Below are 143286 nucleotides of genomic sequence, written 5' to 3'. Positions count from 1 at the left end.
ATTTTGCAAAATTGGCAAATGTATTTATATTATTTAGTTTAAAACCAGCCTAGAGACTTCAATCTTTCATTAAATGATATTAATATTTATGTCTCTCAACCTACAATATTGATATTCATGTCTTTGTCAACTAGAAATTGTTACAATTGTCTCTTAAAATAACTAGTAAATGCTCCTAAAGGTGCAAAGGTACACCGAAGGAATAAAAGATTTGGTAAAATCAGGAAAGTTGCAAAGACAAAATGGACTAGTTTTCACGTTGTTGCTTTTACCAGTCGAGTCAATACAACTTAGAGGACAATTTCAAAGATTTGGACAAAAAAATGAATGTACAACACTTTTCCGCCTTCTTTCCCCACGCCAAGATTGTCATTGACGTGGCTATGACCTATCGACAAGCTTCAACATTTTCACTCAATCTTGTGGAGCGTAATTGTGATTTTTTACGTTTAAAATGCATTTTTAAACTTTCTGAACACCTAAATTTTGCAAATTGTATAACTCAAACTTTTAATTTTAATACATATCTACTAATTTTAATAATTTCTTTTGAAAATTATGCACTGTAAACTCCAAACCTTAGAATAATTAAAATATAGTTTCTTCAACAGCCATGAGTTGTTGTGTACAACAATGTTTGTCTTCCTTCATCCAACAATTTTTAACCACGTGGCAAAGGACAACGATTATATTTTAATTTATGACCCAAATCTACTTGCTAAAAAATTCAGATGCCTAATATTCTTCTAGTATTGGAATAAATATTTTCATGATTGAACATTGTTTATGATTTATGTTTTGATAGCGGAAACTGGTGCAACAATTTAGAAATTCATGTTCAGATGGTTTTAACTCAAGATAAATAAAGAAGGTAAGTGAAATGGCCTCATATTTTATTGTGAATTGAGTAATTTGTTCCTTTACATTATGGACTATGGATTATGTTAGCAAACATTCCCATTCCTTTGTCACTTTGTAGCAATGAAGTTCGCAATATCATGCTTCTAGATAAGTGTTGTTCAGTATGGTGTGTTTGTTTGATTAATGGAAATGTGCTATACTCTAACATAAAAATTGTCCAGTTCTTGGTGTTGCATCTACAGGCATACCCCGATATTCAGCTCCCTACCCTCCTATAGTGCATCCTACTTTTCCTCCACGTCCACCAGAAACTATGGGTGTGATGCCCCTTCCATGTCCTCCAACTCCAAGAGTTCATGTAGTGGCCCTAGTTCTAAAGTATCCTCCAGCCACAAGTTCAGATCCTACTTCATAGGGTGTCATACCAGTTATAACTCCCACCGAGAAACCACAAATGAAAGTTTATGTTGGAAAGATATCACCAACAATGGATAATGAATTTTTACTCTCTCTCCCCTTAAGGTGGGTTCTGTTAATATTATCTTTGGGCAATTTGTATTATTTGACGCTAGATTGTAGTGGTAACTATTTATTCTCTGTTCTTTTATGTCACAACTTTGTGGACCAATCAAGAGTTGGAAGTGAGCACAAGATCCAACAAATCGTACCCCAAAAGGATTTGGGTTTTTCCAATTTGAGTTTGCAGAAGGAGTGCTCCATGCGTTATGCCTTTTGAACAAATTTAGTTTGGAGGGCCAAGAATTAGTGGTATGAATTCTATTTTCTTTTTATGAAATATGCTAATAATTTGCAACATGTTTTGATTTGTTAACCTTTGGCAACTTGCAATGTTTGTGGAATTTGTCTTGTACACAATTGAAATGGTAATAACAGTTGAATTCCTCTATTGATTGTTCTCTACTTTTACTATTTGTATTTTTTGCACCCACTTGGTGCTACTCACCAGGAAGAGGATTTTGGATGCTCCTAGAAGACCAACTTCCTCTTCAACCTTTGTTCTTTTTCAAATCTAATTTGGATTCTTCATTGATCTCTCTACACTTGTAACTTCATTTGATCATCCACAAAACATGAAAAAACACAATGCAAACATAGTTGAAAAAATTATGCATCGACATCAATTAGGTCCTCGGTGTGCCTCATTCTCAACCAGATTAAAATTTATTTTATGGCGGGTGGAAATAGATTACTCTAACGAAAATTTTTGTACTTTTATCAAATTTTCAAGAGATAATTGGTTTGTATTGTTTAAAATGTGTTTTTGAATGTATAAATAAATTCAGCCTCTTCAAAAATTTCTAAAATGTGTTGTAAATTATATAAATTTCCAAAAAAAATCATACTATATTTTACACAAAATCTATCTAAAAATATTTATAAATAAATAAACATTTGATAATTAACTAAATAAGTAGAAATACAAAATTAACAAAATTATATACTATTAAAGATCGGAAAATAACAAACAATGTTAATCAACTTCATCTTAAATACTCAAGTTTACAAAATAATAAATAAAATAATAATTTTAATCTCTTACAAATTTTATATATAACTTATTTTAAATAATTAAAATTACAATCTCACCCAAAAATAAAGACCAAATTGTAGCTGTAACATAAAATAAAATAAAATTATGCTGTGTTATTCTCCCTATCAAAAGCCATGGATGAAGCAATGTTCTTAACATGTTTTATGTTTGTAAGCTTATATGAAGGTGAGAATACTGCAACTTTGATAGTGCAGAAGCAACGTTCTTAAAATGTTCTATGTTCATAAGCTTATATGAAGGTGACAATATTCTAACATTTGATAGTGTAGATGAGTTATATAAATAATGTTGTCGCATGGCCAATGCTTGGTCGTTTGTGGTCCAATGTCTAACACATCAACCCATTGGGCACTGTATGTTTGGTTTCAGGCATGAAGCTGTAAGTGTATTTTACTCAGAACACAGAACACACGACGATGCCATTAATGTGCTTGTGGTTTCGCTAGATAATTTTGTTTACAGAACATCTGCAGATTCTAAAATCAAAATCTGGGCAAAGGCCTCAGGCGAGAGAAAACGTTCTCTGGTTGCCATGATTGAGCGACACACATCTGCCATCAATTCAGTGGCTCTAAGCCCCAACGGCTCCATCTTCCACACTGGAGCTTGTAATCGATCCAATAGTGTGTGTTATTCTATATATATTTACCAAATTTCATTGTTACTATTAAAAACCAATCATATGTTACATAACAACATTACATTCTCTCTCTTCCACCCTCTCAAATCATTTGGGGTTAGCTTTAGTGGTTGGGAGAATTGATTGTTATTCTTTCTATCTAGATTCAATCCACACCTTTTGAAGCTCTTGATAAGTATATTTTTGCAATGACTTTAAGCCCCTTATGTTGACAAAGTCTCAATATATGGATAGGTTGGCTCTTTTTAATGTCAATGGAACCTAATCGAAATAGTGAAAACACTGGTTATAACAACAAGAAGGTTGGTTCTTTTTTAATGTAAATGAAACTTAGTCAAAATGGTGGAAAAAACTAGTTATTACAACAACAACAACAACATATGTATAGAAAATAGAAAAGAAAAACATGAGTTAAATTCACATAACCACACATACAACAACCATGAACTGCGAATGTAACAATAAGCACTGTTTGTGGAACCAATGAGATGATAGAACCCTAAACAATTATTAAAACCATAATATGTGGAGAACCACGAGAAATCACAACTTGTGAATGGACCCATGAAAATATCTACATTCATATGTATGCCATTTAAGAAACCATAAACCACATCATTGGAATTTTGATTATTATTTAGAAAATCATTGAGAATAATAAAACAACATTGATTAGAACCATAACATATCATTCCAACCAAAAACATTTATTATGTTAACATGTAAGGAAATCAAAAGATACTTACCAAGTTCAAATTCAAATTGAATACACAAAAACAAAACAAGAGTGAAAATTTTCAATTCAAAAGGAATTACAAAAATTAACTATAAGATAATTTTACCAAAATTCACTAATAGCCAAATTCACCCTGGTTTACTTGAGAGTGGTTTTCCCAATGCTTCTCGGCATATAACAAGAGGCATGAAATAAAGGGCCACCAAATATGTGAAATGTTTTGTAATATTTTATGCTAACAATTTACTTAGTTCTTAAATCACACATGCAAGTTTCCAATATATGTAATTATATTCTATAATAAATAATACTTCGTGTTGACACGCTCATACTTCTCGTGAGAAAACTCCAAATATATTTCAACTTGTAGAAACGTAGAAGAATAAACTCAATGCAAAGTCGAAATTTTACTTCTTATTACTCAAATAAACAATCGTTGGTACACTAACTTTAACTATGCCAATTTCCTTGTGGCATCTGCACTCTTGAGTTTCTTTGTATTTTTTTGAGCCAACCATGGTAGATATAAAAATATCAATGGCTTTCATTTTAATTATCAAGAAATTGGATGAATTAAGTGAACCAAACTTATTTTCATTTAATCATAAGGAAATTGGATGAATTAAGTGAACCAAATTTTATTTAACAACTCTTAATTGCATTAATAAATTTATGGACTCATTATAGAGAATTACATGTTTTGGTAATTTTATGGGTTTTTTCCTGTATTTGCGGACAAGACTAATTTGGTTTTAAAATATGTCATTGTGTTCCTAGATCTATTGTAATTCCTTTATATTGAAGGAGCATTGAAAAAATAAATCAATTGACTATTAATTCAACCAAACTGCATGGATTGTTGAATTATCAAATTTGTTTCAAATTTCGTAACTATGATTTAATGACCATTGAACAATATCAATGGAACTATTAAGATTATTTATGAAACTAACGACGTTGGTGGAACATCAAGCAATTATTATAACATGGATGGAACCAAGAGCACATTGTTTGTGTTCATGGAACATGCATTCTGTTCAAGGTATCATAAATATTGATCGTGGCACTGCAAGCACCCTTGAAATTAATGATGGTGTAAGAGAAATTATTAGAATCACAACATATGTGAGAGAACTATGAGCATTACTCAAGTATAGGTAACCATATGTATCATCCAAGGAACCATGAACAATGAAAATGCAACCATGAGCACTCTTTACAAAATTAATGTGTGTTAGAGGAAAGAACAATATCAAAACTAGACGAAAGCCACATGTTTGTCATCAACAAGCATGCATGAGGCCAATTATCTAATTGGCTTACTAACTCCATTTTCAAAAAACATGAGTGCCTTCATTAAAAGCTCAGTGAATGCAACATACATCATGTTACCCACCAAAATGGGTAACCACATAGGAAAAAAATTCTCCTACATTTGATAACTAGTCAGACAACCAACTAGCTAGGAGCCCCTAACAACCAATATTTGATGATGATATGTTGTGCGTCTCTACCATCTGCATAAGCCATATTCCTTTCTCCATCTATCATTAACACTTGGATTAAGGTGGCATACTATTCAAAAGTTATTATGATCATTTTGCAATTGAGTGTGTATACTTGTTTGCTTTGCGAATTTAGTATGGATAAAGGGGTGATTTGGAAGATCGACTGATCTTAACTGTAAATTTCTTCTCCCTCCTTACCAGTGGGGTGAATATTTAGCCCTAATCTAATGGGACCTCCCTTGAGGCCTTATGGTTATAGGATGGGCACTAATTAGACAACCCAGATTGAGATAGTGTGTTCATTATCCCCTATACGATACTTGACACTTTCCATCACATGTCACAAGCCATATATACTACATCCATTCTTCTGGTCTAACTTTTCATTGGTTATTTGGCATTTGTCACCCACATTTCCACACTCCTTAAGTAGGGTTGGAAAAAATTTCCTTGGAGGTTGATACGGCTAAAAGAATGGAAAAGCATATCATGGCCACACCAAAAAAGAAAGAAGAAAATCAAACTGCAAAAGATGGCCAGGGACATAAATTAGCATGTGGGAAAAAGTCTAGCATCAGCTCCACCCTCCTCATTAGCCATCACCTAGTTCCTAAGCACATCATGCTCCTTCACATCAAAAGTAACCCTTACATGTCCCATCCCTGATGAGTGATAAATTGTATCATTTTAAGGGGTAATATAAATGCTACATCATAAAGAGCAAGCTCTAACCCTTGAGATATATGTCGTAATATAAAGAATTATCAAGAAGAAGTAAAAGGCACACAAGATGGGTGGACAAATCAGGATGAGCATGGCAACTCATGCCTCCACGATTACTCCCTACTTTACATTCACCTTTATGGGACTTCATTTATGGCTCATTTTGTCACTTAACTAGTGTGTTGGCTTGTAACCCATGGTTGTTCTATGTAAAACTTGATTTAGGGGCTTCAATAGTCATAAATTAGTTGAGGTGGAACTTATATAAAAAGAGGTCACATAATTTTTCTTTTCATCATCACTTGTTGATCAATTTAGCCTCTTTGAGAGATCTCAACCTAACTAAAATAAACTTGTATCTTGTAGAGATGTGATATTTTGTGGAGTATTTTCTTGTGGATATATTATCTCACTTTGGAAACATAATTTTGGAATAATAAAGGATTGCTTCATGCATTTTCTTGTAAGTATTCTACATTGTTGAATATCTTTATGACTATTTCATGGAATGGTCATTGTTATGGTTTCTATGTGCTAGTTTTTACTAAATATTTTTCTATGAAATCTTGACAAAGTATTATATGCATTACCCTTAAGATTTGTATGAAAATACCTTGACTAATCCTTCATGTTAATCTCTCCTCAATTATTTTATTCCCTCATAAATTAGTAGGTATGGTTTTGAAAATTAGGGTTTTTCATTATCCCTAAGTCCATTCTAGGGTTTGATTTTTCATAAGTAGATCTCCCTATAGACTCCATCACCCAAGGTCAAGCATTGGCATTTCCACATAGGTTATCACAACATAAAAATTTTCGAAAACTGAAATTTCTCTCTCACCTTTAAATTGTTGGCTCTTTAAGGCAAGCCACTAGGCTAGGGGATGGGCCAAATTCAACTACGACATGTGCATTTTTCCGTTGAAAGGGTTATGCATGTGGTTTCTAACTCATTGCCTCAAAATCACCCCATTTCCATGGTGAATTATTCCTTTTTATGGTTGAAGTCACAAACCCTAGGAAATTTTTCCCTAGGGGAAACCCTAATCTAGCCCTAGTCTTCAACTTGGGTCTTTTTGAAGGCTTGTTGTCCCAAATACTGATCATATTCATCATATCAATACTTTTCTTGGCCTTATGTACCTTGGTAAGCCTATTATAATTACTTATTCACTAAAAACTATGTCACTTGTGCCTTATATAAGCCTTTCAGGGGGCATGCCTTTCCTTGTATATGATATTTTGAGTCGTTTCCTTAAATTGAGTGTCTTTCCTCAGCCTATCCTTGTCACCTCCTAGCCTTAAACTCATAATATCAATTAGGTTACATACATAGGGAAGCCTCCCTTATGGTGAAATTAACTAAAGCGCATGAGGTGGTCGTTGTGGCATCATTGGGCCCTACCTCATAGTGTTGTCACTTGGTCTGGTCCTTGTGAAGCCTCTCACAAGACCTACTAGATTTTCATGAAACATATTTTGGTTTCATTTTCAGGGGGTATTTGATTCAACCTCCTCGATATCCGAATATTGAGCTTCATTACTTTGAAGAGAACATTTAAGACGACAAAAAAGCTTATCTTATGGCGACTCCTAAAAACAACCTCATTAAGACCCCTGGTAGTTCTTCTGATGATACCATAGATCCAAGGAAGAATAATACTACCTTAAATACTATTAAATGAGTTATGTCCCATGTAATCCTAAATATTCTCATGGCTAGAATTATATTTGTAGAAAATACCACACTTAACACCATGGATAAGCCATGGCTCATTGTTGCATTTAGTCCATTGCATGTTAGAAAATTCCCTTTTGCTCCACATCCCTTACCTAAGAAGTATTGTGAATGGTTTCCTAAATTCAATAATACTATTTTATCACTGTAGAGAAACATATGCATGAGTTTTACTAGGTAGTGAGTGTTAAGTTGACCATGGATTAGAATGTATTAATGATGCTCTTTTCCTTGACTCTAAAAGGAAGTGCTAGGAATTTGTATCTTAGTTTACCCCAAGGTAGTATCAATGATTGGGATACCTTTCACCATTCCTTCAAAAAATATAGGCCATAGTCAAGGAAGGAGTCATCATTCTTGAGAAATTCCTGGAAGTCGAGATAATTGAGAATGAAATTGTTAAGGAATTTACTCAACAATTCCAAAAATTACTCAAGGATCTCCCTAATCAATATAGGCCAACAGATGACACCATCCTTGATAAATATGTCTAACGTTTCCCTAACATTTGAGATATTCTCTTAGGGACAAAATGCCTTGGATGAAGTTAAAGCCTTAGGTACTTAAGTTGAGCAAATTTTGAATGCTGCCATGATTGATTTGTTCACCTATCCCAGGGCTTGAATTGAAACTAAAGTGAAGCCTAGCATCCAGGTGTATCCTTCCTTGCAAGAATTTTCCTAAAATTTTGATAAAGTTACTAATGAGTTGATGCAATGTTAGATAGAAATAAGGAATAAATTGGTCATGTTGGAAAGAGAAAGGGGATCTTGCCAAAGCCTCCATCCTAAACCATAATTTAATAAAGAGAGACTTCTAAAAAAGAAGGCACCTGATGGAGACCATGCTACTGTATAGAATATTCCAAATACTCTTACCCCAACCACTTTGGTAGGACATGAAGAGTATCCTTGGTGTTATCCTTCTAATGAATATCACACCTAGGAAGAGTGTCCATATAACCAATTGGAGGAGGAAAAAACCCCCAAGCACCTCAATGTCATCAAAGATTGTGACCCATTCAATATATTTCTTGGTGACTCTTACTTCCATCCAAATCCTGATCAAGTATGTTATGATGAAAATGATCTGGTTTTCAAAAATAATGGAATCTTTAAAAGTTTGTAATCTTCTAGAGAAAATGTTAACCAAGGAAAAACAAGTTCAAGCTCTAGTATGACCTACCATAAGAAAGACAAACCTGAGGTACAATTTAAAACTATGCCTAAGCAAAAACATCAAAACCATGATGTTGTGTTGGATGTTGATATGAATAACTAAAGTAAATGTACAGGTTCCTCTTTTGGAGAAAGAAAAGGATGCAAATTAGGAAGCATTTCAACTTTGAAAATTATCTTGAGGATTCTTTGGTCATTTTACAAAACATGTATATTGATAAGAAAAACTGACACGAACCATTTTTGTTTTCTTTGGTGATCAACTATCTCATATTACATAATTTCACGCTTGATTCTCGAGCCTCATCAGAAGTAATTCCTTTCAGAGTCATGCATCAATTAGATTTGGATATCAATAGGACTTAAAAAATGTGTGTGGCTTTGATTCAAAATCCATACCCATATATCTCTTATCAAAGATGTCAAGGTGTCTTTGCTAACTAAAAATATATATATGTTCTAATGGATATTATAGGCATTGACGTGCCTAATACCTGGGGAATGTTATTTTCAAGAAAATGGTGTGTCTCAATTGGAGGGAAATGAAAAATGGACCTGTCATATGCAATCATACTTGCTTTTAACGGGACATCATTTGTATTGTATAGGGAACCATAAAGTCCCAATCATGTAGAAGATATGAATCCATTTCCATTCCCTAAGCCCATTGAGAAGGAAAATATCACTAAAAATCCTAAGGGTATGAGTCAAGCTCAATCCAAAGGACTTCAAAACTTAAGTGAAATTTCTCCTCCCCAATATTTCTATCATATCAAAAGCCATGGAAAATATTTTCATCATGTGAAATTGAAAAAATATTGAATTTATATTTTCCCTCCTAAAATATACCTCAAGTCGGCCTCCTTTTCATAAGTCAGTTAGGTCCCTAAGAGGCGCCCATTTGACCCCCCTTGATCAGTATAAAAAGGATACTACACCTCCTCATTTTTCACATCAAACTATCTTATCATAAGCTCTATTCCAGTGAAGAAAGGAAGGAGGGGCTGAAAATCTCAGGAGGAGGACTTGACATTTCATCTTGTTCTTGGTTACTGGTTTGGCTATTATCTTGATATGATTTCCATTGTAATGATGAATTGAACTCTCTCTCTCACATAAGGAAAGATTTGTTTGGTTTTCCCCTTATAGGTTTTTCCTTGGCCTCGAGCCTAATTTCTATGTCTTGTCTCATTGTCTCATGGTTATTTTATTTCTCTTTCATGTTTATTGGTTGATTTTTTCTTCTTTATAACTACTTAATCATATTGGATATGTAATTAATTCTAACTGATCAATAAAATTAGTTATCATAAAGAAGAAGAAGAAAAAAATCTAGCATGTACCTTAGAAATCTCAACATGGAATCAAAGCAAGGTTAAAGATCAAAGAACAATTTGAATTTCATGAAAGGAAAGTGAAGGTTTGGATAGGTCTGGGGTTTAGACTGAATTATCTCCAAGTTTGTGGCATATTTGGTGGCCTATATATCTTTGAGATGTGCGAGGTTTTGTGAATAGTTGTCTCTAATTTTATATGAGATTTTTGACTCCTTTATGCAATATTTATATGAACTTTGTTACTCCTTTATTAAGATCTTTCTATGGCATCTAATTTATGTGAAATTGAGACACAAAACTCTTGTAGATTAATGTGAAGTTCTAAGGATTATATCTCTGCAAAATCAATTCTGTATCTGAGTTGGAAGGCATCCAAAATCTATGTGTGGTAAGGCATCCAAAATTTCTGAGACTTCTAAACTGTCTTTTGTGGCCTCTTTATGCAAGTATCATCTTGTTCTCATTATGTGAGGTACCTGAGAAACCTATTCTCTACGAAAATCATACAGACCCAAAATCACAGTTAAATAACACAAATGTTGAGGCTACAAACTATAAGGTATGATTCAAATATAAGGATCTATGTGAATGAAGAAGTTGCATTATACCTCTGGAAAAGAAGGACAATGATCCGAGCTCTATGATCAGAATTTTGCAATAACAATTATGATCCAAATAGGATCCAAGTTCTATATTATTCGAGCTACAAGAAATCATATTTTTAACATCCAAGTTTGGTAACTAAAATTTATTGTAACAAGCATAGTATATCCATGATTTTGTTGGCAAGCGACTCAAGTTCTGTAAGATGACCCTCGAGTAAATTTGGTGTGAGTTGTAATCCAAGCATCTGTGTAGTAATTCAAGCTACCTATGTGCGAGTTATTTATGATGAGAACCTTGATTCGAGCTAAGGTGAATTTTTTCCAATCTTGGACAAGAAAATCAAGTCCAAATTAAGACCGATCTTGGAATAGTGTCAAGTTTGAGGCCTATGAAATGGAATGGGTCCAAAGTATGTATATTATCCTAAGGTAAGATCCAAACTTCATTTTTATGAGGTATTTATGAAATTATTGGTGTGTAAAGTGCCTCTATGGTGGAGTTTAAAGAAAGAGCCATCTTGTTGGAAGGAGGAGCCTTAGTAGGGTGTAAATGTCTTTGCCTAACCACATTTAAAGTTGGAAGTATCTATATTGATGTATGTGAAACTCTGGAAGGCGAAGTTAGAGGACAAACTTCAGTCCCATAGGAAGACTTGAATTCTGAGTTGTTGAACGATAACCTCTATACGTAAACAAAGGACAACACACACTGAAAAAAGGTCAACCTAGAAGCCAACCTGATAATGATAATTACTCAAAGAAATTTGAATTCCCTTTGTTCTGGTATGTATTTTTCTCATAGATATGATATTTTAACCTTGTTTCTATGTGAGCTCCTTTAAGGATCGAAAGGCCATTACCTCAATTTAATTGTATAAGCCAAAGGCGGGCCCTTGCTTATTGATGACCTTGCATGAAATGAAATTTTTATAGTTCAAAGTTGATAAACTTGGAAGGAAAAACAAGGAGAATAAACCATGTTACATTTGTGTCAAGAATGTCGGATATTTTGTAGATAAGTTGAATTAAAAACTTTTATGAACTTGTGGTTCCATATGTAAAGGAAAGTTTGGTTGTCTACAAATTTAAAGGAATCTCCATAAAATTGATGTGATACTTGTGGCATTATTAAATGGGTTTATCTATTATCTATCAGTGAAAAATGGGTCGTGCTCCTCTTAAGAAGAACAAGTCTTTAACTTGAGGCCAAGTTCCTCCTCAAGAATGAAGTTTGGATTGCAAAATTTGTTGAAGCAAAAACTCTTGGATTGATGGACTAGATTATGTTATAAAGACTTCTCAAGATCCATGATTATGGCATTTCTTTTTTTAGGAATAAAATTCTATGCAGACAAAGAAAATTGTTGAATGCTAGCAAGACATGACATCATGCTTATAATAATGATGCAAATGAAGAAATTGCATGATGAATGTAATGAAGCTAATGAAATTTAATAATTATGAAATTAAATTCAAGAATGAGTGGGTTTGTAAACGCTAAATAATTATTAGGGCTTAGAGTCAAAACCCAATCCAATTATATTACAAACCCTATCAAGACAAAAATGGTTGACAAATTCTTCTGCTTATGAATTGATTGCTTCCACTTAGAAGAAGAAACCATAGCTCTTAGAATATTTGAAATCTTGATAAATAAGGTTGATTTGCAGGTTGGACGCAAGAAGCCTAAATATTAAGAAGGAGTTGTCAGGTCCTCAAAAGATAATTATCTTGTACTTTGTTGTATTTTTCTTAATCATTACTAATGATGTGGATTTTTTTATGATGATGTAGACTCATTGATAATGATGTAGATGAGGTCAACTCGTTAATGATGTTAATGGTGTGGAAAACTCCTTGATAATGATAATGACAACTCCTTAATGATGGTTTGGACTCCTTGATAATGTGGACCCTTTGATGATGTGGAAAAGGTTGACTCCTTGATGATGATATGGACTCCTACATAATGAGGACTCTTTGATGATGTGGACAAGGTTAACTCCTTGATGATTATGTGGACGAGGTCAACTTCTTAATGATGATTTGGACTCGTTAATGATGATATGGACTCCTTGATGATGTGGATTTCTTGATGATGTGGATTATTTGATGATGATTAGGTGAACGAGATTAAATCTTTGATGAATTGAATAAGGGTAACTCGACCCAAGAAGACTAATCAAGAGGGAGTTAACACATTCTAAAGAGATAAGTACTTTCTTGATCATTTCTATTGTTGTTACACTATGAGTCCCTTTAATTTTTATATCTTTCTTGGATGTATTTGTTCTTCCATGGCCTCCTAGTGTGGATTGTAGGTACATAATGAAGACTACCAAGATGTGGCAATCGTTGGAAATGGATGGAAGAACAATGTGACAAGAAGACTCATGATTGGATGAGATTTGGACTCAGAGGGAGACAACAAGATCAATCTATTTGAAGCATGTTTTTATCCATGGCACAAAGAAGTCAATTGAGAAGATGGATTGAAGCCTTGAAGATTAATGTTGATCCAAATATGTTGAATAAGAACCCGTGACTTTTCTAGTATGTGTTGATGGTATGTCTCTAAAAAGGACTAAGGTCCTCTTAGTCCAATGTAAGAGGGAGTTGATTGAAGAATTGTAAGATTGATAGCATGGTATGAGGCTAGCGAAATATCTACTGAGATTGTGGCATGATGGATTGTGATTCCATGGATACTTGCTTGAGGAAATTTTGAAGAAGTTGTGAGACTCTGTTATTTATTTGATGTATCCTTCTGATTGGCTTGTTGAACCATATGATGCATGAAGTTGTTGAATCTATTTGACTGGATATATTATGGATTTTGTATTGGTTTGAATGACATGGATGTTCTTGCTACATGTTTTACAATTGAAGTTGGAAATGTAGCTAATGTATTTGATCTTTTTGTTGAGCAGGTCATTGATATTTGCTTTTGTGAGAAGCCACTTATTTTTTGTTGGACTCGACTATGGCACAATTTTCTACTAATGAGAAGGTTGTTGATATTTGATTCTATGAAAAGCCACTTATTTTCCGTTGGATTTGACTATGGCACACTTTTCTACTAATGAGAAGGTTGTTGATATTTTCTTCTATGAGAAGCCACTTATTCTCTGTTGGATTCGACTATAGCACAATTTTCTATTGATGAGCAGGTTCTTGATGTTTGCTTCTGTGGGAAGCCCCAGCTGAAACCAAATGAATAGTTGGATGTTGTTTTCTACTAGAATGTTTAATGAAGTTTTGAAATCTACCATGGCTACTTTCCTATTGTTGAACTGGTTTTTGATTATTATGTGAGAATATTGGAATGGCTAAGAATCCCTTTGGAGAGGGGGCATTGATTGATAGTATCATGAATATTCCTTAGGCTATGTGCCAGGAAACCTATGGATTGTTTGGGAAGATTATCACTCCCTTAGGTTGTGGGTTGGGAGACCAATGCGTCTGGTCAGGGAGCTTGGTTATGAGGCACTAAGTTTGTGATCTCGCCCTTAAGCTATGTGTCGAGAGACCTATGGATTGGTTGGGGAGATTAATCTCGAGTTCTCTCCCTTAGGCTATGGGTCATGAGACCTTATGTGTGGTTTGGGATTAGCATATGGGTTCCTCCCTTAGGTTGTGGGCCGAGATACCTTATTTGTCATCGAGGAGATGTATCCCATGCATATGATCTCTCCTTTAGGCTATGGGTTGTGAGACCTTATTTGTGGTCGGGGATTGAGATAAGGATTCCTCACTAAGTTTATGGGTCATGAGACCTTGTTTATGGTCGAGGATATGTACCATGTGTATATGATTGTTTTTGCCTCAATGGATGCTATAGATGTTTCCTCATGATGAGAATGAGTATCTCTCTCTTAGGTTGTGGCTATCATACCTATCAATTGGTCGGGGAGATTGATCTTGATAGAGAGAGAGACTTGTACTTGTAATCTCTCCCTTAGGTTGTGGTTGTGAGACTTATGGTTTAGTCAGGGAGATTCATATTTAGATAGAGAATGAAATTACCTCCTTGGCTAAGAGGGAGTGTTGGAAATATGGTAGCCATGGTCGTTATTTTCATCATGTGAAATTGAAAAAAACATCAAATTTATATTTTCCTCCTAAAATATACTTCAAGTCAGCCTCCTTTTCATAAGTCGCATGGTCCCCTGATCAGATGCTCAAATTTCAAAGTTGTCGAATTAGTGTGGAACTTGAAAGACCGTGTAGTGCTCATCATCCTGAAACCAGTGCAACTCGTTTCATGTGAAATGAACTCCGCATGCTCCCATAAACATGTCATGTTCTTTTTACTAAACATGCAAATTTAAAAAAAAATGCAAACAGCCTAGTCAACAGTCTGTACTGCTAACGTGACGCTGACTGGGCATGCCTACTTGGTAGGGTGACTGTGCATATGGCTGATTTGACCTCCGGTGAGTTGCGTGTTAATGCGTGGCAGGTGGCTAGGTGGAGTTTTTCATGAATTCTATTGGATGGTTAGTGGCCAACCACAGGCTGCCACATGACCTAGCCAGGGGCCGCAACATGGCAGCCCGAGGGCCACCAAAATTTTAGTTAAGGTCCAGGAAAAAGCAACAGGGGTCGAACCTACGACCTCTAAGTGAGAAGCCAAGCCTCCTACCAACATGCCACAAATATGGTTCTTAATAACTATGGGTGTCGACGTGTATTTAAGGTTGACATCGTGCACCCTCCGGGGAAAGGGCTAGCCACGGGGCCCAACCCTTGTGTGTGTGCCACCCCACGGAACCACCATTGGAGCAGAGTGGGGGTCCGGCTAGCGGGAGCAAGCCATTGGCCTTAGCCACGGGCACGTGGCCCCCAACATGTCCATAATTTTTGGATTTTAGGCCTTATAGGACATTTAGTGCATCTGACAAATTTGCCCTAAAATCGGTGGAAATGGTGCCCAGGTAGTGGAAATATGGGCGAAATTGTGGGTTTGGTGCTGGAATTTGGGGAGTTTATAAAGCGAATACTAGCCAAACTTGGGGAAATCATAACTTGATGAGTTTTTTACCAAATCAGGAGCAGAAAGGGGCTAAACATGCATTTTTGGGCATTCTGGAGCCATTGGAATAGGTTTCAGAGCTATCTGAGCATTGAAAACTGATGTATTCACACTTTTGAGCATAATAGAGACGGTCAAGCCATTGGAAGCTAGATCAAGGATACATAGCCCCAGTGGGGTGAACTCCTTCATCATGTGATGTTGTGATACTATTTTTGTGATATTCATATCTATTATATGTTGTTGTTCAGTCATTTATTTATGTTAATTTGTACATGCAATTTACATAAAAACACTCAAAAACTCATGTTTAAACTTGCAATTAACCTCATGAATCTTGTTGGACACCTAATCCTCTATGGTTGGTGTGGAATGTGAATAGCCACCAGAGTCCAAGAGACCACTTGGAATATGAATCCAAGGGTCACACCATGTACTATAAATGTATATCATGTCAATAATATATGCAATCTACTTCTTATCATTTGCATTCGTTGTTTACATTCCATGTATGTTTAACATGGTATCAAAGCGAGTGAAATCTGTCCCTACTCTAATTTGAGCCACTTGTGTTGTGATCTTTCTTTTCCTATTATTTCTACTGTGTTTGCTTATTTCATTGTCACACATCTCACATTGGAACAATCCATTACACAACATTGTGTTATCCAACCCCTCTTGGTCTCGTATACACACTTCACTGAGTCGTACACGCTTCACTGCATCGTACAAGGTTCAGGGAAAATTTTTGTGGAAGATACAAAAGTCGGAGTGAATTCTAGCTAGCTTGTATGGATATTTTTGGGTCATTGACCTGAGATATGTTTCCAATTTGTCATAGGATTGGCAATCAGAGGTATGGATACACAAATCATAGTCCCTCCCTTGGCCATTGTGATTCCCAAAACAATTGATTGACATTCTAGAGAAAGTTATGAGTATCTCATGCATCATTCTCTTCACATAGTCGTGTGCATTATCACTTAATAGAGTAAAATCCCACTCTAGAACATCCAGAGAGCTTCCATTCCCCTTTGATGAGATGATTTTTCCCTGGGTTTGGCTCTTATTTGTTTGTCGCCACTGTTTTTGCCGCCAATTTGGGCTCTAGGATAAGTCGACCAACTACTGATATCATTTCATCCCCAATATTAATTCCAAAGGGTTTGATTGATGGAAATACATGTTCACCAAATTTTCATCCTTCCCTTAACAATTGGCTGAGAAACATGAAATTTTTGTGAATCGTTTGATATCGCCCCTCCGCATCACCTCCTTCCAGTTTCATCAACTTTTTGTTGACCCTGTTATCCCTCCAACCTTCTCCAGACTTCTGCCCCATTACAAATTTACATGTTGTGGTGGAAACTTACATTGATGGTGGATGGTTCCCAAACCAAGCCTGTGAGACGGTTCTCATCAAGTTGCAGAAGTCACCAAAAGAATCGAACTGCCAAGCAAAGTCTAAGGTCGAATTTGTGAGGAAAGCAAGGTTGTTGTAGAATAGCTCGGGACCCTTGAAGAGGACAAGTTAAGCATAAGTGTAGAGGTCAAGTTTCCTTACCACCGTGCCCAAAATTTTGTGGTTGTGCCAAATAATAAATCCCTGGATTCAATAAGCACAAAATTAATCTTGGAGTGATTATTTATGGTCATTATGGATTGCTAGATGGTTTTCTTAGTTGAAGGACGCATTGGGTATTGAAGGTAAACATTTTTCTTTCTTTGGTGAAGGTTGTGAGCACATCCTTCTTGTTGCTAGTGCGTTTGAAGGGACAAAAGCATAAAATCATGCCCTCTATTACCATTCTCTACTTCTGTGATGACCGTGAGAACTGAAGAGACATCGGAAGGAAGCTCTCCCCTGTGTGAGCTCACATTCCTACTGTAACTTCATTTTCTAGGACTGTGTGCCAATTCCAAGATCAAATCTGGGTCATATTACTAGTGTACAAAGGTTGCGTCTATGTGAAGAAATAATCGATTTTGACATTGTGCACGAGATTTCGCTGATAGAGAAATGATTGGTTCATTGTAGTTGTATTGTTGAATGGTGAACACAGTATAACATTGGAGTAGTCAGAATAGAGATGCAATAACTCAGTGGGAAATTCCACTGCAACCACTAAAAAGTTTATGAGAGCTCGTTCAAGTGGTTCCATGATTACTCTAGCACCATTACATTTTGTATTTCAATAAATAATAACAATATGTTGATGAAGTTTATGTAAACCAAAATTTAAATAAAGCCACCATTATCAACTATTGGCTACAAGTTCAAGCAATGGAGCCATATCTAGCTCTCAAGTCTTCCATGCAGTGTCCAGCAGAGGTAATTCTTTTGCTTTACATTATTCTCTTGTAATTATCCTTTTGAAGAAGTTGCTTTCTTTGGCCATTAGCTATTCGATATTGGGAAAATAAAAACTTCAATAGAAGACAACATCTCATTCGCCGAGTCTATACTATTGCGATTATGGTCAATATTTATGAAGTATTAGAGTTTTTTAATACTATAATACAGTCTACTACTAATGACACAGTCAAAGTCATAAAATCCTCTCTTGATGACATTAGAATCTGTCTACAAAATGCACAATAGAAGATTTATTTTTTATAGCTTGAATCTCAGCTTCAGCAAGAAGAATTACAATAACAGAGTCATCATTATGAACTTTTTTATGTTCAGAACATTGAGACAGACTCCCATTAGAAGCAAGAATATAAAGTTGAGGTTGATTCACATTCAGTGCCTAGTTCAAGAGCAAAGTTTCATGCAGAAGCAAAATTTCAACATACACTTCCCAAGCCCATCATCAGACCTTGGGAAGAGCTTGTCCACAACAAGCATAGAACAGGTCTTGGATATGATAAGGAGGTGCCCTTTCATATTCCACATTACTCAAAGCCCATCCAGTTTAAGAGTGTTGGACTTCTTCATGATAGTTCACCTTAAATTGTTCTAGATTCTACACCTCTTCCACAACAACCACAACATATTGTTAAATTCCAACACTGTGACCGAGTTGGCCATATGAAAGATCATTGTTTTGATCTTCATACATGTGAGCACTGTCATAAAACCACTCACTCTTCAAACAGATGCTTCAGAAACAAGCCTCCTGCAAGAACAAATATTCATCTTGGATGGATCACTTCTTGGCAATGGGCTTCAACATCCAAGAAGATATTTCAGTCATATGTCAGAACTTGTTCTAGAGTATTGAAAAATCTTTGCATTTAAGTTTTCTCCATTATCTCACCTTGTATCTGGCACGCGGAAAAGTGATGGTCATCTACAAGCTTCAAAGCCACATCAAACAAGCTTAAGCCACAACCTTCCATACCAGATTCAGAGTTGCATCTAGAGATAATCATAGATTTTTTCTCACATGATTTGAATACAATTTTGTAAAATCATATTAAAAAAAATCAATTTAGAATAATTTTTAAATAATATTGTTTTTATTTTATATGTGAATACAATTTTGTAAAATCATATTTAAAAAAAAATCAATTTAGAATAATTTTTAAATAATATTGTTTTTATTTTATAAAATATAAATAATTTTTTTTATATATGATTTGGAATTAAAAGATATATATTTTTTCTTCTTCATTAAAAAACGATATTTTTATATTTCAATTTAATATGAAAACCACATTTTTATATGCCTAAAACACATTATAAATATAAAATAACAATATTTTTATATTTCAATTTAAAATGAAAATCACATTTTTATATGCCTGGAACACATTATAAATATAAAATATATGTAATTGAAACTACGGTGCTAAGGAAATGCAATTGAAGATATGGAAGGTTATTCCTGTCACTTTGGTGAACAAAAAGATCAAAATTAACCAACTACTTATTTCAAAAAAGTGTCATTTTCATAAAATTGCTTTATTCCCTTAACATAGACTAATACAACTTCTATTATAGTACATAAAAAATACCAGCAACTGCCCAATGGGTTTGAAACTATATATCCCTATATAAAATTATATGCATATAATATATTATATGATATTTATATATTATATATATATGACCTATTATATGCATATAATATATTATATGATATTTATATATATTATATACATATATGTCAGAGCATGCTTTGGTATATATGCAGTGCGTATATATACATATATAGTGCATGGAGCAACATTGTTTGTATTTTTATCATGGAAAATGTAATATAACTTCTCTTTTTTTTTTGTAAGCTGAGGCATGATTCTATTACTATTAACAGAAAAAAAAACTATGTACATAAACTTAAACATGGCGCCACCCGCCCAGAAGGGAAACCGGGTGGCCTTCGAAAGTATATAACACCCATCCAAAAAAAATAGACTTCCAGTTTATCAAATCTGATTGAAAAGCTACCTGGTCTACCTAGCAACATACTATGCATAGCTGTAAAGAAAAACGATATCAAAAATGCAAAAAGAGTCATATAGTAACCTCCATAAGCTACGGCTTCATGGCATCATCAGTCCTGGTATCAGGTTCTGCCTTAACTATTCCATTATCTTTGAGCAACTGGATCAGCTGATCCATCTTCATGTCCTGCATCATGAGTGTCATTTGAAGACCCTTCGTTTCTTTTTTGATGTTTGCTCGGGCTAGCTCCACCATTTCACCTGTGACTTGCTCCATTGCCCTGGCAAGGAGGCGTTTCATTCCCCAATACACATGCAGGGACTGCTTGTAGAGAGACATCCTCCCTCGGGTATGGCCCGGGTCAGGGAGAAAAGTCTCCCAATCTGTCATTTCAGGGTCCGACTGATCCTGCAACGCCTCGTCCTCCAGGTGGTCGATAATTCTCCGAATATGGGGGTGAGTTTCATTGACATATGCATCCTCAGCTTCCTTCAATTTCCGCCGCATGTTCTTCTTGCCGCGCTTCCTGCCTGAGACCCCAGCACTGTAGCCTTCCTCATACTGTTCTCTGCCAGCACGGTGCTTGCCACGACCCCGCGTCCCGCGACCCCTTCTGCCTCTACCGCGACCACGGCTGCCATCATACTCCTCATCTTCGTCGTCCTCCGAAACATCCTCCCCGACATCATCATCTGCAGCACCCACTGAAGCAGAGTGCTTCAGCCATTTGCCTACCTTGCCGCCCGAGGTCGGCCGTGGTGCCTGCTCTGCAACATAATCCTTCCTATCTCTTTCCTGCTCTTCTGATTCTTCAGAAATGTCCAGGTAAATGGACCTCAAAGTTTCCTCCATCTCCTGTTTCCCTTTCGCCTCCAGTACTCGCCTGCAATATAACTTCTCTTTTTGTATGAGTGTAACGATTCATTATTTTATATGCTTTAGAGTGTATTTATTTCCTTACTACCATGAGAACCTCGAATAGTATGTTAATATTTTTTTTCGATATTTTTTTTATTGTTTGATTTTGATTTTCCAGAAAGTTTGGCTTTATTTTATTATTAATATTTATTCTCCATAAAGTAAAGTTTGATTAATATTTTTATTTAATGAAATATATATTTCTTTCTATTTAGATTCAATTATAAAAAATATTTCAAGAAGATTTTGTGATTTTGGTAATTGAACGAAACTGTAAATTCACAAAGTTTGACACAAGGAAATAGATAAGCTATATTTTGTACTCAATTTACATTTTAGAAAGCTAACAAACAGTAAAAGCAAAAACAAGAACTATATAGGCAAAAGTAGTGACATTGCCACCACGTGGCTCTTGTTGATAATAATAATAGTATTAACGTATTATAATATAGTAATAATTTTTTTTTGTTAAGCTTGGTAGATCCTCCTTTTTATTAGTTTATAAAGCAAATTTACACCACATAGATTGGCTAGTTGGCCTCAACTTGCCTAGTGGGAAACCAAGTTTGTTGGCCACCTATCTGCATTGTATGCCATCCAGTAACAAAAGGTTTTCAATCTTTCTATCCAAGCTATATAAGTCTTAGATTCATGTCCATACTCTAGATTTCTACCTACACATATATTTGCATAAGGAAATGTAAAAGCTATCCGCATATATAAACAAAACTAAGAGATATTTTCTAGTCATGTTGTTCAACAGAAGTTGATTCCATGGGCGTTGGGCCTTTGGCATTCATTCTCAACAGCTCAGTATATTCCAAGATACAAGGGATGTGCCTCTCAATTCTTCCAAGTCTAACATGCTGCTTGTGCAGTTGAACTACACGTTCTGGAATTCTTGTTTATAATTCAGCATGCCTTGGACAGTGACAACCACGCCCACCAAGCTCTGTTCCATAGCCTTACCCAACAGGTTTTTCATCAGCCAGTATAGGTATAGGGTCTGCTTGTATTGAGTGATTCTGCCCCTTGTGTTTCCAAGGTCGAGGACAAAGGTCCTCCAATCCTCCATTTATGTGTCTGTCTCGGTTTCCTATTTAGCTTCTTCCCATTCCTCTAGAATTTTGCGAATTCTTTCATTTCTGTCTTCACAGTACACCTTTGCCGCCTCACTTATTAGTCTTTCCACAGATTTCCTACCTCTGCGGACCTCAAACATGCCTGGGTATGTGTCCCTCCTGGTCGCTTGGACGCTTCTTCCACGACCATGGGTTTTCGCAAGACGAGCCATGGTTCCATTATCCCAACCCTATTCATTGCAACAAGTCGTTAACCAGTGCCAATTTAACATAATATAACAGTAGCCTTGCACCCAGGTGGTAATATTACAGCTTGCCAACCTGCCTTCTTCCTCCCCTCCCCCATTAATTACAATGTCGGACCCTTCGTGGTCGTAGATCAATTCCCCGGAGGGGGCCGACCCACTACCAACCCCAGTGGTTACCCTTCGCCACAAACACCTCCTCTCAGCCTCAAGTAGGTTAGCTTCCACTCCCCAGTTATAGGTTGGTGAGCGCTGCCACTTTCCATCACTCAACTGACCAAGGCAAGCATACCCTTTCCCCTCTGCCTAAGACGCACACAGAGAACCCAACCCAGTCATCCCCTCATCCTTGAGCTCCATGACACTGCCATTACCTATCTGCCTGTCATAGCCAGCTCTGCTCCCTTGCCAGACTTCCTACCCATAATTCTCAACCTTTTCCCTCATGTCAAGGTTTCTACCTATCTCCCTACGGCTACACATGCATCTAAAGCAAGGGCTATCACCCAGACTGCAGGTGGACTGACATACTCTACCCCTTGGGCTTGTCTCTCTACCTATACCAACAGGACCCCTATGAGCTGCACCACTCAACCCTTTGTCCAGTATCACCAGGATTCCCATGCGGGAAAGAAGGACTTCAAAGCAAAGAGAAATGGATAAAATACCAAGCAGGTGCAAGAGACAAACACAAGACCAGGAAAATGCCACCAACCTCCACCCCGAATTCCTCCAGTGCTGCTCGATTTCACAATTCTCACCCATAATACTTCCCCTCTCCCTCAAATGAAAACCAGAACAGGTCAACATTACGAGGGCTGAGAGATATTTGAATACATACCCGTTAACTCCCGCAAACAGTCAATATACTTGTTGTTGTGGATGGCATTGTTGAACCCGTCTGTTGCACTAGTCTCCCCGTCCACAAGCAATCTAAACAAAAACACCCAACTTCTTCCCTTCGTTGTTGTTAGGGTCAACACTATCATAACTCTTGTTGCCACCTTTCCCATCTTTGTTGCATGCCATCATATAAAGGGCCACCGCACCCAACGCCTCGAGCGTGTGGAGGGGGCGGTGGTACTATAAACGGGGGTAAGTCCATTAATCCTTCATTCGGCTTCCCAACCACTAGCTCACACCCTGATCGAGGCTATGATATAATAATAATTATTATAAATAATAATAATAATAATAGTATGGTTTTAACATTTGGATTTTAGTGTAGAGTTAAAATATTAAGTTTTAGTAGAAGCTTAAAATATTAGGTTTAAAATATTGGTTGTTAATATTAGGGTTTTAATATGGTTTATAATATTAGTTTTTAATATTAGTGTTTATAATATTAGATTTATTAACGTCAACATTAATAATATTTACTTTCTAAAAATTAAGTTTTATAATATTAAGTTTAATATATTAGGTTCTAATATTAGAGTTTATAATATTAGGGTTTAATATGGATTTTATAGTATTATGTTTCAAATATTGGTTTTAATATTGAGTTTAACATTATTATTACATTTAACATTAATATAAATTATATTAATAATATTTAAAATCTGATATTAAAACCCAATATTTTTAAACCAAATATTATAAAACCTAATTATCACTTATATAATTATATAACAATTAATATTAGTATTAATATTACCCCGATCGGGATGCGAGCCGGTGGTTGGCATAGCAAGTGGGGAGTAATGAAGAGTAACCCAGAGAACTATACCACCACCCCCCACACGCTCGAGGCGATGGGTGCGGTGGCCCTTGCCATGATTGCATGCAAGGGTGGTGGGAAAGGTGGCAGTGAAGGTGGTGAAGGGGTAGGTCCTAACGGAGCAGAGGATAGACAAGTGGGTATTGTTGGTTTGTTTGTTCATGGACAAGGGAGATGGTGCACTAGAAGGGTCAGGTGACGTCATCCTCAACCTCAAGCTCACAGACGACCTGCAAATCTCCACGGATTTTGGGAATCTCCACCATGGCTCGACCAGCGAAAAGTCATGGTCGTGGTAGATGGGCCTAGGTGCCCAGAAATGAAAAGGACCAGAGCACATCCGAGCCTCACAGGGGGATACAACCGGTAGAGAAACTTATCAATGAAGCTATTGAGGCATACTGCAAAGGTACTGATGAAGGAATTCAGAAAATTTTAGAGGAATGGGAAGAGGAAATTAAGCAGGGAAGTGAGAATGAGGACATGGAAGACTACAGGTCTCTTGTCCCGGACCCTGGCAACACCAGAGGCAGGATAATGCAATTCAAACAGACTTGATACCTCTATTAGTTGATGAAAATCCTACTAGGCAAATTTATGGAGCAGATCTCGGTGGGTATGGTTGTTTCTCTTCAAGGTATGCTGAGCTATAAACAAGAATTCCAAAAAATTCAATTTCATCTCCATAAGCAAGATATTCGATTGGACAGAATAGAGAGGCATATCCCATGTATCCTGGAACTGTCTGAGATGCCTGGATCAAATGTCAAAGACCCTGCGCCTATGGAATCAGCCTCGAAGGAGAAAAATGGCTAGTTAATATCCCTTGTTTAATTTTGTTTTATATGTGGATAGCTTTTACTTTTCATTATGCAAGTATATGTATAGATAGAAATCTCGCATCTAGTCATGAAACAAAGACATATATAGCTTGGATAGCAAGACTGGAACTTTTCTGTTTTTGGATGGCATACAATGCGAATAGGTGGCCAATAGACTTGGTTTCCCAATGGGCAAGTTGAGGCCACCTAGCCAACCTATGTGGTGTAAATTTGCTTATAAATGAATAGAAAAAGGAGAACCTACCAAGCTTAACAAAAACATATTAGTATTAATATCAAATTCTTACTGTACACCTAATAATTATTAATTTGATTGATATAAGTTTATTGACGTATATCAACCCACATTACTTAGTGCGTTGATATATGCATGTCTATGTATATCACCCACATTACTAAAGGTGGTTGTGTTAGTTTTTATTGTAATATTTATATTAAATATAACAATTTTTGCTTTTAATATTAGATTTATTTTATTTTTATTTATAGTATTATGATTAATTAATATGGTTAACTATAAGTTTTATATTTTATTTGATATATTATTTTCCGAAGTAAACAAAACTATTAATTTTTATGTTATGTTATATAACTTTTATTTGTTATTCCCTATTAGATATTAAGTGTATTAGTAATTTATTTATCATTGAATATCAATTAGCTAACCTTTCATTTTAAATATTTTTTACCATAAAATTTTATTTAATATATATTAAATAATTGTTAAAACCCCTCTTTATACCATTAAGGAATAATTGAAACCAGTCATTATATCTCCTAGGTGTTTACTATAATGTGTCAGGCCCTAAGGTGGCAGGATGCACCAATGTCTCATCCATGCACTAAGTGTGCATGCCAAACGCCTTTGTGAGGTGAAAAATTGAAAGCAACATCCCCATTGCACCATTTGCAATGATGTTATTGCAAATAATGTGACAAAAGAGGAGTTGGGTGAGGGTGTGCCAACTCGGGTGTCACAAAACCAAGATTTGGGGTTTCTGATTGGGCATGTATGGATTGGGATGAGGGCGGATTAGTGGCATGGATGCCACAAAGGAATGCCAAGATCAAGTGCCCCAACTGAGTACTTAACCAACATAAGTGAGGAGAAACCAAAGTTAGACTTGTGGAGCATGTGCCAGCTTGGTGGCAAGATACCACAAGGGTGTGCACGACTGAGTGATGCACCACTAAGACAAACCATGGAACGAGTTGACACGAGGGAGAGAAACAAATGGGAGAGAGGAACGAGTTGAGGGACAAGTTGGCCCAAACCGGGTTATGGCAGCACATGGGTGAGCTGACATGTGGATGAATTAAATGGGAATAGAGCCAACCTATCTAAATTGAAGGGTTGCAACACAAATAAGTGAAGGAAGGAGTGTATAAGTATGTGAGAGGGAGCATATGATGGAGGTAAGTCGTATGTCGTGGATACATGTCAAGGAAGAGACAAAGGGTGTGAGGAAGAGGTGTGAGAACCAAATATTAGGAAGGAGATTAGGTGGGTTTGTCGTAGGAAAGACCTCCAAGTAAGTTAAGGAAGATAAACCAAAAACCAATCATGGTTAGGTAGAGGAGACCCAAGTAGGGTGGAAATTTAGACCGAGCCATTGTCTCATGACTCTTGTAGCTTGTGATTTTAATAAAGAGAAGGTCAAATGGCCATTCCCATATATGATTTGTATACATGTGTATGATTCTTTATGGATGGTTTATTGCTACAAATGAAATCATGCTATGTGGTAGATGTGATAATATAATTACTATTCTATATTGATGATTTCACAATATAATAATATAGAAGATAACAAGAGTAATACATTATGAGGCATATTCTAGGTGGATTAACATTGTGCTACACTAGGAAATTGTGAAACACGCTAGTGCCACATGTTCGAGGGGTCATGGTGCCCCAAGCATGCTTTGTTAATGTGAAAATCCCCTAGGGTTGTGAGAGGTGGTATTATAGCAGTTCAATTGTGCAACCAAGATTGATATGTGCAAGCAAAGAGGTATGTTTGATTTTTTTGGTTCTTATTCACTTGAAGGTTCAGTTATGAGGATATGTGTCTTAGGGAATGAATAAGATAACCATAGGTGCACGTTGTACTTTATGAACATGGAAATCAATAGAAGGGAAATATGAGCACTTGTTGATACATGTACCTCACGTGATTTCACAAAGGCAAGTTTGGTAGAGTAGCTTGGGTTGAAAGTAGCTGTAAGAAAGACGATGGTGAAGGTGGTTAACTCTTAGGAAACAATAGTGACGGGATTAACGACAAATGTGTTAGTTCATATTGATGGTTGGAAGGGACTATTGGACTTTCTAGTGGTATCGATGGATTATTCTGAGGTAATATCGGGACAAGATTTCCTGAGAGGAAATCAGGCAATTCTAATATCATGGGTGGATTGACTCATTATCTTGGATGATAGAAATACATGGGTTGTGCACATAATCACACAAATTCAACAAAAGGAAAATGTGCATCTTGTTTCTGCACTAAGCACGAAAAGAGAAACATATGTGCCAAATGCTTGGTTATATGCAACAATGATAAAGGAAGTAGGGGGTGATCATATGGGGATGCCTATTCCACCATATCTTTCTGAGCTATTAGAGATATATGCTTACAAGATTTATGATGAGTTTCTGAAATCACTCCCACAAAGACAAGTAGTGGATCATCGTATTAAACTTTTTTGTGGTGCTCCACCACCAGGATAAGATCCTTACAGGTTGTCATGACCAAATTTGAATGAGTTGAGGCATCAATTGACATAGTTGATTAATGTAGGGTTTATTCATCCTTCTCGTGCTGCTTATATTGCTCCTATACTCTTCGAGAAGAAGAAGGATACTAATGAGGTGAGGATGTGCCTTGACTATGGAGATTTGAACAAGTAGACCGTGAAGAACCGATACCCCATTGCACTAGTAGTAGATTTCTTAGACAAGTTGGATAATTCCAAGGTGTTCATAAGGCTTGACTTGAGACAATGTTACTACTAGGTGTGAATGAAAAAGGGCATTGAAATGAAGATAGCCATGGTTACGAGGTATAGAACTTATGAATTCCTAGTTATGCCATTTAGTTTGTGTAATGCTCCTGCTACATTTCCAACCTTAATAAATGATGTATTACATCCATTCTTGCATAAGTTTCTTGTAGTATACTTTGATGGTATTATAGTATGTGAGAGATGATTAGGAGAACTGGATGGACTTGTTGTATGCAACTCAATTTAGTTATAACATGTAGAAGATTGCTTGTACGTGATATAATACATTTTATTTGGGTAATGGGAAGGTGCCTATTACCCCACATATAGTCATGCAGGGCTACTATGGGACGATTCATATGGCTCTAAAGTTCATGAACAATTGGTAGAATATGTTGGAGATGGCTCAAGTGCACTTGATAGATGCGACAAAGAGGATGAAGAAATGGGTGGATATAAATAGGAGAGTTACTGTGGGTGATATGTTCTTTGTCAAGATGAATAAGGAGTAGTTCCTACTGCCTACCAAGATGTCTAAATCATCAGTGACAAGGTTTGAGGAACCATTTCGATTTGTGACTGGATTGGTGATGTCGCCTATAATCTCGAGCTAATTTCCACTTGACAAACTATCATCTAGTTTTTCATATCAGTCAACTAAAGAAGAGCAGGGTAAATATAGGTGATATGAGCAGAGTGGAGCCACCATGTGCCCCAGTCTTTATGTTTAATCATATAGAGTTGGAGATGGAGGAGATATTACGTGATCTAACTTCGAGCATTGGAAACAAAAAGAAGAGAGAATACTTCATCAAATGGAAGGATTCTCTAGAAGCAGAAAATATATGGGAGACACGTGAGCCTTTTAAAATGTGGAAGAAGAAGATGAAGGATTTTTAGAGGAAGCATCAATTGGAGGTCCTAGGGTTTCCATAGATGGCAACAACTCATGATGGGGGAAGATGTCAGGACCTAGGGAGCTAGGACATGCCCACATCTTGCGCACGCACCAAACACACATGTTGGATTCCTTAATGAGGTAAAAAACTGAGAGAGACCCTACCATTGCACCATTTGCAACAATGGTATTGTAAATAATGTGACAGAAGAGGAGTTAGGTGAGGGGGCATCAAATTGGGTGTCAAAAAACCAAGCCTTGGGGTTTCTTCTTGGGCACACATGCATTAATATGAGAACAGCTTGGTGGCACAAATGCCACAAGGGTGTGAGTAATTAACCAACCCAGATGAGTAATTAACCAACCCATGCAAGGAGGAGTTGAATTCAAACTTGTGGAGCATGTAACACTCCCTCCCACCCCCTTGGATTATCTTGGTTGCAGGAGATGTCACTTATTCATTTTGACCCAATCTCCAAGATCTATTATGAATATGGGTTAACAAAAATTCTATTTTTTCAATCTTGTGGAATTTAATTTTGATACTGCCATTGTGATCATCTCATCAAGAGATTTATGATGATATAAGATTTAACTCAATCTGAGTTATGGATCACAAGTTATGCCCATTCAAAGTTTACTAATAAGAGGGATCCACGTCAGTTCATGGATCTCCATTTGGCATTCACGTGGATTTCTTGACCCATGTGGCACCATTGTAGTCTCTTACCTGTCTACCAAGTCACCTACCCTATCACGCGCTATGCTAGAGCATGAAACCCCCTTGGCCAAACAATTGGTATTGTCACCCCCTGAAATGGTGGATATGAATTTGGGAAGGGGGACCCACAATGAATCTTAGCTATCGATCAGAGCTAAGTGGGTTGGCGTTAATCCCAACCATGCCCCCCTTGTTCGTTAAACTACAACCCTGGGGGGGCACCTCAAATATCAATCATCGATCTTAGACATGTCAATATTTTTCCTAGTTAACTTATAGGATATTTAATTCCCACTCCATGGGTGAAAAGGTGATACTGCTCTCCATGTTTATTAGCCAATCAATGTGATTTCACCCATGTTGAAAAGAGTTATAACCTGCTTTAAGTGTGGGGAGAAACCATTGGATTCCTAGTAGGGTCCACCCCTAAACCACCTCATCATTATATTGTTATGTGGCATCCATGTTAGCCCCAATGGCATTTCCATGCCAACATTCGATCATAGTGTTAGGGTATTTGGCCCTCACTAAATATGGCATTGTGAAATTGTGCAATTTTTCCACCATAGATTTTCAAACTCTTGGATAGTTCAATGAAGGGTTCCACAACAACACAGTTTCGCTAGTGGGAAAGCCATATAAAACCAAGAATGATTTGGTTCTAACTGTATCTATATTGTTGAAAGTGGTATTCCTTTCAGCACCCCCAGATTCTTAGACTCCCAGATTCAATATTATACAAACTTGGGAGTGTGGCCTTTATATTGTTTATGCTATTAAGGCCCCATGTGAAGTTAGAGAGACTATTATCTAGGCCTAAACACATTTGGTGCTCTAAGAATTGTGTCTCTCAACATCCTCAGACCTCCCCGATACAACCACATCAAAAATGGGAAATTTGACCTCAAAGGCCTCCAGGCTAGTTCCCAAAGAAACCACCTCTTACTAGTGTAGATCCGTGGATACAATTCAATGTGAAGTTAATCTGACTTTGAAGTAATTTGGTTTTTCACAAAACTGGTTACTCTTGCTAACGCCAGATCCCCGAATTTCGACGATGCATGAATGAAGAAGAAAGAAGGGGGATTTTGCAAGGAAAAGGGTAGACAATCCTGAATGCCAAATTTCCTATTTTCTAAGGCACGAGGGCGCAAAGTACTAAAACTCAAATTCTTCTTGATATCCCATACAGGTAACTAGTGTCCATGAAACCTATAATGCAGTTTCTAAAAGAATAAGGGGGTAGGGCCCTAACACCTAAATTCAAAGTTTTTCAATAAAACTATATTAGGAGATTATTCTTGATTAATCCAACCCTATAACCTCTTGCAAGATTGTTAAATTTATATTCTGAAGCATATATCCATTAATCACATAAATGTGGAAGACATAAAACTGCATATTTCACAAGGAAAGTTACAAAATTTCCTTTAAGCAATATTAATCTCTAATCATTAAAACTATTACAATACTGAATCATAGCAATAATATGTGTGTACATAAATGCACAGTTTATCACATCATTTATGAACTAAGTAATCACCAACACAAACCTAGCATTCATTCCTTTCGTAGCATATCATACAACCTACAAACCCTATGTATGGAAACAAGCTTCATAATGCAAACCTTAATTATAACCATAGACATAAAATAGTTGTTAATCATGAATATAACAATGAACCTTAGACATTAGTTCATTCGTGAATATATAGGACCATGCACTAGTCAATAACATAGAAAAGACTATTATAGCCCACAATCCAAATATGCACAAATACTTATACTTATATGAATGCATTAAATAGTTTGGCAACTAAAGGAGTGACTTCCACTCTCCACCCAACCATAAGCCAACTACACTATAATATTTCTTGTAGTTGACCACCCTCGGGATAGATCCAAAGTATGAGGGGATGCTTTCTCAGGAAATTCACACCATATCTTGGTAAACACCCATGAGATCGAGTTCATTGTCCTCGTGGTTTAACAAACACTCTTTGGAAGTAAGAACCACAATGAGTCTCTTAATAATTCTTTGAGTTCAATCACAGGGTTTCACCCAAGGTTCAAATGGGATATTTCTCAACTCCAAGAGATTTAAGCCACTCTTTAGCTGGTTTGACAAACATGCTTTCATAGCAAACACTATAGGGGTATATAGTATATTGTATATGTGGTTTAACAACTCTTTAGAAAAGCACTACAATGGCTCAAATTGCTCTATCCAAGTTTTTTATCAACTTATACAACAAGCACCAGAGTGATTCATTTACTTCTCTCAGTTCTGTCATAGATGTTCACGCAAGGGCTAGATGGGGTATTTCTCAGTTACAGGAGATTTAACCCACTGTTTTGGTGGTTTGATAATTGTTTTTTAATAACAAGCATTGTAAGGGTCTATAGTACACTATTTATATCATTTAACAACTCTACCAACAAGCACCACAATTACTTATATTGTCCTATCCAAGTGATTTAAAAACCATAAAATAAGCACCACAATGATTTTCCATACATTAAGCCTCCGAGTGACTGTACATGCACAGAAAACATAATCCAGTGGCCTCAAAATAGTTCTTAGGGGTAATCAAACACAATCACACAGAACTAACTCATGAACATACCCAACATTCATGCAATCATTGCTCCACAACTCCATGTGCTCCACGCTCAACATCGAGTTCTTCCATTCAGAGAGAGAGAGAGAGATAATACAAAAGAACCAATGAGAGGGATCCAAGAACCCCTTCATTGTAATATATCCATAAGAAAACCAAAAGAACTAAGCCAAAACGATCAACCCAAAGAACAAAGCTTCCCCTAATCCACCTTCGTTGTCTTTTGCCATTTGTATATGTATTTTTCTTCGGTGTCTCTTTGTGAAGTTGACAGAGTGCCCTTTGGGTCTTTTATCTGCTCAGGGAACTGGGCACCTCCCTCTTTCTTTCATTGTCTCCTCGATTCGTTAGGGGGAATGGACATTGCCATATGTCTCTCACTGCCCTTATCCAATCTATCGAATGCTTGTTAGGCAGTGGCTTCTCTTCAATCATATCGCTTACCAAAATACATCGAACATTGAAACTGGCCTACGATTGTTGGCTTAGGGATTTAATTTGGATATGTTATGGCTTTCAAGGCACGTAATCAAGCAAGCTTCCCTTAGGATATGGATCCATAGGGAAATACTTCCTTCAATTGGTATTAAACTAATTTTCAATTATTAATCAGCTAGTCATTGCTCTCTATGCCGATAGTATAGTCATAATATCATATTACATAGACAAGGGCAAAGTGAGGGATGTTATAGAGTGCACATTGGCTTGGTGGCATGATGCCACAAGGGTGTGACATGACTGGGCAGTGCCTTGCTAAGATGAAGCATGGAATGAGTCGAAACGATGGAGAGAATCGAGCAGCATAGTAGAAAGAGTTGAGGAACAAGTCAACTTCAACCAAGTTATGGTTGTGCATGGATGAGCTGACATGTGGATGAACCTAATAGGATTGGAGCTAAATCAACTGCATCAAAGGGTCACGACATAAATAAGCAAAGGAAGGACAATATAAGTATGCAAGTGGGAGCATACAATGGAGGAAATTCATAGGTTATGGAGACAAGTCAATGAAGAGACAAAGGGTGCAAGGAACAGGTCCAAGAATCACATTTGAGGAAGGAGCTCAAGAAGGACTGCAATAGGGAAGACCCTCAAGTGAGTTAAGGAAGACAAATTGAAAATGAGTTGTGTTCGGGTAGAGGAGACATGGGTAGGGTGGAAATATGTGTGGGAAGGTTTTTTAGTATTCCTTTGGGTTTTGGGCTTCACATTTGTATTGAAACTAAGCCATTGTCTCAAGAGTATTGTAACTTGTGATTTTAATATAAAGAGAAGGCCAAAGGACCATTCCCATACATGATTTGTGTACATGTGTATGATTATTTGTGGATAGTTTATTACTATAAATTAAATCATGCTATGTGGTGGATGTGACAATATTATTATTGTTCTATATTTATGATTCCATAATATAACAATATAGAAGATAACAAGAGTAATACATTGTGATGTGTAGTCTAGTGGATTAACGTCATGCTACACTAGGCAGTTGTGAAACATGCTAGTGCCACACAATCAAGGGTTCATGGTGTGCTAAGCATGCCTTGTAACCGTGTAGAGCCCCTAGGGTCGTGAAATTATGGTTCTAGGACATGAAGGTCCGATGAATTTTAACAAATACATGGAATATTTTTTAATATACATCCCACACATATTGCAAATGTAATCTAAGTACTTAGAGGGACTTAAGGGATTGAAACTAGGTGGGTAAGTTAACAATTATAGCTCACAACAACCCAAGTTAAATTCAATTAACATTACTTTTCTTGTTTAATAAAAATATATTATGTAAACTTATATTTAAAATTACTTACTTTTATTATTTGTTCTTCATATTTTAAATTTAAAATAGGTATATTAATGTTTATAATTTTTATAAAGAAATAGACTATTAAAGTAGTTAGAGTCTATTTTAGAATATGGCTTCCAATTTTTGCTTGTTTTTATTAGAATTATTGGAATCATATAAATTAAATGACTAACAAACATTGGTAGGCATCCATTCATAATAAATATCAAAGCACTTACTTCATGATACATCTCACATTGTCAACATAAAAAAAAAAAAAAAAACATACAAATTAACTAAATTATAACTTTATTATTATTATTATTTATAAAAAGAATTAAGATATGAATTAAACACACACACAAACATTTAAAAAAAACCACAGTAAAGCAACAATAAGCCATAAGAGGGCAATGACACTTGATATATGCCATTTTTTTAATTAAATTGAAAAGCAAAGAGGGCATAATTGTTTTTGAGATAAATCTCAACCCTTTGTCATGACTACTAAATATTATGTGGATGCTAAATCCCCAATATCACCCTAACAATAATTGGCATTTAAATTAAATTTCTAAAAGCCCTATTTCAAAACAGACATGCCTATCAGGTTAATAAATTGTGGATGGATGAAATTTAATAAAGTATATTCTTCATAGTTCATACATGAAGAGATAATATTAATTTTTAACTCTAATCTTAGTAATTAATTTTTTTTAAATAATTTTATTTCAATTATTTCAACAAATGTTGTAAAAATGTAAATTAAAAAAAATAAGATTACAAAATATAATTGAAGTAGGAAGTAACCATTTTTATAAAAAAATATGATTAAAAAAAACTCACTTACGGATACTAATTAACTTAAATGATATTGAGTCTGTCCGGAGATGAAGTTCCATGGTGAATTATTTTTTGTTTTGAGATTTAACTTTCGATCTTGAGGTAAATTCTTTATTTTGAGTGAATTTACAAATATCAGACTTGTGGTGAATAATTTTTTAATTTTAGATGTATGGTGAGTGAATTTTTAATTTTGGAGCTACCGTGAATTTTTCTTGGAGAATCAGATCCATGGTGAATTTTTCTGGGTGAATTTTTCCGGGTGAATCGAACATGCTGTGGGATTTTGATTAGACTTAAGTGAATGTTGAGTACATTTAAAATACAATAATGAAAACAATTCACTTGGTTATGTTTATGTACACTTTTGTATATTTATGTTTTTTTTACGTTGCACGGGTAGTACTTATAATATTTTTTTTTTTAATCTAGGATAATCGGTAACTGGTGAGAGTTATTCTGAACAGACCCAAGATCAAATCTAACTGGCTATCACTATAAAACTAGGCTATGTGCAACCACCTGCAAGCCGCACAATAGCAGGAAACTTATGCCTCAACAAGAGCCAAGACGTCCGCTATGGGGTCGCCTACTCTTCTAGCCAAGACACAACAAGTTATATATATACTCAATGAGATTTGAACCCTCATATCGTGAGTTACACCCTGGAAACTTACTGTTGAACCTCATATAGTATTACTGATTAGTTTATAGTGGACGGTGGCACTGTTTTTCTACCCATGTGCAGAGAGTTGAAGTCAATGTATGGATTAAATAAATAAAAAAGTTAACTACATAACTCAACTCCGTGTTGGAGAGGCCGTTTTAGGGTTGGCAGGAGGATTGTATATGCGCCTTAGTTTGATAATTATAAATGAAAGATCAACGTAAAAGACTTAAGAATCCTCAAATATTAAGGGTAGCAGCACCATGCAATAACTGAATAAGCAGTAAATTGGTTTATTGATTTAATGCCAGTTAAATTTAAATAACTATTATAGTAGCTTAATGTTTGAAAACGAAAAATGATTATATAGACTCTATGGTTTCACAATAACTCTAAATTTAGGTGTCAGAGAGAATCATAGGGTATATAACATAAAAGTTCATGGGATCTCTCTTGCTTGAAAAAAACTATAATCAATTTAGATTGCAGTAATGTGAGGTAATAGTGTTTATGGAAAACTATAATGGATGAAAATTTACAATCGAAACTGCTTGTCATCTCTCTATTTTACTGTTAAATCAGTAGTCTGGCGATAAAATGGAAGACACTTTGAAGAATAGATCCATAGAAATGTGCAGTTTAACGTAACAACATAAGGAGAAGATCTTCTTAAATCTGTAATATTCATCACAACCTCATATTGCTCACCCTATTGAGTTACAGTGATGTGGATCGTATTATGGTTTCATGTTAAACTATATACACCAATATTATGTTTCCATTATGCATTAGATCAAAATGTCAAGAAATTCCAATGTAATGTTTTATGCTTCCAACTTGAAATCTCCCCCCCCCATCAAAAAAAAGAACCCTGGTTTAGGTTAACCATTAAGTCCTCCTAAACGCTAAACAAGGTTTTAGAGATGTAGAGGGTATATAAGTTTATAAGGTTTTAGAGATGTAGAGGGTATATAAGTTTATAAATCAAATTGATGCGATAGCTATGCAAAAACCATGAGTCTGAAAGTGATCAAGATCATGGCTACTAAGAAATTTCATTCCCTTCCTTTATCTTATAGGGATTCTGAATTGCAGAAGCAAAATTACACATCTATATATTCAATCAAGTCAATCAATACTCTCCTATTACTAGGTATTCTGCAACAAACAAACTTAAACTTAAAGTAATGATTAATTGGTAAAGCTCCACACACGTTTGATGCATCGCTAAAGCTCCAAGCACATCTGAAACTTTGTAAAAACATATAAAGTATCATTATTTAAAGTATAAATGATGATCATGACAATTAAATTTGTGTTTTTTTAAATGGTTCAGATCATGCTTCATATGAAGTTTGGAAATTGATTTGTAGTTATATTATAATGTTTCCAACTCATGCACGTAAACCTTTGTAACATTTCCAACTCGTGTCCAGGTAAACCTTAAACTATTTCCAGTTCACATCCTTTGTAACGTTTCCAACTCACGTCCAGATAAAATTTAAACGGTTGCCCGTTCACATTCTCAAGAGAAATTGTTGCCCGTTCGTAAAGCTTACAAGGTTAAAGTTCTAACCTTTATCGGTATCGGGGATCGGCACCTCCTCGGCTTTCTTTGTAGCACTCCACTTCCGCGACCCGATATGCGATATTGTCTGACGGATTTCAAATATTTTATGCTCCTGTGGATGCTCATTTCGGGTCTGTGCCCATTTGTCCTTCTTAAAGCTCCTAGCTCCGACAGTGCTGGGTTCTTTTGATCCATTTATAACGAGAATTTCTGCAAAACATTCCTTTTTGCCATAGCACAATCTTGGCTCACTGTTCGAGGTTCCTCCTTTATCGCTGTCAGGGATCGGGACATCCTCGGTTCTCTTTGCAACCCTCCACTTCCGTGACCGATATGCGATTTGAACAGGGGAACTTCAAAATTTTTTAGGCCCCTGTGCATAACCGTTTCAGGTCCACGCCCATGGTCCTTTTCAAAGCTCTTGGCTATACGAGACCCCGATCCCGATCCATCAACTTTAAAAATGAACTTCCACCGTACTCTTTCAGTGAAGAAATTAACAGTGCTTAACTTAACAATTGATTTTTTTTATTTTTATTTTTTGTGCTGACCACTGCCCATTGCCACCACCAAGAAGCCCGAGGCATGACGTCAACTACATTACCCGAAGATGTATACTTGCAACAAGTCTAACAAGCAGTTTTCCATCGTAAACCTGAAATCTCACCAGAAAATTTATGGGCACAATCGGTTGCAATGCTCTTGAGACACCACATTCACTCGGAAGGATAAGATTTTCGGCCATGCCAATCTGTTCGAAGGTCATCATCCCATGCTTCCTTCTGGTGAGGCCACTGCCAAATCAAAAGAGGAAAATAGTACCCGGGGCAATGAAAATATGCCAGATTATTTTATGGGAGATGCGACAAGGCTCTTTAACAATACCCAGAGCTATGGAAATTCATGCAGGGATGGCATGCTGCTTCATAAGAGATCGAACCAACAAAATGGTAGTGAAAGTAAGTTTTGTAAAGCCGACATTTTTTGGGGAGGTTTATCAGGCCAGTAATATCATCTTCTATAGATGAACATTAATAAAAGGTTTCCCATAACCTTCCATCGGAAGGTTTCTGTCTAGCTAAGGTAGTAGTGTTAAACTATAGGGTTTTTCAGGATAGATGAAATATTTCGCAGTTGTCTATAACGCGACTTTTTGAAAGCTTTTCCGGCCGGTTTTTCTGGTCGAAATCCGACAGGAATTTATTGGAATCGCAAGTTTGATAGCTAGTTTCTGCACAATGAAAGCGTCCTAGGGGTTTTCCAGGGTGCTGAATCCAAATATGCAATTAAAAAACCATTTTAACTGCAACAAATCAAGATTTAGCCTCAATTTCTTCCGTCAGATTCCGTCACCGGAATCTCCAAAAAATAGCATTATAGACAACTCCAAATATTTCTATGGATTTCCATGTCAAACCTAATCATTTGCGAATGTATGATGCATGAACATTACCATGTTTATGTACACCTTTGTACGTTCATGCTTCTTTACATTGCACGGGCAGCACTTATACTATTACTAGTTGGTTTATAGTGGGCGGTGGGACTTTTTTTTAACTATGTACAGAGAGTTGAAGTCAATGTATGGATTAAATAAATAAAAAGGTTAACTACGTAACTCAACTCTGTGTTGGAGAGGCTGTTTTAGGGTTGGCACGAGGATTGTAAATGTACCTTAGTTTGATAATTATAAATAAAAGATCAACGTAAAAGACCTGAGAATCCTCAAATATTAAGGGCAACAACACAATGCAATAAGTTAATAAACAGTAAATTGGTTTACTGTCTTTTAATTATTAGGGATAAAATAATTCCCTCTTGGTGAAAGAGATAAAGGGAAATCTAGGTTTAGGAGACATCATTCAACTATTGACCATGTTTTTTTCTAAGGATCACTACATAGGAATGCCACAATAATAAGACTGACTTCTTTTGTTGTTTTGTGGACTTTAGAAAACCTTTTGACATTTATCTTAGGATGAAGCTATGGAAGAGGTTGGAGGAGCTCATGGTTCCTCTAGAGTTTAGGATTTTTGTGAAAATCTTGCACGAGAATTTTATTTCAAAATTTGAGACTGTTGAGGGTTGGTTAAAAGAAATTAATTGCAACATTAGAGTCAAGCAAGGGTGCCCTTTATCCCTTACCCTTTTTGGAATTTACATTGATAAGCTTGAAGAGCTTTTAGAAGATGCAGGATGTGTTGGCACCATGCTCAATGTTATTGTCAGAATTCATCTTGTTTTTGTTGATGATATTGTTCTTTTGGTAATGAGCTATGATGATATTGACAATTGACTAAGAATACTCCAATATTTTTGCTCCAAAATGGGAATGACTATTAACAATGACAAGAGTAAAGTCATGATAGTTAAATAAATAAAAAAGATTACCTATGAAAATTTCATTTATGATAATAACTACTTGGAGGAAATTCCTTCATACAAATGTCTGGGAATCAATATCAATCATCAGCTCCATTGGAATTATAACATTGAAAAAAGGGTAAGTGGAGGATGAAAAAATTACTATGGGCTTGAAATAATTGTAAGTTAGTAGATATTTGGATTCGGCATTAAAAAAAATACCTCTTTGAGACTCTTTTAACCCCTGTTATTTTATATGGATGTGAGGTTTTGGGTTGCAATATATGTAGAGAATCATGGAGGAATATTGAGCAAATCCAAAAACATTCTATATTCTACAACCTCAAGATTAAAGGATATACTCTCTACCCTATCCTCTTAAATGAAGCTAGTGTTTCTCCTATTGAAAGAATGGATATGACCTGGTATACCATATATAAGAAGGTTTGATACAACATGGAAGGCAAGAGGTTTCCTAGAATTCTTGCTGACCTCTAGTCAAAACCCCAACCTTAAGCTCAACTGAGGATGGCATAATGATGCCCAATCTTGGATAGACCATTAGGGGATAAATGGGGAGATCTTCTGGAAAAATAAGGATAATATTAAAATTATTTTTACTTCCAAACTTAAGGAGAAGTCATGGAGGGATAAAGATTTAGAGAGAAAAATGAAACTAAGATATTATAATGAGGTGATCAACCCCAATCTTGAAAACCAAAATTATTTATCCGTCCTGACTAGAGTTAAGAATAAAATGAATATTGCTAATATAAGAACTATTTCTCAAACTTTGATTTTTCAATTTTGAAATTCTTGTGTTGCTCAATTTCACTTTGGAAACAAGTTGGTCCAACAAGGAAGGGAAAGTTGATTTGGGAGGATGGGAACCCTGGCATGACCAAACCTTGGCACGGGGTAGGGTTTCTGTTGTACACTTGGTGCTACCTCGTCCTCGCTAGGCTAGGCCCGTTTACCATCCGACATTTGTCTCCCACACTCCATTCACTCCTACTGTCTGTCTGTTGTGCGACTACCATACTCCCCGTGACCGCAACTGAACCCTTACCGTTTATCGTTTGTATGCAACTGTTGGTCCCACACTGTGATGGTTATTCCCGAATAAGGCGACAACTGGCGTAACCCCTAGAGTAGTAATGGAGACAGAACTTATAGATTATTCGGAAGACCCCTGTTTGGTCAATTTAGTGTCCTAAATTGCTTGCATAAATTATCAACCGAGGTTTGTAAATTGATGAAGTGCTATGCACTATATGTGCTTAGTTAACATTTCTCTTACATCATTGTTTTGTATTTTTTGTTTGTTTTTGGGGTTTTTGTTCTTTGGTGTCTAAGAATGTACAATCTATAAGAAAATTTAAATGGATCTAATGAATTTTAAAGGAAAGGGGAGATTCCTAAGTTAATCTAATTTCCTAAAAATGGACCAAGAACTGTCTGGCTAGTTAGAACCTAATAAGAAAACAGAGCATCTATCTTACCTTTATCATTAGTCCTAATCCATGGATCTAATTCTTAAAACTAAAAGTGAAATTGATGCAGCAGGTAACTCAGTAATTGCATTCATTTAAACATTCAACCATTCAATTTTGGAGTAAGACGAGATCAATCCCCTTGAAATGATTTTTTGGAATATCAGTGATGAAACTAAGTAAGGACCTAAAAGCATAGAAAAATTAAAAGTATGTAAAACTAACAATGTATTGAATCAATTCAATCACTATATGAATTAAATATTTAACCATTTAAGTTAGGGTCATCATCATTTTGAAATGGTTTTTGAAAACATCCATTAATACAATTAATTGGCAATTCTGTTTTAAGAGAACGAATAACAAAACAATAAGAAAACTAAGCAACTGTGTATTGGTTAAAAACTGAAATGAAACATCATTCTAAATTAGGAAATAGAGTTGTTGAAAACAGAGTAATAGAAATTATATTGAAAACAACAAGTGAAAAACCTCCTTCAGTGTAGGGGCCCTCTGCAACTGATGTGGCTAAAATGCTAGCTAGTTAAGGATGCACTTTAAACCATCATTGACAACACGAAGTTTGTATTATGAACAAAACGAAGTCTGAGTACAGAGTATTAGCAAAAGCCTGAACATAATTTTTTCTATACACCAACTACTTCTTGGTTCTATGCAATTGAGTTTTATACGAAAATAACATAACTGCTATGAGAAAAACTTGTTATAGGTGGCTAATTCGAATTAAATCTAACATGATTGTTTATGAGAAGAACTTGCTACAAGTGGCTTAATTTGAATTATAATAGGACTGTTTAGCTTTTGATCAACTACTAGGTGGTTATATTTTATTTGTTAAAAACGTAGATTATAAGTTTATAATTTTTTTTATTTAGTTTTTTTTTACATATATATTTATTAGTATTTGTTAAAATTATGAGCACTTCATCACATGTGTCAAAACTTCCACCTAGTAAGGGGATGTTAAGCAAAGTCGCCCTAGAAAGTCTCTATGATCACATTGATTCATTAGAGAAAAAAAGAGAAGGAAGAGAAATGGAACATAAACTAGAATTAGATACAATATTTGATAACAAATTTAGATTGGTAGAAAATAAAATTTTAGGGTTTGAGATTGAACTACAAAAAATGAAAGATAGGTTTCAAGAAATGGAAAACCAAAACAATAAACAATTGAACAAAATTGCACCTTCAGAGAGGAGAATAAAAACTAAATAACAATTTGGCTCTGAGTAGCACAAAGAATAAATTAGACATCAAACCAATAAAAGAGGAAATGAACAAACTATTTGAGCTAGAACATGAGCGCAATAAAAGAGCCTTGAATTTTTATAACTGTTGGTATCAAAGAGCAGAAAGACGAACACACATTAGAAATAGTAAAAGAAGAACTAAAAAATAAGTCACAAATTGAAATTAGTTATCTCATAGAATCAAGAAGGTTGGGAAAGATACTCGAGCATAAAGATAGATTGATTTGTGTTAGGGTAAGATGTAGTGACCATCAATTTGGCATACTTAGTAAAGCTCCTTGCCTAAAAGGGACTTGATATTTATAAATGAGGATCTCATTCTAATAAATTAAGTTGAATTAAAGAAAGACGTTCAAAAGGTAAAGAAATCCTGAAAATACGGAAAATGGGAATCATTAGAAATAGGAAAGCTATTATTAAGGATAGAGACCAAAAAGAGAGTGATAAATAGGAATTTGGAATGCTCCAAATCCTATTTTGGAACCATCGTGGGTTTCCATGACATAATGGTCCTATATTAAGTTGGCTTTCGAGTGAAAATGATATTGTTTTCTTAGTCGAAACGTGGGAACGTCATGAGTCTAAGGTCCCTCACATATATGGATTCTTTCTATGGTCAACATGGAATAAGAAATCATCTTACAAAGGAATTGAAGCTATAGCTTGTTAAATAGAGACCAATGTTTCCCCTCACACTCAGCTTCATAAGATAGAATCACTCACTTGGTACATTTGGATCAAAATATCTGACACTGATGCTAAGAGGATGTTGGGAATAATATTGAGAGGTGGGGTGAATCAGTATTATCAGGTCAATTATTTTTCATTTCACAATCATATTTGTATACGCTACTTCAGTTAGTAAATACCGCGTATGTACGCAACTTCAGTTAAGGAAACAAGCGTATATAAGCAGATTTGTAATTTAAATTATTCTTCAGATGTTGATCATTAATTTGTGCATCAAACCATATGAACAGTAATCAGGAACAGTAAAATAGAACAGGCAATCACACATAAGAACACAAGATATAAGGTGGAAACCCAATGTGGGTGAAAACCACCTGCTGCAATTTGTCTCTATCTTCTTTCAATTAGAAACTTCTTTTTACAATGTTTCTGTGCTGGTGCAGTCTTATACCAGTATGCAAGCTGCTACCTGCAGAAGGCTACAACCTTCTCTCGTTCTCCAGCTTCTCCTGGAAGGGAGCTACAACCCCCTTAGCTCTTGTACTAGCTGAGGTATTAGTATGTAGGTGCTGACCTACAGAAGGCTACAACCTTCTCTTTTCTTCCAGGGACCAGGTTTCATAAATTTTCAAACTGTATCCATGAATATCAATCAAACATCAAGTATATTTGCATTAACCAAACTCCTTTGTACAAACAAATACTGAATCAACCAATAACTTCTCAGAATTCTATAACCAGAAAACAATACCAGTAACCAAACACCAATTCTGAACCCTAAGCACTGCAGCAATAAACAGAAGCAGCTAAAACATATTTCATGAAATGTACGCTACTTCAATATGTGAAACCTGCGTGCATACGCTTCTGTATCAAGGCCAACCAGCGTATACGTTGTTTTAAGTTAGTGAACCAGCGTGTATATGCGCCTCTGCTGCGCTGAACCTGCGTACAGATCTATAAAAGATAATTTATCCTTTTTACTTATTCAAACATTAATTATACCCAGATTATCATATTTATAGATCACTTCATGCGCCAAATATAACAGATCAAAAATCACACAAAGGTACTTCTCTTCAAACCGCCTTAAGATCTTGACCCATCAATAGGACTTATTCTTCTCCTTGCGCTCAGTTTCCTCCTTGATTCAGATCTAGTTATGCACCATAACCCAATAACAGTATTTAGATCTTGCTCTTCATAAGATATTCAATGCTTCAGATGATTCCCTTGCCAAATGATCTCCTTCCCTTTTTATAGATTTAGGCCTTACTCAAACCATGGTCCAAAACCATAGAGATCCAATACTAGGGACTCAATACATGGGTTCAACACTTTGGATGCAATACCAAGGACCAAAACCATAGGTTCAAATATGTCAGACTAAATACCGTGGACCAACCATAAGTTTTCCCACATGGAAGTGCTTTTCTTTGCATGAAAGTGTGTGCATACGTATACGCGCCTTTTGATCGGTACATCCGCGTGTATACGTGATTTTGTTAAGAGGAACTTGCGTATACCTCATTTTCTTTCATTCTGAGAGCCTAAACTGCGATCTGCCCTTTGAGTGAGTTGTCATCAAGGACAACACCTCTGCCATAGTGCCAAACCTGTGTCATAATGCCAACAATCTCCCCCTTTGGACTTGATTGCAACTCCTAGTCACTCAAAATCATTCTCCCCCTTTGACATCAAGGGCAAAGGGTTATGCTCCCCCTGAATACATGCTGAAATTTCTGCTCTGCTCTGCTGTCCAAGCTCCCCCTAACTGTAGGCAAGGTCTGCAAGAAGATGTTCTACAAAAGAAACATGACTTTTTACATTATAAATGACCTTCCTATCACCAAAGACTCATACATACATCCATCTCCCAACCAAGTGGAGATAAACCAAGTATTTACACATGATAACAACAAGAACATTACTTCATCCATCCCAGGCATAGTGGGGAAACCAAGATAGGCCGTTACATGGCCTTGATAAGAAAAGAAATACATGACATAGAGACGAAATATCTACAACAAGACTAGCATCTGTCAATCATCAATCATCATAACCATCAATCATCATTCAGACCAGAAACCATGCTCTTCCTCATGCACTTGTTCCACCTGAAATTAAAACAACTGTGAATGTAAACCAAGATCTTCTAAGATAATTCCAACAATGCTCCCCCTGAGCCTGTGCCAGATGGTCTCTGCCAGACCTATATCAGACTCTTTTCATCCTGAAGCTGGCCCACTGTTTTTCTTTAAATCAACATATATGTGACTGTATCTTCATAAATCGGCATATGTACGTGGATCCTCCTCATGAAACTCGCATACAACAACTTTTCTCTGAAACAGACAAGATTCAACAACAAGATGATGCATCAACTACCCCCAACTTCTGTCTGAGGTATTCAAATGTCTCCCTGGGTAGTGGTTTGGTGAGTATATCAGCAACTTGTTCCGTAGAGGGAACATACTCCATTTTAACCTTTTGTTCAAGCACTTTTTCCCGGAGAAAATGATACTTGATAGGTATGTGCTTAGTCTTTGAATGCATAACAAGATTCTTTGAAATAATGATTGCACTTGTATTATCACAAAAAATGGAGATAGGTGGAGTACAATTGATTTGTAGGTCTTTCAATGTTTGCATCATCCAAAGGAGTTGTGTGCAGCAAGATGCAGCAGCTACATATTATGCTTCAGCTGTAGATAATGCAATTGAACTCTGTTTCTTACTGAACCACGATACTAATCTAGGACCCATAAATAATGCACCACCACTAGTGCTTTTTCTATCATCCAAGCTTCTTGCCCAATCTGCATCTGTATATGCATGAAGTGTGAGATATATATCTCTAGGATACCATAAGCCATAGTTTTGAGTTCCTTGAAGATACTTGAAAATTATCTTAACTGCATGAAGATGAGTTTCCTTTGGATTTGCCTGAAACCTTCCAACTATTCCCACTTCATGCATAATCTCTGGTCAGGTACCTGTTAGATAGAGCAGACTACTAATCATGGATCTTTAGGTTGGTTGATGTATTGCTATTGATTCATCATTTGCACTGAGGCTGCATCCTGTTACCATAGGGGTACACACTAGTTTCCAATCCTCCATCCCATATTTCTTCAAGATCTGCTTGAGATACTTGGTTTGTGATAGAAAAATGTTGTCTTTGTTTTGTTGGACTTGTAAACCAAGAAAATATGTGAGCTCACCAAGCATGGACATTTCAAACTCTTTCTACATCACTAAGGAAAAATTTTGACTCATGTCTTCTTCATTGCTACCAAAGATGATATCATCAACATACACAACAAGTATTAGCAACTTATCATTGTCAATTTTTATATATAGATTGCTATCTATTGATGCTTTTATAAAACCTTGTTGATGGAGGTACTTATCCAACCGATAATACCAAGCCCTTGGAGCCTGTTTAAGGCCATAGAGAGCCTTTTTTAGTCTGCATGAATTTTTGGATCATTTCCAAGAATAAACCCATCTAGTTGTTCAATATATACTTCTTCATCCAAGTCTCCATTCAGGAAGGCAGACTTCACGTCCATTTGAAATACTTTGAACTTCTGAAAGCTAGAAAGAGCAAGGAACATTCTTATGGCCTCAAGTCTAGCAACTGGTGCAAAGGTTTCTTCAAAGTCTATACCTTCTTGTTGAGCATACCCTTTACAAACAAGTCTGGCCTTGTTTCTAATCACATCGCCATTTTCATTCAGCTTATTTTTTAATATCCATTTTGTTCCTATGACATTCTTATTTCTTGGTCTAAGAACCAACTCCCAAGTGTTATTCTGTTCAATCTGCTCAAGTTCTTCCTCCATGGCCTTTACCTAGCATTCATCCTTGCATGCCTCTCTTACATTTTGTGGTTCAATGGAGGAGAGTAATGCTAGATGACTTGAAGCTTCTGAAATGGTTCTTCTTGTTTGTACACCTGCCTCCTTTTGCCCCAAAATTTGGGTTTCTGGATGATTCTTCTGAACGTACCTAGATGGAGTCTTTTCTTCTATTCTTATCTATTCTTCTGGTGCCTCATGGGTTTCTTCTTCATCATGAATCTGATTTGATGTTCAAATATAGTCTTCATCATCTTCGAAATCTTCAGATTTTACTTGCCTAGGAGTGTTCCCTTCTTCATCAACCACTACATCAATACTTTCGACAATTTTTCCAAGTCTTTTATTGCAACACTTATATGCTTTGTTGTGAGGAGAGTAACCAAGGAGAATGCCTTCATCTACTCTAGGTTCAAACTTGCCAAGGTTTTCATCAGTCCTTTTGATGTACATTTGCTTCCAAAAATTTTGAAGTATTTAATTGTGGGAGTCTTACCATACCAAAGTTCATGAGGAGTCTTAGTGTTGTTTACCCGAACGTTTGTCTTATTGAGAATAGTAACTGCAGCAAATGCGACTTCACCCCAGAAGGTTGCGGGAGTTCCAAACTCATCAAGCATAGCACGAGCCATTTTTTGAACCGTTTTGTTCATCCTTTCCACTACTCCATTTTGCTGAGGGGTCCTTGCAGTAGAGAATTCCCTTCTTATTCCATGTTCTTCACAAAAATCGAAGAATTCATCTGAGGTAAATTCCCCTCCTCGATCAGACCTGAGGCATTTGATTCTACGATCTGATTCGTTTTCAACCAAGGCTTTGAATGCTTTGAACTTTTCGAAGGCTTCATCTTTATGCTTCATAAGTCCTAACCAACATATCGTGGAAAAGTCGTCAATGAACAATATAAAGTATTCTTCTCCTCTAGGAGACCATTTCCTAGATGGACCACATACATCAGTATGGACAAGTTCAAGTGGCGTGCTAGCTGATCCTTCCTTCTCAGGGAAATTAATTCTGGTTTGCTTACCAAACTGACATGATTTTCATATTGTATTGTCTGGAATTCTAATGTCAGGGAGATCACAAACCACCTGATATTTGCATGCTTTCCTTATCTGAGAGAAGCTTAGATGCCCCAATCTTCTGTGCCATAGCCAGTGTTCATCATTCTTGCTTAGATAGCATTTTTTTTGTCCTCCCTTGAGTATGTATAAATTATTTGGAGTTCTTATGCCTTTGATCATTGTTTCTCTTGTATCAAGCTCACGAACAATGCATCCATTTGATCAAAATATTACTTCATTTCCTTGATCACACATTTGACTGACACTCAATAGATTATGCTTTAAGCCATCAACATACATAATATTTCCAGCCTTGACCTTTTCTTTCAAAAACACAGAACCTTTACCTTTTATGAGTGCAGGGGTGTCATTTCCAAATGAGACCTTCTTTTCCTTTTCTAAGGCACTATATGACTGAGGTTTTTCTTTATCACTTGTCATATGTTTCGAGCATCCACTGTCGATGTACCACTGATTTTCCTGTCCTTCCGCATATAAGGCTATCCCACATCTTTTTGGTTGCGATTCTTTCTTTCTCCATGTCTTAGAATTTAATGAAACTTGCTCCCTCTGAGTTGTTTGTCGAAACCTACTCCTGCATTCAGAATCTTCATGACCGAAGTTGTTACAAATAGAACATTCTACTTCAAGAGCAGAAAAGTTATTGTATGTCCTTTTCATGATCCCAGTCATACTCCTTTGTTTTTTAGCTTCTCTAGTCATGATGGTCTTGTAGGCAACACATTGAGCAGCTTTGTGACCAAAGTTATGACAAGAGAAACATTGGCCATTGAAGAAATTTCTGTGATTATCAAACCTACCAACCAAATGATTGTAGTTTCTATTGACATCCATTCTTGAGGTAAATTGAGAATGATTTACCTGTGGTTGGTTGAAGTTTTTGTTCATCCTTGAAGTAGATTTCTCCTAATTTACTTGGTAATCTTTGTTCATTTTTTAATCAAATCGTCCCTGATTTACTTGGGGATCTGCATTATGCTTTTGTTGTCGATTGTCAATCTGTTCACTTTTTCTTGCTGCATCAAGATAACTTTTGGAGGTGGATGGATTTTGTGCTTGCTTCTGTGCTTGAGACGCTTCTTTAGTATATCCAAGACCTATCTTGATTAGAGGAGAACGTTGTACTTTGATAATCTCATCTAAAGTTTCAGATTCCTTAGCAAATCTAAGATTAAGAGATTTTGATTTCTCAATATCTTTTCTAAGTCCCACAATTTCACATTCTAACTTTTCATTGTGTTTTTCTCTTTCAGCAAGTTGGAATGTCAGAGTATCTATAATCATATTCTTTTCCTCTAAACAAATTTTGAGTTTAGAAATTTCTTCATAGAGACCTTCTTCATCTATAGCATCTAAGAAATCATCATCTTCAAAATCCATCAAAAGTCTATAATCATTACGTTGTTCATCTTCATCACTATTTGAATATCCATCACTGTCTTCATGTGTATAATAGCTCTTCTTACTTACATTCTGTTTTCTATTCCATCTAGCTGGTTCCTTACCTTTTTCAAGTTTATCTTTATGAGGACACTTGGTAGCATAATGTCCAACCCTTCCTCAAGCTTACCTCTGAATCTTCCAGTTCCTCGTTGAAGGTTCTTGAAAAAATTTGATTCTTCCTCTTCTTCTGACATATGTCCTGACTCATTGTAATCTCCTTTTCCTGAGGCTTTGAATGCAGCTTCTCTCCTATCTGATGGTCCCCCTTTTCTCATTTCGTAAGCAGTTAGAATTCCGTGCAGCTGTGACATGGTAATGCTCTATTGATTCTGTTTTTCTTCTATGGCAGAAAATTTTGAATCAAACTTAAGAGACAAAGATCTTAGAACCTTTTCAACCAGAACAACTTCTTTTATTTCTTCACCCAAGTTCTTCATACAATTAACAATCTCATCTATACGTAGGAAGTAGTTAGCCACGCTTTCATTATTGTGCATTCTGAGATTTTCATATTGAATTTTGAGAGTTTGTAGTTTTGCTCATTTTACCTATTCATCTCCTTCATAGCTCAGAACGATCTTGTCCCATATTTCTTTTGTGGTTTTGAGCTGCATAACCTTGACAAATTCTGATTGAGATAGGCTCCCTAATAGAGCATTGACAGCCTTTTCATTTGTTTCATACTGGTTCTTACCAGCTGTATCTGTAGGAGTTGCTGATGGAAAATTGTATCCTGTTTCCACAATATCCCAAACTTTTGTACCAAGAGATTGAAGATAGGCAGTGATTCTTACCTTCCAATAGACGAAGTTGCTCCCATCAAAAATTGGTGGCCTGATTGATGCTTCTTTTTCGTAGTTGCTCATGATGATAGATCTTCCTTCAAGTGATCAAGCTTCTTCTAAAGGACCTGCTCTAATACCAATTGTTGGGAATAATACTGAGAGGGGGGATGAATCAGTATTATCAGGTCAATTTTTTTTCATTTCACAATTAGATTTGTATACGCTACTTCAGTTAGTAAATACCGCGTATGTATGCAACTTCAGTTAAGGAAACAAGCATATATAAGCAGACTTGTAATTTAAATTATTTTTCAGATGTTGATCATTAATTTGTGCATCAAACCATATGAACAGTAACCAGGAACAATAAAATAGAACAGGCAATCACACATAAGAACACAAGATATAAGGTGGAAACCCAATGTGGGTGAAAACCACCTGCTGAAATTTGTCTCTATCTTCTTTCAATTAGAAATTTCTTTTTACAATGTTTCTGTACTGGTGCAGTCTTATACCAGTACGCAGGCTGCTACCTGCAGAAAGCTACAACCTTCTCTCGTTCTCCAGCTTCTCCTGGAAGGGAGCTACAACCCCCTTAGCTCTTGTACTAGCTGAGGTACTAGTACGTAGGTGCTGACCTACAGAAGGCTACAACCTTCTCTTTTCTTCCAGGGACCACGTTTCATAAATTTTCAGACTGGATCCATGAATATCAATCAAACATCAAGTATATTTGCATTAACCAAACTCCTTTGTACAAACAAATACTGAATCAACCAATAACTTCTCAGAATGTTGTAACCAGAAAACAATACCAGTAACCAAACACTAATTCCCAACCCTGAGCACTGCGGCAATAAACAGAAGTAGCTAAAACATATTTCATGAGATGTATGCTACTTCAATATGTGAAACCTGCGTGCATACGCTTCTGTATCAAGGCCAACCAGCGTATACGTTGTTTTAAGTTAGTGAACCAGCGTGTATACGCACCTCTGTTGCACTGAACCTGCGTACATATCTATAAAAGATAATTTATCCTTTTTACTTATTCAGACATTAGTTATACCCAGATTATCATATTTATAGATCACGTCATGCGCCAAATATAACAGATCAAAAATCACACAAAGATACTTCTCTTCAAACCGCCTTAAGATCTTGACCCATCAATAGGACTTATTCTTCTCCTTGCGCTCAGGTTCCTCCTTGATTCAGATCTAGTTATGCACCATAACCCAATGATAGTATTCTAGATCTTGCTCTTCATAAGGTATTCAATGCTTCAGATTATTCCCTTGCCAAATGATCTCCTTCCCTTTTTATAGATTTAGGCCTTACTCAAACCATGGTCCAAAACCATAGAGATCCAATACTAGGGACTCAATACATGGGTTCAACACTTTGGATGTAATACCAAGGACCAAAACCATAGGTTCAAATATGTCGGACTAAATACCATGGACCAACCATAAGTTTTCCCACATGTACATGCTTTTCTTTGCATGAAAGTGCGTGCATACGTATATGCGCCTTTTGATCGGTACATCCGTGTGTATATGCGATTTTGTTAAGAGGAACTTGCGTATACCTCATTTTCTTTCATTCTGAGAGCCTGAACTGTGATCTGCCCTTTGAGTGAGTTTCCATCAAGGACAACACCTGTGCCATAGTGCCAAACCTGTGTCATAATGCCAACAGAGGATTTATATCTCACTTTGTTATTTTGCACCTATCAACTCTATCTTCTATAAGAAAAATAATATAGATAAGAATTTCCCCTATTAGACCCTAGAAAAATAATTATGAAGGTAATATCCTCTTGTTAGGAGACTTCGATGCTAGAACTGCAACTAACCAACCTATTCTTCTAAGTAATGACTCCAACTCTGATCCTGTTTGGTTAGGTGAGGACCTTGATTTAGCTAGCAGATTCAAAAGAAACTTTGAAGATCGAACCCATAATTTATTTGGTACTAAGTTAATCAAGCTTTGTAGTTTCCAAGACCTTATAATTTATAATGACATAACTAAGTGGCCAAATTCCAACTAGATGATTTGTATTCATGGACTTGGTTGTAGTGTCATGGATTATGTGATATCTTATATCCATGTCTGCATCCAAATTGTAATTTTTGACCTCTTAAATAACTATGAGCATGATTCTGACCATATACCTTTATCTTTAACTCCAAACTTTGACATATGCACACTAGCCACATGCAAGAGAATTATGATAGCCAAAGGCCCCTACTCTTTGACAAAAGTAAAATTGATCTCTTCTTAAAGGATTTAAAAATAGATTTATACCTTTTAACTAATAAGGATAACATTGAGCACCTCTATCATAATTTGCTTACAACCCACTCAACTATCATCAAAAAGTTCTCTACCGAGGTGATATATACAAATAATAATATAAATACCAACCCATGGTATGATAATGATTGTAAAATTGCTAGAAAGTCGATTAGGGATGATCCTACTGGAACCTTAAAACTTTATAAGATAAAATTGTACAAAGCTCTTATTAAAATAAATAAAATATGTTATATAAATAGGAAGCAAGATAAACTACTTCACATTCCTAAAGTTGATCCCAAAATGTTTTGGAGGAAAACTCCAATTCGCAAAACTAAAGAAAATAATTTGATTCCATTAAAGAATTGGAATATCTACCTTAAAAACCTTTATGAGTCCCCTATTTCTAGGGGCACCATTTTGAATGCTCCTATAGAGGATGATATATTTTCTTGCAAGATATTGAAGTTCGGGTTAAGCTCCTTGCTAATTAGAAAGCTATAGATATTGAAGGTTATCAAGCTGAAATTTTTAAAATGGGAGGGTTTGTCCTCATCCCTCACATACACAAGCTCTTCGTAGAAGCATGGATTTCCTAAGCCTTGGACACTGATCCTTATTGTGCCTATCTTTAAAAGTAGGGATAAAATAATTCCCTCCTGGTGAAAGAGATAAAGGGAAATCTAGGTTTAGGAGACATCATTCAACTATTGACCATGTTTTTTTTCTAGGGATCACTACATAGGAATGCCACAATAATAAGAATGACCTATTTTGGTGTTTTGTGGACTTTAGAAAACCTTTTGACATTTATCTTAGGATGAAGCTATGAAAGAGGTTGGAGGAGCTCATGGTTCCTCTAGAATTTAGGATTTTTGTGAGAAGCTTGCACGAGAATTTCATTTCAAAGTTTAATAATGTTGAGGGTTGGTTAAAAGAAATTAATTGGAATATTAGAGTCAAGCAAGGGTGCCCTTTATCCCTTACCCTTTTTGGAATTTACATTGATAAGCTTTAAGAGTTTTTAGAAGATGCAGGATGTATTGGCACCATGCTCAATGGTATTGTCAGAATTCATCTCGTTTTTGTTGATGATATTGTTATTTTGGTAAGGAGCTATGATGATATTGACAATCGACTAAGAATACTCCAATATTTTTGCTCCAAAATGGGAATGACTGTTAACAATGACAAGAGTAAAGTCATGAAAAAAAAAATTACCTATGAAAATTTCATTTATGATAATAACTACTTGGAGGAAATTCCTTCATACAAATGTCTGGGAATCAATATCAATCATCAGCTCCGTTAGAATTATAACATTGAAAAAAGGGTAAGTGGAGGATGAAAATATTACTATGGGCTTGAAATAATTGTAAGTTAGTAGATATTTTGATTTGGGATTAAAAATATACCTCTTTGAGACTCTTGTTACCCCTGTTATTTTATATGGATGTGAGGTTTTGGGTTGCAATATATGTATAGAATCATGGAGGGAGATTGAGCATATCCAAAAACATTCTATAATATACAATCTCAAGATTAAAGGATATACTCTCTACCCTATCCTCTTAAATGAAGCTAGTGTTTCTCCTATTGAAAGAATGGCTATGACCTGGTATACCATATATAAGAAGGTTTGATACAGCATGGAAGGCAAGAGGTTTCCTAGAATTCCTGTTGACCTCTAGTCAAAACCCCAACCTTAAGCTCAACTGAGGATGGCATAATGATGCCCAACCTTGGATAGACCATTAGGGGATAAATGGGGAGATCTTCTGGAAAAATAAGGATAATATTAAAATTATTTTTACTTCCAAATTTAAGGAGAAGTCATGAAGGGATAAATATTTAGAGAGAAAAATGAAACTAAGATATTATAATGAGGTGATCAACCCCAATCTTGAAAACCAAAATTATTTATCCATCTTGACTAGAGTTAAGAATAAAATGAATATTGCTAGTATAAGAACTATTTCTCAAACTTTGATTTTTCAATTTTGAAATTCTTTCGTTGCTCAGTTTCACTTTGGAAACAAGTTGGTCCAGCAAGGAAGGGAAAGTTGATTCGGGAGGATGGGAACCTTGGCACAACCAAACCTTGGCATGGGATAGGGTTTCTGTTGTACACCTGGTACTACCTCGTTCGCACTAGGCTAGGCCCGTTTACCATCTGACATTTGTCTCCCACACTCCATTCACTCCTACCATCTGTCTGTTATGTGACTACCATACTCACCGTGATCGCGACTAAACCCTTACCGTTTATCGTTTGTATGCAACTTTTGGTCCCCCACTGTGATGGTTATTCCCAAATAAGGTGACAACTGGTGTAACCCTCGGAGCAGTAATGGAGACAAAACTTATAGATTATTCGGAAGACCCCTGTTTGGTCAATTAAGTGTCCTATATTGCTTGCATAAATTATCAACCAAGGTTTGTAAACTGATGAAGTGCTATGCACTGTATGTGCTTAGTTAACATTTCTCTTACATCATTTTTTTGTATTTTATGTTTTTTTTAGGGGTTTCTGTTCTTTGGTGTCTAAGAATGTACAATCTATAAGAAAATTTAAATGGATCTAATGAATTTTAAAGGAAAAGGAAGATTCCTAAGTTAATCTAACTTCCTAAAAATGGACCAAGAACTATCTGGCTAGTTAGAACCTAATAAGAAAACAGGGCATCTATCTTACCTTTATCATTAGTCCTAATCCATGGATATAATTCTTAAAACTAAAAGTGAAATTAATGCAGGAGGTAACTCAGTAATTGCATTCATTTAAACATTCAACCATTCAATTTTGGAGTAAGATAAAATCAATCCCCTTGAAATGATTTTTTGGAATATCAGTGATGAAACTAAGTAAGGACCTAAAAGCAGAGAAAAGGTAAAAGTATGTAAAATTAACAATGTACTGAATCAATTCAATCACTGTATGAATTAAATATTTAACCATTTAAGTTAGGGTCATCATCATTTTGAAATGGTTTTTGAAAGCATCTGTTAATACAGTTAATTGGCAGTTCTGTTCTAAGAGAATGAATAACACAACAATAAGAAAACTAAGCAACTGTGTATTGGTTAAAAACTGAAATGAAACATCATTCTAAATTAGGAAACGGACTTGTTGAAAACATAGTAATAGAAATTAAACTGAAAACAACAAGTGAAAAACCTCCTTCAATGCAGGGGCCCTCTACAACTGATGTGGCTGAAATGCTAGCTAGTTAAGGATGCACTTTAAACCATCATTAACAACACAAAGTTTGTATTATGAACAAAGCAAAGTCTGAGTACAAAGTATCAGCAAAAGCCTGAACATAATTTATTCTATACACCAACTACTTCTCGGTTCCATGCAACCGAGTTTTATACGAAAATAACATAACTATTATGAGAAAAACTTGCTACAGGTGGCTAATTCAAATTAAATCTAACATGATTGTTTATGAGAAAAACTTGCTACAAGTGGCTTAATTTGAATTATAATAAGACTATTTCACTTTTGATAAGCTACAGGTGGCTAATTCGAATTAAATCTTCAACAGAACTGTTAGACTCTGGATTAGCTATGAAAGATCAAATCAAGAGTTCTACTGCTTCTAGATCATGTATTTGACTCCATATTTGACCATGACTTTAGGCACACTTTTCTGTCGATCTAGACCGAGTGAATAGGATAGAATCCATGTGGGGATGATTCTGGAAATGCCCATGTGGCCCATTTCTTCATTTGATACCTATAACCTGCCAAACCATGAGAGTATCTACGGAATCCATAGTTAGCTGCAGAATAGGCTGCATTTTGTAGCAAATTTGCAAAAATCTATTAAAATAGCAAGAACATGAAAATATACTATGGTGATCATTTTAATGCTTTCCTAAGACAAAACCTAGCATTTATCATTGATTGGGTCTGTATTCTTATGAGAAAATGAGAGAAAAAGTTGATAACAAATGTCAAGGAGAAGGCAATTCTGAGGTTCAACATACCCCCACTGCAAAATCATTGCATGTCCTCATGAAATTTTCCTAAAATGTGAGTTCTTATTCTCTAATGCATTTGCTCAGACACCTCTGCTAGTACATCCAATTTTCTTCTTTTGCTCTTCTATGAAGTGACTGGCATTCTAGGTTTTCTCATAAGAAGCCTATACTTGAGGTTAATGACTGTTCTATTCAGAATCTTATTCTTTCTTTTTAACTTCCTGTTTTTCTTATACCACAGTCCTAGATGCAAAATGGTATTATCATGAATTGCCTTGTCCAATTTATTTTGTTCCCTCAAGGTTCCATTTTCCTGTTTGATATGTCTATTCAATATCTCTAATTCATAAATTTCCTATTTGAGAGAGTCAATTAGAGGTTCTTGTGGATTGACAGAAGGTTCTAGGTTCATTGAGGCACTTCTCTTCTCCATTGATTCTATATAATCAGCACTGGGTCTATGCCTGGAGATCTTCTGCTTGGGCTACCTTCAAAATGATGATCAGGAGAATTTTGAGGACTGTGTGCAGGAGGAATGTTAACAGGAGATGTTTCTGGTGTTTCCTCGTCTAAGTTTATAAAATCTGTCCTTTTTTACAATGTTTTATTTACCAAACCTCGGAGTCTAGAGCTTCTTCATAGTTGTGGATGACTTACATTCTCCTCATCTGTGACCCTTTTCTCCTTTCTTATTTTTCCTCTTGCCCTAATTTGCTTCCTAATTTCTGTCAGTTCTTCAGAGATTAATTTTTCATCATTCTTCTGTAAGGAAGACTCGGGTCTATCTTTAATAGTTATACTAGTCTTCTTTCTTCTGCTTCTTCTAACATTATCTTCTTTAGGTGATTTTGGTGCTTCTTGGATATGGTTTCTAATGAGGAAATTCTCCCAGGTATCTCCTATGCTTTTTAAATGAAACTCAATCAATACCTTTGTAAACCCATGATGATACATGGTTGTATCTATGAACTCTATTTTCTTTTGCACATTTGAGGCCATCCTTCTTAAACTATTTAGCAGGAAGAAAGGAAGATTGATTTCTCCCTTTTCTAGGAAATTCATCAATAAACGATTATGGTAGACATACATGCAACCAAATCTCCCCTCATAGGTGACAAATTTCTGTAATATCAAAAGCATGTTCCTCCACTTACTTTTAAGAGCTGAAATGGGAATTCCTTTTCTAAAAACAGAGACATCCATATCTGGGTTTTTAAGTATTACTTTCCATGATTCACTATGGAATTCCTTATTTTTGAACCATCTTTCACCATGCCTTGGAAGTTTTGTAGCCTCGGTTATGAATGACTCGGTTACTGTAAACTTAATATCTCCAATTTCTGCCTCTGTGCCATCAAAATATATAGCAAAGGATTTTGCAATCTCCTTATGAAAACCATCAAATTTCTTGAAGAATTTTAGCCATATAGCTTTCTGCAACATTTCCTTGAGTTGTGGGTATCCTTCCATGTACTTTGCTCCTACCAATTCTGATCTGACAATTAGCCCCATACCTTCTACTACGCAGAGTTCTTTAACCTTCAGAATTACCCTTCTTGATTTATGAAATGGACTGACTGCGAATATGGTGAAAGGAACTGCAAGTTTGTATGAAATAAGTAGATGGTAGGGGTTTTGGAGAAACGTGGATAAGCATGTCATGTCGTGGTCATGACCGTTAAAAACAATGAGGGAGTTAATTACGGACCATTATGTGACAGCGGATATGCAGTACGATGGAGGTTACAATCAAATCAAATGATGATTTTTCAAGGAGACATATGAATACACATATTATATATGATTTATGTTCTAACCTTGCTATTTAAAATAAATTTTTGCACTTTACCTATTAGAGCTTAACTTTTTCGTTTGTTGTTTGCTTTAATGTTGATCCGCAGATACCCTTTTTAGCATATCGATCTTCAAAAACAAGTTTCTTCATTTCCCTACAATCATCATTTGTTTGGAACAGAGCTGCGGAATGAGATATGGTTGTAGAATGAGATTAGTTGCGGAATGGAATTAGCTGCAAAACATGATAAAAATGAAGTATGGCTATGGAATATGAATGTGAAATGAAATGGAAATGGTATATAGCAGTGAAAGGGAATGAAAGTAAAGTGAGATGAAATGAAATGAATTTGCAGATTAGGAATTGAAAATGAATGTAGCCTTATGTCACTACTTATTACAGAAATAAAATGGGAAATATAGGATGTCAGAAATCTCTGATTTTCACCCTATATTTCCTGTATAAGTATGCCAATGAACAATTGGTTTTCATACTTATACATTTTATTATTATTATTATTATATGTTTTTTTTTAATATTTTCTAGATATATATACAGGAAAAAGTTAAGTTGGTGGAGAAGAAGAATTCTTCTTCACCAATTTCATTTTAGTGCTATCTTGGAAAATATTGACAAAATCCTCTCTTGAAATTGGCTTATGATATATCTTCAACCGATGATCGTTCACAAGAAGAGGTACTTTTCTTTCATCTATTTTCCTTAATCTCATTGCTCCATTATTAAAGACTTCTTCAATCTCATATGGCCCAAGCCAATGAGTCTGAAACTTTCCTTGAAAATCTTTGAATTTTGAATTGAACAAAAGTGCCCAATCCCCTGCTTGGAACTTCTTCTCCTTGATATACTTATCATGCCATTTAGCCCTTTGCTGCTGGACTAAACTGGTTCTTTGAACTGCATCTTGCCTAATTTCATCAAGCTCATTGAGTTGCTCCAATCTATGTTTATGTGCTTCTGATAAATCCAGTCCCAATTGCACTATCATCTTGAAGGTTCTGATTTGAAACTCTATAGGAACAGGACTTGCTTCGCATAAACAAGCTCATAGGGAGTATGTCTTGTTGTGTTCCTCCATGTAGTTCTATAGGCCCATAAAGCTTCAGGAAGCCTTTCTGCCTAATCTCTTTTGTGTAGATGTACAGTTTTAATGAGAATTCCTTCAATCACCTTATTGGTAGATTCAACTTGATTGTTTGCTTGTGGATGGTAAGGAGTAGACTTTCTATGTTTTATCTTGTATTCTTCCACAAGTCTTTCCACCATTTTAGATGTAAATTGAGATCCTTGATCTGTCACAATTTCTCTTGGAACACCAAAACGAGTGAAGATGTCCTCAAAAAGAAAATTAACTACAGATTTTTCATTAGCAAAAGGTAATGCTTTAGCCTCTACCCATTTGGTGACATAATCAATGTGTACCAAAATATCCTTCTTTTGTTTAGATGGAGGATTAATTGGTCCAACAAAATCCAAGGCCCATTTTTCAAAAGGTTCAATGAGTACCTGAGTTTGTAGTGGCATTTCATCTGAAGGAGCAGGTTTCCCTACCCTTTGGCAGCTATCACACCTTTTGACATATTCTTTGGCATCTATGAAGATGGAGGGCCAATAATATCCTAAATGAAGGATTTTATAGGTTGTCCTCTTGTCAGCAAAGTGTCCACCACAAGGTTCATCATGACATGCCTTAAGAATTTCAGGCATTTCATCTTCTCGAACACATCTTCTGATCATGAGATCTAGACCTGTTTTATACAATTCATTAGTTATCCATGAGTAACTTGCACTTGATTGAATGATTTTTATTTTTTCCGGAGGAAAAAAATGTGAAGGTAATTTTCCTGTGACTAAGTAATTGGCAATATCTGCAAACCAAGGGGTCTGAGTAGTTACTGCAAAAAGATATTCATCAGGAAATTTATCTTCAACTAGAGTGTCATCTTTGATATTTTGAATTTTAGACAAGAAATCAGCAACTGTGTTTTATTTTCCAAGTCTGTCTAAAATAGTGATGTTGAATTCTTGCAAGAGTAACAACCATCTTGTAACTCTGCCATTAGTAATAGGTTTATTCATTAAGTACCTAATTGTAGAGCGATATGTATGAACAAATATTTCATATCCTGTTATGTAATGTCTGAACTTGTTGATAGCATGAACAACAACTAAGAATTCATTTTCAGTTACAGTGTAATTTAACTTAGTGGGAGTCAAATTCTTGCTTGTGTATTATATGGCATAGGGAATCAAATCCTTTTTCCCTAATACAGCTCCCAGAGTTGTATATGAGCATATATTGAAATGTGAAAAGGTAGTTTCCAATTTAGACCTCTTAAGATGGGTACCTCAGAAAATTTTGCTTTTAAAGTCTCAAATTCCAACTGGCAATCAGGATTCCAATTGAATTCACAATCTTTGGTGAGTAATTTGAAGAGTGGGGATGCTAGTTTAGTGAAATTTTCTATAAACCTTCTATAGTATCCTGTGAATCCTAGAAAACTTCTAACATCCTTTTGACAACTTGGAATTGATAATTTAGAGATTACTTCAACTTTAGATTTATCAACCTTAATTCCATCTCCTGAAATGTGATGTCCTAAAACAATCCCTTCTGTAAACATCATAAAACATTTTTCATGGCTTAGTGAAAGGTTTGCTTCCTTACATCTTTTAAGAACTTTTTCCAAATTTTCTAAAGCTTCTTCAAATGTATTCCCATAAACTGTAAAGTCATCCATATACACCTCTACACAATCATGTATTAGATCAGAAAAAATTCCTAGTACTGCTCTTTGGAATGTTGCAGGTGCATTGCACAATCCAAAAGGGAGTACTTGGTAGGCATAAGTTCCCCATGGGCAGGTGAATGTGGTTTTATCTTGATCTTTAGGTGCTACCTGAATCTGATTGTAACCACTAAAACCATCCAAAAATGAGAAATACTTCTTACCTGCTAATGTATCTAACACTTGATCTATAAAGGGTAAAGGAAAATGATCTTTCAGGGCAGCTTTATTCAATTCTTGATAATCAATACATACCCTCCATTTACCATTCTTTTTAGGCACAATCACTAGAGGAGAAACCCACTGGTTTTCTAAAATTGGGTAAATGAAGTTTACATTCAGTAGTTTTTGCAACTCCTCTTTCAAAATTTCCCTAAGATTTGGATTCATCCTTCTTTGAGGTTGTCTGATAGGTTTACAATTTTCCTCAATGTAGCTTTGATGTATACAAGTCTTAGGACTAATTCCTTTCATGTCAGTGTATTCCCATGCATATGCAGAAGAATGTTGTTGTAAAGTTTTGATTAGCTTTCCTATTGTAATTTTTCCAAGTTTTTGTTTATGTTCAATGTTTTCCCTGGAAAGATTTCAACTATAGAGCTACCAAATTTTTCCATAGAATAAAGAGACATCTGCCTAGATGAAAAATATTCAATATTGGATTTTTCCTTAAATTGATCATGTTCATATTCTGGAGATGATTCAAAACTTTCTATTTTATTTAAGATTTGACTATCTTCACTAATGGTTGAAATAGTAAAGAGAGGTTGAATATCATTTTCATCATCAATCCATTCTTTGTCATCTATCTCTGTGATTTTTCTTGTTGGAGGATATAGAGTGAATTTCTTAGTTGAATTACCATCAGAGATATACATATCACCAAACCTACAGCTAATGAAGGCATCAGTTGTAGCCAGCCAAGGTCTTTCTAATATAAGTGGATGTCCTCCTAGATTGTTCTTTGGAGTTAGGATCATAAAATCAAGAGGGTACTCCCAAGATTCTAAGGACACTAAAATATCTTCTAACACACCCTCTGGTTTGATTACAGATCTATCTGCCAATTGCAGTAATGTAGGTGTATAAAGAAGATTAGGAAGTTTGATATGTTCCATGGTTTGTTTGTTCATGATGTTTATTTATGCTCCTAAATCAATTAATGTATTCGGAATTTCAACTCCATTGATATGTGTTTTTACAATTGGACTTCCTAGATCTACATATTTTTGTATGACAATTTTTCCCATCATTATGTCTGCTATTTTTCCTACTAGCTAAATTATTTTTACTTCTTCTTTTTTTTCTTCATGGTTTCTTCATGCTCAATTCCTTTATTGTTTTAGATAGAATTGGAATCTCTTTGATGTCTTGTAACAAAGGGATTTTGATATAGACATTTTTTAATTCATCTAGAAAATAATAATTAGGCAACATAATAGGCTTTTCTACCCCTCTATCAACTTGTAATCTTTCAGGAAAAGGAGGTGTGGAAGTGGATACTGGTGGTTGCTCTACAATAGGAGTTGAGTTTATTGCTTCTTTCTATTTTTCATTTTCAGTATTCTGGTTTTGAGGAGATGTTCCTTCAAAACTTTTATTTTGTTGTAGAGAATCTTCCTCAGAATTGTCTTGTTCTTGAATAACTATAGAAGGCTTTTTCTTTTCTAATATCCTACCAGATCTCAGTTGGACATCATTGAGATCTAAAGGAGTGATCATATAAGTTGGAAATTGTTGTCCTTCCACCATATATGTATTCTAAGGATTTTCATTGTTGGGGTTTGGTAATGGTTGGGCAGGTAGCTGATTTGGTCTCTGTGGAAATGGCAGTGAACGTTGAGGGTTTTGGTTTTGAAGCTGGGGTTTTTGATTTTGTTGAGGAATTTGTTGGGGAGGATTGTTTCGATATGATGGAGGATATTGATAGTATGGAGAGAATCTTCCATAGGGATTTTTCATTCCTTGAGCCCAAGGTTGAGACTGAGGTTGAGATTGAGATTGAGATTGAGGCCAAGGTTGCTACCAAGAATTCCAATTTGGTGGGGGTTGCATATACATTTGGTTGTTAAAACCCTAGTTTTGTTGCCCCTGCCAAGGTCTTCTAAAGACAAAGCAAAGGTATTATGTTGGATTTGATATTGTTTCTGTAGGTTTTAACCCCGTACAGAAATTACCTGCATACGAATTCTAAAATGCAAAAAATAAACAATGCAAGAGAATAACACATAAAACACATATACATAGAGATTTTCCCCTGGATCCCAAAATTGGGACTACCAGCTTGATTTTTCATTATATTCATTTCAATGTTACAATACATATTTATACATGCCGAAGCATCCAATACCATGGACCGAAAACCATCGCATCCAAAACCTGGACCGAAAAACATGCACAAAACCATGGGTGGGTCCACCCAACCTAACATAGGGTCCAAAACCAAAAAATTTCGGGGCGCTGCCCTGGACCCCATAGAGTTGGGTTACCTGCACCCCTCAAACCCCCCGTGACCCCCTCGCTACGTAATCAGCACAACGAGGGGGGGGGGGCTCTGCCCCCCATCTAACCCCCCGGTCAACTACGTGGGCTAGTCATGGAAAGAATATAACACAACCCAACATTCTCCCACTTGTTGTTTGCTTTTCACAGGGGGCCACAAGAGAGCTTAGTCATTTATCCAACCCTGTAATGCCCATTGTTTCTCTACACCAAGAGAACTTCTCAGAGCTCACAGATTTTGTCAATGCATCTTCAGTATTCTTCAAAGTGTCCACCTTTACCAGCTGTTAGACTCCGTCTTATGTCAGTATGAGATTGATTCTTCTTCAAAACCCTATTTTGAAGAAGAAATCATTAAATGTGTTGTTTTAGATTATGTAATTTATCTCCAGCTCTTCAAAAGGCAGCAGTGACTTCAAGCTCCTATCCCTGCAAACAGACAAAGAAAAAGCCTCTCATCATATCGATTTGCAATGATGCTGGTGACAAATATTTCCAAGGTGATTTGCTAAGACAGAAACGTATGGTACAGGATTAATGGATCGCGGGGTTGGATCTTTTGCAGTTGCAATGCATTAGTTTCAAAACAGTCACGCAACATTGATTCGGTGTCCATGTTGGGGAATATGGTGTACAACAGGGAATTTCTTTTTCACTCTTGCAGCAGTGGCCATTGTGACATCAATAATCAATATTCATTCCCAATATTGTGGCTTCTTTGGATGTGCAATTCTCACAGTTTATCAAGCAGTCCTGTTGTGTGGATTAAATCATTACCTCATTTCAGATCAGAGGGGTGAAAATATCATTAGTCTCAACAAAGAGGGCATCTTCAGTTTATTTGGATATTGGGGCTTATGCCTTGTCAATGTCAACTTAGGCTATCATCTCTTCTTCCTACAAAAACACCCATTAACTCTAGAGTGGCTTCAATTGGAGGGAAATCAAGTATTGCAAATGGCAGATAACATCAAAGACCTTCGAACTTATGCGCACAGGTGTTATGAGTAAAATCGATTAACATTCATTACAACTGAGACATATTCTAATGGAGACATGGCTATATGACAACACGATACATGATGTCCTTCTTCAGGTTTTATGCATGAGAGCGGAGTCCCTGGAGGCATTATTTCTTAACCGAATGCTTCGTCCAAGAGAAATTTAGTGGCTGCAAACATGCTGCGTATTCAGCTATGGATCTAGTGGGTGTTACACTTAATTATGTTACAGGTGGTGAATACTTAAAGGATTATACAGGTGCATTAACTTTGGACCAGTGTTTGTTTCTCTCAATGTCTATACCTATTCCCTTTGTCAATGTTGTAACTTCCCTACTGGGCTTCCATCGTAATGGTTCACTACAGTTAGCCGCATCAAAAGTGTTGTGCATCTTTTATATTATTGCACAAAGGACGCGCCCTCATTCAGTTAGTATTGAAATCAAGCTGCTGAGTGTTAAACAGAGAAATTATTTGAGTTCTGTCCTCTCTCATCTGTTATCTAAGGAAGGTGCTTCATCAAATGTTGGGCTCTTCTCCGTGGTAATGGACCTTATCACGTCTGCAGCTGTTTACCAGCCTTCATTTGTAGAGGTTATGTTATTTTCTCAAGAAAGCACTGCAAACCCTACAAATTGTATGGAAAACAATAAGATTATCAGACTTGGTACATCTACCAGCGTGGGATACAGCATAAAAAATATATAAGGGTGTTGAATCACTTTGGAGGTATCTACAGCAATGTGAAATTATTGTGAAAAGACAACCATATATCCTGTCACAGATTCTTCATTTTTTGAGGACACTATGGCAGGCAGGAACAGAGTATCTACATATTGTAGATAAGTTTGATGGTCGTGACATGTTTTGGAAGCACCGCAAAGGTATCTATGAATGTACGAGTTCATATATTTCTTCAGGCAGAATCGACCCAAGTTTTTAGAAATGGCGTCCATCCCACGCATTAACTTGGTACCCAAGGATTCGAGGTTTCCAAACTTGGCTTAGTATGTATGGGGTTTTCATCTGTCTATGGCACCCCTGTTGCCGAGGACGATGGAATTTCTTTGGTTTATTATGCTTTCAACAGAGGCATCATGTTTTTTTTGACACTGCAGATATGTATGGGCCTTTAACAAATGAAATCCAAGTTGGCAAGGCTTTGAAAGGTTTGCCCCGTGAGAAAGTTCAGCTGGTCACTAAGTTTGGCAATGTTGTTTTTCGTGTTAAAAGCTCAGCAGAGTATGTACGCAAAGCTTGTGAAGACAGCCTGAAGCGCCTTGATGCGGATTATATTGATCTTTAATATATTGGGCTTTCTGAAATTAGTGGCTAATGCTGTACATCTTATTACAGCTTTTCAATTAGAATGGTCTTTGTGGACCCGTGATGTGGAAGAGGATATCATTACTGCTTGCAGGGATTTGGGAATAGGCATTATACCTTATAGTCCTCTTGGACGTGGATGTTTTGCTGGAAAAGTAGTTTTTGAAAACTTATATGAGGGTGATAGCAAACTGGTTCGGCAACCTCGATTTCACGGAGAGAATTGCGAGAAGAAGTATTATTTGAACGAGTTTTTGCTCTAGCTAAGAAAGCATGGGTACACACCCGCGCAATTGGCTCTCGCATGGGTGCTTCATCAAGGAAGTGATGTTGCTCCTATTCCAGGAAGTGAAGTAAAGTAAAAAACATTGCATCTTTATGGCTTAGCTTGTCACAGCAAGAACTGAATGAGATTGCTGTAGTTGTTCCAGAATATGAGGTCGCAGAATCGAGACATCTTGAGAGTATGTATAAAAAACGACTTGGAAACTCGCCAACATACCCCAACCAAAGTAGAATTGATCACTTTCAAGCAAATATTCTATGCTTGGCTGATGTACCCTTTTCCCTAAGAGCTTGGAATTTGCAGGTCTTATTAGCTCTATTTATCACCAGGAATTCAGTAGTAAATTGATAAATATGAAACTGGAAATCGAACTTGTGTTGTAAAATCCATTTGCCAGAGTGATATGCGATGTGAAGGCCCCGTGTAACATCATCCAGACCAAGAAAGACCTAATGGTTCCATTGAGAATACCATATTACATGCAGTGCAGCCTTGGAGGAAAGAAGAATTCGACACCTGGCTCTTCACTTCAGCCAAAAATAAACAGAGACATCTGATAGGATTCGATTCCTATTTCCCAGAATTTAATTAATGATTCAACGGGATCTGCGCTCCATGTTTCGGCTATCAGAGGATTTTAGGGAAACGTTGTTCTATGTTTAGCATAGATGGAACGCTCTTTTCTAATTTTTGCAATTGTAGTTGAAACAGCGCAGAGGTTTTGGGGTCGATTTGTTTGCTCCTTAGCAGTATTGTATTTATTGTATTAAAAAATTCATTTGTGAAAAAGAGTTAGAGGGGAGAATTCTGAGTGCTGAGAGCTGGTGGAGAAGAGAGCTTACCATGTACAGTTTTTGGCAGAGAGTTTAATGAAATTACACAGCTCTGACTTCTGAGATTCCTGTGGTATGATAATTTAGCATATGTTTTTCTTGTGTTTCATATGTGATCTGTTATGTTTCATTTCACTACATGATCATTTCTAATTGAACAAATGAAGTGTTTAGGTAGAATTCATAGTATTATATGCTCTGCCTATAAGTTTGTTCATATTCAATGTTTTCTATTGTTTAAGGAGGATTCAAAGTTATTTCCCTCCTTAGCTCCTCACCAGTCTTGCCATCTCATTTAAATCTAGATTTGGTGTTAAATTTCTTGCCTACCTTGCCTCAGTCGATAATCTGTGTTGTTCATTATATTTCTTTGTTCAAGCTGTGATTTTGCCCATGCAGCCCGGAACAACCCCGTCATTTAATTAAAAAAACCCCAAAAAACCAAAACCAAACTCTTTGTTCAGTTTACTAGCCTAATATCAGTGTTACCTTATTGGTCATCTCATCTATTGAAGATTTTACCGAGATAGACCGGAGAGAGCCTTCTCCTGCCCCGTAGGGCTAGCTACGAGGCTAAATGGTTTGATGTTGCCTTGAGGTTTACCTTTCTCAGCCTAAGGTGAAATTTCAAGCGCTAACATACTGGCAACCATACTGGGGAGAACATTCAATTTGTTGATTGTCTTGTCCCAGTACATGCAATCAAGGTGCAGATCTGATGCTGATGGTGGACAGCAGTCAGACACTTATGCAGGCTGAACCATTCACCTGGCGACTCCAATTCGATCCAGACATTCCAACGCGTGCTGATCTGTTCATGCAATGGTAGGGTATGTGGCAAACCCTGCACTTTGTGAAGCTCTAAACGGAGTTAGAGAGTGGTTAGTAGATATTGAAACTAATGAAGAATTTTTCAGTGACTTCTTTCAAAGTTTGAAATCTCCAGAGTTCTCTCCTGAAGCTAAAATTGGTGCCTGTGAGTTAATTGTTGAAAAACTTGAAAAGGAGATTCAGTGTTTAGATGAGCAGATCCAGTCTTATGATTTCCAAGACCCTAAAAGGTTCTTGGAAATCCTTCCTCCATACTCGCCTACAGATGTTTACATTGACAATGTGCAGCTGGAAGTATGCATTGCAGAGTTGGGACAGCCAACAGAGTCCGGCTTCCGCGATCCAATGGCAACATATATGGACATGTTTTTCACTTTGATTGATAGATCAGACTGCCTTGTACGTGACCAGGCTCATTACGTGCATGAAGGGCTGCCAGCAATTACATCGGTGTCCTGGTGGAAGCATTCTCAAGCGGCGGCATCATTCTCAGGTTTACTTGAATGGTTAATCTGGCATTTTAGTATTACCTGATCTAGTGTTTGTACAGCAAAGTAGGGTAGCTTTGTAAATAAATAAGCAGCCATAAGGGCAGCATCTTGTTTTAGTTTGCTTGAAGATTGTTTGAGTTCAGTTTCAGTTTGAAAATTAAGTCAAGAGTTGTGTTGATGATGACTCCATTGCCCAATGAGTGGAGGCATTGTCTGCTCTCCCAAAGTTCTGCAGTTCTTGGCACCTCCACGGAGCGGCAACTGCCATCCCAAGTGGAGCCGATGTTAGACTCCGTCTTATGTCAGTATGAGATTGATTCTTCTTCAAAACCCTGTTTTGAAGAAGAAATCATTAAATGTGTTGTTTTAGATTATGTAATTTATCTCCAGCTCTTCAAAAGGCAGCAGTGACTTCAAGCTCCTATCCCTGCAAACAGACAAAGAAAAAGCCTCTCATCATATCGATTTGCAATGATGTTGGTGACAAATATTTCCCAGGTGATTTGCTAAGACATAAACGTATGGTACAGGATTAATGGATCGCGGGGTTGGATCTTTTGCAGTTGCAATGCATTAGTTTCAAAACAGTCACGCAACATTGATTCGGTGTCCATGTTGGGGAATATGGTGTACAACAGGGAATTTCTTTTTCACTCTTGCAGCAGTGGCCATTGTGACATCAATAATCAATATTCATTCCCAATACTGTGGCTTCTTTGGATGTGCAATTCTCACAGTTTATCAAGCAGTCCTGTTGTGTGGATTAAATCATTACCTCATTTCATATCAGAGGGGTGCAAATATCATTAGTCTCAACAAAGAGGGCATCTTCAGTTTATTTGGATATTGGGGCTTATGCCTTATCAGTGTCAACTTAGGCTATCATCTCTTCTTCCTACAAAAACACCCATTAACTCTAGAGTGGCTTCAATTGGAGGGAAATCAAGTATTGCAAATGGCAGATAACATCAAAGACCTTCGAACTTATGCACACAGGTGTTATGAGTAAAATCGATTAACATTCAGTACAACTGAGACATATTCTAATGGAGACATGGCTATATGACAACACGATACATGATGTCCTTCTTCAGGTTTTATGCATGAGAGCAGAGTCCCTGGAGGCATTATTTCTTAACCGAATGCTTCGTCCAAGAGAAATTTAGTGGCTGCAAACATGCTGCGTATTCAGCTATGGATCTAGTGAGTGTTACACTTAATTATGTTACAGGTGGTGAATACTTAAAGGATTATACAGGTGCATTAACTTTGGACCAGTGTTTGTTTCTCTCAACGTCTATACCTATTCCCTTTGTCAATGCTGTAACTTCCCTACTGGGCTTCCATCGTAATGGTTCACTACAGTTGGCCGCATCAAAAGTGTTGTGCAGCTTTTATATTATTGCACAAAGGACGCGCCCTCATTCAGTTAGTATTCAAAGCAAGCTGCTGAGTGTTAAACAGAGAAATTATTTGAGTTCTGTCCTCTCTCATCTGTTATCTAAGGAAGGTGCTTCATCAAATGTTGGACTCTTCTCCGCAGTAATGGACCTTATCACGTCTGCAGTTGTTTACCAGCCTTCATTTGTAGAGGTTATGTTATTTTCTCAAGAAAGCACTGCAGACCCTACAAATTCCATGGAAAACAATAAGATTATCAGACTTGGTACATCTACCAGCGTGGGATACAGCATAAAAAATATATAAGGGTATTGAAGCACTTTGGAGGTATCTACAGCAATGTGAAATTATTGTGAAAAGACAACCATATATCCTGTCACAGATTCTTCATTTTTTGAGGACACTATGGCTGGCAGGAACATAGTATCTACATATTGTAGATAAGTTTGATGGTCGTGACATGTTTTGGAAGCACCGCAAAGGTATCTACGAATGTACGAGTTCATATATTTCTTCAGGCAGAATCGACCCAAGTTTTTAGAAATGGCGTCCATCCCACGCATTAACTTGGTACCCAAGGATTCGAGGTTTCCAAACTTGGCTTAGTATGTATGGGGTTTTCATTTGTCTATGGCACCCCTGTTGCCGAGGACGATGGAATTTCTTTGGTTTATTATGCTTTCAACAGAGGCATCATGTTTTTTTTGACACTGCAGATATGTATGGGCCTTTAACAAATGAAATCCAAGTTGGCAAGGCTTTGAAAGGTTTGCCCCGTGAGAAAGTTCAGCTGGTCACTAAGTTTGGCAATGTTGTTTTTCGTGTTAAAAGCTCAGCAGAGTATGTACGCAAAGCTTGTGAAGACAACCTGAAGCGCCTTGATGCGGATTATATTGATCTTTAATATATTGGGCTTTCTGAAATTAGTGGCTAATGCTGTACATCTTATTACAGTTGTTCAATTAGAATGGTCTTTGTGGACCCGTGATATGGAAGAGGATATCATTCCTGCTTGCAGGGATTTGGGAATAGGCATTATACCTTATAGTCCTCTTTGACGTGGATGTTTTGCTGGAAAAGCAGTTGTTGAAAACTTATATGAGGGTGATAGTAAACTGGTTCGGCAACCTCGGTTTCACGGAGAGAATTGCGAGAAGAAGTATTATTTGAACGAGTTTCTGCTCTAGCTAAGAAAGCATGGGTACACACCCGCGCAATTGGCTCTCGCATGGGTGCTTCATCAAGGAAGTGATGTTGCTCCTATTCCAGGAAGTGAAGTAAAGTAAAAAACATTGCATCTTTATGGCTTAGCTTGTCACAGCAAGAACTGAATGAGATTGCTGCAGCTGTTCCAGAATATGAGGTCGGAGAATCGAGACATCCTGAGAGTATGTATAAAAAACGACTTGGAAACTCGCCAACATACCCCAACCAAAGTAGAATTGATCACTTGCAAGCAAATATTCTATGCTTGGCTGATGTACCCTTTTCCCTAAGAGCTTGGAATTTGCAGGTCTTATTAGCTCTATTTATCACCAGGAATTCAGTAGTAAATTGATAAATATGAAATTGGAAATCGAACTTGTGTTGTAAAAGCCATTTGCCAGAGTGATATGTGATGTGAAGGCCCCGTGTAACATCATCCAGACCAAGAAAGACATAACGTGTTATATACCTAGGGGGGATAATATGGGGTACCTCCCTTGGTACCCCATATTATCCCCCCTAGGTATATAACATTTATCCCCCCTAGGTATATAACATAACGGTTCCATTGAGAATACCATATTACATGCAGTGCAGCCTTGGAGGAAAGAAGAATTCGACACCTGGCTCTTCACTTCAGCCAAAAATAAATAGAGACATCTGATAGGATTCGATTCCTATTTCCCAGACTTTAATTAATGATTCAACGGGATCTGCGCTCCATGTGTCGGTCATCAGAGGATTTTAGGGAAACGATGTTCTATGTTTAGCATAGATGGAACGCTCTTTTCTAATTTTTGCAATTGTAGTTGAAACAGCGCAGAGGTTTTGGGGTCGATTTGTTTGCTCCTTAGCAGTATTGTATTTATTGTATTAAAAAATTCATTTGTGAAAAAGAGTTAGAGGGGAGAATTCTGAGTGCTAAGAGCTGGTGGAGAAGAGAGCTTACCATGTACAGTTTTTGGCAGAGAGTTTAATGAAATTACACAGCTCTGACTTCTGAGATTCCTGTGGTATGATAATTTAGCATATGTTTTTCTTGTGTTTCATATGTGATCTGTTATGTTTCATTTCACTACATGATCATTTCTAATTGAACAAATGAAGTGTTTAGGTAGAATTCATAGTATTATATGCTCTGCCTATAAGTTTGTTCATATTCAATGTTTTCTACTGTTTAAGGAGGATTCAAAGTTATTGCCCTCCTTAGCTCCTCACCAGTCTTGCCATCTCATTTAAATCTAGATTTGGTGTTAAATTTCTTGCCTACCTTGCCTAAGTCGATAATCTGTGTTGTTCATTATATTTCTCTGTTCAAGCTGTGATTTTGCCCATGCAGCCCGGAACAACCCCATCATTTAATTAAAAAACCCCAAAAAACAAAAACCAAACTCTTTGATCAGTTTACTAGCCTAATATCAGTGTTACCTTATTGGTCATCTCATCTATTGAAGATTTTACCGAGATAGACAGAAGAGAGCCTTCTCCTGCCCCGTAGGGCTAGCTACGAGGCTAAATGGTTTGATGTTGCCTTGAGGTTTACCTTTCTCAGCCTGAGGTGAAATTTCAAGCGCTAACACCAGCAACGCCTTTTTATCTTCTATCATATCCCTCACAAAGTGATACTGAACATCAATGTTCTTTGTCTCTGAATGATATGTAGCGTTCTTTGCCAAGAAAATTGCACTTTGGCTGTCACAGTCTATCCTTATAGCTCCCTGTACTAACCCCATACTTGAACACAATCTCTGCAACCAAATTGCTTCCTTGAGTGGCTACCATGTATTCTGCCTCTGTAGTTGATAGTTCCACTACATATTGTTTCTTACTCATCCAACTGACTGCACCTCCAAATAAGTTAAACACATGCCCACTTGTATGTTTTAACCAAATGTAGGTTTTAACCCCATACAAAAATTACATGCATACGAATTCTAAAACACAGAAAATAAACAATGCGAGAGAATAACACATTACCTCCAGCAATGGTAGCGGAGCAATGGCTTCAGTCAGGTCTCTGCTAAATGGGAAGAAACCCCTCCAACCTTCCGCAGCCTCACATTACCCCTCTCACTCTCTCCACGGTGTGCCTCCACCCCATCTGACTCCCCCCATCGTGACCCCCGCACATGTTCCCCCTTCTAGCAGCTTCACGGATGTTCCCCCACTCCCGGATGCTTTCCCATCTAGCCTTGACCTAATTCCCCTGAACCCTAACCCTAACCCATCTAACCCTACCTTTGACGGAGCATAGGGGAACGTTGCGGCTGCAGAGCTTAGACTCGGGAAGCGACTAAGGTGCATGAAATCAAAGGCGCAAGAATTAATCATCAGCTGGGAAGAGGATTTCCAGTGGGAAAAAACCATGGACATAGCTGCGAGAGTCCTAGTGGGAAGAGTAAGGGGAAGGAACTAATCTGCTACAAGATTAAAATGATGGGTTATGGAAATATGGGGACAACATCTGGCAAAACTGCCCTTTGTTCAAACCTTCATCCATGGTTGGTTGCATTGCATTTTGCGCGAGTAGAACATACAAACTGGGTATTTTCCTCCTTTTGGCATATTGATCAAGCCCCTATAATGTTAAGGAGATGGAACCCGCTATTTGATCTAGATAGAGAACATCTTGGGGCTAGGCTTCTATGGGTATGCCTCCCCGGCCTGCCGCTTCAATGATGGACCGAGGACATCTTCAGGAGAATCAAAAACACCCTCGGCACCTTCCTAGAATATGATAGATCATATCTCACCACTAGGATTATGGCCTATGCACGAATCCTGGTACATTTAGACATTAGAGGAGGGTTGTAGGAGAAAATCACCCTACACTGGAGGAACTACACACGAATCAAATCCTCGATAATGAGGGGGTTCCTTTTCGATGTAGACGATGTCACAAAGTAGGCCACCTCTTCAAATATTGTCGTCTTCTAGGGAAATCGAGGACTGGGAAAAAAGGAAAGACAATTCCCTCAACGGATCATCGGGCATAAGCCGATCTGTCTGAGGACGTTGAGCACACAGCCACTGAAGCAACTGGAACTAGGCAGGCCTCGACAACACTGAAGAAGTGTGGAAAAATACCTCTTCGACCTCCTTCACCACCACTGACCATGTCAAGGGCGGCCGCTGCGGGTGCACTATCTTCAAGTATGTCTATTTTTGAACCTGTCTTGATTATATGGACATATCTAAGGGACTCCATCAAAGGTCTGACACCTTGCCACCTCCCCCCAACCACCTTGAATGTCCCCTGATCACCCCCCTCCGCCTATATTCTCATGTACCCCCTTCCTTCACAAAGGAGGTGCCAGCTGATTCGACTCTTGGAATTGATCCCCTTCCCCATCGATACCACCTCCACTCCCTCTCTCAATCTCGGGCCACTGATACAATCGATATTGGCTTGGTACCCTCCCCCACTCCTCAAAGCTCCCTCGAGGATGACCATCCTCCCTATCAATAGCTAAACAACAGGCAGGGATGGAGATTGCCACGGATCGACAACTCACTCTTGACAGGGTCCTTAGAGCACAAAATTCCCTGGATCCATTTCCTCCATGAATGTTCTCTCTTTCAACTGCAGACGGATTTCTAGTCCGCAAAAAAACTAGCTATGTGAAGGCTCCTTAAGTCTGATCCAATTGATCTGGTCTTCCTACAAGAAACTCTAGGGTCTGTCGATGTCATATCCCACCTCCTAGAAACCATGCTTCTTAGATGGCACTTCCAATCCATAGATGTAAATGTTCATTCAGAAGGCATCGCTTTAGGATATAATCCCCGCTCAATAAAGCTAATCAACACCTGGGGTGGCATCGTATTCATAGGGGTTAACACCTTCTCCACAGAACTTGGTACTGATATTAGACTGATAAGTGTTTATGGGCCTTGTCACCATCGAGAAGACTTCTTGGAGCATCTTTTGGCAATAGATATCCTGCAACCTGACAACATCATCTTGGGGGGGGACCTAAATTTTTCTCTGGGACATTCAGAGTCATGGGGGCACCATGCCCAGGTCAACCCTCTATCTGTCTTCTTTGAACACCTCTTGGAGACCCACAGTTATATTGACATCCCCTCTGAAAAGCATGTCCCGACTTGGAGGAACAGAAGGTGTGGGGTGAATAGTCTCGCTAGAAGGCTCGATCGCTTCCTCATCAAGGGACGATTCTTGGAGAGAGGCTTTACATACTGCCAGTGGGTTGGCTCTGGGGGAATATTTGATCACATGCTGATATACCTTGATATTCGAGGAGTAGTTAGTAAACCTCGAGCACCCTTCAAATTAAACTCCACTTGGTTGAAGGATGTCACCTATACCCGGTTAGTCACTGACTATTGGAAGGCTCATCCACCTGGTAATGGAAGGAATATTACTGAGGGCTTCATCAGCAATCTAAAAGAACTGAAGAAGTTATCAAAAATTTGGGCTCATAACAAGAGGTTACAAGATGAACAAAAAACCTAAGAGACATTGACTCAGAAATTGCTGATATGGAGGAAGAACAAGGGGGACTTTATATATCAAGTGAACATAAGGATAATCTCACTGCCTTAATAACAAAGAGGGATAACATCCTTAAAGAGAGGGAAGAATCATGGAGATTGAGAAGTAGAGAAATATGGATGAAGGAGGGAGATGATAACACAAAATTCTTCCACAAATTTGCAAATGGAAGAAAGGCAACCAATACCATCCGGAAATTGACTAATGAGCAGGGTATTGAGGTGGATACCTTCCCTCATCTGGCCTCTCTCGCCACTTCTCATTTTAAAAAGGTCTATCAGGCTCCCCCCAATGCCACCCTAGCAGAAGTCATAAGAGTAGCACAACTCTTTCCTCGGTTCATCGATCAGGAGAATGCTATGGACCTGAATAGATAATTCACTCTTGGGGAATTGGAGGCTACCCTGAAATGGTTTAAGTGGGACAAGAGTCTCGGTCCTAATGGTTGGTCAGTGGAGTTTTATTTGCATTTTTTGAAATCCTTGGAGATGATTTACTCAAGATCATAGAGGAATGCAAGATAACTGGACGAATGCATGGGGCCATCAATTCCACTTTCATAGCCCTCATTCCCAAATCAGACAACCCATCCACCTTCAATGACTTTCGACCCATATCCCTGTGCAACTGCATATACAAAATCATCTCAAAAATCATTGCAAATCGCCTTCGACCCATACTCTCCACCCACATCTCCTCAGAACAATTTTCCTTCCTACAAGATCGACAGATACATGAAGCGATAGGCATGGCCCAGGAAGTATTGCACTCAATACAGACAAAGAAGATCAAAGGTATGATCCTCAAAGCTGATCTATCTAAGGCTTTTGATCGGGTAAGTTGGTTATATATCAAAATGCTCCTAACACATTTAGGATTTCCTGTGGGAGTCATAAAATGGATTATGTGTTGTATCACAAATATATCCTTTAGTGTTCTGATAAATGGAGCTACATCTCCCTTCTTTCACTCTGAAAGAGGCCTTAGGCAAGGATGCCCCTTATCTCCCCTGCTCTTTTTACTGGTAATGGAAGGGCTCAGCAGACTTATCAAGGATATGCATCTCAGAGGCAGGCTAATGGGAATCAGGATCACAGACAGGTGCATGATAACACACCTCCTCTTTGTGGATGATGTGTTGATCTTCCTCAATGGTGGAATTGGAGATCTGACTACTATACAGCACTCTATCAACCTATTTCAAACTGCAACTAGTATGGCCATCAATAACTCGAAATTCACTCTCACCATATCTGACTGCTCCCCTCATGAGATTCAATATGCTCTACAACGGTTTCCTTTCACCCTATTACAACTAGAAGAAGGACTCAAATACGTGGGCTACAAGCTAAAGCCACTTGGCTACAAAATAGCTAATTGGACATGGTTGATCTCAAAACTAGAAAGGAGACTTAATATATGGTATCATAAGTATCTTTCCAGGGCTAGAAGACTAGTGCTCATTAAAGTTGTTCTTGAAGCCACTCCGGTGTACTGGATGTCCCTAGCTTAGATACCAAGAGGAATACTATCAAGATTACAAAATCTTTGTTGCAGATTCCTATGGAAAGGTAAGCAAACGGGCAGGATTTTTGCATGGGCAAAATGGGATCTGTTATCCCTCCCAAAGAAATGGGGAGGCTAGGGTATTAAAAAATTGGAAGATTTCTCCTCAGCACTGGCGACCAAATTGGGATGGCAATTAATCACCACTAATAGTCTCTGGACCAAAGTAGCCTCCTCCAAATATATAGATCCACTAAGCTCGATGGATTGGCTAAGTTAGACAAGCTGGAACAAAATAGGGATCTCGATTATTTGGAAAGCAGTACTAAATTCATTGTTACTGATCCGAGATGGGCTCACTTGGAGAATTCATGCTAGCACATCTATTTGTATTGGCCTTGACCCTTGGATTGGATGTGGGAATGCACACATATTACCAGAAGGACTAAAGCACCACCTCATAGATTCTGGCATCACCCACATCAGCCACATTGCAGACATGGAGAGATCTACTTTTCTTCACCAAGCATGGAAATCTGCCCACAGTCTGCTTATACCTCATCAATGGCAGCACCATTGGGAGGATTACACAATGGCTCTAACTGAATCTCATATCTGAATTTTGGATGGGGAGGATGAGATTATATGGGCACATGCTAAAAATGGTTGGTACTCTCCCAAAGAGGGATATCTATGCCTCAAAAATATACATAGACCGCAGCAAATTGATATATGGTGGAAAGGTATGTGGAAGCTCAAAGCCCCCCCTGGAACAAGACTACTCATGTGGTCAATTCTAAAACATAAAATTCCCACCAGAGGACAACATGGGCCCTTCTGGTGTTGCCTATGCAAAGACAGTTCAGAATTGGTGGACCACCTATTTCTTACCTGCCCCATCACTGTTGACCACTGGAACACTACTCTCTCACACACCCCTACTCTGAACACATGGAGGGGTCAATCTATCAGGGAGGTTTGGACCACTTGGTGGACAACAGCATCCCCATCGAAAGCCAGGAACCTCCCCCTTCTCTTTAGTTGGGAAATATGGATAACCCGAAACCACCTCATCTTTCAAGCCCACCATCTCTGCCCAAATCATGGCCGATTATAGTAACATTTCTGAAGATGAAGAAAATACACCTCCTAGACATATCATTCCGGAAACCATAGATCACACCCAGCCTTGGGCATATTTTGATGGATCAGCACAAGAATCAAAATGTGGAGGTGGTGACATTCTTTACTTAACTGATTCCCGTCACTACCATATACAAATGGGACTTGGAGGAGGCATGAATAACTATGTAAAACTCATCACAGCTAAACATATCATACAATTTGCTATTGAAAAAAACTGCAGAAATTTACAAATATTTGGGGACTTAAAAATTGTATGCAACTGGATAAATAAAACATCAATATGTCATGCTTACACTCTAAAGCACATATTGGATGAGTTCCATAGATATATATCAATATTTGACAGATTTGTATGTTTTCATATATACAAAACTCACTCATTGACCAACTTTCCAAAGAGGCAGCGGTCCAGTCATGCGACACTTGGATGATACATGAACAAAGGGATGGGGATCACTACCAATATTATCATTGCCCTTTTATGGACCATGTTGCACAGGCGCAACAGGAGCCCGATACTATATGATATGCTACTTTATTTACTGTTATACTTATTTTTTGCTTATATTTTTTCAACTACTATGTACAGAAAATCACTCTCTACGTAGAGTAAATTTAAATTTTGGAACAAAACAAGAACATATCTGAAGATAAAAGTCTCCCTGCGTGGAGAAATTATATATATCTGCTTTTTTTTACAGACTACAACCTCTTAAACTACATATGCGCACAACATTTACAACATGTAATTTTCCCTAATAGTAATGAAAATTACGATTTTTTCCAAGGGGAAAAAAGAACTATTTCTCATGAGCTTCATAGTGAAACTAGGCGTTGGTCTATTCCGAAAATTCCATGGGAAGAAATAGTTTGTCACTTGTGCGATACTGAGAGGGTTGAAGATGAAAAACACTTTCTCTTAGATTGCCTAGCTTATAGTCAAATCCATTCTAATTTTCACAATATCTACCACACTACCAACCTTCTTGAGCTATTAAGGAAACAAAACTATGGTGATCTAGTAACACTTCTCTCAATTCTCTTCTAGTATAGAACTATTAATTTCTTACCTTTCTTTAGCTCCAATAGACCATATTGGTCTTAGTGAACGTTAATCATCATCACCATCATTATCATAAAGTATAAAAATAATTTGAAATAAATAATTTTACAAAAAGAGATTGAATTAAGACATCATTTTCTTTTTACTTACCACATCTTTAATAATATAAAACATAAATTCTCTATTTTCATATCTTCATTTCTTTTCAAACTTACTCAATTCATTAAAATAGTGATGTTTTTGGTTTTTTCTAATTTCAACAAATTTAATATATAAATAATATTAAAAAAGATTATTTCATATTAAAAATTTTAATACACTTTTATTAATATTAAAGATAATAAATAACATCATCATTCATAAAATAAAAATATAACAATATTATTAATATTAAAAATAATAAATAACATCACCATTCATAAAATAAAAAAAAATGTAATTGGTTAAAAAACATAAGGAAATGATTTCTTTTTATAATAAATTGTTTATCGATCTTTCATTAACCAAAAAAAGTTACATATAGTTTGGATTTCCAAAAGAGGATCAAAATACCTACAAATAATAGACATTGAGTAACTATGACAATCATTACTACATAGAAAACTCCTTGAAGATTCAAGAATTCAAGGAAGGAAATTCCTTTGACATTGGCATGATTTCCTTGAGTTGACTAATTGTTCACCATTTGCTTAGATTAATGCTTTATTTCTCTTTCAACCTCGTTTTGTGGCTTCATTGTCTTGCCTACAGACCATCTTGAAATCATTTGTGTGAACCCCAAAGCAAGACTTTGAAGAACTCCATCCCAGCTGGTCTTCATCCTTGCACCAGAGATAAGCTTTTTAAAAACTCCTAGCATGATGAACTGACATGTCCTTCCTTCATATATTTTCCATGTCATTCTTCTATAAGGGAAGTCAATTATGGATCATAAAAATCCATACCTTTTGGTAAGGCTTTCATTTTAGCTTCTTAGGGAGCGAACCATTTCTTGTAGTAATGGATTTTGTTGGTACTCTTCTATAAACATTCAAACTAGTTCTAGAGGATTTGGTAAGGTATTATGGGTTTTTCCTTCTATTGGTTGTAGGAGTGTTTGAATATTATCTTTCTCTAGAGACTCCTTTGGAGATGAAAGAGATTCAAACCTATTTCTAAATCTAGGGTTTTGGTCAAGATTTGAGGCACCCTGGGGACTTAAATTTCTTCTTCTTTAGGGAATTTTATCAAATCATCTTGCTCATTTTGAGAGGGTTGTTCTTTTAAAAGTTCCTTTGCATTCACCAAAAAAAAACCCTAATAAGATGTTTTTATTCATGACAAAATTTTCATCTAAAGGGGACATGTTCATAATCTAGAGGTTGCTTCTAAAAACTATCTTGATAATAAATTTCATTGAAGTTGGAATAGGTTGGGAGATATTTATATAAACACAGAATTGAATATATGATGTATACCTTCCTCTCTTAGTAGCCTCTTATACCTTGAAAACATTCCAATGGAAATTCCTATGCCTTCAAGGGTTTCCTCCTTGCAATATTCCCTTTAGAAGAGAAAAGATTTGAACCCTCATTGAGGCAAAAATGAAGCATTCCTTCTTTGTATTATATTTCTCCTTCCAAAATCACATGAAGAGCCCCACATTATTAAAAAAATGTTGCCCTCCTTTTAAAAACCTCAAATTATCTTCCAAGCTAGATAAAATCACTGTGACGAACCCTTTTTCTCCTAGCTCCCATTTTATTTGACACTAGAGGTTCAATTTATTTTAGATCCAGCACCCAATCAAAGACTTTTTAGAGGGCCATAATTCAATGAATACGAAGAGCAGAGGATGATCCTACATATATTAGATATATTCTCTGATCTTATTGAATTTAACTTCACATTTTGGATTTTGCGCTACTTTTGGAAAGAAATACCATAGACTTGTAACTTGCCAAGATGCACACAACAAAGGTTTCTCTGAGAAACCAGAAACCCCACTTCACCCAACTGATGTATGAAAAGGATATCTAAGATGAAGATATTTAAAGGGAATATTAGTAGATCCAAAGTCCTTACAAACTCCCAAAACAATATGACTAATGAAGGGGGAAGATCCCCCTCTCTCAAAGCTGATCATGGACAACTATATAGAAGAAACCCTAATATTTATTAATAAAATTATTTTACAATGAAACACATAAAACTATATTAAGAATATATTTTATGTTGATGATGATATTAAAATTCTATTGATACAAAATTTGTTTATGCAACATTAAAAAGGTGAAACGCTACTTAGAATTCTTTAAAATTTTATTTCTATACTAAAAAATCATTAAGAGGAGCATTCTAAGATTACCATAGTTTTGGTGAGTGAAAAGATTAGGAAGGTTAGTAGTGTGACAAATATTTTGAAAATGAGATCTAATATTGTTATATTAGGGACATTCTAAGAGAAAGTTCTTTGCATCCTCAACCTTCTTAATGTTAAGATGGGAGATTTAGAGAGTAGATCCTTATTACAGACAAAAGTATCAAGTGCTCTACACATTAATCAAATAATTTAAAAATGTAAATATACAAATGTTGTCTCAAGATAGAGAAAATATCTCGGAGACAAAATCACTTGGTTGAGTACATATTTGAAACACACACCAATATAGGAAGATAACTAGCTGAAGTGAATCTCTCATCCAACTAGGCCTTAATAACCCCCTAAAAAGTAGGAGCAATCTCCTCCTTGTAGAGAATATATCTCTACACAATATGACTGATAATTCAATAATTAAATATGAGCAGACATATTAAGACAAGTAGGAGTTATATACTCCAACACTCCCCCTTAATGACTACTTGTTTTAATCTTCATTAGTTGATGTCTTCATTTATATCTGCTCCACTACACATTGAAGAACCTTTTTATCAACAAATTCTACCTCTTTTCCAATCTAATGTTTTCACTTTGTACCTTGATCATGCATAAATCACCAAAATATTGATGTCTATATAAAGAAACAACCATCCACCAGAATGCATGGGTACCTAACTACTGGAACTACTGGTCTACTAGAATGTCCTTTCATATACATGGTTCATTCAACCTCTTGATGAACTCCCACTGAATGTAGAAACTTCACCTCTCAAATTATACAACCAATATGGTCCACTCAAGTATATCCAACCAACATGTGATCCACTCTTTAGAGTGTCAAATAAATCTCTAACATCGAGTATTGAACTATACTAGACAAGGTCATTATCAAAGACACATGATAAAGGAGTATGGATGCCTCTCTAGGTCTTACAACGATGTGCCATTTTCATGTTACATAGATATGGGTACGACACACTCCGATTCATGGATATTCCAAGTAATTCAAACATTTTCACAAACCATTGCATCAAATCATGAAATATAGATTTTCTTACAAATACAACATGTGACTCACATTACAATTTGGTCATGTGTTTGTTTTATTCAACAAAAATCACATTTTTTTTCCATAACCATTCAAACTATGCTATTGTCACAATCAATATTTTATGTTGCCATTGTGATTCTAGATGAACTATCAGTTGCTTTCCAAATATCTCTTTGTCCTAACTAGAATCTATCTACCCTTTCTACTGTAAACTCCTCGTTCCACTCCAAAAACTTTAGCTTGCAACCAATCTTGGTTTCTCAAGTGAGAAAAATGCAACTTACTTCCACCTTATAAAGTGTACATGCTCCTCCCTTCACCTGAAGAACTATCATCACGTACCATCTAGATATCCTAACATCAATATGACTATGAATACTAATTCAATTACCATCCTATGGATCTATTTGCATCTATCAAGATACATGGTTGCCATCAACTTCACTCACCAATTATCTAGGAAAGTAGTCTAGATACAAGATGTATCCATCTCGGTCTTACATTTTCTTTCCACCTACCAATGAGGACTTATAGTGCACTATTTGTGATCCAGGTGGATATTGGTGGCCACCTGCCAAGTCCACCTGGACCCCCATCATTGTTTCTCTCAGCATTTTCAGTTTCCTTAATTGTAGCACAACTTACTATTTTTAGCAGTTTTTCGGGTCCTGAACTTCTGGAGCCGTTTTGAGGCCCTAAACAATGTTTTTTGGGAAATCTGGGGGCAACATGGGTCCATGGACCAATTTGCCTTTCCCAAATTGGTAGTGCTCGGATAGATCTTTCTAACGAGCTATTGTACGCGTCAAAAGGAGATCGTATGCCAAAGTTACGACCCCGGGAAGTTGATGTACCAATTTACCCAAGCGGGGCCCACAGTTTGGCGTTTCATCTCCTAGGGTTAGGTTTTGGAATGTTAAGGGTTTTCCATTGTTTCTCAACAATAAATAGGCCTTCGAGCCTCATTGTAACACAGTTCAGAGGCATGTAGCCACCACATCTCTTCTCAGAGATAAGCTACCATCGCCCTAGCTGGTTTATTTCCATTTCTGGTTGTAAGCATATTTCAGTATTTTCCATTAATGAAATGAAGTATTATTTCCGCTGCATCTTTGTGTATATGGTTATCTCTGTAATTTGTTGCGTTCCTGTTTAAATCCGGATCAGTGGTATCAGAGCGGTCTGCTTTTTCTCTGTTTTTCTTTGCATGTCCCCAACAAGGTCGAGATATAAGGAGTTAGGGCTTGAACTGGTTGAACCTTTGCAAGACCAGACTTGCAAATCCTGACGGCCTCCCATGGCGGATGAGAAGAAAGACGAGGGGGCAGGAGATCCCATCAAAATCTTGCTCGAAGAAGCCCTCGAGCGACAACGGAACGCGATGATGGACGGCTTTGTGGTGGGCTCCAGTATTGTAGCAATAATGCTACAACTCCTGGAACTCCCTTCTTTAATTTTATCAACCTGGTAGTTCGTAACAAACTTGGAAGCGACGGTGCTGTATGCATAAGTACTGGCTCTTGCGGCAGCTGTCACTTGGTCAGCTGGCACAAGTCCGCTAGGAGCTTAAGCCAACTTCTATGAGCTCTTAGAAGAAGCTTTTTAATTGATGGATGAAAGCTAACTCGAAGGAAGCTAATCTAATTGCAAAAAGAAATTGAAAGACAAAAAGAAACGTAAACCCTAGTAAACCCTAATTCAACCAGCTAGTCCTACCGACGCAAAGGAGAGCATGCAAACTACTGAAAGAGATGCCATTACTTCTATTAAGGTAAAATACATGTGTCTAGACTACCTCTATCTGAAGAAAACATCTTTTTGTATTTTTGATTAAGTTGTTGGAATTATCATGCATGTGCTTTTAACTATTTTTGACTGTGCAGAGGTGGATCAAGGAGGAGAAATGCTTGGGAAAGGTTGGGAAGGTTCAGAGAGGGTCTAAGGGGTCCCTAACACCCTTCCAGAGAGTCTCACAAAGTTTGGCTGCCAAGAAACCATGTTTGTGAGCTTCTACAGGAAGTCTGCAGGGGTTCTACAGGATGTTCAGGATTTCTACAGGATGTTCTGTAATTCTTCTACAGGATGTTTCGAAATGGGATTTTGGAGCATGGATGGAGGGAAAAAGATGGAGGAATGAGTATGGAGGTGAAATAAGGGTGTGAAGAGGTCTAGGACTTGGTGGATGAGGCTAAGGAGCGATTGGATTTGTTCAAGGATGGAGGAAGAGATGATGCACGAGAATGTAGGAATTAGGGCAAGGTGGGGAAAGTATGGCAAATGAAGGGTACGAATCATGGACTAAGGGTTGGAGCAGATTATCTGATGGATTATGGGTAGATAGAGAAGGATAACAGGTGCTCTGCAAGTTATTTTTCAAATTTAACAAATGAAGACTTGGAAAATCAAGAACCTAATTACCTTGACCTAATCTGACCTAGATAGTAGCAAAAGAAATGGAACAGAAGTTTATTTGCACAAAATCAGATGAACTAACTATGCAACTAAGCAATCATAACCCCAAGCATGCAGTCAAAACTGATATCAAGTTGACAACTAAGAATCCAACACTAATACTTGCATGGTGAAGCAAAACAGCGTTTTTATGGGCAGCAAGGTCACCTTTGTCCCAACTCACGATCCCACTGAGGGAGAGGTAAGATCAGAGGTGCTTGAGCCCCTTTTTCCAAGGATCCTTTATGTTATTAATCTATCCAAATCAATCTGAACATGAAAATCTACTTTAATCATCAAAAGCAACCTAAATAACACAACAAGTTTTAAATCTAAATAGCAGATTTTACTCTAAGAATGCAGCAAAGACACATAAAGGTAAACAAAGGAGGTACTGGGCACTTGAAATGGGCCCAACCCCAAGAGCTACAGCCTCCTAAGAGAGATTTAGAGCTGGTGCAAAGCTGGATTCATCTTTATTGATCAAGAAATGAAGAGTTACATCAAAACTGTCCACAAGAACTTGAAAATGAGCTGACAGCAAAACTAATCTATTGCCTAAAAATCGAACTACAAAATGACTACAACAAGACTATGAAATGACTAACTACCAGCTACAAAATGACTAACCACTAGCTAACCAAAATGAGGCCCTAAGCCTTCTTATTTATACAAATTGAGGACCCCAACAGTCCTCCTAAACTTTAGGGACTCGGCTGCCCAAGACTTGTAGTTAACAGCAGTCCTACTTAACTTGCTTGGCTGCCCTTGTGCTGATTGATTTGGTGGCCCTTGAACTCCGAGCTGATGGCGGAGAATTCGCGGTAAGGGCCCATAAATGAAGGGGACACCTTCCTACAAATCCTCTCCCTTGTTCTCCCACGAATTTCGCTGCCAAGTGCTCATTAAGACCTTCAATTTTGTCTCCAAGTTGACCAAAAAGGCTACACAAAGCACCCATTAGACTTGTTGGCATAATGACTAACCAAATTCACTCTACTAGCATAAATATAATCAAAAACATGCAATAAACTAATGAGAATGGTGGATTAAGTCAAATTAGGAGGTTGAATGAGCCCAAATAATTATCCATTTTTGGGGCTCATCATCACCCCCCTACTGAAAGTGTTGCTCATCCTCTGAGCAACCAATCTCTCTCCTCATCTTTGATGGCCCTGGTGGCCTCCTTGTCATGCCAAGCTTCTGAAGTGATGTCCTCTTTTCTGTCATGAAACCATGCTTCTTTGCTTCTCCCCACTGCCTGTTCCTTTTCCTAGTGAATTCTCAGCCTTGGTATGAGTGTGCAAGTATATTCAATCTGATGGCAGCAATGGTGGCGAAAGGAGATGAAACCAGTGGAGGATGGAAGAAAAGAGTGGTTGCATGTCTCCTCAACAGTCTTCAAGCTTCAAATCCCTCTCCATAATTGATTCTAGCCTACCCAAAGGCTTCTACAGGATGTTTCTGGTAAAAATACAGAACTTCCTATAGAAAGTTGAACCATGACTAAATTGTGTCCGAACCCTGAAAAGAATGAGTGTTCATGGAGGGGATGGATGTGCTTAGGGTGGCCAAGGTAGGTGCTGCCTCCTTCGCTAAAATCTCGACCGATTTCTCCTTTTGCTGCCCTTTTTTCCAAACTTCCTGTAGAAAGTCCTGTAGCTGAGTTCTGGCTTCCTGTAGAAACAATCTTCAATGTTTTTGCCTGCTTGACTGAAGATGCCTTCTCCTTGACCTGTGTTGTGGTTGCCTTGGGTGTGTCCCTACTTGTTTTGACATTTTTAGTCCTCTCTGCCGTGTTTGAAACCATTTCTCCCTTGGTGTTTGTGCCTTCATTCCTCCCACAGTTTTGGCCTCAACAATTTGGCCCTTTTTCTTGCTTTTCCTTTTGTTGTTCTTGTGGCTTTTCCTGTGATGGCCTATCCTGGGTCTTCTTACCACTGCCTTTCTCTCTTGCCTCCGCGTGTTTCCTTTCTTCAATTTTGTGCCACACTCAACTTGCTCCACAAAGGATGTAAGCTGGTTGGTCTGGTTTGGTGAGAGTGCCCTGTTTCAATGCTCTGAGCAGAAAGGGACTGCTTTTTTATGCTTTCCTCTTTTGATCCTCAGGACAAGATTTCTCGGGTGTTTGTATTTCAACTTTGCACCAATTCCCTGGTTATAATGCTTTTGCTGCCCAAACCCGACTGTCAAAAGGGAATCAGGCTCCCACAGACAAAGTGTAGAGCTTCATCCTCAGCATGCATACAATCACATAAAATTCATATTCTTCATGCATAGGTTAACCCTCATAGTGGTTTATCGTTTCTAGCAGAGGAATTTCTTAACATGAACTGTGGAAGAGAATTTGACGCAGAACCAACTAAAACATTCCATGTAACACACAGGAAAACTACTATTCTGGATTCACAAGCAGACTTGTTTCATACATTCTTATTCAAAACAGTTTAATTCACCACCTTCCGAAATATCATGCATGGGAATGGTGTTTTCCAGCCTACCTTTCTTCAATCTCCAAACTGGATGAAGAAAAACTCGGGCTTTTCTGCTCTGGACGACTTTGCTATACTTTCCTGTAGGACGTCTTCCTGTAGAAACGCCTGTAGAGTGCCCCTACGCCTCTGAGTGAGCCCGATACGCTGGAGAATTGTGAACCAGGCCACAAATCTCAATGGAGGACGATGGGTTAATCATTTTGTGGAAGCAGAGGATGCATACTTCAGTTGAAAATGTTGCAAGTGCAAGTTAACAGCAGTCTGTGAGTTTCAGCTGACCATTCGTTAATTGCTGCGGGATTCACGTGAGAGAGTGAAGTGGCCAAGTGTACGTGGCCACATGCAACTGGAAGTGTTGTTCCTGAACTGCATGTTTTACCCCTGCAATCACTGCCGTGAATTGAACTGAAGTTTAAATGGCCAACACTCCTGGTTGCTTTAATTTTCACGTAAGTCAGCTGTCCATGTGTACTGCGTGACTTCCAGCTGAGTGCTAGAGAAGGAAATTGACTTAACCTTGCTATATTTGTGGCTTAATTCCACCATTCCATTCATTCATGCAGTTTTTAAATTAAATTTATGCAATAGAAGAATGAGTTTCAGTCACATACCTCGAAGTTGAATGGATGTCGTGAGCTGTTGTGGCCTATCATTGCTGCATGCATTGGTTTTTCTGATTGCATGTGGCTTGGCTGCTAATCTTTGATTGTTTTTTCCTTGTGCAGGTGTCCTCTGGCCAGATCTAAGCTCCTGGCAATTGTTTCCACGTTCAAAGCTGCACCTTCAAGCTGCTGCATGGTTACAAAACCAGAACTTGTTTTCGCCATTGCTCTCAAACGGTAAAAAGGATTGATCTGAAACTCGGTGAGCATGTTCCTATCATCATTATGCATCTCCCATAGCAAAATCGTGATCAATGGATGCACGGATTTCGAGAAAACTGGAAAATGGCTGAAGATTTCAGAGATCGATTTCTCGGAAACCGTGCATCAGAATCGGCTGAAACTGCTTGGGTAGGTTACCATCACTCATATGCATATCCCCATGAAACAGGTTTTGAAACGAATGCACGGTTATGGAGAAAATGCAAAAATGGCTGATGGTGATGGAGGCTGATTTCTTGGAAACCATGCACCAGAATTGGCTGAAACTGCTCAAGCATGTTGCCATCACCCTTGTACAATTCCCCATAAAACGGTTTGTCAAATGGATGCATGGTTTTCAAGTCATGGCAAAAACAAATTTTGTTCTATGTCTTTTTGCTTTAAGGCTTTTTGCAAATGTTTGCATGGAAGGAAAAACTGAGCTTGGGCTGTGATGCAGGTATGGAGATGATGGAGGAGGAGTTGGAAGATTGCATGAGGACTTCTGAACCCTTGAGGAAGCTACCATGTTCGCCAAACCACTTTTTGAAATCCATGTCTAGTTTCCCACAATTTCTACAGGAAGTTCCTGTAGAAGCACAATGAGAAGCACAAGGAGGTGGAAAAAAATGATGGATAAAGGCAAGGGATGGACACACAAGTGCTTGTAGGCCTAATCAACAGATTCCCACCATTAGATTCACTTTTGAAATTGGATTTGGCTCGTCCAAAGGTTATACAGGATGTTTCCTGTAGAAATACAGAGCTTCCTGTAGAAGGCACAAGAAAAATTCCTTTGATCTTGATTTGAGTGCTCCTCCTGTCATGAAACATCCTTCTTGCAACCTGCAATGTCATTGCTGCAACATGAAATTATTCAATGGAGATTAGCTTTATTTTTCTTTTTCTTTTTCTCTTTTTTTTTTTTGAAAAACAACTAGGGCGCCTCATGGAGGTTTTCACCCTAATTGCCTGCCTTGGGCGCCTCCAAGGGAGGTTTTCACCCAAAGATCTTATTCTCTTTTCTCTTTTTTTCCAACCCATTGACCGCCTCATGGAGGTTTTCAATCAATGAGCCAATCTAAGGCGCCTCCGAGGAGGTTTTCACCTTAGATTTCTATTTTCCTCTTTTTTCATTTTTTCTCTTTTTCTTTTTTCTCTTTTTTCCTTTTTTCTTTTTTTTCTACCCTACCCTACTTGAAAAACAAAATCATTTTCAAGTATAAGAATACTTCCAATGGAGCCATGTGCACATCGAGATTAGAGACAAAATGATGTGGAGGCTCGAAATGCATGCTTGGATAGGTATCCAGATCTCAGAGACCAAATGATCTGACCTTGAAGGGATCAAACATAGCTGAGGAAGAGAGTACTGCTGCAACTTAGTGACTGTCTGGAACCATGTCTCAATATAGCTTTGATATCCTTGGTCCTTTTGCTGATCTGGATCATTCTTCATGTCACTTTCTATCATGACTTTCTCATCTTCCTCCTTTTTGCTGATCTTTCTCTTGAATACATGGAGGATTTGATGGTAACCATGAAGGAACTCTCTCGATCTCTGATTCTGATCTCTTCTCTTCATCAAGTGCAGCCCATGGTTCTTCGATCTCCTCTTTGGAACCTTCTTTTTCCATTGGTCCTTCAATTTGTCAATAGATTCTCTCTTTTGCAACACTCTTCCTGAGCTTTGGTGAACATCATTGAGCTCAAAAGGAGTCATTTTCACATGTTGTGCCTCATCTTTGCAATTGGGTTGAGCTACTCCATTGTATGGCTTTGGAAATGGTACGGGTAGTTGAGTGGAGGTGTGAAATTGAGATGGAGATGGATGGCATTGTGGTTGGGAAGGCATTTGGGGTTGCCTTGGTGGAGGAGGAGGCGATGGTTGTGGATGAGCAGGTGGTGGAGGAAAAGAAGCGAGAGGAGTGTTGTATTGGGGCCTCCACCCCTGATAAGGTGCATTCCACTGAGGCTGTGGCTGAGCATAAGAGTGAAATGAATGAGCAACTGGTTGGGCATAATATGGATCTGTGAAGGAACAAGGAGAATATGACCAAGGAGGAGGTGTAGACCAGGAAGGATGAGCAGGGGGACCCCAAGAAGGCATGAAAGTGGCTTGATAGGGGTCATAATAGGTCTCGGATGTCCCTTGCAGTTCCTGCTGTAAGATCTAGGTCCATGCGGCCTCCTTTGGTTCATATAATGGAGTGGTTCAGTGGCTCCTTTGGCTCTCTGATATGCAGCTTTGAATCTGGGTAAGGAAGGGCACTGATCTGTAGGATGGTATTCTTCACAGACAAAACACACTTCTATGGAGTACAATGGACATTCGTTCCTAGGATGCTTTCTAGTGCACCTAGGACAAAAAATGACCAAAGCCCTCTTGGCTTCCTCTTGCTTCTGTTGGATCCGCAAGGTATCCAGTTGCATGGCAAGAAACTGCCTCATATCACTCTTGAAATCTTTGATCTGATTTTCAAATTCATCTTTGGACAAGATGTTTCTCCCAACATTTCTACTTGTAGCCATTTGCTCCAGAGGAATGTTTTCTTCTTCTTCTCCCCTAGAGGTTCTTTAAATATGCCTTGATGTCCACCCAGGGGTTCTTTAATCACAGCCATCGAAGAAGAGAGAACGTTGGCTGTGTGAAGTAGTGGGGGTGTTGTGCAATCATTTTTCTAACTTATCTCTACTCCTACAAGGCATGAAATGAAATCTTTTTGGTTGATTTTTTCTTTTTTTTCTACTTCTACTTGCAAAACTGAAATAAATTGAACTGCAACTAACTATCTTGCTAAAATGAAAATACGGAATTGAAATGAAAGCACGAAAGGACTAATCTATTTTGCTCAAATGAAATTGCAGGAATGAAATGCTAGGCTACGCTTGCGGAATCGAAATGCTAATCTATGCTTGCAGAAATGAAATTGCGGAATTGAAATGCTAATCTATGAAAGCGGGAAATGCTAATCTACTTTTGCATAAACGAAATTGCATAATGGAAATGAAATAAACTACTTAGCATAAGATTGTAGTGGAAAATAGAAGAAAAGCGACAATCACCAATACTCTGATGCTTCCCCGGCAACGGCGCCAAAAATATGGTGGGATCCAGTATTGTAGCAATAATGCTACAACTCCTAGAACTCCCTTCTTTAATTTTATCAACCTGGTAGTTCGTAACAAACTTGGAAGCGACGGTGCTGTATGCACAAGTACTAGCTCTTGCCGCAGATGTCACTTGGTCAGCTGGCACAAGTCCGCTAGGAGCTTAAGCCAACTTCTATGAGCTCTTAGAAGAAGCTTTTTAATTGATGGATGAAAGCTAACTCGAAGGAAGCTAATCTAATTGCAAAAAGAAACTGAAAGACAAAAAGAAACGTAAACCCTAGCAAACCCTAATTCTACCAGCTAGTCCTACCGACGCAAAGGAGAGCATGCAAACTACTGAAAGAGATGCCATTACTTCTATGAAGGTAAAATACATGTGTCTAGACTACCTCTATCTGAAGAAAACATCTTTTTGTATTTTTGATTAAGTTGTTGGAAATATCATGCATGTGCTTTTAACTATTTTTGACTGTGCAGAGGTGGATCAAGGAGGAGAAAAGCTTGGGAAAGGTTGGGAAGGTTCAGAGAGGGTCTAAGGGGTCCCTAACACCCTTCCAGAGAGTCTCACAAAGTTTGGCTGCCAAGAAACCATGTTTGTGAGCTTCTACAGGAAGTCTGCAGGGGTTCTACAGGATGTTCAGGATTTCTACAGGATGTTTTGTAATTCTTCTACAGGATGTTTCGAAATGGGATTTTGGAGCATGGATGGAGGGAAAAAGATGGGGGAATGAGTATGGAGGTGAAATAAGGGTGTGAAGAGGTCTAGGACTTGGTGGATGAGGCTAAGGAGCGATTGGATTTGTTCAAGGATGGAGGAAGAGATGATGCACAAGAATGTAGGAATTAGGGCAAGGTGGGGAAAGTATGGCAAATGAAGGGTACGAATCATGGACTAAGGGTTGGAGCAAATTATCTGATGGATTATGGGTAGATAGAGAAGGATAACAGGTGCTCTGCAAGTTATTTTTCAAATTTAACAAATGAAGACTTGGAAAATCAAGAACCTAATTACCTTGACCTAATCTGACCTAGATAGTAGCAAAAGAAATGGAACAGAAGTTTATTTGCACAAAATCAGATGAACTAACTATGCAACTAAGCAATCATAACCCCAAGCATGCAGTCAAAACTGATATCAAGTTGACAACTAAGAATCCAACACTAATACTTGCATGGTGAAGCAAAATAGCGTTTTTATGGGCAGCAAGGTCACCTTTGTCCCAACTCACGATCCCATTGAGGGAGAGGTAAGATCAGAGGTGCTTGAGCCCCTTTTTCCAAGGATCCTTTATGTTATTAATCTATCCAAATCAATCTGAACATGAAAATCTACTTTAATCATCAAAAGCAACCTAAATAACACAACAAGTTTTAAATCTAAATAGCAGATTTTACTCTAAGAATACAGCAAAGACACATAAAGGTAAACAAAGGAGGTACTGCGCGCTTGAAATGGGCCCAACCCCAAGAGCTACAGCCTCCTAAGAGAGATTTAGAGCTGGTGCAAAGCTGGATTCATCTTTATTGATCAAGAAATGAAGAGTTACATCAAAACTGTCCACAAGAGAACTTGAAAATGAGCTGATAGCAAAACTAATCTATTGCCTAAAAATTGAACTACAAAATGACTACAACAAGACTATGAAATGACTAACTACCAGCTACAAAATGACTAACCACTAGCTAACCAAAATGAGCCCCTAAGCCTTCTTATTTATACAAATTGAGGACCCTAACAGTCCTCCTAAACTTTAGGGACTCGGCTGCCCAAGACTTGTAGTTAACAGCAGTCCTACTTGACTTGCTTGGCTGCCCTTGTGCTGATTGATTTGGTGGCCCTTGAACTCCGAGCTGATGGTGGAGAATTCACGGTAAGGGCCCATAAATGAAGGGGACACCTTCCTACAAATCGTCTCCCTTGTTCTCCCACGAATTTGGCTACCAAGTGCTCATTAAGACCTTCAATTTTGTCTCCAAGTTGACCCAAAAGGCTACACAAAGCACCCATTAGACTTTTTGGCATAATGACTAACCAAATTCACTCTATTAGCATAAATATAATCAAAAACATGCAATAAACTAATGAGAATGGTGGATTAAGTCAAATTAGGAGGTTGAATGAGCCCAAATAATTATCCATTTTTGGGGCTCATCACTTTGCCCAGATCCTTCAGCGGCTACCTAGAAGCGACGCAACGGCTTCCAACAGCTACTCTGGAAACACCACGCCCTCTAAGGTACAAGTTAATTTTGAAATCCCCATATTCGAGGGTCAGATAGACGCAGATGTCGTAGATAAATGGTTAAATCTGCTAGAGGGTTATTTTTCTTTTCATGAATTTTTGAGTCGGGAAAAGATTGTTTTCGCTCTTCTCAAAGCAGCCCCCCACGTCAAGGACTGGTGGGAAACCTACTGCGAGCAGAAGGATGAAAGTACTGGCTCACTATTTTCAGCCCCACCCACCTGGAATTCATTCCGGGATGCCATCAAGGAGCAGTACTACCCTGTCGGAAGCTACGAGGATGAATACATAAAGTGGACCACGCTGCGGCAGGGAAGGGACCAAGACGTGCCGAAGTTCACCAATATTTTCCATACCCTTCGCACAAAGTTGGGTATCAAGTATTCGGAGCAACATTTGATACTCAAATACCGTGGTTGCCTGCACAAGTACATCCAGGAAGAAATACAATTCCTGAACATCTCCTCGCTCGGCGCAGCATACTGATATGTCGTCAAGGTCGAGCAGAAGTTTAAACAAAAGAAGCGAGACTTTGGATCTGCGAATCCAAAGCAGGGGAAAGGTGCCCCTAAACCACAGAACAAAGGACAAAACCAAGGCGGGACATCCCAAGACGACCCACTGAAGCTGCAAGCAAAGAACAGCCCGCGAAGCCGAAAAAGGACACTGGAAAATGGTGTGACTTCCATAAGAGCTCCACTCACAACACAAGTGAGTGTCGGGCCAAGCAGTCACTGGTGGCTGAGCTAAAGGTTTTAGAATCAGATGCATGTTCCGACTCTGAGTCAGAACCCGATAAGGGGAATGAAAAAGGGAAGCAGATCATTGATACGGATACCAATGCCACTGTTGCTACCGCCAAGATCCAGAAAAATGAACCCGAAGGTCCAGAGGAGGAGGAGCGTCTCTTCCACTCCCAGATGTGGGTAAAGGGCTCCCCGATACAGTTCATTGTTGATAGCGGGAGTCAAAAGAACCTTATTTCGGCAGAGGTCGTGAAGCGGTTGGGCTTACCGACCACAGCACATCCACAACCATACACCATTGGGTGGCTTCACCAAGGACGAGATCTTCGCATGAGCCAACAGTGTCGCCTTCCATACAACATCAAGCCCTTCACGGATGAGGTATTATGTGACATTGCTCCCCTTGAAGTTTGTGATGTATTATTAGGATAGCCATACTTGTGGAAGCGACACGCTGTGTATGAATCAAGGCCCCGTGTTGTTATTATTACATTGGGAAATAAGTTGTACAGGATACCAGAGGTAGCACCACCTACCGCCATCTCTTTGATTACTGCAAAACAATGCAGTAAGATCATTTCCAAAACCAGGAAATTTGTTTTCCTGATGATACGCCCTCAAGGAAAGAAGAAGACAGTGGTCGCGGCCTCCAGACGGGGTCCCTCTGCACGACAACTACAGATGGACAAGGTTGTGGAGGAGTACGAGGACATCTTCACCTCCCCTGCAGGGGTTCCTCTGCACTGTCAGGTCAAGCACTCCATCAATCTGACCCCAGGTGCGCCGCTACCCAATGGACCAATTTATCGGCGCTCCGTTCTGGAGAACAATGAAATCAAGAGGCAGATTCAGGAGCTCCTGCAGAAAGGTCACATCCGTCTGAGTTCATCGCCTTGTGGGAGCCCGATCGTGTTGGTACAGAAGAAGGATGGGACATGGAGACTCTGTATTGACTATCGGGCGCTGAACAAGATCACTGTCCGTAATAGGTACCCGATCCCGCGGATTGATGACCTCCTGGACCAACTAAAGGGGGCGAAATATTTCAGCAAGATCGATCTGAAGTCAGGATATCACCAGGTACCAATCGAACCCTCAGATGTGTGGAAGACTGCCTTCAAATCCAAGGAGGGCCATTTCGAATGGTTGGTTATGCCTTTCGGATTGACGAATGCTCCTGCAACCTTCATGAGGCTAATGGATGACATCTTGCAGCCATTCACCAACTCCTTTGTAGTAGTATACTTGGATGACATTCTGATCTTCAGCCAGAGTTGGGAAGAGCACCTCCACCACATCCGACAGGTTCTCCAAACACTGCGGCAACACAAGCTATGTGCCAATTTGGAGAAATGCACTTTTGGCATGACCCAGGTTTAGTATCTGGGATACATCATTGATGAACAGGGGGTGCATGTCGATCCGGCCAAGATCCAAGTCATTCGGGACTGGCCATCTCCAACCACTCTAACAGAGCTCCGCAGCTTTCTAGGTCTTGCCAACTTCTACCACAGGTTCGTGCTGGGGTTTTCTCATATTACTTGGCCCTTGAGTCAAGTCACCAAGGGAGGGGCGAAAGCAAAATTCTTTTGGTCTGAATCTCAACAGAAGGCATTCATGGAGTTGAAGGATCGCCTCTGCATGGCACCAGTGCTCGCGTTACCAGATTTACAGCAACCATTTGAGGTCGAGACAGATGCCTCTGATGCTATTAGGGCAGTCCTTACTCAACATGGACATCCAGTGGCATATCACAGTGAAACACTTTCAGACACAGTCCGGAGGTACCCCACTTATGATAAAGAGATGTATTCCATTGTACAGGCCTGCCGCCAATGGAAGCATTACATTTTGGGGAAGGAAACGGTCATCCACACAGACCACCGACCCCTGCAGTTCATACAGACCCAAGGGAAATTGCAGAATGATCGCCATCAGAAGTGGTCTACATACCTGCAACAGTTCCACTTGAATATCAAGTATAAGAAGGGCAGCACCAATAATGTTGCAGATTGCCTCAGTCGACCATCGATCATGGCGTTAACCACCGTGCTCAACTCTTGTGGGCATGAGACTTCTGATTGGCCACTTCTCTACAAAAGCGACCCAGAATTCGGCCACACATACCAGACACTCTTGGAGGGTCGGCATGTTCCAGATTTTCACCTCCAGGATGCCCTGTTATGCCACCTGGGTCACCTTTGTGTTCCTTCAAGCGAGCGTGCCAAGATGATTTGGGAAGCACACTACAGTCGGGCTGCTGGGCATTTCGGGGTCGAGAAAACAGTGGCAGTACTGCAAAATTATTTCTATTGGCCGAATCTTCGACAGGATGTTGGGAAGTACATCAGATCATGTACTGCCTGTGCCATTGTCAAACCGACCATTAAGAAGCACGGCCTCTATACCCCGTTTCCTACCCCTAGTCGACCTTGGGAATCCATCTCCATGGATTACATGTCAGGCCTTCCTTCCACTAAGCATGGAAATGACTGTGTTTTTGTGGTCGTCGACAGGTTCTCGAAGATGGCCATTATGGCGGCCTGCAAGAAGAATATCACAGCAGAAGCCACTGCTAAACTCTTCTTTGAACGAGTGTGGGTGCACTTTGGGATCCCACAGTCTATCATCTCAGATCGGGACAGTCGGTTTCTCAGCACATTTTGGTCCAGTCTCTGGTTAATGCTGGACACCGAACTCACGAAGTCCACAGCCTTCCATCCTCAAACTGATGGCCAGACAGAGATTTTCAATAGGATGATTGTGCACATTCTGCGCATGTATAACTCAAAGAATCCACGCACATGGGACGAGAGCCTCCCCTATGTTCAGCACAGCTACAACCGAGCTCTTCACAGCTCCACTGGCCATAGCCCTTTTCAGGTGGGTTTGGGATTCCAGCCACTATGCCCCATTGATGTGGCCATGCCACTTGCAGCTACTCACATAAATTCAGCTCATGTCCAGTCTGAAACAGATAAGGCCACCAGCTTCATTGAGCGCATCCAACATATTCGCCAGAAGGTCCATGACATTCTTGAGAAATCAAATTCCAAGTACAAGCAACGACATGATCAACATCGGGTGCCACACAAGTTTCAGTTGGGCGACAAAGTCTGGTTGCATTTGCAAAAGGAACGCCTTACTGGAGCCTATCGGAAATTGAGACCACTCCGATATCGTCCTTACACCATTACTAAGGCTATGGGAGACAATGCATTTGAGCTCAGCATTCCCCCATTCCTTGGCCTGCACCCAATGTTCAATGTGGACCGCCTTCGGCCATACTTTCCACCATTGCTAGACACATCCGACATTGCAGAACAGCTCAAACCCACAGAATTAAATCCAGATTGCATGGAACAAGCTGCAACTGATCGGATCATGGACACACAGATCAAGAACACTCGCCAACAGAATATCCAACTGTATCGAGTTGTCAAAGCAGGCCAACTCCTTCAGCAGGGCAAGTGGCTCACCAGGGAACAAGTTCAGCAAAAGTTTCCTCATCTCATGGAGGAACTCAACGCAATGGGGACCATTGCTTCCTAAGGGCGGAGGAATGATCCAGGTGGATATTGGTGGCCACCTGCCAACTCCACCTGGACCCCCACCATTGTTTCTCTCAGCATTTTCAGTTTCCTTAATTGTAGCACAACTTACTATTTTTAGCAGTTTTTTGGGTCCTGAACTTTTGGAGCTGTTTTAAGGCCCTAAACGACGTTTTTTGGGAAATTTGGGGGCAACATGGGTCCATGGATCGATGTTTCCCTTCCCAAAGTGGTAGTGCTCGGATAGATCTTTCTAACGAGCTATTGTACGTGTCAAACGGAGATCGTATGCCAAAGTTACGACCCCGGGGAGTTGATGTACCAATTTACCCAAGCGGGGCCCACAGTTTGGCGTTTCATCTCCTAGGGTTAGGTTTTGGAATGTTAAGGGTTTTCCATTGTTTCTCAACAATAAATAGGCCTTCGAGCCTCATTGTAACACAATTCAGAGGCATGTAGCCACCACATCTCTTCTCAGAGATAAGCTACCATCGCCCTAGCTGGTTTATTTCCATTTCTGGTTGTAAGCATATTTCAGTATTTTCCATTAATGAAATGAAGTATTATTTCCGCTGCATCTTTGTGTATATGGTTATCTCTGTAATTTGTTGCGTTCCTGTTTAAATCCGGATCAATTTGACAAATAATTTGTAGAGAAACAATTCTTATCTAGAATACCTTTCCAGCTATAACGCTTCTTACTATGCAGACTTAGGAATGACATTTACATCACAAAATATTGCAGCATACTACATACATCAACAAAAGTTAACAACACATGGCATATAAGATGGGACTTCCTTTCCTACAAAAGTTCACATCAAGGGTGTCTTTGTCTTCATTTTCAACATATTATTTCAATCTTGGTCTTGGAATTGTTACTTCATCTGTCGTTTGGTAGAGTAGCTAATTATAACAAATTAACTATACCCCTATTGAGTTATCTAGGCTCAATAAAGGCTTGATATATTCATCCAAAATTCCAAATTTATGACATAATTTCTCGCCATCTCGCCCACATATTATCATAGCTACCAACATGTTGTCCATCACCCGTCAAGCTACATATTGCAATCATGTGAAACCTTATCAACATAGCAATAGTGAACCCGTTCAAGCAATCCTAATATACATGTAGAAGAAAAAATGACTAGGTTTTGTCTCCCGAGATAAGCTCCATTTCCACACTTTGTTATGTATTAATTTCCTCAAATTATCTTATGCACCTATCTTGAAGGATTGTGGCACATCCTCAAATAAACCCTTGAGGTCATGCCTCAACTACATAGCCAAACCATAGAGTAGCAAAAAAAGATGCAATGCTTAAGAAAAAAATGAGCCAACCAAAAATTACCTCTTTCCAAACCCCTTTCCTTGACTTTGCAAGTGGTACTAGCCATTATAGTTCCACAAATGGCCCTCTATTGAATGGCATAAGACACTTGTACAAGTCAACTCCTTGTAATTCTAGCTACAACATTGTCTCACTTTGGTCCTTCTTTCTAGGATACATCACTAGAGAATGCACCTTCTCCAATTTATAGATGCCTCTTGAGACACCATGAGCTTCTCTATTTCTCACACACATTGACATTTCCATTTTCCAATGATGCTTCAACAAATTGCTCCTGTAGTATCACTACTTCTCAAATAATGGATTGACAACCTTTGGGACCTTCTTCTTAACAATGGTGGCACCCTTAACCCTCTCTCTTCATAGCTAATGCTATAAATGGACTGCTCCCTTGCTCTCCTAGTTGACTTGTTATCTTTAATTATGATTCTACAATCTTGTTTGCTTCACTTATCACTTTCACTCAATTTTTTGCCACTGCTTCTATGAAACACTATTCTATCAGGTTCAATGTCCAATGCAATTGTTTACCATGCAATTTTTTGTTTTTTTTGGTTGGTTGTTTCAATGGAAAAAATATAGTAGGAAATTTCCATAAATCTACGAAAACCATTTGCCTCTTGATCATCATCTCTTGTGGGCTAGAGTGCCTCCTTTATAAAGTGACCATCCTTGTCATCAATAATTACTAGAAATGTCTTTTGAGTAGCCTTCAACCAATTATGGTTGATTTCTATCCTCTATAAGAACAAACAACTGAGTTGTGTGTTTCTCAATAGCTTTGACACCTTCATGAAGACCTCCCACAAGATCATCATGGGCAGATAATTTCTTTAATAAAAGCTACAAAGAAATCAAGATGTCCATAGGTTCTCCCAACGCTACAATGGGTTTTTCTCTGATGACATCACCATCTCCCCCATCCACCATGGATTTACTGTGATAAAATATCACAACCACAACCATTCACTCAAACACTAAAGTGCATGCTAAATGTCACACTAGAGGATGGAGAGTTGTGTTGAAAAATCTAGGGCATGCATAATTACATTGATTCTTCGTTATATGATAACAAATTTGTTAAGTATTTAAACAGTTTATCTTAGCTTGATGTCTATTTCATTATTAGCATGTATATGTTAACTTCATCAAACTGCTATAAAAAACAAAAGAGACAAGAACACAAATGTTTTGCCTTTCTGCTAGGTCCAAAACCTCTCCCTCTTGGAGAGGAAAACCCATGCAAAATTCTTCTTATAGAGATTCCATTGACGAATACCAGGACCATGACCCTTGACACAGATTGCCTCTCCAAGACCAAGCCATCAATCCTCTTCCTCGAACATTGTTGAGATCATTATCACAGTATTCAATATAATGTCAAGATTGTAATCTGAGTCATTGTGTTCAATAGGTTTAGGTTGTTATGATGATGCCACCGAGATCTATATGACAGGATAATATTGTACCCTTATCCAAAGTATTCACTGTTTCATTCATCCCTCCATTTAACATATGTGCCGAGGGTATTTGGCCTATAATAAAGTTCATTGTTGTGTTATACAAGATTTGGTCATGATTGCACCTAAAACCCTAGCTGGGTTGCATTCAAACCTTGATTCGGATCTCTGATCCATACCTATTCGAATCACGATGGCATTCCTTCATCTGAGACCCAAAACATTAGCCTTCCGGTGGTGCGGATCTCCTCTATACCCATACGAAATTTCAGAGAGGAAGAATTGTGAGTTCCGTGTCTCTTATGTTTTGCAGATAGCCCAACCACCTATTTATAGTGGTTTATCCTCAACAATGAGTCAACATGTCAAGTGAACCGACGTGTCCTTATGTTGAGCCAACGTGACATTTAAATATATATTTAATTTATTTATTGAAGCCGACATGATGACCTTCTCATTGCTTTGCTTGCAGTGTTCTTGTGTTTGCTTTTGGAGGCTTGAGCTTGGTCTTGGAGGGATGCTCTAGGCTTGTACATATTTTACATAGGCTCATAGAGGGCTTTCATTACATGACATGACTCTTTGAAAAATAAATAAATCCTAAAGACATCAAGAATAAGTCTTTCGCCTAGTGACACTTCTTTCTCATAAAACCCATGTAGCAAGATTACAAAAATAATTTATTTTCTTTCATTACATAAATATCATGTCATTATGAAGACCGAACCTAGTTACACATTCTTCAACACTCCCTCTTAGCTAGGGAGGTTTTCATAATGGTACTTTTTCATTCTTAATATGAATAATTTCTCATGAGAAGAATCAGATTTGCAATCCATCTGTTATAGCATCATTTCAACCAAAAATGTTTCCATTTAGCAAGGCATTTACTAACAACTCTATCTCTCACTTAGATCAGAGCACACAATGTTGGTGATACCAATGACTGATAGAAACACAGCATCATTGTCTCTCTTAGGGTCATACCCACCCGGGTGTTCTATGAGTATGCCCTACTAGGACTATTCTAATCTTGGATTCCCAGCCCCCAAGAATATCAGTCCTCTTGCCCACTCTTGTCTTGGATACCATACCACATCCTCAAAGAGTGTCAGATGCCAGATGATTACACAATCCTCCATTCTTTCTTCCAACCTAAAGACAAGAATGTCGTGTCTAACTCTCCCTCTTAACCAGGGACGAGTTCCAAGTTTCTCTTCACTCAGAAACTTGCTCAAGTTCCTTTGGCCTTAGAAACTTCCCAGAGCACCCTCTTACCCAGGGACTCTATCATCAGTGCTTTATAGGGTCTTCTAGTTGACCAACGATTCGACTTCGATGTCATCAATTTATTCATATGTATGGTTCAACCATCCATCACTTTCCTTCATCATGTCATTCCTTCTTTCTTGGAAAGTTCCTTCTTGGATTTACATCTGGGGCTTCCTTCATAAGCTCATCCATCTTCACTTTCCTTCAAAAGTGATTTCTTTGGATCACAAGGTACATAGTTGTGACATCCTTGACAACTCTTCTTTCCATGATCCTACACACATACCTAGACTTTTCCAAGAGGTCAAACACCAAAACAAATCACATATTACCATTTGGTTGGCCTTCTTCTAGTGACATCTTCTTGTAGGTATTAATCATCCTGCATACATGTTGACACATCTCCCAATGATATATGTTGTCAAGGGTCCTCATCCTTTCAAACTTCCATCAAAGTCTTCACATTATTCTGGGAAGTTTCCTGGTCATGTCTTCCTGATCCTCTAGATGTTGACTGCCTTCATCATGGTTGCATGCTTCACGATCTCTTCCATCCTCATATATTTCGTTCCCATGAGATCTCAGAGTTCCTCAATTGCAGTCAACTATATTATGTTGATTTCATCTAGTTAGACTTATGTCTTTCCTCATCCTTTCATAGGAGAATATCCTTTCCCTTTTGTTCATGCTTGATCCATTTTATTTGCAACCATATATCATGACATTATAATATCATATGAAAATACAAATACAATCATACATACCTCATTTATCCTTCAAGTATCTTCCAATAGCTTCCTTGATTGAAAAGATATTCAATCTCTTGGTCTACTTCATTCTTCATGTCATCAAACCACCATCTCATGAGTTCCCAGAGTTGGAATTTCTAAAGAGACATTTTCTTCCTTCCCGGACTAGGAGATCCTCTGTTGAGATTTATTTTAAGATCTTTCAGGATCTAGTATATCCCCATCTAGCAAATGTTTCCTTTATCCTAGATGACTTGTTCCTTCCTTTCAATGTACAATAAGATTCCCAAGAGCTATGTTCTTCATGATTCCATACGAACTCTTCCTTCCATGATGCCACAATGCATCTTCTTACTATGTTCATATTTGCAAGGACTTCTGATAGGATCCTTTTGAGAGGGATACCATCTCATTCATAATGGAGATCTATTACTCCCTTTTTCCCTTGATCCTTTCCTTAGCTTCCTCCATCTTTCAAGTAATCTTTCCATAGTACTTATCTTTTCAACCTTTCCTTTGCACATATAGAGTCTTTTGTCTTTCTCTATATAACATAGAGACCACAAACTATTGATTGAGGTGACCTTCTTTTTTCATAGACATCTTTTGCCTTGCTTATTAATGATGATCATCTATTCATCATTTTCCTATATCTCTCAATTGAGATCTCATGAAGATGTTTCTTCATTCCTTGACACATTTTGCACTTCATTTCAAAGAGTATATCCTTTTGTGTCTCCTTTCTTACTTCATAGAACCTTAAGAGTTCTCATGACTTCAAAGGAGACCTTTGATGTACTGACTTCACTTCCTCGTGAGGATTCTGTCAATCCTATTGATATGTGAAGACAAGATCTTCACCTTGATCATGTTGGTTGTTGTTGAGGTAGATTCATTGATGTTTCCTCTGAATAGGATCCTTGATGAAGCTTCTCTTCAAGTCCTTCAAGAATAATTGTCTTGAATATCTGGTCCTTGCAGCATTGACTAGAGGTTGCTTGCCATGATGTAATTGGATAGTGCAGCATCTAATTTGAGTCCTATCCATGTGCTCTTGAGTTTGAAAAGTATTTAATCTGAGATAGTGACTATCACTGAGATGTTGTAGGTGTAGCTGTGGGAGGCATCTTCTTTCATGTACCCTGAGATTTGAAAAAATGTTGTCATTCAACAACCCTTACTGCTATAGACTTGTTGTATATTGTTTCCTTGATCTTAGGTTTATAGGTCCTGCCATCTTTGGACATGATTTGATGCTTGAATCTTGATTCTTGCATGTCTCTTTTCTTCCCTTTCTTTGACCGTTGAACCATCCCTCTCATACCATGTTGAAAAATCTATGGCATGCCTAATTACATTGATTCTTCATTATATGATAACAAATTTGTGAAGTATTTAAACAATTTATCTTAGCTTGATGTCTACTCCATTATTAGCATGTATATGTTAACTTCATCAAACTATTATCAAAAACAAAAGAGACAATAACTCAAATGTTTTGGCTTTCTACTAGGGCCAAAACCTCTCCCTCTTGGAGAGGAAAACCCATGCAAAATTCTTCTTATAGAGATTCCATTGACGAATACCAAGGCCATGACCCTTGACACAAATTGCCTCTCCAAGACCAAGCCATCAATCCTCTTCCTCGAACACTGTTGAGATCATCATCTTGTTGCTCCTCCAGCTAGGTTATTGTTGCACCATGATTGTTCCATTAAGATCTTCATCACTGTTGTAGTCTCCATCAAGGTTATGATCTACATAAACAAGATCATAACTGAAGTAGCATCATGACTGTACATTTATATATATTGAAATAACTTGTACAACGATAAGATCCTTCTACCATCATGTTGAGACAACAAGACTTTGACACTGCTCCTTTTCCATTATGTCAAGGCTATGATCCTGCTCCTTCTTATTACACCGAGACTAGGATAGTATCTTCGCTATCCTTGAGACAGTAACCATTGCACTGAGATCTGATGTGGTTATGCGAGATTGTAGGAGCACTGAGACACATGCCAAAACTAAAACAGAGACATCACTTTATTGTTTGATCTCCCAGATTACACGTTAATGTACAACCTTGTCTGTTCCATATATTTGATACATGATTGTGCATATGCAGAGATTATTATCACAATATTCAAGATAATGTCAAGACTGTAATCTGAGTCACTGTGGTTCAATAGGTTTAGGCTGTTGTGATGATGCCACCGAGATCTATATGACAGGATAATATTATACCCTTGTTTGAAGTATTCACTACTTCATTCATCCCTCCATTTCATAGGTGTGCCGAGGGTATTTAGCCTAGAATATAGTTCATTGTTGCATTATCTGAGATCTGGTCATGACTGCACCTAAAACCCTAGCCGAGGTGTAGTCAGACCTTGATTCGGATCTCTGCTCCATACCTATCCAAAGCATGGTGACATTCCTTCATCCGAGACCCAAAACATTAGCCTTCCTGTGGTGCAGATCTCCTCTATACCCATACAAAATTTCAGAGAGGAATAATTGTGAGTTCTGTGTCTCTTATGTTTTGCGGATACCCCAACAACCTATTTATAGTGGTTTATCCTCAACAATGAGCTGACATGTTAAGTGAACCAACGTGTCCTTATGTTGAGCCAACGTGACATTTAAATATATATTTAATTTATTTATTGAAGGTGACATGATGATCTTCTCATTGTTTTGCTTGAAGTATTCTTGTGTTTGCTTTTGGAGGCTTGAGCTTGGTCTTGGAGGGCTGCTCTAGGCTTGTACATATTTTACATAGGCTCATAGAGAGCTTTCATTACATGACATGACTCTTTGAAAAATAGATAAATACTAAAGACATCAAGAAGAAGTCTTTCACCTAGTGACAATTCTTTCTCATGAAACCCATGTAGAAAGATTACAAAAATAATTTAATCTTTTTCATTACATAAAGATCATGTCATTATGAAGACTGAACCTAGTTACACTTTCTTCAACAAGCTGAAAATATGAGCAATTCCTTCAACGATCCCTATGATACGAGGAGCTAAATATCCTCTAGTTCTCTATCTATTTCTTTCTCTATCAAAAAAACTTTCTTCTTTCTACGGAGAGGATGTATTTCAAACTTTCCAGTTACTGGTCAACTTTTTAATCACATCTCCATGCGGTAAGATTTTCTTTTAATTCAGAAGACTGATCCAACCCAGTTTTCTCAACAACATGGTGGCTCGTTCCTGGAACACCTTTGCAGCCTTGTCTCCTTAGTTGTTTTACAAAATTTGAAGCGCTTATATCATCAAACGGACATAATCACCCCTCACAGATACAAAACCCTGTGCCTAGTTAAAGCATCCTCTTCATTACAAGTCTCAAAAAGAAATGCGTAGAGCAGACATAGTGGAAAAATTACACACACAAATAATTTGTATATTACCATCAAAGCCAAATTACAAGCCACATAAATAATGTTAATGAGATCCAACATATTCCAAACAGGGAATTGCTTGTTGAGAAAATACCTCAAAAAATTCCAACAACCAACCAACCAAATCTATCAAATTACTAATGTAAGAATTATTTCCAAGTGCCCCCTTTAATGCTTACATTTACATCATTACAAAGATTAATACAAAAATGACAAATTACAATTCACATGTCACATTAGTCTAATTGGTCTTCCTCAACACTTATCCCCACCCTGAAGTCTCCTGGGCAATGCTCTTTTCACCACCCAAATATTCAAGCTTCCCATTCAACTCATTTAAGACATAATCTCCTTTGACCATCTTTGATGAACTTTGCAAGATTAACAATATTGATAACTCGACTCATTAGGGCTTCCGCGATAAGGGTTGTCAGGAAATGAAATATCCTATGGACCAATCACCATATGTCGGAAATTTCGCTTTTGTCTATCCATCAGTTGCTAGGTAGACGGTTCGAATATTGAATGTGTTCAAAAATTTATCAAACAACGTGACCTGTTTCACATACACGTGTATTGGTAGCTCCAGGACGGATTAGATCCTATGACCTTGGGCCATGACGAGGGCGGAGATCGTAGAGGCCGCTGAGGGTGATCAACATACATATAAAATCACCATTTTGATTTTTTTTGGGGATGTTAATAAGAAGCTTTTGAATCATCCAAGTGTTGGTGCTTAATCCATATTTCATATTGAAAACATTTCATTCCAGGTTCTTTAGGTCTTCGTGGTGTAATGGTAGGATTCGAACCATAGCATGGAGCATAGGTCAGAAAACAGGGTGAAGGGTGATTTTGACCTCGTCAGCTCCATATCCACACAGTCCTCTCCCCATGTTAGCACAACGCCATTACCAAAAACTATATAATATATAAACAAAGAAGGCATCTGAAACGCACACCTTTATTGTGCACAAAGTTGAACTTCGTCTCTTCGCTAGTGGATGAAGAAAAGCTTAAATAGGCCTCCTCCTCAAGAACACCACTGCATAGATCAATGATGGAGGAGATGACCAACTTCGATGGCATCAAATCAAACTCATTTGTGGTGAACACACCCAGTTTTTTTTCTCTTTCCATCGTATATAATCAAAGCCTAGATGTCGTACCCACCCTTCAAATTGATCATGTCCTGATCCATCGACAAAAAAAACTCAAAATTTGATCAATTTTTAAACACATATACTCATTGATCAATTTTTGAACACATATATTCAGTATTCAATATTTGATCACTTTTGAATAATTTGATCAATTTTTGAACACATATAGTCATTGAATTTGATCAATTTGTGAACACATATACTCATTGAATTTGATCAATTTTTGAACACAGATACTCATTGATCTCCATGACCAAATATATACTCAATGAGTTCGAACACTACTTGAGATTCAAATGGAGTATCTCACTTTCTGAAGCTTGAGCGAGTGTGAACTGAAGACCCACAAGATCAAAAGTTCAATCCTCATTGAAACTCCCTGGCCGTGTATTTCTTCATTCCATTCTTTCGCCATTAAGCTGCTTGGAAACCCACATATCCACTCTCATCATCAAAACTCACGATATTGATAACATGATGGATACTTTATTGAGTTTGGACAAACAATATACATACATACATGTCTCTAATCTTGATTTCCTTATGTCCTCTCAGGAAATGGTAAGGTCCAAACTTGCTCTGATACCATGTTAATATGGGAGAGTAAATATTTAGTACACGTAAAAGTGTTGAGAGCTCTACACATCAATCAAATAATGTTACAAATATAAATACAAAATATTGTCTCAAGATATACAAACTATCTTAGATACACAATCACTTGGTTGAGTAAATATCTCAACCCCACACAAATATATGAAGCTAAGTAGTTGAAGAGAATCTCTCGTCCAACTAAGCTTCAACAACCTCCTAAATAATAAGAGAACACTCTAAATCTCCACATAATATGACAAATAATTAAATATGATGACACATATTGAGACACGCGAGAGTTATATATTCCAACTCTTAATGTCACAAAGGCGATAGACTCTTTCATTGCAAGGTGTTCCAGGAATTGACCAATGCCTAGTTCACTATGGAGCTCATGAAAATTAGCTCTTGTTTTTAACAATGCTTATTTTCTTCTTTGAAATCCTCAAACATAGATTAAAGTTCATCACTACTTATAATATCTTAATTTTCTTTTCCTCTTTCACTCTTTATCTCACCACATTTTCTCCTTAAATTTTGATGTAATAATATTTTTAGTATTATCTTTATTCTGCAAAATGATCTTTTCCTTTATTCCTTAAGGGCTTAGCAAATATTGGGATCTCTTCCTTTATTCCTAATCCGAGTTGACTCAACTTCCGGATTTAACCAAGATCTTTTGCTTTCGTGATGTGATTAGAATTGCATTTAAAATAGCACAGAGGAATAGATATGCATGTTGTAAAGAAGAAAGAACATGACAAGCATTAGCAACATAAAAATGCAAGATGTTGATAATGGAGTTCGTCCAGGAGGTACTACGTCTCTAGGCACTGATTTCAAGATGGTGTAGGCCACTGCATTAAGTGATGTCAATAGTGATGATGTACATAGGTGGTGATGTCGTTATCATACAAGGAAAATTCCCTCCTGCAGGAGTGGCTCCAAGAGATGTTCCTCTACAGGAACTCTCATTCAAAAAAGACTCCTATCAGTATGACCTAAACTCATGCATGATGATAATGAGCATCCCGCTAACATGGCATAAAAGGGATCTCAATGCAAACATACATGGCGACACATGAGTATCCCATCAACATACCAACAAAAGTATCTCAAACAAAACATGACGAATCATGACAACAAGTACATCCCACAAATGATTTCGCATCACATCAAGTAGGAAACATGAAACAAGTAAGAAAACAAGATCCACATCAAACATCAATTACGGATCTGTGCAGCACAATGCATCTCATAGCAAAAAGAATTAGATGAACATAATGCATATACATCACATCTTGGGGCCATCTAAAGATAAGGATGTCAAACTACTGAAGCTGGTCGTACCATCAATCTCGCAGCGTCGAATCTCATGGAAGGACTGCTCGCACGTTGAATGTTGACACCTGCACTCCACTTTGAAAAGTGTCCGAAAAATTAAATGATCAAATGGAAAATCTGATTGCACCATCAAATTTGTGGTGTCGAATAGTGTAAAATTGACTGTCAAATTTCTGAATTTTGAGAAAGTGGAAATCTGGGACTACAGGAATCTTTTAGATTCCCCCTAGATTCCTCAAAGATTCCCTCCTCTAGGTCATTTGAAGATTTTTTGCTCAGATCAAAATTCTAATTGTGCTATCTAGTTCCTTGTGGAATTCTGAGAAAAATGAGTATGAAGTTGGCTGCATTCTGACTCTGGTGAATTTCAGCGTCCAAGGAATCTGGAAGATTCCCTCAAAGATTCTTGAAGATTTTCCTCCACTGGGAACCTACAAATTTGCTGCTCAAAAGGCGAATTTGACCTCTCCATGGCGTTCCCTGTGAAAATCTGAGAAAATTGATTGTAAACTTGGTTACATTCTGATAAAAAGAATTTTTACCTCCTTGGAGAATCTTCGGGCCTCAAAGATTATTCTACCTTGAAATGCGTGTCAAGGTTCTGCCTCCCCTGTCTCGAAATTTGTGCCTCGCTTCTTCCCCCATGCATTGAGAAATGAGGGTTTATATAATGTTTCTGTCAGTGGAGTATTCAAAGCACCGGGCTCATGGTGCAATGGTGTCGGAGTCGGCTTATTCGGGCGATGGTTGGGGTTCGAATCCCCCTGTCTCCCAATAATAGTCCATGGTCGGTAAAATGTTGTAACCGAAATATTTTGGGTTCGTTTTTTTTAAATTTTGATATGGGACAGGCCCGCCCAACACACCCTTACATTTATGGCGTGTTGTATTAAACATGGTGGTTGGGTGGTTGTATTGATGTTTGGTTGGCATAATGCCATATGGGGCCCCCCAGTGGGGGCCGGCCCACGTGAGCCGAGCGGGTTCGATCCTCACCGGCTCCACTTTACTTAATGTGCATATATATTAATGGTAGTTGCGATGGAGGTGGTGGGGGTCATGTCCTGCCACCCTATATATATATATATATATATATATATATATATATATAACAAATTCGTCTTTTTTGAACATTTGAAAATTGAGCGTAAGAGTGCTTTTATCCATTCGACAATTTCACTCGAAATCTAGCCCAGGTTAGCTGGAATTCGGTGGCTGGGTTTCGGCGAAATTGTTCCCTCCTTAAGCTTGTGCAATCACCCAAGTTAACCTTGAAATTTCACTGCCTCTAAATTTTGCATACAAGCTTGGTTTGACGAACCGTTCGCATCGTTGCGATCAGGGCGACGAGATCTACGCTCTAGTCTTGGTTCAACAACATTCTGATCACTCTTATTTTTTACCCTTTCTGAGTCCTCTGGGACTTCTGCCTATGTCTGGAGCCACCTAGATCAATCCTCCCCGCTGAGGAGATTTTGGTCCTCCAAAAGCATGAAAAATAATCTGCAACTTCTATGTACCTTATCTACATCACAAGCGTCTTGAAAAGGTCTCGCTTCCATCTCCTTCACCTTTGTTCTTTGGAGCCTTAAGCGATGAGCTAACACTTGCAACCTCTGCAACCTGTAGTACATTGTTTTTTCAAATTACATGCTTGACTTTCATGACCAACTAATGACCCAAGCATTCCATACTTGCCATGAGTTTATAACACATACTCGATGGTCAAGTTTACATCGAAATGGAAACAATACCCTAGCTATGAAAACAAGGCCAACATATCATTGTTGCTTCAACAAGTGATGGAAAACACATCATCACTGCAACACATGATTTACAAAAATAAGGGCAAACACTATTGTTTCTTTGACAAGTGATGGAAACACAACATCACTTTCACAGTTTATTATGCAACTCAAAATAAGGCCAGACATCATTGTTGCTTAGCAAGTGATGGAAAACACATCATCACTTTTACATTTTAAAATGCAAAAAATGATTTAAAAAAGCACGACCATGACAAGCAAACATATCTAGAAACCATTTTTCACTTATCAATGTGAATGGGTTGCCTCCTTGTCGCACATTCGCTAGTCGAACAACCGTTTCATCTGGTTCATGCACCGAAAAATTGTCTTTAAGGCGTTGCTCTGGACGGAGCCTCCAACAAGTGGCTCTTTGATGGCTACCTTTGTTGCAATGACTGCAATACATCTTCTTCCTCTATATCTACTTACCATGTTTCTTTACCTATTGTTGAGAGGGTCTTTCACGCATCATCCTTTTGTGTGCTGCTATTCTTTTCCAACACTTAGAAAATGTATGGTTATTTCATCCACAAAAGGTACATGTTTTTTGATGCCTTGATTTATGTCCATCTTTAACAACATGATTATAATCGAAATGAACATTTGAATATCAAGAGTGGTTATACCTTTCCTTGTTGTCTCTGGTGTAAGTGTGGCGATGAGAGCTTGCCTCAGCTCTTTCCCTGTAATGGGCACTACCATGGGATGACGGGGATGTGTTCACATCATTCTCTTTCCTCGATGATTTCAATGATTTCTCGAATGAATCTGACACCTTTGAGCATTCTCCTTCAATGTATCCCAAGCCTCCAAATCAAGGTCTCCTTCGAACACATGAAACCACTTAGGTTTGATTTTGATGATGGAAATGTTTGATGTATGACCTAATGTATAAGGTACTTGGTGATTATTTATCTAGTGCATATCTTATCAGAGCTATTGTTGTTTCATGTATGGCTCAAATGGATATGATTTATCTAATGAATGACGTAGTGAAATTATGATTTGTTTCCAAAATGAACTACAAAATTGATGCGTGGATACTAGACTTAATAATGTGATGATTATACGTCTTGTTGTTATATAAATGCATGAATGAGAGCTAACCCGCAGGGGGAAAGAACTATATGATAGCCGAGATCTACTCTTCCATTGAAGGAAAGTCGAGACATCTCATGGGGAAGGTATAATGTACATTGTTCTACTACATTTGGTATCTACTTGATATGCACTCTTATGACATGAGTAAAATGCAAATGACAGGTGGCAAGACGACCTGACTGGATTATTCGATGACAAGTACAACCAGCTCTGTAGTGTGATCTGTATTAGGGCGTTGACCCTAGTTGTGAAGGAGAGGTGGAGGCATTTCCCACCATGTATCCTCCGAAACCTGGAATCGTGGGAGGGCAGTGGTGGACACGCTCCCCTGGACGTGTGATGATGATTGCCAGTTGCCTGCTGGGGAAGTTAGGTCGATGTAGTCGACGCTTCCACCATGTCAGTTTTATCAGTGGTTGGTATTGACGATGCCATTAGATAAAGCAGCAGAGGACAGATTTGGTAGGAACGGAAGTAGGTTAGGATGGATAGGAGGATATAGATCAGTTGGAGACTCTTGATGGGAAGTAATGTCATTGTCTGACTTATCAAATTTTACTACTATAACTCTCTCTATTTTGTTATGCCTTCGAACTCCTTGTATCTTTTCATTCTAAATTCAGGACAAAGTTTTCTAAAGGAGGGGTGTATATAATGCCCCACTTAAATCTTATCATGCAAATTTTATTAATGTTTACATTACCTGAAAATATTGAGAAATATTGGTGAATACCTTCATTTTGGAAACTATAAATTTATTTACTAATATAAAATTCATTATTTCTATTTTATTCAAATTCCCAACTTGCCTTCTCAAATTGAATCTTAGGTAGGATATGGTCTCCTTCCATTATTTCAAATTATATATATATTCATCTCACATTCTCAAATGTGCTCTCACATTTACTTGGGAGAAGACATGGTCCTCTCCATTTAATTACATCTCACATTCCCAAATGTACTCTCACATTTGCTTGGGAGAAGACATGGCCCTCTCCATTTAATTACCAATATATATATTCATCTCACATTCCCAAATGTACTATTAGATTTACTTGGGAGAATACATGGTCCTCTCCCATTAATTTCTCAATTTTATATTCATATCACATTTCCAAATGTACTCTCAGATTTACTTGGGAGAAGAGAAGTCAACTGTAAGGATGGAGGAGAAGTTAATGACATTAATGAGAGGTGGTTGAGGTGAAGAAGAGAGGGAGGGTATAAAAAGGGAAGGAGGAAGGGAGAAAAGGGCATGTGGGACCTTGTTGATTTTAGGTTGGCTATGATTTTGAGTTGGTTGTGATTTGGTTGAGTGTGATTTTGGAGACCTAGGGAATCTGTGGAGGTTTCTTGGGTTAGTTGAGAGGAGGGAAATATTGTTTATCTTGGTCTGGATTATTCATCTTGGACACACTACATCTGGTTGGACTTGGGCTCGGAGAGCTAGGGAACCTGTGGAGGTTTCCTAGGCTAGGAATTATTTCTTAGTTGGCTGGGAGGCAAATCCAGTTGGGTTGGTCAAGAGGAGTGTTTTAGCAGGAGCAGCAGCTCAAGGGCATCTCCACCAACCACCGGTACAAGTATTCCTCTATGCATAGATTACTCATGTAAATTATTGAAATGAAATGTTCACTATAAGTTATAAGGATTAGAATGTAAATGGTAAACTCTTCATTGTTTAAAAGTCTTGTAAGAAAGTAAATTATTGCCTCTTATTGAAATTAAATTCCAGATAATATAGATCTGTTAGAAGACCCTAGGATATGGCCTTACAGGCCATCTAAAGATAAGGATGTCAAACTACTGAAGTTGGTCGTACCATTAATCTCGCGTCATCGAATCTCATGGAAGGACTGCTCACACGTTGAATGTTGACACCTGCACTCCACTTTGAAAAGTGGCTAAAAAAGGAAATGATCAAATGGAAAATCTGACTGCACCATCATATTTGTGGCGTCGAATAGTATAAAGTCGACTATCAAATTTCCGAATTCTGAGAAAGTGGAAATCTAGGGCTACATGAATCTTTTAGATTCCCCCTAGGTTCCTCAAATATTCCCTCCTTCGGGTCATCTGAAGATTTGCTGCTTAGATCAAAATTCTGATTGCGCCATCAGGTTCCTTGCATAATTCTGAGAAAAATGAGTATGAAGTTGGTTGCATTCTGACTTTGGTGAATTTCAGCGTCCAAGGAATCTAGAAGATTCCCTCAAAGATTCTTGAAGATTCTCCTCCGTTGGGAACCTGCAAATCTGCTGCTCAAAAGGCGAATCAGGCCTCGACATGGTGTTCCCTGCAAAAATCTAAGAAAATTGATTGTAAACTTGGTTATATTTTGATAAAAAGAATTTTTACCTCCCCGGAGAATTTTCCGGCGTCGAAGAATACTCTGCCTCAAAATGCATGTCAAGGCTCTACCTCCCATGTCTTGAAATTCGTGTCATGCTTCTTCCCCCATGCGCTAAGAAAGGAGGGTTTATATAATGTTTTTGTCGGCGGAGTATTCAAAGCATCGGGCTCATGGCATAATGGTGGCAGAGTTGGCTTATCTGGGCAATGGTTGGGGTTGGAATCCCCCTGCCTCCCAATAATAGTCCATGGTCGGTAAAATGTTGTAACCGAAATATTTTGGGTGAGTTTTGTTTTAAATTTTGATATGGGTCGGGCCTGCCCAACACACCCTTACATTTATGGCATGTTGTATTAAACATGTTGGTTGGGTGGTTGTATTGATGTTTGGTTGGTGTAATGCCATATGGGGCGCCCGGTGGGGACCGGCTCACGTGGGTCGGGCGGGTTCGATCCCTGCCGGCTCCACTTTACTTAATGTGCATATATATTAACGGCAGTTGCGATGGAGGTGGCAGGGGTCATGGCCCGCCACCCTTGATATATATATATATATATAACATATTTGTCATTTCTGAACATTCAAAAATTGATTGTAGGAGTGCTTTTATCTGTTCAAAAATTTCACCTGAAATCCGGCCCAGGTTAGTCGGAATCCGGTCGCTGGGTTTCGGCAAAATTGTTCCCTCCTTAAGCTTGCCTAGTCACCCAAGTCAACCCTGAACTTTGACTGCCTCTAACTTTTGCATACGAGCTCGATTTGATGAAACGTTTGCACCGTTGCGATCAGGACGACGAGTTATACACTCTGGTCTTAGTTTTACATCATTCTAATCACTTTGATTTTTGACCCTTTCTAAGTCCTCTAGGACTTCTGCCTGTGTCTGGAGCCACCTAGATCAATTCCCCAAGGGTTTAGCTAATATTAGGCACCCATATGTTAGCCCTGCTTGACCCAAATATGGTTTTGGCTAGAGTTTGAAATAATTTTAGGAAGCATCTTGCATTCCATGTTGTTTAATTTGTTTTTATACACTAGATACCTAGTCATCATTGTGTTCTTAAGGGGAAGACTTGCATTTATGAATAGGGTATGATCATGCATATTTCCTTTAATTTTCAGATTATAGGTTATAAAATTATTTTGGATCTACTCTATCGTTCTCCATGACTCTCTAGAGATATATATCTCCAATTTTCACATCCATATAAAAATAACAAGAGTAACTAGAGTGTCAAAGAAGAGATTCTTCTCATCCCATATCCAAAACTCCACTAATTTACAATTGTTTTCAAGTCCATAATAAACTTTCCACTCTCCATTTATCATTTTCACGGTGCTATAATTCTTGTTGAGCTTGTGATGAATATTAATTCTAATATATTTATTTGAAAGCACTTCCACCAAGTTGTTGTTGTCATATACAACAATATTATAGGTGATTTTCTTGAGTTTAATGATTATGACTTTTATTTCATCAATGTTAATAATCAATACCTATATTGGAGCATAATTCCTTGATTATTTTTAGTTTCTTACAAATATCGAAGAGACTCCTTGCTATAAGAACAATACCAAAAAAAATGATGATTATACTAGGTAGAATTGGGCCAACATAATTTTCTTTTGCCAAACAACTTTCTAATTTGTCAATATATATGCCAAAAAATGTAAAAGATATAGACAGCCTTTCTTGATTTTAATATTATAATTAATTTCTTCAAACAAACCCTCAATATTCTTAAACTTGACAATAACCTTTTTATAAAATCTTAATTCAACAATCCTCCACTTAAAAAACATTGTAATCTCTTCCAATCTATTTCAAAAAATTACTATAAATACAACATAAATAAATAAAATTACTCCCCCACCAAATACATTTATGTAATATAAAATATTTAAATGTTATAATGTATCATATTTTATATTAAAAAACACCATCACATATAAAAATATAATTATCATTTTAATTAGTTCGGTTGATACAAAGGCCACTAAGATTATATGGTATCCTATTTTATGTTAAAAATACATCAGCGCATAATATATAAAATTAGCATTTTAAAAGAAATATTGGGATTAGCACTCTAATCTCTCGCCCATCTATCTAGAAAAAATCATAAAAATTTCCCTAAATTTATTCATCCACAAGATACATTTATGTAAAATCAAAATATTTGATTTTTATACCATCTCATATTTTATGTTAAAAAACACCATCACATATCAAAATATAATTATCATTTTAAATAGTTAGGTAGATATCCAAAAAAACCACTCTTTCATATTTTATATTAAAAATACGTTGCAAAGGCTATAAATTTGCTCGAAAAGTTCGTTTTCCCAAAATTTGGTTTTTTTTTTTTTCAAAAAATCTAACCATATGAGTGTTTAAATAGTTTATTTAATGGTGGAAATAGTTTCAGCGCCATAAAAAATGCCTAGGGCACCTAAATCCTATAGCTAAATGACTATAACCCAGATTTCCCAAAATTCGTAGTGGATTTTTTGTTCAAAATCTTACCAGAATTTCCACTATTTTTCGAGCAAAATTGTAGACTTGTTAGACTACTTTATATAAAATTTACATTTTAATCAAAATATTAGGATTAGTGAGTACAAAAGCAACTATGCCAACCTAAAGCTCTAATTAGGGCCTATTGCGGAAGGTAGAGGCATAATTTTTCTCACAGAAACTCATAGACATGATGGTTGCAAAACGTGTGTGTTTGACGGTTATTTGAAGTTAGTAGTTTGGAACAAGGTAGCAGAAAATGGCAAAGGGTATGAGGGAATACTAGTTTTAGTGAAAGAAAAATAAGGCCGTCACATTCAGTTAATGAAAGAAGATGCAAATAAACAATATTTATGGTTCAAAATATCAAAAAATGAGAAACACATAAGAATTGCAGCATGTTATTTTGCCCCTCAAGTCTCAAAAACTTACAAAAATAAGAGGCTAGATAGCAAGGATTCGTATGCCACTTTAAAGCAAGATATTGCCGCGTACTCTCCCTATTTAGTGGGAGATTTAAGTGCTAAAATAACAAATCAACACACTAATATCCTTTGTTGCAAAGAGGATCACAATTCTATTTGGCTCACTGGAGTGGAGAATCTCCAATGGGTGAGGTGTTCAGAAGATGACAAAGTTAACAATCATTTTGGAGAGGAGTTGCTTACACTGTGTGGTGCTTTCAACTTAATTATTTGCAATGGTCTAGAGAGATGGAAAAGGTCTGCGAATTTCACTTGCAACACATACAATAGGGCAAGTGTCATTGACTATGTGATTTGTTCACAAAGTTTGATACAAAAGATAGACGAATTTAAGATTGGAGAGCATATTTGGGACTTAAAATCAGACCATAACCCAATTTATATAAAGTTATCATGGTTTGAAGAAAGACAACATAGGAGGAAAACCCAATGCTCTCAGCAATCACTATCAAGGAGAAAAATTCTTCTAACACAAGAAAATTGTATTATCTTTGAGACAATGTTAGAGAGATTAATTCAGAAGGAGAAAATTGGTTTCAAAAGCTTCAACAATCATGAGTTAACATATATTTTTCAAAGTGCACTTTAGAAGTGCAAAAGAGCAAAAATAGGAAATCAAAATCAAATTGTTTTCCTGTAAACGCTTGGTTTGATGAGGAATGCAAAATGGTGAGGAGAACCTTGAAAAAGGCAGGCAAGGAGAAGATGAATGTAAGGTTATATAAGAAGATACTAAAAAGAAAAAAAGATGAGTTCATGCAAACAAGGTGAGAAGAGTTAATATATCTAGGTATGAATAACCCAAAGCTTTTCTAGCAGGGACTTCAACTAAGGAAGAAGCAATTCGAAAATAATATTACAGTCAATCAATGGTTTGAATATGCAAGACAACTCTATGAGAAAGAACCAGAGGCGGACCCTCCCCTTAGGATCAACACAACTACAAAGCTCTTCACGTTACAGGAGGTGGAGATTGGAATTAAGAAACTGAAAACAGGAAAGACAAAGGACTTGGTTGAACTTCAACCAAAGTATCTAAAATGGGGATTGACCACTCTCTTGCACACCACATCATGGAAATATTCAACACCATCATTCAACAAGGATTCCCAAGAGACTGGACAGCTAGCCTAGAAATACCCCTTTTTAAAATTGGAGACATTAATAATCCTTCCAATTATAGAAACATTATGATCAATCCTTTGTTTGAAAAGCTTTTCGACAGCGTGGTAGAAAATAGAATCAGTAAGTGGGCAAAAGTAAAAGAAAAGGGTGCAAAAGGACAAGCAGGTTTTAAGCCAAAGCATTCTACAGTGGATCATAGTATTACGTTGAGACACATTATTGAAAAGGTTTGGGAGGACAAAGAAGAAGTATTTTGCTGCTTTGTTGACTTTAAAAGGGCATTTGACACAATCCCTAGAGATAAGTTGTGGCGTAGAATGGAAGCACTTGAAATTCTTTTGCATTATAGAGTCATTGTCCATAGACTTTATGAAGAGGTGAATGTCAAAATTACAACCTCAACAGGGATTTCGCTAAAGCTTTAGAAGCGACATTGGAGTCAAGCAAGTTTGATTTCTGTTCCCTACTCTTTTTGGTTTGTGTATTGATAAGCTGGAAGAGTGACTAAATCTGCAAGGTGGAGATGGTGTTCAATTGGGGGAGTTTGTGATAAAGCTTCTTTTATACCCTGTTGATCTTGTATTGATTTCTAAATCGGCCCATGGATTTTAAACGCACCTATATGCCCTTGAGCATTTTTGTAGAGTAGTGGGAATACAAGTCAATACTAGCAAGACCAAAATATTGGTTTTCTCTAATAAAAGGAGTAGAGCTAGCATACATTCTTCTTTGAAGACAACATTCTTGAAGAAGTAAATGAGTACAAGTACCTCGAGATTGATTTCAACAACAAACTTAATTGGGAGGACGACAGAAAGAAGAGAATTTTAGGAGGGTGGAAAACATTATATGCTCTTCAAAATAAATATAGAGAGGCAGAGTTATGGGATTGGAAAACATTTAAAGTACTTTTTGGACTCCTAGTTGTCCAGTGATGCTATATGGGTGTGAATTGTGGGCTAGCAGCACCCAGTCTCAAAATGGAAACAAATTGAGAAAATCCAAAAACACTTGATTATGAGCAAGTTCAAAATAAAATTTTTGGTGCCTTATGAGATAATGTTAAGTGAAACAAGAGAAACTCCCATTGAAGCAATTGCTATGGTGCCGTCATAAGATATCTAAAAATAATTGAGCAAATGGGAGTAGGTAGAAGGCCTAATGTTATCTTCAATGAAGGCATGAGTGAAAGAAAGAAAACATGGATGAGACAAAACCACACATGGATGCAAAAATGGAATATCTACCTCAATGCCTGTCCCACAAATAGCAAGGAGCTAAATAATTTTGTTATGGAGAAGTTTCATAAATGGGTATGGGAAAAAGAGTTGGGCAAAAAGAAGAAGTACTACATTGAGGAATTCAACCCTACGTGTGATCTAAAACAAAAAGAGTTCATTGGAGCTAGTATTTTGTGGAGGGAAAAAATATTTATTTCTCAATTAAGAACCCACTCGCATCAACTTCGATATGCAGGACGGTGGAAAAGGCCTAAAGAAGTTTGGGAAGAACGAGTGTGTACATTTTGCACATCTGGGGCAGTGGAATCAGAAAAACATTTCATTTTGGAATGTGATGCATTTAAAGATATCAAAGAAAATTATGGGAATATGTTAGCATCGGTTTCTTGGCATTGTCTTTTCAGCAAGGGCCTTGCTGGAAGAATGGGCCAGCACATCATCAATTTGAATAAGAGAAGGATTGAATTGCGAAAAGTAGGGAACCCATGCTCCCATAGACTATTTTTAGTCTCGTGGACGTTAAAATATCATTTCATTACAAAACAACTCTGACACTAAAAAACTCTTTGACAATACAAAAAGACAGCCAATATATATAGAGCTATCTATTCATTAATGTGCAGAACAATATATGTCACCAATTATCTTTAACCAAATACATGGCATATATTGTTCTTACCTATTAATGGAGATACATATATATTGTTCCCCATATAAAAGCAACTATTGTCCCCATATAAAATCTGTTGAAGTAGAGGATATCCCCAAACTGCCATGTTTATGACCTTTTTTAATCATAATCTTATGATATACCAATAAACAAAAATCAAAATCAAACTTAAACTCAAACGTTATCGAATGTTAAGAATGTTTTGTTGGTTTATAATCATGGGAGTTAAAAAATATTAAAATTGTATCAAAAATTCAATTTATTTGATTTTTATATTATCATTTTATTAATTTATTTTTTCAAAAAAAATCTTTAAATAAATAACTCGTCCATTCCCATTGTCAGTCACTTGAACAATCTTGAGCAATGGACAATTCAAGAAAAAATTCCAAATTTAATGTTTGAACGTTATTTTTTTATTCCTTAGCTGGTGTTGCAAAACTCTATAGTCTCTGAAAAAACATTATGACATTGGAAATTATTAATCTCTAACTCCAAGTCATCACAATTGTAGGTCAATAGTTCTTTTAAATTTGGGAATTTTCATTAATAATTTTTCTGACAATTTGTTATCCACACGACTCCAAGTTTAGGCATTGTCCTTTCCTTTTCATTCCACACATGAGCTGATACTGCAATACTGCCCAACTTAGGTAGATCACTGAGTGTCAGCGTGTCTAACATTGGAAAACTACCACTTCCAATGTAAAACTCTGTCAACTCATTACAGTCATATATTTAAATGCCTTAAATTGGGCAATTGCTCCAATTTCATTGTCTTCAAACATGGGCAAAGAAATATCACTGGGCTTTGCAGTTTCAACATTGTGTTTTTATTCCACACTATACTTTCTAGGTTGTTCAGTTAAGATAGTTCAAATCTTTCCAACATCGGAAAACAACCACTTGTAGCTTCACACCCATTCTCCAAAGCAAGGAGCTCCTTTAGTCTGCCACAACTAAACAAGCATAATTTTCTCAAACTTTGAAACTGAGAAATACAATTGGGTAGATTTACCCCTATGTAACTATATATTCTGCATGTTCTGGGGAAGGATCTCTAGTGCTACATCATCTTGATTTTCATGTTCGTCTGGGTGGAACCATAATGTTAATTTTCTCATCTCTAACCAGGTACTCATTGAACCCCTTTTGATTTTTGGTTTTACTCTAATATTCAACTCGATCAGATTTGAGAGATTTGTGAGCTCCTCCACTCATTGGAGTCGACTAAAAATGACTTCCCAATTTGTTCAATGACTCAACAAAAAATGACAGACCAGTTTGTTCAATGCAGTAAGATGAGAGATTTGATGGAATTACCTTGAAGCTGCCGTAACGGTCGCAAACTTTTAGATGCTTTAGGATCTTAAGTTCTTTTAGATGATACTCTCCATTTCCTTGGCCCCTCTCATGAGATACTCGGGTCCAGACTCCAAATGCTTTAGGTTCTTAAGCTCTTTTAGATGATACTCTCCATTTCCTTGGGCCCTCTCATGAGATACTCAGGTCCAGACTCCAAACCTGTTTTGATACCATGTTAAGATGAAAGTAGTAGAGCAAATCTTTATTATACCTAAAAGTGTTGAGAGTTCTACACATTAATTAAATTAGATAATGTTACAAATATGAATCCAAAATATTGTTTCAAGATATACAAACTATCTTAGATACACAATCACATACACAATCATTTGGTTAAGTGAATATCTCAACACCACACCAATATATGAAGGTAACTAGTTGGAGAGAATCTCTCATCCAACTAAGCCTCAACAACCTCAAGATATACAAACTATCTTAGATACACAATCACATACACGATCACTTGGTTGAGTGAATATCTTAACACCACACCAATATATGAAGGTAACTAGTTGGAGAGAATCTCTCATCCAACTAAGCCTCAACAACCTCAAGATATACAAACTATCTTACATACACAATCACTTGGTTGAGTGAATATCTCAACACCACACCAATATATGAAGGTAACTAGTTGGAGAGAATCTCTCATCCAACTAAGCTTCAACAACCTCCTAAATAATAAGAGCACACTCCTATCAAGACTAAATCTCCACACAATATGACAAAAAATTAAATAATTAAATATGATGACACATATTAAGACAAGTGGGAGCTATATATTCCAATTTTTAATGTCACAAAAGTGATAGACTGTTTCATTCCATGGTGTTCCAGGGATTGACCAATGCCTAGTTTCACTATGGAGCTCATGAAAATTAGTTCCACTATGAAACTCGTGAAAATTAGTTCTTGATTTTAACAATGCTTATTTTCTTTACAATCCTCAAACAAAGATTAAAGTTTATCATTCTTTATAATATCTTAATTTTCTTTTCCTCCACCTCCACCCAACCTCAAAAATTTTTGTCAATAACAAATACAAGAATTCCAGAGATCCACCACCTCTAGTCTATTGCACCCACTCTAAAAATTCGACCTCTCAGCTACCATCTCCCTCCTTTTATTTTCCTAAAGTATCATCCTCTTGTCATTGTCATTGAATTCCCTGTACTATTTTATTTGTTTATTTCTCCCATTGCTCACAAAGCCTCCATTAAATCCTTTTCCTTCCTGTTTTTTTCACTTATCCAAACAAAATATGTGCGTGCATCCTTTTTGTGCAGTCCATAACTTCTAAACACTAGATTATTAAACACATCAACAACCATTATTTAATGGTTGTCCCAAGTCTGTCTAGTTTTTTTTGTTTGTTTTTTATGTAGCAAGCAAACTCACATCGCATGCAAGTCACCATTCTCAGTCCCTAGTATTCAATGGTTGTCCCAAGTCTATCTAGTTTTTTTTGTTTGCTTTTATGTAGCAATCAAACTCGCATCGCATGCAAGTCACCATTCTCAGTCCCTAGAATCCATCCGACCCAATTAACAAGAACAATGTCATCATATTAAAGAAGAAGAATTATAATTAACAATGTCATCCTAGTAAAGAAGAAGAATCATGATTATACTAGCTGGGCCCAATTAAGAAGAACAATGTCATCATATTAAAGAAGAAGAATTATAATTAGCAATGTCATCCTAGTAAAGAAGAAGAATCATTATTATATTAGGTGGACTTGGAACAACATAATTTGCTTTTGCCAAATAACCTTTTTTGTCAATATATATGTGAAATGATAAGAGACATGTGACACCTTTCCGGATTTTAATATTAAAATGATTTTTTATTTCTAAATTTAACAATAACCTTTTTATATAATTTTAACATAAACAAAATAACCTTTCTTGTCAATATATATGCGAAATGATTCCTGGAACTGTAGGGGAATGGGCACCAAAGCCAAGGAAGAAGCAATGAACAGTTTAATAAGATTGGAAGCCCCGGACATCCTTCTCATCCAGGAGACTAAATTGGAGGATTCAGCTTTCCTCCAGGTAAGCAAAAAATTTTGGAAGAAAGAAGGAGCGCATGCAACCTATGCCCGTGGAGCTTCGGGAGGACTTGGGTCGCTCTGGAATCCCAATAAGTTCTCATTAATCTCTGATTCCCTGAACACCCATTGGATTTTTTTAAAAATGCACCACTTAGAATATAAGGAAATTATTTGCATGTTCAATGTTTATGCTCCTAACAATGCAGGTGAGAAAAAACTATGTTGGGACTCTATCAAAAACTTTGCAGATCTAGAAAACTTGGAGAACACAATCATAGTCGGAGACCTCAACCTCACCATCCTCTCGTCAGAAAAAAGAGGAGGCAGCATCGCCAAGGATCCGGCAAGAGAATTAGTGGAAGACCTCATGCAAGATTGGGATTTGATAGACATTAAGCAGACCACTGGTAACTTCACTTGGTCAAATAAGAGAGTTGTCCCGGGATACATAGCGGCAAGACTAGACAGATTTTTGGTACAAAGTTCCTTCCTTCTTCTTGGATTAGAAGCTAGAATGCAAACTCTCCAAAGCAGCGTTTCAGATCACAAGCCCATCAGCCTTGAGTTGTTGACCCCCATGAATTTGGGGCCTATACCTTTCAGATTTAGCTCCCTTTAGATCAAAGAGAAAGACTTTATGGAAAAGATCAGAGACTGTTGGAAAGATCCAGTCAAGGGATCCGCTTTTTTTGTGTGGGAGGAAAAACTAAGAAGAGTTAAAGGCATGCTGAAAATTGGGCTAAGACCCTGCCCAATCCTACTGCTAAAAGGAAAAAAATACAAAGTGCTTTAGAAAGACAGCATCTCCGCTTGAAGCAGCTGATATCACTAAAGATGAGTTAGAAAAAGAGGCCAAACTTCAACAAAGCTTCCACAAGGCCTATCTGGCAGAAGAAGAATACTGGAGGCTCAAGTCCAGGAACCTCTGGCTCAAATCTGGAGACAGAAACTCCTCCTTTTTCCATAAACAAGCCCAAGCCAGGAAAGGTCGCAACTCCATCACTGAAATAAAAGAAGAAAATTGTGTTTTGAAGGATTTTACCAACATGAAAAAGGTAGCCTCTGAGCACTTTGAGCAACTGTATAAAGAAGTTTCAGGACCTGATCTAAACTCTGCCCTGTTGGACGATGTCCCTAACATGATCACCTCCAAAATGAACCAGGTACTTGAAGGCAAAATCACGCAAAAGGAAGTCAAGGAGGCTCTCTTCGCAATGGACCCCGATAAAGCTCCGGGACCAAACGGTTTCACGCCTAGATTCCTCCAGACCTGTTGACAGATTGTAGAGAAGGAGTTCTACAAAATGATACAGAAATCCCAAGACTGTCAGAAGATTGGAGGTTGTACAAATTTAGCCTTTCTTGCCCTCATTCCCAAAGAGAAAGGAGCAAATTCTTTTAGCAGATTTTGCCCAATTTCCTTATGCAATATTGGGTACAAAGTCATAACCAAAGTGATAGCTAACAGGTTGAAAAGATTTCTTCCCAAAATTATCCCAGACAATCAAGGTGGATTTATCCATGGCAGGCAACTAGTGGACAATTTCTTACTGGTTCAAGAGGCGATTCATTCCAGCCTGCACCGAAAGGAAAAAGGTATGGTTATTAAATTAGAACTTGCAAATTCTTTTGACCGTGTTAGACATAGTTTTTTGTTTGAGGTGCTACAAAAAATGGGGTTCAGTCAAAACTTCATCAAGTGGATTAGAACCTGTATCTCGGAACCTTGGATTGCCCCCTTAGTGAACGGAAGGGCAGCTGACTTCTTCAAAACCTCTAGAGGGCTGAGGCAGGGGTGCCCCCTTTCTCCACTCCTATTCGTTTTTTAGGCCTCTGTTCTCAGCTTCATTCTTCAAAGAAAGCAGCAAGAACAAAACATCTCTAGCCTGTGCATAGCTAGAGGGGTCAAAAGCATCAATCATGCCCTCTTCGCGGATGATACTCTTCTGCTGGGGGCTGCAACTCCTCTTTCAGCAACCAAATTCAAAGAAGTTCCGGAAGATTATTGTAAAGTCTCGGGCAATGTTCTAAACAACGCCAAATGCCATATCTATTGTTGGAATATTCTTGCTTCAACTGCAAGCTCCATTGCTAGATGCCTCGCTTTTACAGTCTCAACTTCTTGGTCCTCATTTAAATATCTGGGTCTGCCCATCTTCCATAAAATGGCCTTGAGTAAAGATTGGTATCCTCAATTAGACAAATTTAAAACAAAAATGCAGGCCTGGGGGTCCTCCTGGCTCAATATAGCTGGAAAATCAGTCCTCATTAAAGCAGTGCTCAGCAACCTTCCTCTATTCAAATCCTCGGTTCTATTGGCACCTGTGGGAACCATCAAAAAGATGGAGGAACTAATCAGAATGTTTTTCTGGGAAGGAGGCAAGCAAAACGAGAAGAAAATTTCCCTAGTTTAATTGGGAAACAGTCACCAGACCAACTCAGGAGGGAGGCCTGAACTTCAAAGATCTCAATGTCCAAAACTTAGCCATGGGAGCCAAATTGATTTGGAAAATCATAGCTCCAAATCTTGGTTGGGTGCAAGTTGTGTTGTGGATGAAGTACTTCAGAGGACCAAGACTTAGATGTCTGGATCAGCCCAAGAACCACTTCAATTCTCCTTTCAGTAGGTTCATCAGCAGAACTAGTCCATTGATAAGGAATCATTACTTCTGGATTCCAGGAAATGGAAAACGCATTCATCTCTGGAACGACAACATCTTAAATAGACCTCCACTGGAAGAATCGAAAGGCATGCCTGAGTTACAGCGCTGGATGTCAGAGGTCAGCTTAAACTCATTGTGGGATCTCTCAATTGGGAAAGACGATGTGTGGGTGGGTTGGAAACAGCTCCCAGTGACCTGGAAACGTTAATCGCGCAGTTACATGGGCTGGCTCCAATTCAAGTAAGCAAGCAGGACATGAGAGGCTGGGGATCAAATCGAGCAAGTTATTCTGTAGCCCAGGGCTATGTCAAATGCCTTGAGAGACCCCACGTGCCTCCCAATCCTGCCCCCTGGGTTGGCATATGGAAAATTCCTTCAATTCCTAAGGTAGATCACTTCTGCTGGCTTCTCTACCACCAAAAAATTCTGACTAAAGACAGGTTTCAGAAAAGGGGCTTCTACGGGCCTTCTAGATGCTCTCTTTGTAAGGAAAACTCAGAATCTGCCTTCCAACTCATGATTGAGTGCAAGTTCGCAACCTCCATATGGCAAGAGCTGCTTGTCTCCTGGAAGTATAAATTCACTTTCCCCTCCTCAGTCTCGGAACTATTTGCAGGCTGGATGGCCAAATACCCAAGCTCATCTCCAAAAAATAAAACAATCAGGTCAGCGTGGAGTGCTCTGCCTAAATTCATCAGCTGGCAAGTCTGGCTGGAAAGGAACCGAAGGATTTTTTGAAATAAGGAACAGGACTTCAAAATAGTGGCCAACTTAGTAAAATATCAGCTAGTTGAGTAGCTGGAAGACAAAGGAGACGACACAAATTTAAGCCAACAGGACATAGAGTTGGGAACTGCTCTCAATTTCAAATTTCCAAAAGCGAACAGCTCTCCTCCTCCTTGCAAAGAATGGCAAGTCAGGAAAAATGAAGCTGATTTTAAAATCTGGATGTCCATTTAAACTCTTCCATCCCTCTTCTTCGATGGGGTTGCCAAAGGGAATCCAGGCACTGCTGGAGCAGGAGGTCTTATTATAAATCCAGATGAAACAGCTGTGCACAGATTTGCTTTGAGATTAGGCCACTCCTCAAGTATTCAAGTTGAAGCGATGGACCTTTTCCAAGGAATCAAATTCCTCAAAGAGCTGGGCTACAAGGAGGCAAATGTCTTCGGAGACTCCCAGGTGATCATCCAAGCAGTGGCGGCCAACTCCAATCTAGCGGACCTGCAGCTTGCAAGGATAATTTCAAGGATCAAGGACATGGCAAAGTCCCTGAATCTGAAATACTTCCATGCTTTTAGAACAAATAACAAAGAAGCAGATAACGAGGCAAACAAGGCAATCCATTTAGATGTCGATTCTTTTCTCAAAGACAATGTAATCCTTTGGGATCCAATCCCTTAAAGTGCCATGTTCTTTTTGCTTCCTTCTGCATCAGTTTGTTTGCATTTTTCAGCTCAGGAAATTAGCAGCAGAAGTACACTTTATTAAATGTGAAAAGAGGAGCCTGCTAAGAGTAGGCGTTATATTCCTCTGGCTGAAAAGTCACGCAGAACTCTACCTCTTCTTTTGTAACCGAATTTGTGGATCTTTTCCACTCAGTTAATGAAGTCCCATAACCATTTTTATAATATATATATATATATATATATATATGCGAAATGATAAGAGACATGGACACCTTTCCAGATTTTAATATTAAAATGAATTTTTATTTCTAAACTTAACAATAACCTTTTTATACAATTTTAACTCAACATTCCTCGTATTGAAAAGCACTAATCTCTTCCACTTTATTAAAAAAAAAAACCAAACTTTAATCAGCCACCAAATACATTTATCTAATAACAAAATATTTAAATTTTATACCATATCATATTTTATGTTAAAAAACACCATCACATAACAGAATATAATTATCATTTTAAATAGCTTTGTGGATACAAAAGCTAAGTATGAAAATATAATTAATTCATATATCAAAATATAATTATCATTTTAAATAGCTATGTGGATACAAAAGCCACATATCAAAATATAATTATTTCATGTATCAAAATATAATTATCATTTTACTCAACCACCAAATACATTTATCTAATAACAAAATATTTGAATTTTATACCATATCATATTTTATATTAAAAACACCATCACATGTCAAAATATAATTATCATTTTAAATAGTTTCGCGGCTACAAAAGTCACTCTGATTATGTAGTATCATATTTTATATTAACAAGGAGAGCTGCAAAGCAACAAGTCCTTGCCAATGTGGGAGAAAAGGGTAGAAAAGGTAGAAAAGATATATAATTATAGTTTTAAATAGTTTTGTATTCCGATTATGTACTATCATATATGTAGTATCATATTAACAAGGAGATCTGCTAAGAAGCAAGTCCCTGCTAATATGGTAGAAAAAGGCAAAAAAAAAAGGTAGAAAAGAGCATTTGAGAAAAGGTAGAAAAAAATAGAAAAAATAAAAAAATAAAATAGAAAAGAACATCTGATTAATTATGTAGTAAGGCCCCAAGAGTTAGCTCAATCGGTCAAATCAGTGCCTTGCCAATCGGGAGGTCACAGGGTCAATTCCCAAAAGCTCTTGGGGTCAAGTTAGTAAATAGGTCGAGGGGTGTTGATCCCCTTCGGGTGGGGTCCACTCAGTGTCGAACAGCCCTGGACATAGCAGCTACCCACTAACCAGGGTATCCGTGAACCAGAAGTGAAAAAAAAAATTATGTAGTATCATATTGTATATTAATAGGGAGAGTTGCTTGATTATGTAGTATCATATGCTTGATTATGTAGTATCATATTGTATATTAACAAAGAGAGTTGCTAAGCAGCAAGTCCCTACCAATGTAGTAGAAAAGAGTAGAAATGTGCATCCGAAAAAAGGTGGTAGAAAAGAGCATCTGAGAAAAAGTAGAAAAGACATAGTAAAGGGTAGAAAAGAGCATCTGAGTATGTAACTAACAAATCAAAAGTCCATGTGACTATTTGGTTGCCTCGCAGATTTTGCATACTAGAACTGTTAATTAGAAGCAGTTTTTTGTAGACTATGCGGTCCTCATTTCTAATATCAATCTTGTGAGGCAAGAAAGAAAGGTTGAATCTTGAATGCTTAAGCAAAACACTATATTTGGGATGCCATTACATAATTTGTTCTTCGTTATTAAGATTTACATTTGTTAGTTCAGAATGAGCATGAGCCACCACAAAGGGAAGAACAACTATAGAGGCTACCGTGAAATGTCTTGGGGACAAGCCTAAAGTAGTTAAGGCTGAAACACAATTACTGAATTAAAGTAATTCTTTCACAAGTCTCTAGTTCTATGATGACTCTTTAACATCATGTAAAATGTCCTGAACAAAGGAACAACAGTTGTTGTGAAAACACAAGCTGATGTGGTTTCAATCACTGTTGTGAAACCAAAACATGGTGTGGCTTCAAAAGGTGTTCGACATTGTTTGCAATTGTTGCTTAAAGAAAATAATCTAACCTATTCATGGTGCAAAACAAATCACACTGATTTATTTAGTTTCTTACCATATATAATCACTACTGATTTATTTAGTTTCTTACCATATACAATCACTACTCCTTACCTACCAGAAATCATCGATCCAGTGGCAAGTGAGAGACAAGCCTGGAAGGCCGGAGCTTTCAAATTGAAGTTGCTTGAAAAGGCTTGAGGCTTGGCACCATGATCTCATACCAGTATTCTCAAATTCGAATCCCCCAGATAGAATTCTTTTTTATCATGTCTGGCATACACAATGACAGAAACATGGGACACAACTGTAGGATTATACAGAGTTATTTTAGCATATATTGCACACCCTTTCGCCAAATTTCCACCTGATATAAGGCATCAAAGTGTGAGTACTCTTGTTGAGTCTACTATCTATGAAGTTATTGAACCATTTACAGTTGAGTACTCACTTTCAGTACCAACAGAAAATGGTGTGGAAGATAAGTTTAAAGGAAGAACAACGAGTCTAGTGAGATGGGAAAAGTGTAAGAAGCAAATTTTGATCAAAAAGTCTGATCCACACAATCAAAAGGAAACTGTCCTTAGCAACTGATTTTGCAGAGGCGATTTCAGCTGGCTTGTTGCCCGAGCATCCTGATCTTGTTGCAGGTTTATGTGAGGTGATTAAGTTAGGGTGTATTTTAGGTTTTGATGATGATGCAGTAAATTACATGCTCCAGTCCAAAAACTTGCAACTGTTAGTAGAGGATGAACATTTCCTGTCATCTATTTTTCCTAAAATGAATGAAAGCTTGTTTCCATCAGAACCAGCCAGAGGATTCTATGGATGTAGCTCTGGGGACACGAAAATCATCTTGAGACCAGCTAAGCCAATGAAATCAACTCGATTTTTTTCACTAGATTGTCTACAAGGATGGGAAACACCCTTGCTTTTGTTTAAATAAGCAATAGCCAATATAGAAGAATCTTCATCTGAGAGTATGAAAAAGAAGCTAGGGAGGTTGTCATTTCCATTGGAAACAATAGATACAAATACAGAGTATCTTCTGAAGGTGATAGGTGATGCCCACTTCAAAATACTTATTACTTCATAATTTCTCGGTGGCAATGAAAATAGCGGGATGGTGCCACTGAAGCTGGTTGATTTACTTGGTAGTCCTGAATTGATGGAACATTTTGTAGTAAGCGGAAAATCAAAGGAAACAACTTCATCGCTTCCTTTTGCAATCCAGGAAATCTATTATAGCTCCACATCAGTATGGCCTTTAGATGGAAGTATTAAAGATGGAAGTATTATATAGCTACATGTTATCTCAGAGACTGTCGAGTAAAGTACCATATATACCCCCTCAATTACTCTTTTCAAAATTCATTTTTCATCTCTCACCGACATTACCATTTATGGGAATTTTCATTTCTTGTCGGTATGCCAATTATGTCTTTAGACAACAACAAAAAGCTACTATTGGCAAAAGTTGTAGTTATTTTCCAATACAAGCAAGCAAGAGGTTTAGTATTAATGATGAGCGACATTTCTACAGTTGACCATCTCTGTGTGCAGGATTCATGGTTTAGGCTGCCTGTGCAGTGTAAACTGAAAATGGTAACCACCAATCATACCCAATTTATTTTCATACCTCATATTCAATGATAGTTCTTTAAAAAATGACCAGATAACTAAAAATACCATACGGTGATCTTTAAAATAGATTCACTTCGTCTAAAGCAAAGAAGAAATAGACTTTAACATCATAACTTTCAAGAAAGGAATATAAACATCGTGACCAGGGGCAGGTGTAGGCACTCAGTAATAATATCATCAAAAACATGGGAAACAACGCAGCATGGTGTAGGCGCTCGGTAATAATATCATCAAAAACATGGGAAACAACACAGCACCTCTGAAAAATATTCACCACTAAATAGAAAAATAAAATAACTATATAATAGAGACCACATCAGCAAAAATAATGTAAACTGAATGTGCATTGTAAACTAGAAATGAGAGTAGAGCCTGATCAGCCATTGATATTTAAATCCGAGTCTATAATCCCTCATATTAAATTGTCAATTTGACAAGAGTTAAAACTTTTTATTCCAATCATAACATTTATAACATCGGTCCAGCGTTATGTTATTTTGATCAGATATACACTATGTTAAATGAATTGTGATTGCCTGCAGATCACTGCATCCATTTAATATTATTGAATTAAGTTTAAAGAAACCATCAAAGAACCCATTAATTAACAACCTCTTCCAAGCATAGAAAGTCAAAATTCCCCTACTCCTGAGCAACTTGTCACTTACACACACATTGTGTGAATTCCCTATGGTGGTTATTAGTGATCTGGCTTATAATCTTGGTTTTATACATATAATCAGTTGAAATGTAAATAGGGCTTAGCTGCTCAAACACTCTTCAAACTAAGACACTTTATAACTAAGACACTTTATAAAACTTCGGGAGAATGTACTGTGTTATTATTGTAATAGTAATATTTATTTTATTTAAAAAACAAAATTGCTATGTTCAACCTTAATTAAAGAATGGATTGAGATATTGTAATGTATGCAAATTTTGAGCGAGCAATGAATTAAAATTTGATACAAAACTCTATGCTCTGATTAAACTTCTCATTTCTATGAATTCGAAAAGATGTAAATTGTGTTTCATTCTATGTCTCTCCTTAAAAATCCAGTTTCTAATTTTTGTTATGACCGGCCCTTGAAACAATTTCCTTACAAAATTAAAAATGAAAATAACCTCAATATCACTGTCGTTATAAAATAATCGCCCCAGAGATGCAAAAATTTCTATTTGCATGTGTCTACTTGCTGTAGAGTATATTCTCCATACAAAGAACTCAAATTTTGTCTAATTTCCTTGCTAATTGTAAGCATTTTTTTTCTTGGTTGCACATTTTTCAATGAATTGAAGATGATATAAGCAATTTTCTACTGGATAATCCGTAAAATTCATATTATTTATTAACATAGTCCATACATTCTGGAAGAACCTTTTCTCAATTAAAATACGCAAATTTCAGAAAGTATGACATACAAGCAGCGTTTTTTTCGCTTGAGAAGGGAATATTATTTAGTCATTTTTCCCATTCCCAAAATGAAGAACACGCATTCTGGCCTGTCAAATAACAAAAAAATTTCCAGTTGATCCAATCATCTTTGTGATAATTCAAATTATCCAAGATAGACACAGACGCTAACGATGCAATGAAAACGAAAGAGTGATATTGTAATTTTCTTTTATCAAAAATTGTTTAGCTAAAACTTAAATCTTTTCCTTTTCGTTCCAAACTTTACAAATTTTCTCACCAGAGAGAAAATACGATCAGCTTCATGTTTTTGGCGGACTGAATATTTCGTCCCAGGGTTTACAAAGTTTCGCAAAAAACAAAGAAAAAAGACAATCAATTTCAATTGGACATAAATTTCAAATTTCAAGCTAATTTCCTCCATTTCAAATTTTACAGAGTTCGATCATATACATTTAATTTCAATTTTTTGGGGTGAGCCAGTGCAATTTTTAGAAAAAATTTACAAATTTCGAGCTTTTACTTTGACATGAAGAAAGAAATTGAGCAAAACGAAGTGTAGCCTTTTTTTCGCTAGCTACAATTTCACACTCTCTCTCAAAATACTGCTTGAATTTAGAGACATTACCGTCAAACGGAAACAAATCACAGTAGGAGCAATTTAAACATACCATAACTCATAATTACTCTCGAACTCAAAATCCTGCTTGAATTTAGAGACATTACCATCAAATGGAAACAAATCACAGTAGGAGAAATTTAACCATACCATAAATCATAATTACTCTCGAATTTAGAATGTGTGAACGCAAGTATCGAGTAAAAATTGAGTTGCATTAAAACCCTAAGCAGTGAGGACAGAAAATCTAAAAAATTAATAACAGAGTAAGTATCTCACTCATTTTTTAACAATTCAAGAAAGAACAGTACGAAGGTTTAACCTCCGGAACAGAACACAGCATACTTTCCATTAAAATGAAAACATATGTACATAAATCGTATTCAGTGCAAAACAAATACATATATAAACGTATTCCAACGAAAACCCGAACGATTAGTACCATAGAGGAATGTTAACCAAAATAAAACATCGCTGAGCTTTGTAGCTACAGCGAAAGTGAAATTTACAATTGATAGTCGAGAAAACTTTCACTTCTTACAAAACAGAAAACAAGTTTCGTGACTCCACCATGTATAAGTAATAACCCTGTAGTAAATAGTAGCGAGAAGAAATTAAAATAAAACAATAGGACCGTATCTAGGGTTTAATCTATGTGACGATAAAAACCCCCAAAACACCTGGACTTCAGAGCCATAGAGTGGAACGGTTGTCTAGTAGCGTTGACCCTGTCGATAACCATGCTAAGCCACAGAGTGACCGGACTGAAAATCAAACACAAATGTCATATTAAAACCTACAATTATAATTAATCTATAGCATAACACAATGACAAAGTTTACAACAAGGGGAATTACCCATTAAAGGAAATAAACCACAGTTGCTTCCAAGCCTGTTAAGAAGATAGGAAAATCCTAGGAAGCTACGGCCTCTAACCAATAAACTGCAAACAAAATGAGATTACTAAGTAAACTTTGGAAGTAAGTTAAGAAGATAGGAAAATCCTGGGAAGCTACAACTCTAACCAATAGACTGCAAAGAAAAAGAGATTACTAAGTAAACTTTGGCTGTAAACCCATAATGAATCTAACAGAGACAGAAAATAAAGGAACCATGGAAAGGAAAACCTTGTTAAGGCATAAATTGTATCTGATAATGAATTATGGCGCAGAGAATCAGTCATTGAGTGGTTGAGTGGATGTGTCGTCAAGGCAAATGATGGAGCAAAGAATCAGTCGTTGAGTGGATGTGTCGTTAAGGCGATCGAAAATAACCTGGAATCCCAAGCAGAAGAGGTCGTTGTAGCGGTGACAAGGTTACTATTGACAGATGGGGTTGAGAGCTAAACTCTCCTATGACAAACGAGGAAACAACAGAAAAATACTTTCCAAATTGTAACTGAAAAATACCTGTCTTTTTCAATCTGAGGGTAAAAAATACTTTCCAAATTGTAATTGGAAAATACTTGTCTTTTTCAATCCGATGGTAATCTATAGACGTCTCACAACAACACAATTGGCATGGGAGAGACTTTTTCTCAGAAAAGAACGTAATAAAAACTTGGAGTTTTTGATTGGTTATAGTAAAACATTTTGTGTTTAATAAACCTAAAAAAATAAAAAATAAAATACATATATCACAGAATTTTGGATAATTTATTTTTAAACATCTGTTTATTTTTAAGCCAACTCATATTCCAAAGCATATTGATTACAATACTCTCTGTTACATTATGGTAAATACTAAAAATACAGCATCACAGAATATATAAAATTAACATTGTAATAAAAAAACTGGGATTAGCTGGTACAAAAGAAACTCTGACACCACAAAACTTTAATAATACAAAACAACCCTGACAATAGATAAGATAGATAAGATAATTATATTTATGTCCAACTAACGACCACAAAGTAGGTCAAAGGGACTGTTGAGTACACTGATGTATATACAAAGCGGGAGAACCAAACGGTCTCCTATAAAAGATACAATGCATGAAGTAAATCAAAGATACAATACATGAATTAAATCAAAGTATGGCACGAGCGGAGAATATGAGAAGATCCAGGACCTAATAGGTCTGAGGATCAGACCCATCTCTCCTAACATCTGAGACTGAATGAATAACACTGAAGAAACTCAACAATTTTTGTTGGCCCGATGAAGAGCTGATGGCAAGTGCAGACTGTCCACTAAATCATGTCCTGGGGGGGTTCACACGCTGCTGAATGTTGGAGGACCTAGTCTGTCTCCCAAGAGCAGATCTGAGACGAAACTATTGTGAGATCGTGTGGTAGGGTGAGGTCCCACAGATCCTCACTAATCTATAGTTTGGATACGTACTGGTATCAATCGATCTCTTGGTGCCCCTGTCCGAAGGTATTACCCTGAAAAATGTCGTGATCCTCTGTGTGGGGTCTGGTCTGATGGGAGGTTGAAGAATATGCGCTCGGAACCTAAGAGCCTCCTGCATATATAGGGCCAAACATCTTTGATCGGGGTACCTGAAAAATTCGGCGAGGGTCCGAGAATATCTAAACAAGCAATGAAACCTTCCTCTGATCTCGTAGTAAATAGGGCATTTAAGGATGAAGTGTACCTCGATCTCCACTTCCTATAAATGACATACCTGGCAGAGTCTGTCTAGTCTATCCACCTAGTGATATGTCTCTACCTGAAGCCTATGAGAACCTACTCTGAAACGTACACTGGGGTCGAATAATGAGCCCGTCTCTCAACTCCAAGAAGTGCCCAGCATAGAAGGCCATCTTTGGGCGCAACCCTCCTAGAGGATTGACCCAAGTGACTTGGTCGAACTGCCTGTAGATGTCCTCCCTGATGATCTTGTTTAGCTCTTGTCTAATAGGTAAAAGGTGACCAGGAGCATCTAAGGAATATCGGAAAGGGGGGAACGATCCAACTGAATTCCCACTGCCTCTAAGAGGTTTGAAACTCCTATAAACCAACATCTGGCTCGGCCTGATGGAGTAGAATGGGTAATAATCTCAAAATAGCAATATGCCAAGTAAGAATAATGGTCCCTACTCTTTATCGAGTCTGCCAAGCCCTGGACATGATGCAAGAATGAAACCAATCTGAAGACCGTATCAAGCCGAAAGGGCTGAGCTCCAAACTCTGCAAGGATGATGTGTTGCAGCATTGTCAGTTTGCACCTAATGATGCAATGGAGAAGAAGAATCTGGACTCTCTCAGCTGAAGCCAAATGTAACTCAAGTAAAGACGGTCCCCAAATCTCTGAGCCATATAGAACAGTGGGACGAATCAATGTGTCCATGAGGCTCATCTTGGACGAGATGTACTAGAAGTGATGTCGAAAGCACTGCCTCTCGAGAAGGGCTAAGGATCCATATCCTTTGTTGGTCTGAGGCTGAAGTGCTAGTCGCAAACTGAAGCGGGGACCTGAAAATTGCACCCCCAAGTAAGTATATGTGCTGGTGATCTCAATCTCCTCCCCTCTGAATAGAAAGTGAAGGTTTGAGATTTTCTTCACCCCATTGAAGATCATAACCTTGGTTTTACCCAGGTTGACCATTAACTGTCGATGGTCACAGAACAGAGCTAAGGCATCCAGCTACCTCTATAATCCTTCTGGGGATGAGGAGAGGAGGATCACGTTGTCAGCAAAGAGTAGAATAGATATCAAAGCCTGGTGAAGAAGTCATCCATCAGTGTCTTGGATATGCTCATGTGGAAATGCTTCCAACTCATCAATATAGATCCCAAACATGGTAGGGGACAGTGGACAACCTTGTTTAACCCCAATAGTGCTTCGAACGGAATCAGACATCCCGTGGGCTGCGTAAAGACGACCAAGAACGGACTCATATAGGCACATAATAGCAGTCAATAGGGTTGTAGAAATGCTAATATCTCTGAGTTTCTAGAGCAAGGCCTCCCTCGGAACAGAGTCAAAATCTTTCTGAAAATCTACGAAACAACAGTAGACTTTTGAAGAGCGGTTTCATGCCTCCTCAATCACGGTGCAAAGGGTGAATATGTGGTCAATGTTCTGATGATCCAGTCGAAAACCTGCTTGTTCCCTAGCTCTGAGTTGTCTCTGCTCAAGGTCCTTGGGCTGAATGCTCCTGCATCAGACTCCCAAAGTAGAAAATTTTCATGATCTCTTGATCATGTGTGTTCTGGTCTTGGTCTTCTTGGATCCCACACTTTGTTCTGTAACTGTCTAGATGCTTTATTCCTTTGCTGTTGCTGCACTTCTATTGTCTTTTGCTCCATTTTCTTCTTCCTGTCAATCAGGTTCAACTTCTGATTGATCTTGCTTGCTGCTATTACCATTTCCCTCCATTTGAATTGCTTCATCATTTGCTGCCATATTTCTTCAATTTCTATGTCCAGCATATCTTTGGGTTGGTCCATCTTCTGCTTCTTACTTCTGTCTTCTTCTCTTTGTTTCAGGTTACTGTTGTTGTCTTCTATGCTAACTTTTCTTTTACTTACTTCATTCTTTGGTTTACTTGCTGCCATTTTTGTTGCCTCCCTATCATCCTTACCCTCTTTCATGATTGAATCATGACTGTTCAGCATTTTCTCCAGCAATTTAACATCTTTGTTCCATGGATTGAATTATTCCATGAAGTCTTCTTCTTTCATCTTTACTTGGCTGCTCACTTGTGCCAAATCTCCTCCAGCAATTGCAACAAAACCTGCATTCACAAAACACTTGTTAAAATTAAAAACATGAGGCCTTGGTGCCTCTTCTTTCTTTGGAAACATTTCAGTTTGTTGCTCTATTTCCTCTTCCTCTGTCAGCATATTAGTATGCTGATTCGAATTCTCAGCAGAATTCATGAGACTGTCCATTAGTCTCTCTTCCACACCATCTATTCTAATGATGCCTTCCTGCTCTTGTCCACTGTAGTGAACTCCTCCTCCTTTAACCTGTTGTTGGTTATCTTTACTTTGAAATTGTTTGATTCCTACCGCCTCTTTACCATCTTCAAACAATCTTTGCTCAATCTCTTTGATCACATACTCATACTCATTCATGTTGTTTAATGAACCTGCAAACAAATTATTGCATCTTCCTGTCTCCATGCCTACTTGAGACACATCTTCTTCTTCAGAAACTATAACTGCAGCTTCTGTTCTACCATCAAGTTCTCTCATCAGTTTCTCCAGCAGTTTAATCTCTTCTTCACACTTAGCAAGCACTTCATCACAATGCTCTCTTCTTCCAGATTCATCCTTTACATGTTGTGTTACAGTATTAAAACATTGTCTTCCTTTGATCCTTGTAATCTCAAGGTCTTTCTACTGTAGCAAATCACTACTTCCCTCATTCAAGAGGTCTTCTCCATCATACTTTGTTCTCCTAGAGTACTCCTACAGACTTACGATATCTTCAAAACACTGTCCATCCTCTTCAAAACACTCACTAACAAAGGAGTATTGTCTCATACAAGGATTCTAAATTCCTTTTCCCAAGGTTAAATCCTTTGCATAGGATTCCTCCTTCTTAACATATTTCAGTAGATGTCCTTCTTCCCTACTGTCTGTCTCAACAGTTTCTATGGCTATCTCCAATGTGCCTATCATCATAGTGAATTGATGATCCTTTACTATGTTTTTAGCTAACATGGTCTCTTCCTCAAGTTTGCCTTCACTACTTCTGCTACACCACTCTGATTCTGAGCTTAGGTCTTAGAGCTCCCAGCTTGTTGTCTCTCCAGAGCTTCGCTCTGCTGCTCCAATTGGATTCAATGATCCCTTCAATTCTTCTGAATCATATTACGCCTCTGCGTACTTCAGAACTCTGCCTGCACTCTGTCACAAAACCTACGAGTTCAACACATTAATTCAAACATTCATGAAATACTCTTCAATACTCTGACACAGTCAAGAACCAACATCTACATATATTAATATAAAAAGCAAAGATTACATCCAAGACACTTCGGTCTCATGCACACACACAGGCCTGATTCTCCTATTAGTGGCCTCTTCCTATTGAACGCGTAGGTTCACTTATTTATAAGAATGCATTGGATTGGATCATTGGAGGATCCGATCACCCCTCTAACAAAATCCCTAAAGCTCTCTGCATGCATACATATGTGGCAGATAAGTCTCCTTGACACTTTATCCATTCCATGTTTTCCTCTGTTTTAAAACAAAAAAGTCTTCTTATCAGCTTCCCATTTAATGCCTAAAATCTCTCTCTTGTTCCCAGAATCATGGAACTGTTTAAGAGTTGGATTTGACTTCTACCACTCATGTTCTCATTTATTTATTTTTGAGAGAATTTACATATTCTACCATTATCTAATTAAATCACACTTAAAGGCCTAAATATTGCCTTAACTTGATACTTAGGAAAACTATTTCCTAAAATTTATGACCCCCTATGTCTACTATTTACAATGATTTTCCTTGGGCTGAATGCTCCTGCATCAGAAGTTATCCTAGGTTGTAGCTCGGAGATGCCTGGTAACATATAATCTTCAATAGTGTTCTCGGAACTATTGGAATGGATGATGGTTTGGATCAAGTCACATAACCATTTTAGATCTATTCTCACTCAAGACATGCATGAACACCCTCAACAGTACAAGGCTTTAGACCACTAATGCTCAATAGATTATAGATTCAATGAATGGATGGAGAATCCTGACTGTACCAGCAAATGCATACATTAACACATATGAATGGCTAGCTACAGAAAGTAAATAAAGCTTTCAAATCTAATATATCAAGGCAGAGATAAGATGACAGTTATCTGGCATTAGATACAGAAGAAATACATGAATAACCTATTCAAGTGCAAGCTTAGAGTGGAGGAGAAGATGGCAATTGAACATGTAACAGCAAAAGAAGCTTGTATTACTATAATGAAGATGAGACGCTTGGAAGGAATACAGCTTCACAGTCTCCAAAAGTTGAACCCTTATTCTCTCTAACTCTCAGCCTTTTATAGGCTTATTACAATGCTCTCGAGCCTTCTGAGGCTCGAGAGGTCTTAATATATCCCCTATCTCTTTTTTAACTGTTTGATGCCATGACTAGAAATGCATGAGCTCAGAGGTTCCTTTTGTAACAGCGCATTAACCAATTATGGTAATTCGTCGCGCTGGCAGGTGGCTCGCTCGTGCCGGCGATGCTCCATGATCACTTGTTGATTCGGCTGCATCACGCTGTGGCTTTTTCCCCTTCCAGCCTCTGTCTCCCGACAATCTGTCTCCCTCTTCTGGAGTGTAGATATTATTGCATAACACCTCTAAGGATTGTGGCCACCTGTATCTGCCATGGAATGGGTCTTCGGGCCTTTGAAATCCCTGCAATTGGCCCATTTCTGTTAACACACAGGAATGCTGAAACACTGTGAAATCCCACCAAAACACCACTTATTTCGGACTTCAAAAGTCCTTAAATTGGATCTATTCCTTTATCGGTTCAGGCTTTGAGTCGCTATCGCATGTCGCAAACGGCCTACTCCTGTGTATTTTTAAAAATACATTAAATGAAAATAACGTAAGAAATGGCTTATGGCAGATCCGAAATAATATATAATAGCCTTAAGGAACCCTTTCGGGTCCAGCTTATCGCATCGGCACTTCACTCCTCATATTTGTTTAACGAACGAAATACACAAAATACATTGAAAATGCCTTTTCTACGGATCTCAAATATTATGAAATAACATTTATATAACCGTCGGGTCTGGTTCATCAGATCGCAGATGTGCATGTGCATATGCCTGCTCCTCTGTGTAGCCTTGATTGCGATATCACGATGTGATTCATCGCAATCACATAATGCAATGACCCTGAGCCGTTGGTGAGCGCTTTGTGTAATCTCCGATAGCGACCGTCGATTGCCACCGCTGACTGGCACCACCAATTGCAACCTCCGATCAGATCTGGACCGTTGATCGGCCAGATCTGACAGCTACTGTGCATTTATTGTTGCCACTGCCAATACTCTGTTTTTTTCACAGTTTTCTTTTGGTTTTGCCTCCCGATAGTGCTTTTCCACCATTCTAAAGGTTCCCCTTCTGCGACGAATTTGATCCTTTGGCATGATAGGCACTGCACCTCAGGGGTTAACATTGGCTCCTTCTGGGGATGAGAGCCTCCCTGCGAGGTTTCAAGAACTGTAGACCATTGCCATTCCAGTAACAACCAAAACAAACTTATCTTCTAGTGTTCCATTGGGCATGGAGTTTATTTGCATTAAAAAAAAAAAAAAACTGAAAAAACTTATTACCAAGTTAAGGCCTTAAAGCCTCATATGAAGTAAAGTTTCAAAAACCACCCATTGACTAGGCCATCAAAAACACCTTCCCCTTCTAAATTGTGTAGAATGAACGTATTGTTCATCTGAACTTGAGCAATGACAAACAGTCCTGTCCATAAGGCATCAAATTTACCATGGTTGCCTTTCTTTTCCTTCAATGCATCCCATTTGAGAACCCAGGCACCAACTTGGAAATTGTCACTTTCGCCTTCCTGTCAAAGGTTTCTTTGATTTTCTTCTGATGAACTTTTGACTTCTCAACTAGTTGCTCTCTGATCTATTGTAATTCAACCAAGTTACTCATTTTCCTCGCCATTTCATTCTCTTCTTCATGTTATTCTTGCAAGAATTTGGCCACTGGGAGAATCAGCTGGATAGGAAAAATAGCATCAGTGCCATAAATCAACTTAAATGGAGAACTTACTATGGACTTCTTGATGGTAAATCTGTCAGCCCACAGTGAAAACTTCAACTTGGAATCCCATCTCTTTTTGTTGTCCTCCAATAGTTTTTTTATTATCCTTACAAGCAAAGGTAATAAGAGAGGACTGATAGGTCTTAATTTCTGCTTCCAAGGGATGGTGTTCTTCTGCACTGGAATCTTATGTGGAATGGTATTGGTGTCATAGGTCCTAAGATCATTGTATTCCCAAGCAAAGATATCAGCAAATTGTTTCGTCATGGTGCAATACTCGGAACTTTGGGCAGAAGACAATGAGTGGACAGATTTATGTAGTTTGGATGGGCTGGACTCCCTACATTATGTTTATGAACAACAAACTCATTTTCTTCTTTGGCAAGCTTATAAGGTACATCGTTATGGTAAAACAGCTTCTCTAGGGGCACCAATCATTTGGGTATATGGTTGTTGGGAAGTTGAACAATGTTATCCTGACCAATCTCGTCCTTTAGCTTGAACTGGTTGCATTCTTGTGTGGGGGACAGAAGGACTACACCTGCCCCTGCAGCTTCCTTAGA

The 143286-nt window shown here is 37.7% G+C and overlaps 2 pseudogenes; both read left to right on the top strand.

The window, feature by feature from the left end:
- The first annotated feature begins 65598 nt into the window (after positions 1-65598).
- Positions 65599-70119, top strand: LOC149179354 (putative aldo-keto reductase 1 pseudogene; annotated as a pseudogene).
- A 245-nt stretch (positions 70120-70364) lies between these two features.
- On the top strand, positions 70365-128266 carry LOC149179353 (putative aldo-keto reductase 1 pseudogene; annotated as a pseudogene).
- The last annotated feature ends 15020 nt before the right edge of the window (positions 128267-143286 follow it).

The sequence above is a fragment of the Pinus tabuliformis genome, chromosome 4_1 (assembly GCF_031772625.1).
Source record: "Pinus tabuliformis cultivar Carrire ecotype Pingquan chromosome 4_1, CPIR1, whole genome shotgun sequence".
Taxonomy (NCBI): domain Eukaryota; kingdom Viridiplantae; phylum Streptophyta; class Pinopsida; order Pinales; family Pinaceae; genus Pinus; species Pinus tabuliformis.
The sequence above is the reverse complement of the archived record's forward strand: the minus strand, read 5'-3'. Positions and strand labels throughout refer to the sequence as shown.